This window comes from Anopheles marshallii, chromosome 2, assembly GCF_943734725.1.
Source record: "Anopheles marshallii chromosome 2, idAnoMarsDA_429_01, whole genome shotgun sequence".
Taxonomy (NCBI): Eukaryota; Metazoa; Arthropoda; class Insecta; order Diptera; family Culicidae; genus Anopheles; species Anopheles marshallii.
In genome coordinates this window covers 5,972,971-6,111,730 of record NC_071326.1, presented here as the reverse complement: position 1 = coordinate 6,111,730, position 138,760 = coordinate 5,972,971, and the positions used below count along the sequence as shown (strand labels likewise).

Genomic DNA, 138,760 nt, shown 5'->3' with positions numbered 1-138,760 from the left:
TTCGCTTCGTGCTAACACAGGTGTCTTTACGGAAAGGACGTTTCCGTTTCGGGGCGAAAGCGTTCGAGCAGAAGCCATCGATGACCGGCCGATCAATTGGCTTACGGGTTCCAATTATAAGATCATTTGGATGGTAGGCAAAAATGTTGTTATTAGCTGCAGCGGAACGTTTTGAGGCCGAAACCATCACTTATGATCACACGATCACAAGGAGCATTGCGCTAAAATGTGTGACGTTAGATATTGACGGCACATGATGCGTGTAATAAAAATGTTTCAGAATTATTGGAGTTTAATGCTATCCTTGAGAGGTTCTGGCTTCACCTCCTCCTTGTTGAATATTCCCTTAAGCATATTTAAGCCTCCCATTATCATCACGTCAAACATAAGCTAGGAAGCCGACTAACTACCATCGAATCAATCAATTAGCCTCTTATCGCGATCCCATGATCAGCATTTAAGAGCTCGCAAGTATGCTAGAGGACAATAAAAAGGGGCTCATTAGGGGAAATAAATGAGGGGGTACCTTCCCGGTGTGCGTTCCCAATCGGAAGCGGAACAAGCAGATTGCTGCCTCAGCTCTGCTTTTGATAAGATGCGCACACATTTGGCTACAAATATGCGGTATGCAAATTGGAAGACGTTCCTGTATCATTAAGGGTGTGAGCTACCTCGGGTCACTTTTCTCTAGCGAAAGGCACCGAAAGATGCTAGAATCATGTGCGAAGAAATTCGGCGTGAAACGGCATAATAACAAGCTGCTCACTTCCCATCGCTAGCTAATGCGTTGTAATGGTGCCTATTATATTTAAAATATATCCCCAATATCGAAAACCACCCTCCGTGCGCAAGAGCTCGTCCACGCTAATGCGTTCATCATCCCAAGGCCCCCCCCCCCCCCCCCCCATGGTTGGTGGTTACGCATTGCACATTATATGCAGTTATTAAATTGTAATCGGAAACGCTGCGAAATGCATTCCAGCCTTCCGCAGTGGATCCGGTGTCAGAAAGGTAACACCGCCACCGGGCCACAAGTGCCACCCCGGTCGGTGCGTCTTCGCGCCCTTTCTCGCGGTAACGAGATGATGGTGGGTTTGTGTACATTAATTGCCCAATTGATGCAAAACGATATGCTGCCGCTTTGGGCGATGCATAAGTTTTATTAGAGTCGTCTCTAATTTCTATGCACGAGGTGAGAGCCAACTGATTGCGGCTAATTACACATCCTTGAGCAGCCGAATTTGCATCCCCAAGGGCTGCCTACTATGTTGCCTGCTGGTGCGTGCAACCGCAACCATGCTGCGCGTACGCAATTGGGAGACGCATAACATTTTCACTTAACTTAATTAAAATAACATTTAACGCCATTGTGAACCGCCATGTCTAGGACTGTTCTTGTGGTACAGCGATGTAATTAAAATTGATTATCGTAATTAGCCTGTTGCTATCTGGTAACGCTCCACCGGAGTGTAGAACCTATTGAGGCCATCGGGGGCTCCATTTTTAATCCATTGATTGCAGCTATCTGCGTAAAAAGGTAGCACTGCGTTTTGAATATAGAGTGCAAAAAAACATCTCTAATCCATTTTAGCTTGAATGCGGTATTTTTATGTTATTAAATGAAGATACACGTGTCTGCAATATTGAATCACTGGTTTGTTGAATTTAAAGTACTACATCTGTGGAAGGACCTTCCATAAAACTTTACAAAACACACACCAATTAGAGTATAAAATCGATTAAAGGCTAGCTGAATTATAAAATTGCTTTTTCTAGGCACAAACTTTACAGGTCACCGTCAAAATACACCAAACCAAAGCACGAAATGAATAAAATATATCTGCACGGAACGATCCGCATCGCATCGCAGAAGCCACCAGTAACAGCTTGTTGGATTTAATTTTCCATTAACCTTACATCGTAACTGGTACAAAAATAAACGATTAAAAAGCAAAATATTTGAGTAGTCTTCCCTCATAAGTGCCAAGTGCGGAACCACGTTGTCCAAACAGTGGTTGGCACGGTTTTGATCTGCCGGCGCATACTTCATGAAAAATGGATTAGAATGTGTGGATTATGTTTAATTCATAGCTCGCGTTCCATTTGTTGGGTATGTATTGTTTGACATTAAACCAAAAGTTTACAGTAAAACCCGTTGCTGGTAGCTTTTCTGGCGGTCGAAAAAGATTACAAGTTTCGGGCTTTCCTGCACACGTGTACGGCAATTGAATTGTTGCGTGTGGTTTATGGTTGATTGGTTGTTCGCGGAAAGAGCAGAAAACGGCAGTAAAAGTATGAGCGGAGTTGAACCGGAAAGCGAAGATCAATTAAGATCGATAACGTTTGTGAAAATTTTTATAAAGCTTGTGGATTATTTTTGTAAATATGCTAAGTGCCTCCTATCCGGTGCCCTTTCACTGATTAGAGAAGGAAATGTCTCACACCCATTGTGAATTGTATGTAATGTAAACTTTTGTTAAAGGCAATGCCGAAGAGACTAATTAAGTTAAGGCTCAAAGTCTTTGTAATACAAATACAAATGACGCAAGAAGACGGATAGAAAATGTAAAATGATACGTACAGTCTTCTAAAGATAGACAGATAGTATAGATCTCCTCTTCAACATGTGCCTTTGATCTAAGATTTAGAAGTAAAGCATAATTTTTGGCTTGAACACCTGAGGATAGAAAGATTCACAATTGTTTTGAACTCTTCAGAAATCTGTTGTTTCCACTGACAACAAAGGGCTACTCAAAAAGCAATAGGTTTTCAATAGGTCCTCAATAGGACCATAGGATACAAGAAGGATCTACTACTACTACTGATGCTATCGCTTAACTCCAAGGTTTGTGTAGTAACTTATCGAAGGAAGTAGCTTTAATATTCTGCTCCCAATTCCGAAATATTTCGTGTATCGGAATGAAAAAATATGAATTTTCTTCCTCCAAATATTAGCTTTGATATTGCACATTAGCTATTTATAGTTTGGATTTCAGTTCTAGACAATATGAAGAACCACCATCAGCATAAGTTTGATTAATAGATTTCCTTTTGCTTCACCATAGATTCTATCTTCAAGTATTTCCTTTCGACTTAACGAAGACTTTTATATTAATAATTTTTTTTTGTTTTAGTTCAAAGATTACTTTAGAAGAACCTAAGCCTAAAACCTCACCTAAACTGTCATCTGAACGAAAAACCCATCCTTTTTTATCCCATCGCTGCATTGACTGCTTCCGATTGCCCTTCATTGAAAACTTTGGAATTTCCCCAACATTGGTTACAGCTTTTCACCGAAAACGTTCTCATCAATGTGTGGATCGTTACACACACACACAAAAACGGGCCATTAAATTAAACGCAAACCAAGACCTCCACCGGTGCTCATCATCATCGTCATTTGCCAGCGGCTCAATAGGATGCCAATTGGGTCTCATTTTATGGGTCGTTACATTGCCGGGCCAAACATCAGCTTGGGTGACTTGCCCATTTCCGTCTCCTCCAATCCTCCACCCCGTCGGTGGTCCACCCGGTGCTGCCGAAGATGCACCACGGCCACCCAGTGCGGGGTTTGTGGGTTTCTGTCCGGGAGTTCCTTTTCCCTCGCGTCGGCATTCCGTTGCCCATTCAAACATCAACGATGCGCGGAAGCTTCTGGCCCGGTTCTGCATCTGCTCTCTCACTCAAAAATTGGACACACGCAAGCACAAATGCAGATCCAGCGTGCGGTGCCTAGTGTGCATTTTCCATTCGTCACCGATAATGAACCGTGCCCTTGGCACAGGGGTAAATATTTAACCAACGGTGTAAACATCGGCTCCCGCCTGCAGGACATCAAGGAGTGTGTAGTTTGTGCCTTTGGTGTGCGTGTGTGGCTTTTCTTGTAAGCGCACCGAAATGAGCTGTACGGGAGCGGAATGGAATGGAAACATCCTGAACAGCCGGCTGGCGCAATGACTTCTTCGCAAGTGAGGACCGACAGTAACAATGCATCAACGGCAACGAGGAAAGAAAAAGGCCGAACCGAAGCATACCTTCAAGACCTCGTTCGTTTCCCATTTTGTCGACTCACCGCTTACGGTGACTTCCGGTAATGGTTGATAAATTTAAAATCATGTCCCAATTCGATTCGCTTGCTGCTGCTGCTGCCACTGTCGTTGCCGACTGAATGGGAATGGTTCATTTACCGTTTGCTACCCAAAACCAACTAAACGTACGTGTCGTGCTGTGGTGGCGCATTTTCCCATCCACGACCGGTCGATCCAGGATGCGTGAAAATGAGTGCAGTAGTCATGAGTGGTGGTTTCGGTTGCACGATGTCCACGAAGGAAGGCAGAGGGAATATTACCAAAAAAAAGAAAAGACACATAACGCAAGCAAAATGTCGTCCCAATTGTGGTGGTCGCCGTGCGCACGATAAATTGAAACTCTGTTACACGGTTTTTTAGTTGTCAAAATACGATTCGCCACGACACGACCGTGCACAGTTGACACAGAAGATTAATGAGTGGCACCAGGGGCGCGTATGAATTGACCCTTCGGTTTGCCGTTCGCTGCTGTCGCAATGAAAGACTTGCGCAAGGCTGACAAACAAAGCACGCCAACTGTAAGCTGTAAAGTGCGCATTTTTCCCAATAGTAATGGTCACATAAAACGGCTCACCAAGATCGCGACGCAATGCGTCATGAATTGATGAGCCACATCCGTTCTACAGGCGATACCCCAGCACCCCCCTTTTTACGCAAATCGAGGGACCTGCGCGTCCTGCGTGTTTGATTTAATGACAACCGGGCAAACACACCTTCGTACCTTTGACGCTTCCGGGCGCACAAAAACCATCGTGTGGATAGACGCATAATGATGGCTAATTAGTCTTCTTTACTCTTTCAATTAGTGAACTGCGGGATATTCGCGAGGGACTTCTGGCGCGGGCAAGACTTTGTCCGTCAGCGACGCAACGCTTGCGGACAGTGGAGGTTCTTGTTTTCCCTGCACCGCCCAACACCCAAAATCACGTTCCGCGAGGTGACCGTGAAAGCAACATTAACGGGTCTGCGAAAACCCAAATGCGCCCACAGCGAACGATCGTAGCACTTTGCACGCTTGCTAAATACCCACAACGCTTCGATTTTAGGACCGCACCATTCCCGGGGGCAGTGTGTTGGCTTGACACAAAACGAAGCTGTTAAAGTTCGCGCGGTCGCACAATTATTGTGACTAATTATGAAATTTGTGGCATTTCCGTTTCGTTTCGTAATACGGTGCGGTTTTGGCGCTTTTAGTCCCGCAAATATCGATGGTTCGTGAGTGCACGGTGGAGGATAATAATTATGTTAAGCTGTCAATAAATACTCTAAAAAGCTGTTAATAAATAATAACACACTGCAAAAAGGACGCGAAAATTAATTGTCTTTTTGTTTTCCATCTTATTTAAACAATTTCCTGAAAGCAAATATCTGTAAAATCATCCCAACTGCAGCCCGGAACTCTTCATCTGAAAGTCTAATTAAACATAATTTTCAAGCTATAATCTCTGTTAAGCAGCGAGAGATTAATGTTGAAAATAAGTTTGTTTCTTTGGATCTAGAAGCATTCGGAGGAGATTCATGTGTCCTCTGGATTTCTTTCTGTCCTTCCTTTTCTTCTTTCTCTTCTTCTTCTTGTCTGCTCACAGCACGATATGCTGACATGGCCGGGTCACTAATCCGTTTCCAGCAAACTCGGTTCAAGGTTACTCTCCTGCAGCCCTGGCTGCACCCAATCTTGGACAGGACTATGTAGCAGGACTTAATCCAGCTAACGAACTCGATACGCTGCTCTCGGTAGGGCATGAGTCCGGCATCTTCATCACCTTGCCATCGTATCCTTCCGGCCTTGTTGGCCATCGTCAGGATGTCTGCTCCGCCAAACAGCTCAGTTCAATCGTGGCTCCATCTCCACACGCCTTGCTCACAGATAGCGCAAAAGATAGTCCGTAGCATCCGCCGCCCGAACATGGCAATAGGATTCGCGTCCTCCGTCCGTATCGTCCAAGACTCATACCATAAAGGACTCTCAGGGTACGATATATTCTACGTTTCGTGTCTTTTTGGAGTCTTATGGATCTTAGGAGTTTGTGGGCACGATGCCCCATCACAATACACCTCCTCATTTCGTTGTTTAGCTTGTTATGCAAAATTACGATCGTACCAAGGTAACAGAACCCTTATGAAACCTCAAGATTGTCAGCGTCAACTGATACTCTGCTCTCCAGGCAGGTACTTAATCTTCAAGGAATTCTGAACTAGAGCAGGTTTTTAAGAGCAATTAGTCAACGGTCGGCTTCGCACAAGACTCCATTTCGACCTCACTTATTAGACCTCGAATTCCTCTCAATAATGGACTCTTGTGCTCTGTTTGTACAACTTATCTACACTTCCAACATATCCATTCATACCACTATGACTGACACAGATGTCTAGAAGCAAGCCGTGGAGTCATTTTCCGCTATTCAGGCGACAAGTATTGAAAAATACATCAGCAATTATCGACTGTCAACTGAATTTTTGATGAACTAAAATATACCAAACTGGCAGAGGATGAATTGAGATCTATGAAGTGTTATCCTACACCTGGAGCCCTTCTTATAGCCGTTTATATGCAATTTTAATACAATGAAATGTGCATGTGAAAAGATGCACATTTAAATTTGTGGAACGTATAAATGTGTTTTACAGATTACTAGTCGAACCTTTCGGTTGTTTGGTAGTCCCATTACAACGTTTCCAGCAAAAGACCATCGAGCTGTTAGAAACCACAGGTTACGTTTCCCACCTTAAAAACCACCTCCCCCAAAAACGATAAAAGATCCTTCTCGCTTGGGAAAGGAAAACACTTGCATACTGTGCAAACATTTATTCACGTTGTAGTAAAACATGAAGCGTCAGCATGAACCGACCAAGGGAAGGTTGTTTTGCATACCGCCAGCACTGGGACACTGCAGGAAAAAGAGCAATATAATGGGCAGCATTTGAGGAAACTAACGCCTTTCGCGAAAAGATGGAAGGTCGGTAAAGGTGTCCGGTTTAAGTTTTCCTCCCTAAGCTTATGTTCGGTTTGCGTGAGTTGGGAAAATTTATCATTTAATTTATTAGACCCTACGGAACAATACGGTTCGGTGTTGGGGAACGATAGGAAAGGGTAGGCTTCTGAGGGATATTTAAATCCGGACGATCCTACATATATTTTTTTGTTCTGTATAACATAATGTTTCATCTAACGAAACATGTTTCCAAACAAGGGAACATTATTTTCAATTGTTTCACTATTTAGTTCGCGCCGGTAATCCGTACCTGGACGATGATTTTTTTAAATTTAAATTATGGTTCTATTATGATGAAGATGGTTGTGCGCGTACGGCGAACGGCAGTAGCCTGCTAGGTAACGAATCTCTCATTAGACGATCAACAGCGGTGACCCAATCGGGTAAAATACCACCGCCGTACGCGGACGCGGTTGTATGACATGACAATTACCGCCAAGCACCAGGACCGTGAGAGAAAGATTCAGCCCGAGTGATATCGAACGGACAACCGAACTGTGATTTGCATCGGATCACGTCGACGATGCGTAGCAATTGAACGGCGGGAAATGATCATTTTCCTTTCGCCCGATCCATTCCATCCACTCGCCGGTGGTGTGAACGACAATCGGTACCCCGTTGTGCTACTTGCCGTCTCCCCTTTCGGGATGAGTTCCGCGTATCATCCTGAAACGTCATGTGGGGTGCCTCCCCCACCCCGCGCCCTCCCTCCTCCCCCTTCCGACTCATCGTGCAACAGTGATTGGTCGAGCAATTGTCCGAGGAAATGGAAAATCATCATTCAGCAGAGCAAATACTTCCACGCGAGGTGTCTCGACGGGGATGTCAATAATTTGTAGCTGATTCGATCATCGCACACAATGGCAAGAAGCGTTTTTGGGCGTTCGGATGGGATTTCATGGGTTTTTGCGCTAATTACGAAGGCCCCCCCCATCGGGAGGGCTGATCAATCAAGCAAGAAATCGGTTTTCAACGTGTTTATCTTGGTCAAGTAATAGCAGCGGCCAAAGATCCCGGCAAACGGGGGTAGCTGCACCAGGGCGTGTGAATAATCGTATTAGTTTCGAGGCTAAATATTTAACAATCGTATTCGGTGGTTTTGGGGTGTGGGGTTTGATACTTTATTTGTATGACAAACATTTTCCCCTTTGTAAATTTGGTGACGATTTCTTCAAATATGTAAAAGTAATCTTGGGTATTTGTTAACATAATGTTGACTCAGTTCAAATGCTCCAAATATTTTGGTGCAAAACGCATGAAAATCGTTTGAAAACGATGTATTACTGTTATTATTTGGTGTATATTTCAGCTAAGTTAAGTCGATCATCCAAACTTTGTACAATTTACTCTCCAAAATAATTAGATCGCATATTCAATTGAAAATTTCTAACAGTAGAACCTTTTTGTGGTATAAAATTCGTTGTATAACAGTATCGTAAATTTTATAAGATAACTTAATTACTTAAAAACCATTAGATCTTGAAGGGTTAATAGCTTTGATAAAGAGAATCATATGTTCACCGATGGGACAATCTTTAGAATCTCATGCCCACAGCTTTATCACCGTCTTATCCAGAGGCAAATCTTCCCCAGTCTGTTGGGGTACTTATAACACGTATCTATGACATGGCAAACTGTTAAGTGAACAAACAGGGTATGACCATGATATGTTGTAAATCGATTGTAATAAATAAGTGGAACCAATATTTTGAATTGCAATTTAAAAAAGGTCGTATAAAAATAACTTTCTTTGAAGTTACTTATAAGATATAAGTTAAAATTAAAACAAAAAAAGTTTTAGATATATTTATACTACTTTTTTATTTATTTCTAAATGTAGAAATTTTAACCAATTTTGCGATAGTTTTGAGATTCAAGTGCACTCCTTGACATAAGCAATGATAACAGAAAAATCGGATATTTAATTGTGAGAATATTAATTTGAGAACATTATCAATTTCACAATTTATTTTCGTAAATTTCACTCAAATTACAGCATAATGAAGCTCGATTATCAAAATCCACTTCAAACCATCCTTCCGATTCCATTGACCTGCTGTGCATCCTAGCCTCAAAATGATTGTCCGTGTTTTTTCTTTTCCTTTTTGCCGAAAAAAAAACACTAACACACACACACACAGGACGAGGAATGAGTGCACCGGGCTGTACGGAATTCGAGTGCCCGGACCACCGACGAAACGGAACGAATTGCAAAACTTGTTCGCTTTAATCCTTGAAATTAGGGAAACCTCAAGTTGTTCAGCACCGTTTCACACCTGAACGGGACAAGATTACGATTCTGCTCGTTCGCCGAAGGAAAGAGAAGGTGTGTGAATCGTCCTTAAACTACCACACACCATCGACGTCCTTTTTATTTTCCGCCCTGGCACGGTTCATATTTGAGAAAGACACTTTTACCTGGATGACAGTTTGAAGGTGTGTGAAACAGGTGTACGGTTATTTGCTTGCCAATTTAGTGTTTCCAAATCTTTTTATTTCGATACATGAAATATACTTCAAATATTCATGTATCCAATAATTACATGCACTTGACTATATCTTTCAAAATATTTAAAAATCTGCTCAACTTTCCACAACATATCAGGATTCATCACCTTCAACAATATGGGCGGTTGGGTGTGAAGAAAAAAAAAACACAACCCAACGCTGTTGTTCGGTCTCGTTATTGAAACAAACTCCGCCCTTGCGCAATAAATTAGCAACCCAGTCGACGAGAACGAGGCCCGCAAGGATACTGGCCGGAGCGTCGTTAGTGTTGAAAACGACTGCCATTGCGAAACGGGGATAATCGCACGTACGTACGGGCACAGTGCAACATGCAAAAGGTATCACTTCGCCAGACGACCGGCCGATTGTGGATGAGCAACGGCAACAAGCAAACCGGAGATCATGGCTTCCAAATGGTACGAAAATAAATAAAGTTGGGCACAAAAGAAACGGCAGCATTATTCAATATGCCTCCGTCCCGATGTGGGGAATGCAGAGCATCGCACGGATTAACGTGGGCTGAACGAAAGGGGATGCGTTTCGCGCTTGTTTCGCCACCGCATCAGCCTGGCGGTCGCAGATAAATGCAGGACAAATTACTAAGTGCATGGTGCAGCTTCGAGCGCGCTGGGCTACCGAAATACATTTCCAACGTTGCGCTCGTGTGTGCTGCCCTCGGTGTTTGAGCTTTGGAAGCTTCATCGGAAAGCTGCTTCGATGTTCTAAAAATCACAATCGCGATGAAGCTTTTAGTACATGGTCTAAACTAGGTTTGCCAGTATTTTCGACCAGTCTGCTTGAAAAAAATGGAATTTTCACTTTTTAGTGCTATTTAATTTTAACCGCCAACACTAAAGCTACTAAGCAGTGCTTAGTAAGCACCTCATTTTTTTTAGTTTTTCTTTGTAATTACACATACCTCAACACGGTGTAGAACAAAATTTCTAGTCGAATATGTCATCTCTTTTTTTGTCCAATATTCTTGCTAATTAACACTCCAGTGTTGTGCTTAATTAATCTTTTGAGAAAAGTCATTTTTAGAATCTTCAGCGATTCATTCCAAACAAGTAAGTACTCTCAAAAGATAAATAAATTCTAAAAGATTTTTGAACCCTCATGAATAATGAATCTCTGAGGAAACCTGATTTTATACTTTAATTTATTTTTGCTTCCGTAATAAGTATTTATGTATTTTTGTAAGAAAAGATAAAATAAAATAAGATGTAAAACTTTCATCAAACAGAACATTTTGAAGAAATGTTACTCTGGAATTGGTACAGTGAATATTAGTTCATGAATTATTGAATCAATTAATAATTAATCTTGAGAATTAATTAATCTTAGCGATTCATGAATCTTTCGAACAGATATTTTTTTTATTCAGTTAAAGATTCTTTCAGATTTACCCAATACTAGAACTACCAGCAGAACACTAAGTACAAAATAATTTCAAAGATTTTAATTATTTTATTTATTTATTATAATTACAACGGCTCTTAGGCGTACTAAGTTTTTTAAAGTTTTTAAGTATGTTAAGTATCCCATAGATCTATTCGAACAGATTTGTAAAAATCAAACATCAACTTCAGAAGAGTTGTTTAACCTCAAACATCTATGTGATTAGAGTCAAAATGATAGACCCTACAGTTCTGGAGTGAATAACCCCGTATCTTACTATGGAGTTGTTATCAGACAATCCATTCTAAGTCTTCATTTCGATTGCCTTTCATGTGAATTAATACCATATTAGCACACTCGAGCCGTTTAGATGGCAGTTAGCAGCATGTGACTTTGATGGTCCGCGTACCAGCGGCACATTGGCTGACGTTCGAAAAGACTCTGGCAGTGTGAATTCATGAAAGAAACATTAACCTTCGTCAGCCCGTTGCAGTTTTTGCACTGACCAAGATAACAACGATAATGGCGCAGTATTTCCATTGCTCCCTATCCCTAATTTCCTGACTATGCATCATAGCACTACGTAATTATAACGAAAATCACATCATCACAGGTAGTAGCAGTCGCAACACTAAAAAAAAAACACCCTCACATCACAAAATCAAACACAATGCGGCAATCAAATTGAAGCACGATAATTATTTAGATCGACATCAAATCCCACCCCTGCCTTCGGCGCCGGACCTTCTTATCTACCTCGCAAGACACGTTCGTTCGCTGGCAATCGGGCTCTACTTAACAATCGCTTTATCAGCAACAGGTGAGACTGTGCGAAGATAAAGTGTGAAAAATAATGTCATCCCGTGGGGGAATTGTTTGTTTTTTTTTTCGTTGTAAAAAAAAGGGTCGATGATGGGGTTCGCTCCGGTTCCGGTGAATCGATTTTAAGTCATCTGCCGCCATTTCGAAGGGCCTTCAAACCAAATCTAGTGCGTGAGTAAGGGCATTCCAAGCCACCGCAAGCAAAGCAGGCGTCCCATTCGCTTACTGTTGTTTACGTTCTTCGTCGTTACTTGTTGCTCTTTCCACGTGCGGTATATGTTTCATTCAGCACACCGTGAGCTATTGGCACGGGGGGTTGACTGCGTATCGTACAGACCACTTGTTTTATCGCTTGGCTTCGTAAGCGGGTAGGACCGTGGACAGAACGCACGCCCCCGGTAACTCCGGATAAACAAAATCATAAGCGCAAGGTCAGCGCCGAGCAGCGTCTAAGCACCAAAACAACGCACCATGAAGGGTCGGGTCGGTCGACGTCGTATAATCTGGCCGCGTTTGTGAGTCGCACGAGAGACGACGGTACTCGCGACGAACGGCACGTCAACACTTTGAGCTGCAATCTATGCGAGAAGGGTCTATGCGACGATCGCGCAGCAAGGGAAGGTTTTGTTTTGGTACCGTGTTTCGCCGCATCTTGTCTTGTTGCTTCGGCCCACACGGTGCATGATGATGCACCTCGGCCTGGTGAGCATGTGGGGGGGGGGGGGGGGGTCAGAGGTTCGCTTCAAGTGTGATTAAATAATTGAAATGACTAGTCCGACCGCAGCAGGCGGATGGATTTAGCGGAGCGACTTATAAATAGCTGCAACACGACGGCACATCTGGTGCGAGTTGCACGGTCTGGCCGGGCTAGTAATGTGTGACCGAGAGGGAACGGTTCACTGTTACGAAAACCTCAAAACATAAACAAAACCACGCAAACCCACACTGAACCCGGTGCTGACTCCAGTGTGCCGAGCAGTTAAAGCACAACACGCAATTCGGGGTTGTAAACACACACGGTAAACATACAAACAAACTGGCAGGTTCCGGTTTAACGGTCGATTAAACTATTTACTATCAACACCTACCGCCACCACAATACCACCTCCAATGTGGAGGGTTCGAGTGACTTCGATCGGTGCAATTGTAAACCAAAATGTCGACCTAGAATTACTGCAACCGACCTGCCATTTGCTTCGTGTCGTAAAAATTCCAACGCCGCTTGAGAAGGGGAGGGACGACACGGGGACATAAAAACTGGCCGCGCCTATAAACAAATGGCAACGAACGGCGGTAAAATCTAACAGAAAAGACAACCGTCCGAAGAAAGTATCACATATTTCTCGCTAACGTCAGCAAACAATCACGAGAACAAACCAACCTCATAAAACCGGCTTCCTGCAAGACGCTTGTCAACCCCAGAAGAATGTGCTGCTGACGTACATTAGCGGCCACACACGTCCCCGCAGGCTTGCTCAGGATCGAATTATTAAACTCAAACGCACTTATTTTTAGTTCACCTCTCTGGTAGTCGGCGCGCACGAACTGAAACCGGTTTTTGGGGTTAGTTTTCGATTAAATCCGTTATCAGGCCGGCTGTCGAAGGTTACCCAAGCAAGCGCCGGGGAGGATATATTTATCTCAGCAACCTGCAATAATAAATCAAGCACTGCTTAGGGATGCGCCTTGCATGCAGCGGAGTGATAAGTCGCAGTATGTTGTTGGGACGGATGATCCGGATGATCCGGAAGTGGACATAGCGCAACCTCTTGTTGACGAAGGTTTTAATGAAGGGTTCTAAATTTGTTGTTCATATCCACTCGGGAAGAATAGATACCGCTTGTTTACTGGTTGATGATGTTGTATCTTCGCAGCAAAAAGTTGTTGATCCGATTGTAGAGTTTGAGGTGTGAATGCGACACTTGTTAACTTACTGATATCGAATATCCCGAGGAACTTCTGTTATTCGTGAGCATCACAACTCATTAAAAATTTCTCTGAATCATCGCGTCTTTATGTTTACGCAATTCACCGAGCGACGAGTTTCGAATCAAGGCAAGAGACACATCTTTGTTACCTAATACGGCACACTACTTAGCCGAACCGGTTCTAACCGCAAGGGGATGTAGGATTCCAGCGAATTTGTGTAGTAAACAAAATTAACCTCATTCTTTGCCGATCTAATGCTAACGATGGTAGCTAACCCTGCATCACAACTACCTTCCTCTACCCAGCAATACTTAGTTGTACTGCATCCATCCGGTGCACACTGGCGTTAGTTGGTGCCCAAACAAACACACACCCACTTTCGCCCTGAACGTGCGAAGGGTGCAACGTTGATAAGCTGTAGAAAATTTACGACGTTGCGTTATTACTTCATTGGCAAACTACGAGCAACGTTGCATCTGAACAAACAAACGCTCCTCCATGCCGCTCCGCCATTGCGACTGCACGTCCCAGTAAACTCTCGTCGAGCTCGGTCCAACTCTGGCTACTCAACCCTGTCCAAACCTCCAAGATATCTCACTCTCGCCCTCCCGCAATGAGGGGGGGGGGGGAGTTTGTTCACATTGAAGAACATAACCAACAAATCGTAAAATAAAAGGCGTACATCGACAATGGAATTACATACGAACATACTGCACAAAATTGTAAAGTCCCTGAAGTTGTTGGGGCCGCCTGCGAAAGGGGAAACAGTGCCTAAGAGGTGCACGTGCAGGCAGGCAGGCAGGCAGGCAAGAAGATACGATAGCCACCGGACGCGATAGTGTTAGTAGTGGCGGCAGATCTCGCCATCGTTACTCGTGTCCCGGCAGTTAACTCGCCTCGCGGGCGAACACCGAAGATACACACCATCAAAGCAATAAGCAGCGTTGGCGTCAGCTCTCACGAGCGCGCGCGCCGCCTGACCTACTCGATGGTCGTTCGCTACTACGCGCAGATATTGAACAGCGCTCGAGCGAAGTAGACATACGCGGCTCTCGCAAAGAAAAAAAAAAACCGTTTCACAGTGCCTTCGTGAGCTGGACAACGCATCCAAGTGTGACGTAGTGCGTACGAAACACTCACTCGCAAATCAAGGAACGTTTTCACCAGTGAAAAGAACTCACCCAATCTACTTCCGAGCTAGTGTGTGCAGTGCATTGTTAGCGTGTGACGGCTCCATACAGTGTAGCGATGGGATTGCTTCGACGGAACAGCCTAAACATTGGCAAATGGTTTCCGGCCGGTACGCAGCAGACAACCGTTGTGGCGCCCTCGGCCGGAACCGTTCCGCCACGAGGCAGTTTCGGCAGCTCGGTCGCCATACAGAAGCTGCGCGAAAGCAAGTGGTTCGACGCTGGCGAGGAGCGCATCTTTTGCGCCGTGATCGAGAACGGGTTCATTGTGGAGGTGCGCCGCCAGACGGCACCCGGCGACAGCTGGTTCGGTGTCGTGTCCATCGAGCAGAAGAAGTGTAAGTGGGTGGTCCGAGGGTGGAGGATGCAAACACCCGGGATGGATTGTACAAGAAATAAATATAATTCCTTCCCTTTGTGGTCGGCGATCGCTGGGTTTCGCGGGCGATGAGAACATTCTCGTGACCGTGGAGGTTGACGGTGTGCTCGTGAAATCGCACCCCGGGTCTTACAACCGGTGTGCGGTAGCATCGTCCATCGGGACAAAGGGGATCCCCGGACAGAAAGGAGGGGACAGAGAGAGAGAGGCTTCTGCAGATATATGCAGGGCGGGGGAGGAGGGAAGGGGCAATTCGTTGGCTATTTTTAGCACGCATCGTAATAGCAGCAGGAATCGGTGCACCGGCACCAGGTGGAGGCGACGGATCGAATAACGAGACGCCGTGAAGGTGTGGACTTTGAAGGACGCGCTGTACTGCACCCGGCGTATGGCGGGGACCACAGAGTTGTTTACAGTGGCAAGGGAAAATAGTGTGACGCGTCCCGTGGAAAGGGGAATGTACCATTTTGGGGGAGGAGAGTTTGTTTTGCCATAACCACATCAAAGGCCATTTGCATTGCGTTGCATTGCAATAGTGGTCAATGTTGCTTTGCCCCACCCTACCACCCCCGGACGGGCATTATTTACGAGTTTGTCTACGGTTGAAAGTGCATCCAGTGCAAATGGCTTACTGCCTGCACCGCTTCTCCTATCCAACCCCGGGCATTTCTGCAACGCAAAACTAATTGTTTGGTGGCAGTTTTCTAGTAGAACAATTCACAGCAGCACGCTAGGTGGATGGGGTGTGATTCTACGTCTGGGTTTTATGGCGACTGTGGGGATATGCTAATTAACGCTGCAGCGCGCTGTATGTCGGGGATCGTTTCGATTCTCACGATAGTGGAACAGTTTTTTTTGCCGCTGCCTGATTACGCTGGGAGGCACGGTTGGTTCTAAAACAGGTTATGTAAATTAACCGCTGTGACGACATACTGCACATACCTCCACGATATTACGATCGTATTACGAGCTCCACACTTGTGTATGATCTAATGATCTTCGCTCACTTCCAATGTCTTTCCAGCGCCCAAACCTACCGCCGAATGCGTTAAAATATATTCCGTGCGCATGAAGGAGAATGAGAAGAAGCCGATGAAAGTGTACTGCGTGACATTGTCTAATCTGTGGCAGCAAGGCCATCAGCTGCGGATCAACAACGTGGCCGATCGCACAAAGAAAGCGCACCCCGAGAAAGACATTCTCGCACAGGTAAGATTGTTGTGTCATTTTCCACAATATCCGGACGTTACTGGAGCACTCGAATATGTAGAACCAATGGCTAAGAGGATACTAATTGAAGTGTACTGTTCTGTCGCTGTTCTTGTCATTATCTCACCTCCGACAGATAAAATACGCCTCGAAATGCCAAATGTCGTTCCACAACAGTCAACATTTTGCCGAATTTTGTCGGTACGGTGACCGACCGCAGGACAGCCGGAAGCGACAAGTAAGTGCGTTACTGAAACGGTTCGAGGACGCATTGCAAGGAGCACACAACAGCTACTTCTGAGCTATACGACTCTGCCCTGCCCGGGAGCTCGCGAAAGGTTAAAACCAGTGCACATTCTTTACTTTTGTTGGGCTTTGTTGGGTGCGGGAGAGGAGATGCGTTTTACCTTTGCTCTGGTGGTGGAATATGGAATACTTATCGTATAGTTCAGTACACGATTACATGATAGCAGATAACACACTCGTACATACACCGCACAACACTTGACATGGAACTTAAGCTCTCCCATTCCATCGCTTATCACTGTAACGCTTCGATTGACACGTTCAATGTTTTATTACAATGTTTGTTTCTCAAATGTTTCTCCTCGCCAGATTTCGGACTGCGCCAAATGGGGTGGTATCAATATGGGGGCAACGCTCATCTTCATGGAGATGCAGAAGAAGCAAAAGTCCCTATCGCATTAGGGAATGCCTTGCGCGTGTGTATCGTCCTTGCGGTACCATAGCCAATATTTGCTCGTGGAGCACTAGAACTGGTCCTTAGTGGTTAAGCATTTGCAGCGAAAGCAGAAAACCGTGAAACATTATTGTGATTTATGTCACTTGATACGTTTAAGGTACAATTTATCGAAGTGTTTTTGTTTTGGATCTTTAGGTACGAATGTGGTATTACGCATCTTACACGTAGCGAGTAGCGTTTAATGTGTAGATTATTTGGTATAAGCGAAGCAGCACTGAAACTGATCACCATGTGGATTGTAAACGGTATTGTTGCGTTGAATCATTTTGTATCATTACCAAAGCCCAGCAGTAGTAGGTATATAGGTATAAGATGAACAGTTTATACTTTTGTGGAGAAATCTATGTAAATGAAAATAAAATAAATTCTATACATTTATTGAGATCAAACATCGAACTGGAAGCTGAAAATCCTTCTTGGTGGTTAATCTTGTGATCTTCAGAAGCATAATATATTTCCTATTCAATACCTTTACTGATGACTAGACCATATCAGCGCGAAACATAATATAAAAATGAACTTTAATTGACCTTAGATGGTGCTCCAATGCCTTTTTTTATCCACGGAAGAACGGCCGGGCCGTATATCTAGTGTTGCAACGGTTTAACAGAAAACAAATGTTTCAGCACCTTAATTAGAAAAATAATATAAAAAATACAGCAAAGCAGCATACAGAAGCACACTATCTGTATGTATCTTTGTATCACTTAATATCCAACGGTCCTTTTAAAAGCTGAAGCGATTTTAAGCGTTTGTATTCTCTCATGTGTCAAATTTGTGTCGAAGCGTTTTCAGAAGCAGTGGCCATAGTGTACAAAAGTATTTTATGTTACAAAACATACTTTTACATTATCTAATATCTGTTGCACTACTTTTGTACTCATTTTCCACACTATTGCAACATTTTCCATAATTGCTATCGATCGTGCACACGGCAAATAGACCATAAACGCCGAATTTTGACCCGCGAAGCGTATCTCGCACTCATAGTCCACCTGTCAAACGTGTTGTTGCTTTGGCGTTTGCAATACGTGTGGCCACAACCTGAACGCGTAGTGATTAATTCTATGTAATCCAACAAAAAACGGAACAGTAGTGCTGTTTGGTAGTGAAAAGTAGTGCTGTAATCTTAACTTAAGCGCAACAAATGTAAAAAATCTTAGTGCAATACAGGAAAACCCACGCAACCAGCTGAAACACAAAGCCTACGCGCTTTGGAGTGCACCTGAAATCGTTGCGTACATCAGCGCCCCCGGGGGTGTGTATGTGTGATGTCTGGTAGTGTAGAGAGCAGAGCCCGAAAAGGAAACAACGCACAAACGCATTATTCTGTGGCAGCGAACAAAGCGCATTCGTAGCAAGGATTTGTTGCTACAATTCGTTGCTGCTATTTAGAGCCATTACGCAGTAGGAGCACACATTAGTAGCGCGGGAGGAAAGCGCATTAGTCATACAGAAAAATGTCGCGAAATCAATAGATAAGGCGCTGGATGTGGTTTACGTACAGTGGTGTGTTTTTTTCTGTTGTTGCTTTTACGTTGCCCCGCAAGCGTACTATCAGCATTTCTTTTCCCGTCACCAGTACATAGCGTGCGGGAGCAAAAAAGAAATCCCAGTAGCATAGTGTTTTGAATGCAATCTCGGAACCCTGCGCGCTTTGCAGCAATTTTTCCTTTCCGCATACACCTAGTCTGACAGCAACTAGGAAGCAACCGGTAGAATTCTACACCACCAGAACTCGATTTCTCCCGAGTATCCTGTTTTTTTTTCCTCCCCCCGAGATCCGTGGCGCAGATGGGTGGTAGGCTGTGATACGACGACACGTAGACAACGCATGCTGCGCGCGTAGGAACGAAAGAGACCAGATAGTTGGCTCGAATCGATAGCAACGAAACGCAAGCGTGGAAGCAAAGAGTGTAGGGTGAATTTCCACGCCTGCTGTGAATAATAGTGGTCCAGACGGAGATAAAGCGAGAGAGCGAAGAAGAAAGGATTAAAGAGGATATTTCGGCATACCCAAGGATCTGTGTATTGCAACTTCGAGTGGATGCAATCAACACCTGCATCGACATTAGTATAGCGGAAACAAAACAATAAGAATGAATGGGTTAAGGTAAGTCAGTGTGGGAAGATGAGAAAAATGGGCTCACACGTACAAGTAGGGTGAGAAGCATACGCAATCATCGCTAAAACATATTTTCCAGACGTTGGAAAAACTAGGGGAGCGAAATTATATACTTTTCCCTGTATCGCTTTATCGATTATCCACTTCCGGCGATGCATCTTAGCGTTATTAGATGTGTCCTTTTTGCCATTCCCAGTCGCAGGAGGCACCCTAACCATGGGTATGAATCGATTAGTTTGAAACTCAAAGCAAGCCATGTACACTCGACGTATATTAATCCCAGTCACGCATATTGCTTTGATAATGTGTTGTGTGGCGGGTCCGTTCGTCAAGATTATGACGATCCGCTCGTGTGCACTGTGTTTCACAACGGTGCGCTAATTACCCCCTATCGGTCCATCATAAGACGATCTAATACGATCATAAACGTTCGCTGTTAACATGATAGTGCGCCATACTTTCCGGTTCAGGCTTCAGCCCACCACCCATGGGGAGGGTTTTCGCCATTCAAGCTAAAAGTAAACAGTTTGGGATTATTTGTGTAAATATTGTGGCAATATACACCCACCACTCCGCGTCGCTTGCATGTGAACGGATATTTGTTGGAACATATTGAAATTGCTCAAAGTTGAAACGTGTCAGAGCTGCGTAGGGAAATGCAATGTACACTAATGTAAATGTTTTTCCCCGACTTTTAGCTTTGGAGAACTGTGCTGCCTGTTTTGTTGCCCCCCGTTGCCGGGACGTATTGCTGCCAAACTTGCCTTTCTACCACCGGAACCGACGTACAACCTGACGCCGATCGATGAGTCGAAGGCGAAATATTTGCTCAGCTTCAACGAGCGGGCCGAGTGGCCATACTCGGAGCGCGAAAAGGAAAACGTCGAAGGGTTCTTCACGCGCACATCACGCGGCAACAAGCTGTCCTGCATCTACGTCAAGTGTACACCGACCGCAAAATACACGCTGCTGTTCTCCCACGGGAATGCGGTCGATCTTGGACAGATGAGTAGCTTCTACCTTGGGCTCGGTTTGCGTATCAACTGTAACATCTTCAGCTATGATTACTCTGGCTACGGTATGAGCGGTGGCAAACCGTCGGAAAAGAACTTGTACGCTGATATCGATGCGGCGTGGCATTCGCTACGTACCCGGTTTGGAGTTAGTCCGGAAAATATCATACTGTACGGGCAGAGCATCGGTACGGTGCCGACTGTTGATCTGGCGGCACGCTACGAAGTTGGAGCTGTGATTCTGCACTCTCCCCTGATGTCGGGGATGAGGGTAGCCTTTCCAAACACGAAGCGAACGTGGTTTTTCGATGTGTTTCCAAGGTAAGTGTGAGGAAATTGTCGCCCGAATGGATGTTAATTAACTTCGTGTCCTTTTTTCTTCTTCTCCATCAGTATCGATAAGGTGTCGAAGATATCATCACCGGTGCTGGTGATACATGGCACGGAGGATGAGGTTATAGATTTTTCACACGGGCTAAGCATCTACGAAAAGTGCCCAAAAGCCGTAGAACCGCTGTGGGTAGAGGTACGTACAGGGGACCAGTTAAATGCGAACGAAATAATATCAATAAAATTCGACCCATTTGTGATTTTTCCCTCAAAAAACCTTCACAGGGTGCTGGGCACAATGATGTGGAGCTGTACAATCAATATCTGGACCGGCTCAAGAAGTTTATCGCGGTAGAGCTGGGCAACTGACAATTAAAGAATGCCTCATCCGGTCAGCAGCTCTCTTCTTCATCGTCGGCCGGAGCGGCAACAGTACCAGCCCCCAAGAGCCCACAGCGCCCGATTAAAGCGGCCGGAAAACGAGCCACTACGGAAGAAGCACCGGCCACCACCAACACATCGAGCACGAGTGGCACCACAGCAGCAACCGGAGCAGCCGGTTCCTCGTCGCGCAGTGGTAGCGAAAAACTTTTATAGCACTCGTTACCTGGGTCAAGCGGCAGCAGCTCGTACAGTTGCAGCTGCGGCAAGACTGCTAACCGATCGGACAAATCGAAAAACGCTTCGCACACTCACGCGCATCATCATCACCAGCACAACCATCAGCCCCATTCGACGATCAGCAGCAGCATTCGGAAGGAGTTGGCTTCGTACGAGAATCCCTACCAGGCATCGGGTGGTGTGCGCAAGAAACCAACCAAACGCAACGCCAGCACGGAAAGTCTTGATCTGTTCGATAAATGTCCACCGGACGAATGTAGCTGTGGGCTTTATTCGCCCAGTTCGATAAATGGTGGGAAAAGTTGCCGAAAGTGTAGCGCTTGTGATAGTGGACGTCCTGGGAAGTCTGGCACCTCGTCGGGGGGGACGCAACAGAAGAAGAACAACTCTTCCAAATTTAAAGATGCCTCAACGAGCCCGAAATCGTGCAGTCCCATGAAAACGATGGCGCCGGAATGTCGCAGCCCGAAAATTGAGGCCTCCACGGATACGAAGTTTGATTTCAATCTTTCCCCAAAAACCGAAAGTCACTACCGGCGACTCTCTTCACTGAGCATTAATTCATCCGGGAAGCATGCGGCTACCGCAAGTCCTATGAAGCACTCGGGATCAGCAGCAGGAACATCGACAACAACAAGCCCAAAGGTGAGTCCCCAGAAGCTAACACCGATGAGGACATCCGAACAGCGCACGTTGGAAAAGTCCAACTCACTCGGCGATAGCAAACCACCCCGTCTGCTTCGGAATACGCGCAGCTTATCACCACGACCACCCGTACGCCATCAACATTCGATAATGGTTTCCGATGAGAACGATATCATCTCGGTGAAGTTGTCGCCGAACGAGGAGTACGATGATGAGGCGGTAAAACGGGCGGTGGGTGCTACGGTTAAGCTAGAAGTTGAGAATTTGACCGCGCCGGCAAATGGTTGCGGGACGGAACGGGCCAAAAAGTTGGGTGATTGCATGAAAAGTGCGAACGGCAATAGAAGCACCAGCTGCTTGGTGTACGTTCCTTCCGATCCTTGGACGCGAATGTCGGCAAGTAACTCACCACTACCATCAGCCAAGCAGCAGAAATCAAAGACGCTTGATAATAGCAGCAAATTGCACGGCAAACCTAGTCTGGATTTCATGAAAAATTCCGACCCATGGGTGTGGCGATCGAATGTGAACCTCCCGGAACGGTTGGCAAAGGGTGGCAAAAAGCGTGCGGCCGGTTTACCGCATCAAACCAAATCGCTCACCAACACCGTCAGCCGGGATGATTCGGACGTTGCCAGACATCAGTCAAAACTCTGTCAGCAGCAATCCCTCGGACGGTTCGAAAAGACGCTTACCATACCGGGCGTGGATGGTGGGAGTTTCGATGCGCGCAAAAAAATTACTCGACCGAAGCTGCAGCGTTCCAAATCGCCATCGTTCTACGAGGATCTCTTTCAACCGCCACCGGCTGGCGGTGGTGCGGAACCAAACAAATCACCTCAAACGGGGTCACTATCGCTTGGGAAAAATAAGTCCGTTTCCTCGCTGAAGATGGAAAAGAATGCTTCCAACTTGAATCTAAACGGACACAACAGTGGCACCAGCACCAGTGGTCTTGTCAGCAACTCGAACAACACTAACCACAGCAGCAATACAAGCGTCAGCGGTAGCTTTAGCAGCTACAATGGTAATGGGTCACCGACCACCCGGAAGCAACCGTCGCCGAAGCTGAGCATACTGCCTGCAACAACAGCAGTCGCCACCCTACAGCAGCATTCTTCATCCCCGGCAAAGCATCATCAGGAGGCAACGAAGACATCCCAGAACTTGCTGAATCCGAACATGTTTCAACCGCGCCACAGTTTCTCGACACCTTCACAAAAGGATGACGAGCTGCAGCTCAACATACGGCGCTTGAGCGAACAGATGAACAAGTACAGCCATTCGTCAGCCTTCCCGTCCCCACCGGCATTCCTAAACGACACGATCCTTCAGCAGCAGGTCACAGCGAGCAAAAAGGTGGGCGGAAGTGGCAGCAGTTTGACGGTGGGAGGTACGAGCGCCGGCAGTATCGGTGGGCTGAACGAAGCGTCCCAGCGCAAAACGGCTTCCCACTCGAAGATTAATGAACCAATCCTTGAAACGCGTTGCTAAACTGGCGGGACATTTGTAGCTAGCATAAATTAATTCAAAAGCACTTAGGCAACATTCTTAGGCGCGACTGGAATTTGGGCAGCAAAGTGTTGTTGTACGATCACGGGACGGTCTGTTTCGGACGGATTGATTTGAGCGAGAGAAAAACTGCAAGGAATTTTGAACGAATTGACGCACGGGCGATTGATTTACATGCGATGTGACTCTAACGGTGTGTGCGCGAGGATGTATTCTTTTATCCAACCGCGCGCAAACACACACACAAACAAACATGATTTAAAAACTTTTGAATGTTGATAAGCGCACAAGACCGGTACCGGTAGTCTGGATTGAGAACAAAAACTAGCAAGTAAACAATCATTATATCATTCATTCATTCATAAGTCGGTAATTCGGGGAGCGAAATCACGGGATAGCAAGATATGGGACGGAATATGGAGCGTTTGTTTTCCGTAACAGAGGCAGACATGTTTATTATTCATAGACGATGAACAAGGGAATATCATTAGTAAGAATTTTAGATTTTAAGAAGTGAATAGAAGAACAGAGGACGAGAAAAGGAAACTTGAACCAAACAGAAGAAGTTAGCAAAATTTAATAACGATCACAGTTCGATCGGTAGGCTAAAATGTTGAACGTGTGAATTGGATCGGAAACAAAACCTGATTGACTTTAATCATAGGAAAATATGGCACGCATTCGTCTAACGCGCTGCGGTTAGTGTGAATGAGTGCTGTACAACTAGAGTGCCAACAGTACCCGGCGCAATGCGATAAACAAGCTGGTCGGATAGGTGTCGTAAACGATTGATACTACGATACAATTGCGTGTGGCGGCACACCAAACGAAATATCCGCAACAAGCAGTTCGGATGTGCAATAACGAGAAGTATCGTACTAGTGTAGAGAAACATCGGATAATGGATGCGTTGGTTTTGAACGATTTAGCTTAAATTCTAAAATCCTTTCTGTCCCTCGTCGACAGGGACACAAACAAGCTAGCGAAAGTTAGATACACGAGTTGCGAAGCAGATACAGTATTAGATTGTCTGGTAAAAAACACGCGGGCAGACGTTGATATTTCGCAGTTTACTTATATACGCACGCATGCAAGCGATTTTACTTAGAAACTCCACCGTATCTGGACCCCGAACTGTTTAGTTCCGTGATTGTTTGAAGTGCGTTCGATGTTTTTTTTTCTGTTTCCACATGTAGGAGCGTTTATTAGTTTTGGTTCCACTTTCTTGATTAGATTCACGGTTTACGCCACTTGATGAACAAATGCTACACGAAAAGAAGCAGTTAGTTCTAGTGTTTCGTTACGTTGATCTTTACATGCGTTTTACGTTCATGTTAGTAATAGTTGGCCCTTGCAACCTCCAATTGCAATACACAATATTCCTACGTCGATAGGAAGCGAATCCTGAGACCGGTGCAGAGAAAAGAGAACAATGGCGTCAGCAAAGGGACGTGCATGATTTAACAATAAATGACACTCCCACTGCCAAACACATAAAAATCACAGAACCACGCTCACGTTCCGTTAACGCATATAAATATCAGATTATCTCTAGTTCTCGTGTCATGTATACACCTGATTTCTCTCTAAAGAAGCACTCTTTTTATCGATTCGAAAATGTGAATGGTCATTGTAAATAAGTCTCTACTTACATCCCCACAGTGTGTACACTACACTTCCTACCCATCAACGTGGTGGTCTGCTGTATCAGCGGATGTCCTTTCGATAAATCCTATCACACACCCACATACTGTGGTTCTGTCGAACGAAGGGAGTCGGTGAATGGACTATTGCTGCAAAGCTTATGGCAATGAATAACAATTAGGGTGACGGAATCAACAACAGAGCAGTGAGCGTTAAGAAAGGAGCGGGCTGTTGCGATTGTTTACCCTCGAACCGCCTCTCCTAACTTATTGTACCAAATCTTTCAACCTCGACACGGGAGCACACACCCGGGAAACGTATTCTATTTCATGATTAACCAATAAATCTCGAAACGAAACATAAATGCTTCCATTCCAATCCCGAAAGAACCCCATTTGCGCCAGTTCACGAGGAAAAGAAACGGCACGGAGGAAGGAAAATTTCCCTTACATAAATCACAAACAAACTACTTTTGAATATGGCTCACATGTATATTTCAATCCTTTCAGTAAAAAAGGAAATGATGCTTAACTTAAGTATTATTTTTGGGTAAGTCATCAAATGGTCCCACGATGATAAAGCGTCGGTTTTCAGGCGCCATTGTCTTCGGAACAAGCCGCCGGCTCGACATCTGTAACCGCAAAAGCAGCTATTAATGATCGTATTCAAACAAACCGATGGTTTTCACGTTAAATTACCTTATGTTTCTTCATAATTGCAATTGAAACAGACTTGCTTATTCTGAGTAAATTACCCGGTGAGTTTTAACCAGCAAAACACGAGTTCAGCAAACGCGCGATGCGTGCTTTTCCGCTTCTTTCTCGAGAATGATGTCGGAATGTCAGTTCAGCGTTCGCTGTCAAATGTTCCAAGAGAGCGCGTGCGTTTATTTCGCTCGGTTGAAAACTACGAGTGAACGAACGTTCTTCTGGTGAAATTTGACGAAGGTTGTGATGATTTGAATTTATGGTTAATTGTTGGTTTGGTCTGAATTTGTTTGGGCAATCAAAATTTAACCCAAGGCCGTCCTTCTTGAATAAAACAAAATTTCTCTATTTAAATGAATTGTTGAATCCGAGGAGCGGCTCAGTGGTGTATTGGTAGCGGCGGCGATCTTCACACGACAGACAGATTTGCCATCAGACTTCTTTCTTGGAGAGCCAACGACGCACGCCCAGATTATGCCTCACGATGCCTGCTTTTGGGGACTCCAGTCACTCCAGCGGTACGACAAATGACGTCTCAGTATATGTTTGTTGCTGGTAACAAAATTGACGCACCAACGCGCCTTAGTTTCATTAATATTTTTGCGCCGTCTAGAAGAAGGGCAGCGGGAAATAATCCGGATTACTCGATACAGGACTATTTTCGTCCTAACTGATCGCGTAAATGTAATGTGCACCATTCTTAACAAAAAATGCAACATGTACGAATTCGGTATGTCTTAATCTGCGTTTCGTGAGCGTCTACGTATGCGTCCATCAGTGTTCAAATCGTTTCCTTAGGTCCGATGCAACTCTGTTAGATAATAAGACACTATTAGATATTCCTTAAGTCACGTGTATGTCCGATGAAATAAACAAAATAATAATAAAATGGTAGCGCCGCCTGTCTCACACAACAGCACTGGTCCAAAATCTCATCCGCACCCATCCAGACCAGAACAGACTATCCAGCTACGGGTAAATAAAGCCAAAGAAAGCCGCAAATGGTAGACCATTTTGTTGGTCATATGAAACAGAATGACCTGTATCTATTGATACATTGTTTAGTAACAGTAAAGACTTTTCTGATGGCGAAATCAATCATTCCATCACAAAATTGTGCAGTGTTAGCTACAGAGGTTTTCTAAAGAATTCATTAAACAAATGCACTTCTGCAGAGAAAGTTCTTGCCGAAAATAAACCCCTAAGAACATCCATCGGTTCGCTGTTTATACCAGCGTTGAAGTTAGCACAATGAGGCATTTCCAGAGCATTCCCAGTCGCTCAAGTGCTGCGTAACCTTCTCCTCACTTTCCATTGGTAGAACGCAACATGCATCCATGTTCTTTGTATTGCTTCCAGCGATAAAACTGAGCAGATAAACACCGTATCCCGTCCCCCCCCGGAACGAGTCGCGCATGATTGAACTGATGATTGCAAAACGAAATAACATCGTTCTAAAAATGTCATAACGCAAAGAACTCGCCGCAGCGAAAAAAAAAACAAGCTAATCTGAGCAGGTTTGCAAAAGGTCCCCAAAATCGATCGGGGACGTGTGTAGCACGTCCCGGCGGCTTCCCGACGGACCGGTTGCTTTCGGATCTTGGGCGTTTGCCCAAGTTCGCCGTCAATTCCTGGCCTGGTCCTGCTTTGCAGCGAGCCGAAATGGTCTTCCCGTGTGCACAAACGGGGTAAAAACAGACCGGCTGCCCGGGCATCTGCGACAGGGAACGAAAGAGAGCGAAAAGGGAACATGAACCAATCCAGATTTCGCACAATCCCGAAGCAGCCGGGCATCAAATCCCGACAGCAAAACAGAAGCCCATGCCCACCCCGTCCAAAGACGCTGGGGCCTCCAGGGTGCTGCCAGTATAAATACGACGGTCCGTTTGCCCTGGACAGTTTATTAGTGAATTTTGCGTCGTCCGTGCTGGATGGGTAAGTAGTGTGTGCCGATTCCCGAAGCCCGTGCCGTGTGCGTTCGATGAATTTGTCCACCACCACACGGCTGTGCGGTGCTCAAGATCAAGTTCAATGGCAGAAGAGTGGACTGTGGATTAACGGTATTTGCTCAGCGGATGAGTCCGGTGTGCTGTGGACGTGAATGTGCGGTGTGTGGCGCGAATTGAAAATATATGCGTGTGCGCATCATCATTTGCATAAAACAAACATAAACGATCGGTTAGACAATCGCAAAAGAAGCAAAACATCAGCGAGGGTAGGAAAGAACCTTTGGTGATTTGTTTTTTGGTGCGGGTGGTATGTTTGTGTCCCCGTCTGAAGCTCCGATACGGACAATATCCAAAAGGGGAACAGAACGATAGAAGAAACAAACAAAGAAGATCAACCGATGTGCGGTGTGTGGGTGATTAATGGCCGATCGTTAGGTACTTATGCAACGTTTATCGTCCACTGTGAGTGATGTGTCGTGCCAAAAGCCATGGGGATGAGCCGGAAGACAGAACGTTCGTGAGAAGCATTATGCTATTAAGTGGTTATTATTCTGACACTTCCATGCAAATGGACGAAAGCTATACGCCCCGTTGGGTAGAGGAGATACAACACGACGAATATCAGGTGCATCGTGTACAAACCACGAAACATACGAAGAGATTACCTAAATAAACGAGGTATAATGAGGCCACTTTAAAGAGTGCTGGAAGACAACACGTACATGGAAGTTTGGTGTTCTACAACGTCGTTTCCCATGTACAAAAGTCTTCTAGTGGTGTCTTAGTAGCAGAATATTCTTATATAATAATTTAACTCCAAGATTCCACAATGCCTCAGGAATGAAGGATGACTTAAACTAAGTTGGATCTTCAAGAGGTCGTTAATGATTAAAAACATACTAAACATACTTCCAACTTCGTGAAGAACTCCAAATAAGCATGAAGATTAAACACAAACTGTCGTTATAACAAAAATGTTACATTATTATGTAATAAGTTCACTAAAAGTTTCCAAAATGTCTGAGGAACGAAGGATGACTTAAACTAAGTTGGATCTTCAAGGGGTCGTCAATGATTAAAAACATACTAAACATACTTCAAACTTCTGATTGAACTCCAAATAAGTATGAAGATGTGTCGTTACAACACATACATTACACAAAGGGACGTTCGCGTATCACAAGACATTCCTAAAGAGCTCTATTGTTTGCATGCGTGCATGCATTTAGAAAGTGCTGCATTGTTTACGATTGATTAATATAAAGAAACAAAACCTTCCATATGCCTCTCTCATTGGTTATGCTGATCAGGTGCAATGTTGGGCCAGTCACGGATAGTGGTTCTTTGTCTGCTCGCGGTTCTTCCGCTTTTAGCAGCGCAAGGTAAGCATTCGGCGGTTCGGCGTGTGTCCTCGGACCGACCAATCCGCTCACAGCGCACACCTTGCCATACGCCAACTCGTACTGACGAATCGTTTCTTGTTGCCCATGGGTACATGCGCCACACTCAGGTCAGCAGGCACGTATCGTCTGCTACTTCAGCAATTGGGCAATCTATCGGCCCGATGTCGGACGCTACACGATCGATGACATCCCGGCGGAGATGTGCACCCACATCATCTACTCGTTCATCGGTGTCGATGACAGCGACTATCAGGTGCTGGTGATCGATCCGGAAATCGATCTGGAGCAGAATGGGTTCCGCAACTTTACTGAGATGCGGCAAAGGTACCCGAACGCCAAATACCAGATAGCGGTCGGCGGTTGGGCGGAAGGGGGCAAGAAGTACTCGGAAATGGTAGCGGTCAAGGAGCGACGCCAGTCGTTCATCGCGAGTGTGGTGCAGTTTATGAAGGTGTACAACTTCGACGGTTTCGATCTGGACTGGGAGTACCCGGGAGCGGCGGACCGTGGCGGTAGCTTCGGCGATAAGGATAAGTTTTTCTACTTCGTCGAGGAGCTCCGGCGTGCGTTCGATCGCGAGGGACGTGGCTGGGAGATCACGATGGCGGTACCGGTGGCCAACTTCCGTTTGCAGGAAGGATACCATGTGCCTGAGCTGTGCGAGAACCTCGACGCCATCCACTGTATGACGTACGATCTGCGAGGCAACTGGGCAGGGTTTGCCGACGTTCACAGTCCACTGTACAAACGGCCGCACGATCAGTGGGCATACGAGAAGCTGAATGTGGTAGGTAGAGTCGTGGAGAGTGACGGTGGAATTAGACGATCTGTTAGCTAACGTTTCCTATTATCATCCTTAGAATGACGGTGTTCAACTGTGGGTCAATTATGGCTGTCCACCCAACAAACTGGTTGTTGGTGTTCCATTTTACGGACGAACCTTTACGATGAGTGCCAGCACTACAAATCCTATGCTTGGATCGTACATCAACAAGGAAGCAGGAGGTGGAGATCCGGGACCGTACACCAATGCGACTGGGTTTTTGGCGTACTATGAGGTGAGGTTGTGGATAGAAGTATCGAGACTTTTATGTGACTCTCGTGCTCTTGCAGATATGTACCGAGGTTCAGGATGAGGAGAAAGGATGGACGAAGAAATGGGACGACGTTGGACTATGTCCGTACACCTACAAGGGAACGCAGTTTGTGGGATACGAGGATGAGCGGTCGCTCCAGTACAAGATGGACTGGATCAAGCAGAAGGGATATGCTGGCGCTATGACGTGGGCAATCGATATGGACGACTTCCATGGGTTGTGTGGTCCGGAGAATGCCCTGATGAAGGTACTGTACGACAACATGAAGGATTACGTTGTGCCCGAACCGACAGTGACCACCACACCAAGGGTAGGTGTTTCTCCGAATCTCCCCGCGTGCAGTTGCCAGTACGTTATGACAACAATTTCTCCTTTCAGCCGGAATGGAATCGACCACCGTCGACGATGTCTTCGGAAGGAGATCAACCATCGCAGCGTCCAACAACCACCACCAGCAAACCAAGACCAACGACAACGGCTGCACCGACCACCAGAACCACACGGCGAACGACAACAACCACGCGGAAACCTACCACAATTCTGCCCCCCGCACCAACCGACTCGGAAGAAGAGCGAGAGCCAATGCCAGTAGAACCGCCCCAGCCTGAGCACGAGGATGAGTCCGAGATCGATTGCTCGGGTTATAAAGATTTTGTTCCGTCGGCTGACTGCACCAAGTACTATCGCTGTGTGCACGGACAGCCGGTAGAGTTCGTCTGCAAGCCGGGCACCGTATTCCATACCGCCCTGAACGTATGCGACTGGCCTGAAAACGCTGACCGACCGGAATGTCGCACCAAGGCGAAGCTGATCGAACCACTGGCCGATGAGTATGGTTTGTAATCAGCGATTCACTATCATCAGGGCATCGCTGTATTATGAAACAGTTTGCGAAATAAATATCTCCATCCGATCTACAAACCCCACAGAGCAGTGGTGGGGAGATCCGTGTAAACAGTAACCGACCAGCAGGGTGCTCTTTCCTTTGTAAGCATTCGTCCGAAACATTCACAACCACGTCGCGACATCGTATCGTTACACGGTGAATGTCGCCTACGGATTTTCCGGAACCTGTTTTGTATGCACCCGAGAGATGCGACAAAACCTTACCGGTTGAGAGCGTCATTTTATTGGTCTAGTTTACCGTGCACGGCACGACGGCTCCACTAGCCGCGCTAAGGTCAGTCGCTGACCAGTGCTTCAGGTGATCACTCGTGCTCGTGTGCTAACAGATTACTCATACGGATGGCTTCCCGAGGTACGTAACGCACTACCGGTGTCGAATGTAAAACCCGTTTTCGTTGGGATCTCACACCCGCCGGTGACGGTACTGTAGCAACATACGAATAACGTGTGGCGTTAACTCTCAAACCCTAAAAGGCACTTTGCTGATATCGCTGGTGGTGGCGTTCCTGCTGGTGGAGCAGCGACACTGCCGACTGATTTGTCACTACACGACCTGGTCCCAGGGTCGGGCCAATCCGTATTCCTACCGCATCGAAGACATCCCGGGCGATCTGTGCACGCACGTGGTGTACAACTTTGTCGGCGTCGACATCGAAGAGTACGAGCTGGCGCTGCTGCAGCGCGAGATTGATGTGGTGCAGAATGGGTTCGGGCGCTTTGTCGCCCTGAAGCAACGGTTTCCCGATCTGAAGATGTACGTTGCGGTCGGTGGATGGGACCATGGCGGCGAACCCTTCAGCAAGATGGCCGCGTTCCGGAATCGCCGCAAAAAGTTCGTGGACAGCGTGGTGAAGTTTATGGCACGGTACGGGTTCGACGGGATAGAGCTGGTGTGGCTGTACCCGGGCAGTGCGGAGCGTGGCGGCACGAACAACGATAAGGACAATTTCGTGTATCTGGTGGATGATTTGAAGACGGCATTCCTGAAGGCGAGACAATCGTGGGAAGTCGCCATACAGGTGCCAGCTGATCACACGCGATATGAAGTGGGCTACGATCAGGGTCTGCTTTGCGAGTGAGTAGAACACGCGTTATTCTGAGTGTTTACAGTGTCTAACGACTTTTGGTCCATTTCTCTCAGGAGTGCTGACTACGTGCATATAGCAGGATATGATCTGCGTGGGTCCTGGACCGGCTTCGCCGACGTGCACAGCCCGATGAAGGATCGCTCGCACGACCAAGGCATTTACAAAGGGCTGAACGTGCAGGACGGGGTGGAGTCGTGGCTGAAGAGTGGTTGCGCCCCGAACAGGGTCGTTCTTGGCGTACCCTTTCTCGGTCGGACGTACGTGCTGCAGAATAGCAAGCAGAACGGGTTGGGATCGCCCACCAGCGGCCCGGGACCGAAGGGTCAGCACACGTACACCGCCGGATACCTGGGATACTTTGAGATCTGTCCCAAGCTAAAGCAAAGCGGTTGGCGCACGTTCTGGGATTCGGTTGGCCAGTGTCCGTACGCTTACAGGGGTAACCAGTGGATTGGGTACGAGAACGAAAGCTCGTTGAAGGAGAAGGTAGAGTTCGCCAACAAGAAGGGGTTGGCCGGTGTTTATGCCTTTTCGCTGGATCTGGACGATTACCGGGGTACGTGTGGTGAACCGTACCCTCTCATGAGCACCTTGGCAAACTTGCTAAAGAAAAAGCACGACACTGACATAGTGTTCGCCTTTGAGCGTGGCGATAAGAAGTGATTGGTGTAGGGGGGTGTTGCAGTTTTTTAAAAGACGGGTACTTGTGTCTTAAACTTAAGAGAAAAGGACTATTTTTACAACAAAAAAACTCTAATAGTGTGTTCCTATTACGAGCATTAGTTTAGTACAACACAACGCATTATTTATTATAATAAAACCAGATTAAAGGAAAACGCAAATAAGTGATTCATTGCCACAATGACAGAAAGATTGATCGAAGAAAATTGTTTGCCTCGGTTAGGAACAGCAATGATCACCGCATCACGATCGCAAAGTCATTCCCCACTGGTGTTGGTGCCTCATTCCTAGAGCACGAGCGCACCTCAACAGCTCGAACTACCCCAAACAATAACAATCATTGGAGCGAAACGCAGAAATAAGCGGGGATTTCCCGCGCGTCTCGGAGTTTTCTTCCCAAGCGTGTATGCATCATCTTATTGGGGAGCGTGTTTGCCCAGGCTACGTTGATCGGACGGCATCAAAGCGAGCTGCAATAAACACTGTCGATGTTGTGATGTGCCGCATACATGGTAAGAATTTCATATGGTGTTTGTAAGATCCTACAAACTCTGGTGTGATGGGGCAGACCATACCTCAGGTCGACCCTACCGACTTGAAGCTGCAGACTTTGGAACACATTCAATCAGTCTTCAACGACTTCTCAACCGCTGTGCTGATTCTGTTCGTAGCGTTTGCTTATCTGGACATTCATCCAACATGCGAGCGAATAGTACGTTTCTATTATTTAGCTGACACTCATTACTCTTATTAATGCGTGGTTTCTTTTAATTAAAAAATAAACTCTCGACAGGTCTTATCGTAACGGTGGCTATACTACTGGCAGTACCGTCTGACTGTGTTACAACGCCTCAACGATTGATCTGCTACTTCTCAAACTGGAGCCATGCACGGCCGAACGAATATTCCTACCAAGTAGAGGACATCCCGGGCAAACTGTGTACGCATGTGGCGTACACGTTCGTCGGCTTGGATGAACCTACATCGGCAGTGGTGTCGCTCAAACCGGAGTACGATGAAGCGCAAAATGGGTTCGAACGCTTCCGTGACCTGAAGACGTCTTTCCCCCACCTCAAGCTGATCGTGTCCGTGGGCGGTTGGACACACGGTGGTGCCGCCTTCAGTAACATGTCTGCTGCAAGGCAGTCCCGACTACGGTTTGTCGCTAGCGCTGTGGCGTTTATGGAGCGGTACGAGCTGGATGGGTTTGAAATAGTGTGGCTCTGGCCTGGTGCACCCGAACGCGGAGGAAAGCCGGAGGATAAGGACAATTTTTACCATCTCGCTAACGAGTTGAGGGACGGATTTAGGCGCGTCGGTAAAGGTTGGGAACTGGCCATCCAGGTACCGGTGGATTGGGCACGTATAGCCGTCGGATATCAGCAAGAATGGTTGTGCGGGTAAGTTTTCCCGAGGCGATCGACTCTTTAACGTTCCGCCGGTGAACGCTTTCATCCCGCGATTGCTGCGATCTTTGCAGAGCTGCTGACTTTATACACCTGGCCGGGTATGATTTGCGTGGCTACTGGACGGGACGTGTGGACATTCATAGCGCTCTGATGCGTAGATCGCACGATCATGACTATTTCTTCACCTTCAACATACAGAACGGTGTCGCATCCTGGCAGGGTAAAGGTTGCCGGCCCGAGCAGATGGTGCTGGGTCTCCCGACGTTTGCCCGCACTTACACGCTTCAAAACTCCACCGGCACCAAACCGGGCGCGCAAGCGAGCGGTCCCGGTGAAGCAGGCCTGATAACGAAGGAACCGGGACTGTTGGGCTACTTTGAGTTGTGCGAGCTGCTGAAGGAGCACAACTGGACGGCCGGGTGGGACAAAGCGGGGGAAGCGCCGTATGTCTATCGCGGGGATCAATGGGTTGGTTACGAGAACGAGGAATCGCTGTCGGTGAAATCCGGTTGGATACAAGCGATGGGATTGGGTGGCGTCTATGCGTACACGCTGGATCTGGATGACTATCGCGGTAACTGTGGTGAAGCTTATCCTCTTCTGCGCAGTATTCATCGCACTTTGCGGATCGATACGGATGCAAAAGATGAGATTGATTTTGCCATATTTAGACAGTAGATAAAGTTTCACGCTTAAATAGATTTAAAAATTACGCTTAGACTCTAGAAATCATGCCGCCCGAATAAAGCCCGCAAGCATCTTTCGATCTTCTTCGCTCTCGTAGAACACTTTGGAGAGCGAACTGTGCTCCACAAGAATAAACCAAAAAAGTGAACGTGTTTGGAAACACCCGAAATTAAATTCTTGGAAATTCCTACTACCCAACACCATCAACAACAACGAGAGCGTTGATAACCTCTTGAGCGATTTTTCGAAGCTCGAAGCACACCACGCGTTTGAATTCGTGTGCAAACTGGTATCAGTGTTTGGGGTGATGCCGTTATTATCACTCTTCTTCGCATCCCATCCCACCTTTTCCGTTACCCCTACTGGCAGGTCATCCGAACCTTCCGATTCAAACTACGCCTCGGATGTCCAGCAAAATGCGCTCCCAGTACCGATCCAGACGTCAGGCGGGCGTGAATGGTTTTTCTGCTGGAAGACGACCTTCTTCGACGACGTGATGAAGGCGCTAAAAAAATGTAAGTATCATCCCGCACCACAACGCTTCGGCAGAGGAAAACCAGTTTGGTCAGTTCGAGCGTTGGCGATGGCGTTCAAAAAAGCACACACGACCGGGCGAATGATAACTTCCACTTGATTTGTGTCTTTTATTTTAATGTGCTCAAGATATGGGCCCTCTTGCGGTGAAGGTGGTGCTAATGCAGCTGTTACTGCTGGCCCCACGCGCTACGCGCTGTGCCGATGAAGAAAGTCGACTGGTTTGCTACTTCACCAACTGGTCCCCGGACAGGGCCGGTGAATACGCGTTCAATGTCAATGACATACCGGTCAACCTCTGCACCCATGTCACGTACACGTTCGCCGGTGTGGACGAGTATACGTTCGAGCTGCGGCCCACCAACCGGAAGTTTGACATTCTTCAGCAGGGGTACGAGAAGTTTGCCAACCTGAAGAAAGAGCACCCGGAGCTGAAGCTTTCGCTGGCGGTCGGCGGATGGGCGCACGGTGCGCTACCGTTCCAGAAGATGGCGGCTACACTGAACGGTCGGGAAATATTTATAACGAGTGTGGTCGAGTTTTTGAAGCGGTACGACTTCGATGGCATCGAAATTGTGTGGCTCTGGCCGGGCAGTCCGGACCGTGGTGGAACGAACAGCGATAAGGATAATTTGTATCTGCTGATAGCGGAGCTGAAGAGCGCCTTCCGGGATGCGGGCAACGAACACTGGGATGTGGCCGTGCAAGTGCCCCTCGACCGGTACCGGATAGACCTCGGATACCACCAGAACCAGCTGTGCAGGTGAGTGTTTGTACGGTGATGCGTCACGATGGTGCCAAATGATCACATCCAACATCCGGTTCTGTCTGTTCGTAGAGTGGCCGACTATCTGTACTTGACCGGGTACGATCTTCGGGGTTCGTGGAATGGATTCACCGATGTGCACAGCCCCATGAACAACCGTGAGTTCGATACGGGCGGTCTGAGGGATTTGAACGTGAAGGGAGGCGTGCAGAACTGGATGAAGAATGGTTGCCCGGCCAACAAGATCGTGATCGGTATGCCACTGTTTGGACGAACGTTCACACTAGAAAACAGTGCGACCAGCGGACTGAACGCACCAATCACGGGACCCGGCGCACCGGGACCGTACACGGCGGAAGCGGGCTATCGAGGTTACTTCGAGATTTGTACCGAAATGAAACAATCCGCATGGACGGTCGATTGGGACGAGCGGGGCCTTTGCCCGTACGCGCACCAGGGCAACCAGTGGGTTGGTTATGAGAATGAAATTTCACTCACAGAGAAAGCCAACTACGCCAGGTTCCAGAAATTGGCAGGAGTGTACGCGTTTTCGCTCGATTTGGATGATTATAGAGGCAAGTGCGGTGCTCGGTATCCGCTGCTAACGGCCCTCCGACAGGCGTACAAGCCGAAGAAGCTATGTCCAGCGGATGATGGAAACGATTTTACCCTCTTACGGGAGCCATGTGACTTGGTTTAGTGCAGTGTTCGTTTGGTGTAGGTTAGGATTTTGGGGCATAATGTGACGAAACGTTTGGAAAGTGCAAAGCCCGGCACTTGATCTTGAATCGATCTATCTTGGGATCGATTTATAGGATTTGTCGATCCAAATTAAAGTGCTTCATGAAATGAATTATGAATTACGTCCTCGACGTTTAATGGAAACATGTTCAAGATAGCTTAAATAAACGGCCACATACACTGCCAACAAACCGAATGCAACAACACACCGCAACTGTACCGTCTTTTAATGGTAATCCGAATCAGTATTAATATTGCCTAATCAAGATTTGAACTTTGATAACAGCGTTTTCAGAGGTGTCAAACATCGGCAGCCGTGCTAGATAACATTTGTTGTTTCGGATTTTTGCTATTGGAAGCTATGTTTATACAAGAAGGTATATATGAACAACATATCTCTAGAAAACCCCATTCTTTGTATTACTTCACGAGCTTCACATGTTGCCGCGATCCAGAAGCTCACACGACATGCATGGGATTTTTTTGTGGTCCAAATCAAAGTTCTTGCATTCTGTGAGAATCGACATCTTACAGAACCAATCAAATAGTCGATAGGATTCAAATTTGGGGTGCTTGAAGCCCACAAATTTGTGTCAAAATCGATTACTAGGATTGGATCAGCTAAATCGTTCAGAAACTAGGGTCAAATTCCCATATGTTCTGGTGCACCGTCCTGCTGGAACACGCAGTGTTCATCTTCATAGAGGTTTCTAAGGCTGGAGGCAGCAACATACACCAAAAGCTAAATATAAAAGTACGCCGCATTGATTTCGGCCTTGTTTTTTTAAGAATACCAAAGGGGGTAGACCGCGTTTGTAGACTGTTCACCCCAAACCGGCATAGACGATGCATTTGGGATGCTTGGCATATTCGTACTAAATTCAGAACTGCTGTCCCTCGTTGGGGGCTACCCCTGGTTAGGGTGAACATCATGTAGTTGCTGCAGCACGAACACTTTTTGTACGAAAAAATTCTTGATCGTCGTGCCAAACAAGGAAACCTCTATGCTCGACTCAGTCTCTTTGTGCAGATCGGATGACGGATACCTGACGATGCAAATGTGTATTCGAATTTATCACTTATCACGTTGTAATTATGGCTCAATCAATTTCTCAGAAGGTATCAGAAGGGCTGTCTTTAATACTATTCTTTGTCTTCATTTAGCCGCAGTGGTATGATGAGTGTTGTGTACGGAGGGATGGTCCGGATGAGAATTATTACCGATCCTGTCGAAAGAAAATCGCCGACGCTAGTACTGAAACAAGGAATAGCAAAAGCTGTTTTTGTTCACTTTTCGTGCGTTTGGGGTTTGGTATCACTGTATTTTTATTATTGGGCTTTTACTAACTAGCGTAATCTCACTACAAAGAGCTGCAGATAAAATAGAAGCCACATTCGATTGGATTAGCGTTTGTTTAACAAACGTGTTGTATAATTCATAAATGCACCAAATCAAATCCAAACACTTGCTCGTCCCCCACATGCATTATTCATAGTGCATTCCGGTCGCTAAAACCGTAAAACCGTTCTCCACAAAGCGCAGTAAATGATACGATGTAGTTTTGTTTGTGTTTCGGTGGCTTACGCGTACTGCTACAATCTGATCGGGTTTATAGCCCAGAATTTCCCCTCGGTTTACCAAACAAACAGGTTTTTTTTCAACCCACCCGGCTTCGCGTAGACGGTAAATGGTTCCGAGACCGCGCTTCATACTATAGCGAGCGGTCTGCGAGGTAACACGCTTCGGACACTGCTCTCTGATCTCATCGAATTGTGCAGCAAGGAGAGGATGGTGCAAGAGTTGTAATACCTCACCAAAGTGCCACAAACAACTAACGGACAGAAATGGCACATTTGATAACAGCTTTTGTTGTGTGCTGCATAGCGCTGGGTAAGATGAACTGTTGCTGAACATTTGGTGCTCCAAAGTCCGATTCTAACATGAGCGTCTCTTGTGCATGTGGTTGGTTTCCAGTCGCCGAAACTCGTTTCGTGTGCCACTATACGACGTGGTCCCGTGATCGACCGGACGAAGGTTCGTTCCAGATCAATGACATCCCGGGCAACCTCTGTTCGCACGTCGTGTACAACTTTCTCGGTGTTAATGAAACGTCGTACCAGCTGGAACTGCTGCAGCCGGAGTACGATATCGGCGAGCGGGGCCTGGAACGTTTTGCCGCGTTAAAAGATCAGTTCCCGCACCTGAAGCTACTGATCGCGGTCGGTGGATGGGCGCACGGTGGTGCAAAGTTTAGCGAGATGGCCAAGTTTCGCACCCGCCGCAATCAGTTCATCGGCAGCGTGATGAAGTTCCTGCACCAGTATCGGCTCGACGGCATTGAGCTGGTTTGGCTGTATCCGGGCAACTTCGATCGTGGCGGTGCGGTAGAGGACAAGGACACCTTCCTTTACTTGGTGTCGGAGCTCGCCAAGGTGATACGGGACGAGGCGAAGCAGTGGGAGGTGGTGATACAGGTGCCCATTGACATATCCCGCATGGCTGTCGGATATCACCAGGAGGAGCTGTGTGCCGTGGCGGATTTTGTGCACATGGTCGGGTATGATCTGCGCGGCTGGTGGAACAACTTTGCGGATGTGCACAGTCCGCTCGCACCGAGACCCAACGATCTAGTGATGGAAAGCTTCGAACATGTAAACGTAGGCGACGGGGTGGACGATTGGCTGTCCAAGGGTTGTCCCCCGCAGAAGGTTACGCTTGGCGTTGCTCTGTTCGGTCGAACGTATCTGCTGGACGATCCGCTGGATAACACCGTCGGTGCGGTTACGATTGGAGCTGGTGAGCCCGGTCCGTACAGCAACGAGCCGGGTTATTTGGGTTATTGTGAGTTTTGCCAAAACCTCACCAGCGACGACTGGACGAAGCGGTGGGACGACGTCGGACTGTGCCCGTACGCCTACAGCGACACGACATGGATCGGTTACGAGAATGAGCGTTCGCTGCAGGAGAAGATCAACTACGCCAAGCGGAAGGGACTCGGTGGGCTGTACGCATTCTCGCTCGACTTGGACGACTACCGAGGTGCGTGCGGTGAACCGTTTCCCCTCACCCGCTATCTCTCCAAATACCACGACGAAACGAAGATCAAAGATTGGCACATTTTCGTGTCGACCACGGAGAAAAAGGAAATCAACACTCCCGGCACGCAATGAGCAGAGGATCGGGAGATGGCGGTATGTGAAGTATTCGTATTGTTTTGCAAATAAAATAATATATCTGACTCTTTACATGTTTGTTGTCGCTGTTAGTTGCGCCTAGCCGGTATCACCCTGCAGGCTATTATTTGTTCAAAACCGGTTATAATTATTCTGGGCTACTGCCAAGCAGCGGTGTAAATTAATTAACAAGACTTAGGCAGGGTAACCCCTGCTCGTTAGGTTGGAATTCCATCTTTCAACAGAGAGCTCACACAATATGAGGGGGGCCAAGACGGGGTGCAGTTCGGACAGCCCGTCAACCCAAGTTAGCCTGCAATGCGTTCTTCAAGAACAGGGCCCAAATGATCAATATTGGAGTACTGCTTGGAGTACATCACAGGAAGCTCCCTTTTTGGATAAGAATCAATGAGGTTTTCCTCTAGGTAAACCGAATTCTTACATTCCACGCCACGTCATCAGTGGCAGTTACCTTAGTGGCACGATATGTCATGCAATTGTTAGACGAAATCTCATATCTCTGCCGGACACCGATGGCGTCCGTCCCCGTATTTCGCTAGTTGTGCTATTTTTTGTGTGTCTATCTCTAAAATTAACCATGGAGGTAGGATGCTCTCGCACTTTTGCGCATATATGTTAGCTCTCCGCCTGATTGCTGCTGGCTCCTCTCCGAATTGCTCCGTGCGTCGTACGTCAGCTGCCCGTCCCCAGGCCGACCCTCACGCACACACACACACACCACACCGTGTTCTTCGCGCCTGGTGCGGCCTCTACCAACGGGGGAAAACTCGTCCGTCACGGGACGTGTGAGATTGGTTTTTTGGGAAATTCGGCAACCACCTTAGCCGCGGCAGCAAACAGACCGGGTTGGCCAGTGAGTGAATCTTCGAGCATCGTCCGAGACGCACGTTGTACGTGGATCTACTTTGCGGTAAATTTTGTGTTTCTTCCCCCACCGTACCGTCAACCGTTACGGGGTTGCAGTACGGTGAATAGGAATTTCGATCCCCCAATCGATCAAGTTCGATTTGTCAGTAAACAGTGGTGCGCATAAATTCCGACCAACCAACCAAAAAAAAATGTGATCTTTATGCTGGCTTTTGAATATCACTTAACAAGATCTTCGACCTTCAAAATCATCAAAATCAATAGCGGTGCTAACCGATGTGTTTTTCCCCGTGTTGTTGTGTAATGTGTTTTACTGTGTGAAGTTTGGGGTGTCCGGGAATCCATACTACGAAGCATAATCGCGACGCGTTGATTTGCGAAATTAAAAAAATAAAAGTGCAAACGTTGTGCAAATGTTGTGCCTGATAATGTGTTTAAATTTGATGATTTATTGAAAAAGGGGGTGAAAAAACCCCACCAATTGAAAGCAAACATGTGTGACGAGCGCTATGCAACGTTGGCTCCCAGTGCATTAATATGAATTGCAATATTTTCTTGATGTTGTTTTACAGTCATATGTAAGTGGAATAAGGCGCGGTACCTAGCGAAGTGAGCAACGATGCGACGAATTTCAGTGTGGGTCCTGTTGGGCCTAGCGCTGTTTACCCTTAGCACTGCGGGTAAGTATGTCTAGACAAACTACTGCAAATGATCAGCTGGCAAGAATGCGAGTCAAGTGCACAGAACGAAAAACAAAAACCAAAAAAACACTCGCGAGTATGTAGTGAAAATTGCAAGTTATATAATTTTATTATGCAACTTCTGCCGCTGGTCGGACGAGCGTGGTGTGGGTCTGGTGGGAATATGCGCGATCGCGTATCCGCGAAACCGAGCAGTTTTGCTCTGTTCCCAAAACCTTCCCCCCCCCCCCCCCAATTCGACAAACAGGGGGAAGGTGACGCGGTGAGGCGAGGCTACTGATGACGGTGTTGGGCGGGTTGGCCACCACATTGCCATCGCCGTGGGGCGCTACGGGGTCGTCCAACAGGCAAAGAGGTTAGGGATTTATTTTTAACCTATTCCGAACTCCTTCCTACGGGGGTTTTGCGAGCTTCTAGACATGGATATATATACTTACACCAGAGCATGTGGCGAGGGTTTTCCCCGCACTGTCCGCCACTGGCTTTTGCCAAAAAAGATAGCTGCAGATTCGATTTTAATTTTCACAAAATAAAAACCCCCGTGCTTTTATCTCATTCCGATGCCGATGGCGCTTGATCCGTGGCCATGATTTTGCCTTGACGTGCCAGGAAAATTTTGTCAGCCCTTTTTTTTTTTGTATCTCCCCCTCTGACACGCTTACACGGTTCTCCTTTTTGGCGGTGACTGCACGTTTGACATGAAATGAACCATAATTTGACAGCGGCAATAGAAGGGATCGAGTCAAGTGCGACCGTCGGAACAAATCGTAATGTTTCTCAAACAATGCTGCGTTGCTAAATCGGTAATAAATTCTACTGTCGGCCTTGGCGGCCACGACCACCGGGGACGTTTTTTTTTCCCCCGCGTGCGGAGGGTAACTTCAATTATCGGCTTACTCACAAACCGGTCGGTTAATACATCACACAACCGCTTCACCACCGTTTGGAGATGAGCTGCTTAAAAAGGATATTTTTAGGAGCCTGTTGTCATAGTCCAACGGACGGTTTGCTGGTGCTCTTTTGCGCGGAAACGTTTGCCTGCTGGTTTGATGTACACAATCATAATGCTGATGTTGTATTTGCACAGCGCTTTCTGCACGAAATGCATTAATCTTCTCAATTTAATTGGAATTGCAGATAGATATTGGTGCAATTGTCAAATCTTAAAGGAAATTGAAAGTAACTGGCATTCGGCAGGGAAAATCGGTGTCCATCGCGAAGAATGGTTCTGTTCGGTTGTATGCCTTAAAGCGAGAAGCGCACCAGGCGCACAAAATCATTCTTTAATTGCTGCTTTCTATTATTAACCGCCGAGAAGCGTAAAAAATGGTTAGGCTCAGATCTCTGTTTGATAATAACTAGTATGACACGGATGTGTACGATGGAATGATGCTACAAGACACGTCGCCATCGTTAGAATGTCTTGCAGACTGTTACTAGCTACACACGGCATTAAATGTATTTTTTAATTTAAAAAAAACGACTGCCATCGTTCCTTCTAGTTGCCATTTCTGAAGAAAGTACCATGCGTCCCCATTGTACGCTACGAGTGCGTCTGCAACAAAACTGCATTTGCTGATTGTACCGTTGGCGTCATTAGTGTCCCTTGTACGATCTTGACACACATTTTCATGGTCCAGTGCTGTACCGCGTTCCACACGCGCAAGACTTCCATCAGGGTCACTATTTTTAAATAGAGATTAATATAGCATCGATGGAAATAGGACCGAAGATGCGCCATCTGCGTGAAATCAAAACTCTCTCACACGACATCTGTAAGCAGACTCGCTTCGGGCTCGCTGTAGATAACATCGGTGTTTTTTTTGTTTTGCGTATCATACCAAATCGTGATGCAATGCGACACGCGAACGAACATATGTCATCGATGTATTTTTGCCCCTTCTACAAACGATGCATCGTTCCACACGATTAGGGCGCAGTAAAACATGCTTTGTTGATGTAACCACTTTGTCCCTCTTTTGCACAGGATTACAGGTACAAGCTGAAGCACCAACCGAGTACGAATGCAGACCTTACATTGAGAGAGCCATTAAAGATCTAAAGTCCGAATCAGGTAGTAGCTGGCGACGACTAGCGCAATACGACCACCGTCTAACGATCATCTCTTTCAGCGGAAGTTGCCGACGAAAATGCCAGCATAGAGAACACGATCGATGTAACAAGCCAGGAAGAGGAGGACAACACGGCAGCGGAGGAAGTGAGTACCGAGGAAACGGACGCAGCTGCGGACGATGGTTCGGAAGAGATAACTCCCTCGGAAGAGGTACAGGAGCAGTTGTTTGCCGATGAAGCGGAGGACGAAGCGACCGAAGCGGACCCGGCAGCTGATGGAGAGTCGGAAAATGTAGAAGACACGGAAGAAACCGAACAGGACGAGGACGATGAGGACGATGAGGACAACCAGGATGAGCAGGACGAGGAGGACGCAACCGAAGAAAATGTGCAATCCGAGGAAACCGAACCGACCGTGTCCGAAGAAGCTGAACAGTCTGAGGACGTCCAAACGGAATCGGAAGAGCTGACGTCCGAAGAATCCGCCAACCAGGTGCTGGACGACAATGAGGAGGATGACGATGATGGCGAGGATGATGACGACGAGGAGGAGAATGATGATGTAGCTACGGTAGAAGTCACTCAATCCGCGGAGGAAGCTACCGAGAGACAGGAAAAAGAAACTGATGATGAAGATGACGACGAAAACGATGATGATGGTGATGATGATGAGGTAAACTGAAGTCTTACTTAATGAAATTGTCTCTTACCCCATGGCATGGCGCCCTTATAAGAGCGTACCATGTGATGTTCATTTACCATCGGACTCGTGAAAGCTTACTGTGCCCAGAAAATTCGACGCGAACCCACACCAATCTCGCTTGTTGTACCGTTTATTGCTACTATGATCATTCCGTGCTTGTGCCTTCCTTGTCGGCTTTCTTACCATTAGTCATTGCTTTGTACCCTTACGTATGCAACATATTTATAGTACTTTCAACTTAATAACGCTAGGATGATGAAGACGAGACGCCAGTAAAAGTAGACGATGAGACCAAATCAGAGGAACAGAATGATGACGATGACGAAGAAGAGAATGATGATGATGATGATGATGATGATGATGAAGAGGAAGAACATGAAGAACAAAATAATACTGAAGATGATGAGGATGATGATGTAGAAGAGGAAAATGCTGCTAAAGGCTCGTACGACGATCGTGAGCAGGAAGATGATGAAAATGCTTCTGCAGAAGATGATGAGGATGACGATCTAGAAGAGGAAAATGCTGCTAAAGCATCGTACGACGATCGTGAGGAGGAAGAGGATGAAGATGTTTCTGCGGAAGACGCAGATACCGTCTCAGAGGAGGGTAGTGAAAATGACGAAGTAGTCGATAGTTCCGAGGACACTAACCAGAATGACGATTTGGTAAGACGTTGAGCATAGTATTGTGGTTTCGTTGCTTAACTGGTGCTCTTTCGTCAGGAAGGAACAAATTCAGAGGAACAGGAAACTGACACAGATAACGACGATGAAGATGAAGATGATTTGACTGAGGAATCGGTGGCTAGTGGTGAGGAAGCTGACACGGAAGAGGCACCGACCAGTGGAGAAGTGGAAGATGATGACGATGATGACAATGTGAGTGAAGAAACGGAACGTGATACAGTGGAAACCAGTACTGCAACAAGCGAGGAGGTATGAGTTATAACAGAGGTTCATTCGGTGCAGGAAATGTCCAACGTCAGTGATAACTAGTGCTCAGTGTAAATGTTAATTAGGCGGTGGTAGTGCATCGATTGATCCTTTCGTTCATTTGCAGGAGAACGACGATTCTGAACCTGAGGCTAGTGAGCAATCTGAGGAGCAAGTGGTCGAAAGTCAGGAAGATGATTCTGCTCCTCAGGATGATGCTTCCAAGGAAGAGCCTGCCGACGAGAGCAGCGAGGACGCAACCACTGTAGAGGATGTAGAATCAACCTCTCAGGAGCAGGAAGAACAAAGCGCTGAAGAGGCATCCGATGTCCAGGAAGCTGCTGAAGAGAGTGCTGAGGAAGCTGACGCAGAATCGGCAGAACAGGAAACCCCTGACGCGGAAGATGAAAGCGAAGAGGAGGTCGTTGTGAAGCAGGACTCGGAGGAATCTTTGGCCCAGGCAGGGGAAGAAAGTGTTGAGAAAGCATCCGAAGAAACCGAAACCGAATCACAGGAAGAGTCATTCCCCGAGGAAGATCTGCTATTGGTAATGAAAATATTGCTTTATCTATTTTATAAGCACGAGCTGTTCAACGATGGCGCGTAGCGATCCATTTCCAGATCTCTACGCTAGCCAGCTTGCATGCGCTATTATTTCATACATCTTATCTGTCTGTCTACGTATCTCACCAGGAGTACGAAATTCCATCGAACCTTAGAGATACTACGCACATCTACGAACTGCTGAATATCAACGACGACGCACCCGCCCGGGAGAAGGCCCTGCAAGATACGGCCGACGTGATCTTGCGCGATCTTAAGCGTATCTACGACAACTCGATCAAACCCCTCGAAACCTTGTACAAGTATCGCGATCTCAGCAACCGTCACTTTGGCGATCCGGAGATATTCTCGAAACCGCTCGTGCTGTTCATGGGTCCGTGGAGCGGTGGCAAATCAACCATTCTGAACTATCTGACACACAATGAGTACACGCCTAACTCTGTGCGGACAGGTATGTATGGGCGGAATCGTGCGGAAACGGTCACAAATTAGCGCAAGCAATGGCTCCGCAGTGGATGCTATTTGACGATCATGTCTCCACCCGTAGGTGCTGAACCGTCGCCCGCATACTTTAACATTTTAATGCACGGTGACGAGCCGGAGGTTTTGGATGGTACCCAACTGGCCGCCGATTGGACTTTCTCGGGATTGCAAAAGTTTGGACAGGGTCTGCTTGACCGTCTGCGTGGTCAAAAGCTGCCCAACCAGCTGCTCGAAAGGGTAAGTGAGCAATGTCTGTAAGATTGTGATACTATTTCGCTACGACCACTACGGTGCCGCAGAGCAACGTAGACACCGTACAGCCCTTGCGGCATTTATTGCCACTTTGCGGGCAGCTAGCAGCTGTTGCGGTGTCGATCTAGGTTGACATTTCGTGCATCACGCACTCTGGCCGGATTGCGACAGAACTGCTCAAAATAGAATGTCTGTCTTTGCGTTCTATTTTTACGTTACGCTTCTCGCGAGTAAAAAGCTTAACTTTCACTGCCAACTGCTTGTTTGCAAGCCACCCTGTTCGTTGCCGATTAGAGCTCTTGACCCTAGCTAACGTGCACTCATTCCGCCAAACCCATCCATCGCGCGTCGTTGCAGGTTAACATTGTGGAAATTCCAGGCATTTTGGAGGTCCGGAAGCAGGTGTCCAAGTACTTCCCGTTCAACGATGCCTGCCAGTGGTTTATTGATCGCGCTGACATCATCTTCCTGGTGTACGACCCATCCAAGCTGGACGTTGGACCAGAAACTGAAGCCATCCTGGACCAGCTCAAGGGACGAGAATATCAGGTAGCTTGTGGTAGTATTACGATGGAAACCCACCAGCGCTATATCGATTTCTTCTTCTAACCCACCAACGCAGACCCGAATCCTACTAAACAAAGCTGATCAAGTGAAACCTGAGGAGCTGTTGCGAGTGCAGAGTGCCTTGATCTGGAACATTTCTCCGCTGATGTCGTCGGCGCAACCACCGGTCATGTACACGGTGTCTCTATGGTCCAATCCGTTCGAAGTAGGAGCACCCGTCCGTCTGCTCCAAGCACAGGAACGAACTTTGCTGCTCGATCTTGGCCAGGCTATCGATAAACGAATTGAGAACAAAATTGCCAGTGCACGTCGATTTGCGGTAAGTCAGTGCTAGCTTTCCAACTGGCGATCATCGTTAAGCAATTTGGGTTCTTACGACATTTTTGTAGGTTCGCGTCCGCAATCACGCGAAGATGGTGGATTGCTACCTCACTACGTACTACAACCACAAGACGCTGTTCGGTAATAAGAAGCAGATTTCCGAGAAAATCATTGCCAACCCGCAGGACTATCACATCTACGAGGGCCTTTCGACGTTGACCAACATTTCTCGATACGATCTGCCCGATCCGGAAGTTTATCGGGATTTCTTCCACCTGAACCCTCTGTACGAGTTCAAGAAGCTTTCCGAAACGTGCACATACTTCCGCGGCTGTCCGATCAACAAGCTCGACGTTGCGATTGCGTACGAGCTGCCCGAACTGGTCGGCAAGTACAAGAAAATGTCGGAGGCTGCTCTTGCTAAGCTGGATGTACTCACGCCCACATCCGATTTCGGCAAGGGGAAATCGAATAGTTGAGCGAAAGGCACGCTTTTTGTACGATCGATAAACTTGCATTCAGTGCGTAATGTTAAAGTAGTGTAGTACGGTATATTCTTATTTATTTATTTATTTTTTTCATTTTCCCTAACGAATCTTCTACTACTTCCTATCGTCGTAGCTTCAATGTCTCTGAAATATCTCAGTTTGGGGACATTGAAACACAAATCTGTGCTTTTATGATTTTCTCTTGTTTCCTTCTAATTCTTAGAGGTTTTAAGGTTGTATCGGAACGAACCTAACAAACCATAATTAATTGAAAATGCTTCTGCTGCTCACAAAGTGAATAGCTCGTGTTAGGAGATATTGAACTATAAGAAAAGTATCGATGAAAGGATGGGGTGTTTACCGTTTTGTTAAAAAAATGTTACAAAATAACATACAGGTTGTCTGAATTTCTCAGACAACACAACTTCAAGGCGCGCACTTAGCTAAACAATACCTTACAACAAAGGTTACCCGCTGACCCGATTTCAAACAGAAGAAAGAAGTGTGCATCGAAAACGAACATGAAGTTTGCCTATGTGATAAATGATGGCTCAGAGCATAAGAAGACATTGCAATGTATAGTTTACATCGCGGTACGCTAATGCAGCAGCAGCAGCAGCAGCAAGGAGGATAAACTATACACAACCAGAGTTACGTTTGGAGCAATTTGTGACTCTAGACCAGACTGATTGATACAGGTAAACGCAATGCTACAACTCGGAAAACAGGGCAATACTACCGCCGACATTCGAAAAGCAAACAAGAGAAAGTTGAATAAAAATTGTAAAACCAAAGAAGTTACAAAATGGTAATAATGTTGTTTCAATTTCATCAATTAGTAAAATATCGTGATATCTAGAGCATTGAAATTTGAAGAATGTGTTGCAAGAATAGTTGCATTTAGCTATTATGTTACGACAATATTTATTAGTTTTCCCTCATTTTGTGATACGCTTCTTCGCTCAACAATCTTTCCTTTAACGCATCACAATGTTCTGGCTTCGGCATTACTATTGCAACGTATCCTTCTCCACTGAGACCCATCATATCCGGCTTATCAACGATACGATCATTTACTTCTACCAGTTTACCCTGCACACAAGATCTTACCTTATACACACTGTCGTCCACACACGTCACCAACGCCAGCGTAGAATCGGCCTGCAGGATCATTCCTCCACTCTTTTTACGACCCGACACCTTGTTCTCGCTTCGGTCGAATTTGCCTACTTCGAAGCTTACGCTCCGGATGCCCTTCTTAAATGCGACATGTTCTTTGGCGAGACCCACCAAACATATTCGGTTGGAGTGGAATAATATCTGCTGGGGCTCATCTGACTTATTGGCCGGTACGTTATACAGTTTCGTATAGAAACGCTCTACAATCGATGGCTGATTCTCTATGAAATCGTTCACTATTGAGGGAACTTTTACGCCGCGAATTTCCTGCGATTCCTCTTCGTACCAGTAATCTTCCAAGGACGTCAACATCCTTGCTGTTCTCTCATCAGCTGCTGAACACGTTTCTGTTTTTCCAGTGCTTTCTCTCGGTTTAGTTTCTGGCGAGTTTTCCTTTCATTCCGCAAGCACACTATCATTTGGCGATCCAGATCATTGCAGATGCCAAGGAATTTGGCAAATTTATTCTACAAAACAAAATGTAAGCAATTTATATGTGAGGAACAAACGTATTGTACGAGCTGGTTACACCTTACCTCGGAATGACACTTTTTCAACTCTTCGATTATTAAATTGCATTCAGTTGAATGTAAATGCGGAGATAGGTCTGTATGCATTCCTGTCACTTAAATAAACTCTATAAAAGCACGATTGTTAGCGGATTTATGTGATTTTTCGCACCGAACAATTACACAACGTTTGGCAGAGCAGCATTTTTTCAACAGTTTGTTATGACAGATCAAACCGGCACTTCTGAACCGACGCAGCGCAGGTTTTACCAAACATTACTTCGACGGCCATATTGGAATACTGTGTGACAGTTTCTGACCATGATCTGCTGCAGTGGGTTTTTGAATGAATATTATGCAGTTTCTTTCGCTGTAACGTATAGAATTTACTGTCCATCGCTTAAATTGAGTCAATCGATACACATGAAGCACCCACAAAGTACTGTTCATCCAAAATAAGTTCCACTGCAATATTGAAATGATCCAGCCTTGTCGCACAGCTCGTGTTTGACATTGCTTAAATTTCTGTACGTGTGTCATTCTGTGTTTACGTGCCGAAATTAATTAATAAATAAGATTCGCAGCTTCCAGAGCAACTGACTGAAATAATAGTTTAAGTTATTTCATGTTAATTTGTTTTTTAGACATTTTACCGCAACATCGACCATACCAAAATGGGAACCGAGTGGGATGGTGAGTTCTTGTGTCGCAAATATCGGGCACTGTAAACAAACTTTCTCCTCATTGCACTCTTCACTTTCAGCGCTTCGGAAGCAGGCTCGCCATTTGGAGAACGACATCGATATGAAATTGATCGCCTTCAACAAGGTTGGCGTTGGTGCAGCTAGCTCCTCTGCGACGGCTAGCAACACGGACACGTCACCTCTGCTAGGGGACCATGTCTTTGAATCGCTATCATTGGAGATAGAGCAAATGCTGGACAAACTGTCCAACATCAATGAAAAGATGTCTGAGATTCCAAACAGTGGTGCAGCCGTCATGCATGTACTACAAAGACACCGCGAAATACTGCACGTAAGACCGTAAACCGAACCCTATTTGGCTGGCGCTGAAGAGAGTTACCGGCTAAAGATTATACTTGTTTATCGGTTGTTGTAGGGTTACCGGCAGGAATATTTGAAGATACAGGCAAACCACACGACGCGCATGGAACGCGAAGAGTTGTTGCGTGGGTCTGGGCTGGGAACTTCGTCTCCATCAACGTCCGGGTTGAGCCGTCGGGATATGTACCTTAAGGAAAATACCCATTTGCACAGTTCCAGCTCGCTAGTGAATGACCAAATCAGCATCGCGATGGAAACAAAAGAACATCTAACATCACAGCGGCAACACTTGAAGCGGTTCCAAACGCGTATGCACGATATATCGAACCGCTTTCCGCTCATATCCAGGTAGGTTGGTTCTAAAAATGTCCTCGGCATGGAAAATATCCTTCCCTTCTTAATGTTTCGCTCCTTTCGATTCCATTTCGTGCAGCCTAATCCAACGAATCAATATACGCAAGCGAAGGGAGTCACTTATCATTGGCGGCGTGATAGCGGTCTGTACAATCTTACTACTGTTGTACGCATTTCACTGACTCTCCCGTTGTTCGTCGCTATTGAACTAAAGATATCGCTACCAGCGCATTTTATATGTTTCTTTTACTCTATCTTTCGGAGCGGAAGATTCCAGTCAAAAAGTTAATTAATACCACGGTGTCTGTTGATGATGTGTAACTATTTGTATAAAAAACCCGCAAATAAATAATGTGATATTCTTAACTAACTGAATGGTGCACGGAATCTTGAATGATTAAATTTAGGAATTTTTACCGATAAAATAATTTATTTGTCATACATTATCCTACTTACATCTAGTGTTGCCAATAGTTTGATCGTATCCAAACAGCAACCGTTACTAAAACACATTTGGATGAAAGAATTTGGCCAGTTTAACACCTACTGCTAATTCGTTACTCAAATTACCAAAGCTTGGCAGTAGCCCAGGGATCGGGAGCAACTGCCGCAACAACTGGCTTTTCTACGATATAAGGAGTATGCACCGGGACAGGAACGGGCTTTGGAATGGCTACCGGAACGGGTGCCGGTACGGGATAGCCCACGTGCTTAATTACAGGCACCGGCACGGGATGTGGCACGGCTACCGGATAGGGACGATCAATCGGTACTGGATACGGCTTTTCAACCGGGACGGCATATGGTCGTGGAACAGCCACCGGGTATGGACGATCTATCGGAACTGGTACATGGACCTGTGGTAAGAATGACATGTGAAATAGTTAGAACATGGTGCTGAAAGGTGCTCCTACTTTGATTCTTACTTTGACTGGTACGGGGTATGGTCTCTCGACTGGTACTGCGTACGGTGCCGGAATAGGAATTCCAACCTTCTTCGTAACCACCGTGTGCGTATGAGCGTGAGATCCTAGATACGGGCCTCCGGCAAAGGCGGGCAATGCGGGTCCAGGTAGGGCGACTGGTGTCAATGGATCGGCCGCTGGTAACAGATGCTGATGGACCGAATGTGCGAAAGCGTGTCCGTAAACGGGTGCCGCTGGAGCATACGCACCGAGTCCGAAGATTCCCCGTTTCTCTTTCTTCGAGGCCAACTGCTTGAAGGGCTGTTCGGCTGGTTGGTTTTGATTACCTTTTACCAACCCGCTAATATCCTTTTCCGCTCCAGCGTAAACTAACGCTAAAGGTAGCACGGCTAATATCTAGAGAGAGGAGTTGAGTTTAGACCAAAAGACAATTTTGATCATTAATCTATAACTTTGTAACTTAATACGAATACGAATTAAGTATAGAATTTCATACGAAATTCCGTTCGTTCCGTTCCGTTTTTGTTGCAATTACCATCTAAGGAGATGGTCTTTGTTCATCATGTTAAACTATATACCCTCAAGTTGGATCCTTAAGTCTCAAGTTCGAGTCTTGGACACAAGTCCTGTGTAAAGGGGAAGTCTTGCGGGTTTTATGAAAGGACCAGCGTCACTACCACCTTACCACGCCATGAAAGCATAATTGTTTTCCGAAATGCTAATTTCCATAATAATCTTTTATGAAACGGATCTGTTACTATGGAACACCCAAAAACTGCCTGGTAATAAATCGTCAGCAACCAACCGTGACGATGCTCAGCATTTTGGACCTTGCAAGAAGTTTTATCACAAAACAAAACCAGTACTCTAATTTGCATCAAAACATGTTGCATGCTGGATGGCGCTCTCCTTCGTAATCCATCCTCGAAAAGAAACTAATGATTAATAGAACTCAGTTTTTAGTATATTCTCCATTAAGGATTCCCTTTCGACTGAAGGATGCTTAGTTGACAACTTGTAAATGAATATTTATTAGCTGGTCCAGTTCAGACAAGGACCTGTTTTGTGCTCACGCACGTAAATCTTTTTTGATGGGAGATTTATGTCCTCTTTTTACACGTAAAACGAGAAAGAGAAAAATACATATTCGTTGGATACAAGGAAAGTCCAATATTTTGGAGCAACTCGATGCCTTTGTCTAATCCTGTCTACGATGGAAGATGGCCGTCTAGCGGTATCGACACCACTCTACATGTGATAGTTGGCTGATAATTAGATTTTTTTTCAATTCCCATGACCCATGCACTCCATTAAAATCCAGAATAAGAAGGACCTTGCGCATTTTTGTGCTATAAAAAAGGTAATAATGGAAGATGGAGACTTGCAGGTCATTTGTCACGTACCAAAAGCTTCATTTTTTGTGTGTTCTCTGGTCGTAGTTGCTGCACTCGAGCCCGAGATAATAACCGAGGAACTATACGAGGTTCGTAAAACAGCACTTCCACTGCTTGCACTGGACTGTCCTTCACCGATTTCCGTTGGCTAATACGGTTGCACGGGAACGTTCCGGGAACGGGAACGATGTAGATCGCGCACGTGTTCCTTCTCACACGAGTACTTGACGGTTGGTTCTTTTTTGGCCCCACAGATTCACACTTCGTTACACCGTCGTACACACATCTAATGGATCGAAAATCACCAGGAATCACCAGGAAGATGACTGCAGCAAAAAAAAATCTTGCCCGTCTCACAGTTACCAGTGAGCTGGCACACCTTTTACACGGAACGTTCAATCGCGAATTGATCGCCTACGATCCGGTCGTCCGAAATCTTATACAGACCACAAAGGTAACTCCCTCCAGAAGCAACCCCCGGGGGAATGGCCAAATTAATTGTCCCGAGCCGAACCGGGCGTCGGTGCGCATCGTGCGCCTTTGTTAGCGAAACATTTCCAATTGGGCAGACGCTTGGTGGAAGGGACACATTTCATTTGGCTGGCAAGGCTGGAATGTGCGCGTTGTGGGAGGATACCGCCACAGCCGCTAGTCGCCGGTGTAGTGTTAGCGACGCACTTGCAACACCTGTCCATCCAAAGCGTTATCGACAGGCGTGACACAGGCACGGTTGTCGGGCCGTATTCAAATTCGGCCAATAATCGTTCTGGGCGCTTTGGTTTTGCAATGCAGCACTAGTGTTGGTACACGACCGGATACGCGTTGCGAGAGTGGTGTTGCAGTTTCTTCTACATTTGCGGAAAGCCATGCGGGCAAGTGATGGCGTAATGGTTAATTGGCGGATAATCAATTACATTTGTAGCACTATTGTTTTTTTTGCTCGTTTCTTACTCTGGTGGCCCTTGGTTGCACTTGACCCGCATTGTTGCTTTTGTGGCAACAGCTGCAGCGCAACATAATTGTGTTGCGTTATTCAATGTCAATAAATGGAATGTGAGTGTAGTTGGAGCTTTTAAACTAGTTCGGGGAATAGAAATCTGCGTGCTGTTGTTGCGTGATATTCTATAGGCATTTCTTGAAGAAGTGTCTAGGATTTCTTCGGATCTTGGGGAGATCCCGACATCCATTGCCTTTCCTGAGCTGTTTTGAATATCTAACTATGCGAAGTTAAGTTTCACCAACTTAAAGTCCTCGTTTGAAATGTCCCACATGTAAGCGCCTTTTCCGGAGTCGCTGTCAGACTTTCAACCTTTCACGGCATTTCATTCTTGCTTGATGCTTCATTTTTCTTACAAGCAAAAAGCGCTTCCATCGAACATAAAAAAAAGACAAACCTCGGCTTCGTTACATGTCTTCATGGTACAGTTAAAGCTATCCATGTGGAAACGGACATTTGCAACTGACACCTGCCTGGGAGAGCTCGTCTGGCGTATGCACTGGGAACGCTACGAGCTTCCCTTCATCTCGGGCGTGCAATATGCATCAGTCGGTAGCGCTGTATATTTTTTTTCCTTATTGTAAAGGAATATAACCTTGAAATGTGTGACATTCAACCGACGGTACACATATTTTATTGATCAAAGAACGGTTTATTGGAACCAATGTGTTTCATTTTCCAACAATTTGTCACGCTCTGTACGTTTGTCACGGATATGATGTGGTTTTTGTTCAATTAAAAGGCTCGTGTACCTTCATGCAGGTAGGCGTTTGTGGTTAATGATATAAATTCAGATGATTCACGGAACTCTGTATTGGTGGGGCAAGCAATATATGAGAATGCAGAAGGAATTCTTTCGACGGTATGGTGTGTATCGAGCTGATTAATTATATTAACACAGAATAATCTCATTGCTTTTATTTGATTGCCCCTGGTAAAGCAAATATAATTAATCCTTAAATCCAAAAATAATTATTGTAGTTAATTATTCTCACCCCCTTCATTCCTCCTCTCTTTGCTAACAAACTAATAGGAATAAAAACTTCCTCTGCAGCCATATAATTAAACCATTAAAACATTCTTACTGTACGCGAATCTTGCAAAACAGACCACTACCTTCAGTCAGCGATTAGTTCACGCGGGAAACACAGATGAAATGGAAACAGGAAACAGCCGCGCGTATCGGGCTGACAACGTCGGCTGATGTTGTAATCGATGATCGGTGACAGTGTCCCTTTTTTGTGTGGCACGGTACGGGCACGATTATGATACGCACACGGACGGCCAGGTGCGATATCATTCGATAGGTGAGCGGAATGCATAAAAAAAAACGCACGCTGTGGATAGGTGTTGTCCAGGTTCAGCTGTTAAGCCGCGTATTATGCGGTTCCCACTTTCACTGGGTGCCACACGTGGGGACACGTTCCACGCGTGGGACGTGGGGGGGCGGTGAAGGAGGCACGGGTGCGTACGAACGCGATTTAATTTGTGAGGTGATTAATTGCGAAACAATTATTGACGTGGCGGCGTGTGGATATCAATGTATGTTTCGATTAGTTTGGATTGTTGGGAAGAGAAACTTTCGTGCATATGCTGACGAACAAACAGACATCAGGTAGGTTGAGCACAATTTCGATTTCTACATTGATGTATCAATGCTGATGAATTAATTTGTAACTGTTATTTGAGTTTGATGTTATTAATTTATTATTTAAAAAATTGTATGACCCTAAAAGCAAAAATATTAAGCTTTTATACTTTTTGAGAAACTTTCATTCAACTACAACAATTCCTTGTTTGATATTCGTCAACTTCTCGTACAATGAAGAAATGCAGCAAAAGTAACCCCCCCCCCCCCCCCCCCCCCTTCTTCCTCCAATTGCATGGGCGCTAAAGTCGGGCACTAAGGCAACAGGTTTATGTCATTGCAATTCTGTCCGTTGCATACTTTGTCCGACGGTGAGGGGTGAAATTTCCGCCCCTAGCTGCCCATTCACAACTCGCACGATCAGATGCATCTGGAACAGTGCGCCGGCAGTATGACGAGAAATTGTTCACATCTCTAACTCATTCATCCCTATACGGGATCTAGACTCCGGGGTGATCGGCCAGTGCTCATATGACACAACAGTGCCAACCGGCCAAACCCAGTCAAACAGTCGCCTTAACAGGCACCCGTGATGCATCTCGGATATGGTGTGGTGCCAGCGGTGGCGCGAGCGAGACACCGGCCCAACCGGCCGACGGATGGATGGGCCATCCCATCCCAGCCCGGGGCCCACCGGTTGGACGCGCGGTCCGCGGACCGAAGGCAATAGTTTCGGTGGCCCGATAACGTACTCGGGTGGCTCGGCAAAAAAGGGCTAGCGCACACGGATGGTGAAATTCACCTAATTGGAGCGGTTATGACACGGTGCTCGCTCCCATTTGGATTCAGGAGAGCTGCCGGCCAGTTCCAGCCGGGTCCAGCGGGGTCCAGGTACGGTGTGCGCCCTGACGTTTGGCGCTGGCGACGGAACGCAGCTTCCGCGTTGACGCTATTCGCGTTCGGTTCGCAATTTGATATAAAAATACTTAGCGGCTACAGTTTCGACAGTAGATCGGTGGCACAGTTCGCGGTGTTTGGAAGGTGACTTCTTTGCAGTGGTGTAGTGCAGAATACGACGGCAGACGACATGAAAGCGGCAAAAGTAAATATCGCATCGCAAAATTGGCGCAGAAAGATTGAAGTTCTGATCGGAATGGTTCCTTCTGTTGTTTGCAGCTGTTTTGCGTTCTTTTCGTTCTTGCGATTGCAAGGGTGCAAGGTGCCGCTCAGCAGGAGGGAGTTGATCATCAGAAGCGAGCTATTGGACATGGGTACGGGCTGGGATTAGGGCTGGGAGCAACGGCCTTCGGAGCTACGGCTCTGGCAGCACCAGCACTAGCTGCGCCGTTGACGGCACCCATCGGAGGACCAATCATCGGTGCACCGATCGGGCCGATTGGGCTGCCAGCTGGGCCAATCGGTATTCCAGCCGGACCAATCGGATTGCCGGCCGGACCGATCGGACTCCCGGCAGGACCGTTCATCGGTGGCGCATTTGCACCAGCCGCCATTCCCGCGCTTCCAGCTCCCGGTCCGGTGTTTGCTCCCGCACCGCCAACAGTGGCCGTTGCACCCACGGTGACGCGTAACATTTTGACCACCGTACAACAACCCGTCCCCGTACCCTACCCGCAACCCGTCCCCGTCGACCGTCCCGTACCCGTGCCGGTGCACGTGACCGTACCCGTCGATCGTCCCGTGCCGGTACCGCATCCGGTCGCCGTTCCCGTCCATGTCCCCCGTCCTTATCCGGTTCCGGTGCCTCAGCCATATCCTGTCACCGTTACGCGGTAAGTTATCGAAACCCGGTGTGAAAACGCTTCCAAAGTTTGGCAACTTTATCATACCTTCTATTCTCAGAACCGTGGGTGTTCCAGTGCCTCAGCCATACCCGGTACATCATGCCGTACCGGTACCGCAACCCGTCCCAGTGCCACAACCGGTCCCGGTTCCACAGCCTGTGCCCGTACCGCATCCGGTGGCTGTACCGCATCCGGTGGTGGTACCGGCGCCTGTTCCCACGCTTCCCATCGCCCCGTTCCCGGCCTACGGATACGGTGGTTTTCTGCCTTCCTATGGCAAGGTGTACGGTGGTGGTATCACGCTGCAGAAGGTGTACACCGGCCACAGTCACGGGCTCGGTTTGTTGGGATTGAAGAAGTATCTCGGTTAAACCGTTGCCAACGAGCGGGATTATGGTAGTCATTTCGCGGTGTCATAACGAGTGCGAGTATGATTTTAGACTGTTTGTAACCTGAGCGTTACTGATTGTAGGGAGGATTATGATGGAGTTTCGCCAAGGGTGATACATTGTTGCCAGAGCAGTGCCACAAAGTAAACGTTCATATTTCGTACATTTACCGTATAAATAAAAGTAGTGAAAAAACTTAGTTGAAAATGATTTTTGTTATTGATACTATAGTCCAATCATTCTTAAAGTCATGCTTTCAACCAGAGGTATGAGAAAACAGTAGGGTACATCGCTTCATGGATAACAAAAATTACACACGACTGGACCGGTCCAAAATCCCTCCCGGACGAAAACTTCGTACGCAACACGCTTAGACCTCTTGAGGTTGGTGTGCCACTACAGAAGAAATGTATCGTATAAAGTGGAGTGGAATTCTGGTCTATTGAATCGAACGGAACAATTAGTAAATGTACTTGGTCAAATTGGAGCGGTGACAAGGTCCTGAGCTCCGGCATTAGGTCTAATAGATTGAAGGTTGTGATTCGAATCTCCACAGGTCTCCAAGGGGCATTATCTGCCACTGCTCTCAGGGTTCATACCTGAGGATTCATGAGAGTCGACAACTGATTTGAATGACTTGTAACTAAGGATTCCTATGAAAGACACTTCTCAAAAGATCAACACGTCTTCTTTATCGGCAACAACAACCTCCAGAAGTCTAGGGTCTAGGCCTGCCATTTCTGGATTTCTGTACCTTTATTTACCCGTAGCTTGATAGTCAGTCCTGCGTACGGAGGATTGGTCCAGATGGTATTTTGGTCCGGTCCGTTCAACATTATGACATAGTAATAGAACCTCCTTGATCTTTGCTTATACCTTTGAACTATTTATTGCTATCTAATGGCGCAATGATTAATCCTTATCTGTAAAATAAACAAAAGTTTACATGTCCACGGTATAACTGACTAGGAACAAATCCCATATCAGACCGAGTCCCCCTACGCAGGAATGTCTCTCAGCATTGTTTTAGATATGTTTTATACTGTTCGGACATCGGAGCCAAGGGAACCATCGAACGAGATTATGATTCATAAGCCTTGAAGACCTCTCTATGATCTTGACACTCAGTGTAAACCCACAATTGGTGATCGCATCTCTCCCAGAACAATAACCGATTGTCTGGCTTCATGATAAAAATTACAAGACAAAGTCGTTCAGGAGTAGTTGATAGTTCAGCCAAGTTATCAAATTTGATCTAAACTATTTTGTTGGATTGATCGAGTTGGGGAATCAACAAACAGCAAACATTGCAAATTTAAACAGCAATATTATGTTCTTTCAGTCTTTCCTTAGTCTAAAAAGGAGTGTGATTAACTGTGATTAATATTAAAATTTTGTTTTGATTTATTCAACTAAACGAAGCACACACGTATAATGCTAGAGTTGGTCGCTAGTGGCAACGGGTTCTGTCTCCCGCTTAACGACGGTGCAGGGTGGAGTAGACGGCACCGTGGTAGAGCGGAGCATGATAGGCAGCGAGTGGAGCATGATGCACGATCGGAGCATGGTGCACGATCGGAGCGTGGGCAACGTAGGTCTTGGCGATCGGGGCGTGATACGCAACGGGAGCAGCTACGAGCGGTGCAGAATGGGCAATAACTGGGGCCGGAGCAACGTACGAGTGCGACACCACTGCCGGAGCATGATGGTATCCCAGGCCGAAGTGAATGCCACGCTTAGCCTTCATCGACTCCATTGGTTGGTCTTCGGCGTAGACCGAAGCGACGAGAACCAGAACAGCGATAGCCTGCAAACGAATATTATCCAAAAGTTAGCACATCACACAAAACGCTCACAATCCTGCAGGAATCACACGGTCCACCATCACAGCACCGCACGGTTACCGAAATATCATCGACACCGTGCAGCGATTGAACGCAATCTGAAGTTGAACTCACCAAGAACTTCATGTTGAATGGATTGTGGGCTTGACACCGGGTGTACGGAGCTTGAGCGTGCGAAGCTGGTGAAGTTTCCAGGTGAACTTTGCGAGATTTATGATGCAGACTACGGCTGCCGATCGCGCCTTATATACGCACGCACGAGACCCCCAAACACGCCCCAAAACCGTTGCACCATCGGAAGGTGCCCGGATCAGTACGGTGACCGGCGTGTCACCGTCCGCCCTGGCATTCCGCGCGTACGCACCGCGCAATGAAAAGGGACAGGTCATGAGAAGGCAGGCAGGTCGCACGATTGCTCCGATCATTCGCTTGCCACCACCAGCGAACTGCGAGCGCACAAACCACCGTCAGTTGGATGCTGAGGTCTGCCTGTCTGCGTGCGCTGCGATAAAGCGGTGACTCAAAAACGCAATGAACATTACCGAGGGGAACTGTTTAGTGTGTAGCGGATGCAGGCGTTGCCACTGGTAAATGCAGTCCCTGATTTTGCACCGCAGCTTAATTAGGTTTACGTGCCCACGTGCCCGCACCGTCGTCAAGCCGGTCAAGAGGTAACCAGGTCTACCCGACGGACCGTGTGGTTCGAATGTATCCTTTATCGATTTGTCGCTTTGGCAGTCGCTACCCAAAGTCTCCAGCGTGATGACGGTTATGAGAGAAAGTTTGCCGTATTATAGAATTAAGTTCTTATCGCCCAGACCATAGTTCTGGACCATGGTTGGACATGGGGAGACGATTGCAGTGTTGCAAAAAGGGGAGGAAAGTTGAATCGTTTATGGTATTTTGATGAGAGTTCCAAAGTGACTGATCGGATGCCGGGTGAAAATGGAACTTTGGAATGGAAGTTTGGAAGTTTATATTAAAGCGCTGATTGCAATGCTCGTACCTTGCATTGTTTGGATGTTTGTTAAAACCTTGGATGATATTGATTGATATTCTTGCAGAGTTTCTGTTGGGAGATTTTAAAGCTAATTGTCCATCCAAATTTTCGAACATTCTACAAAGTTTTGGGTACAATTCTGGACATTTTTATCGTTTGCTCAAATCTCAATCAAGTGAGGATATGGACATGGGTCAAATCAATGGCACAGAGGGCTTGGCTTTTTCGTACGACAAAGGCTGAAATTGATGTCCATTTTTAACAGTGCGTTATGTACATTTTAGGACGATTTCTTATGTGGTACCATTCCTATAAACAGGTGAGTTGTAAGTTAAAGGTAGTGACCGATCTATGCACTATCGTATGACAAAGTTCTGGGCAAATTACTCCAAAGCAGACGACTGTGGCATAACAACACGCACGCAAGCTCGGCGTTGACAGGCTCCGTTTATAGGAAGCATACCTAACGAAAACTCTCCTCAATGCCGCGCTAAGAACTTCGATGCCTTTGAAGATGGCAAGGGTATAGTTTTTTTTCTCTTTGTGTGCTATTGGCTCAGTTTCCCGCACGCATCCCCCGTGAATGGTAAGGGTGAGTTTTTTCTCTCGCGATCTCTTCCTCTTTTGTGATGCTTTCCGCTTAATGCACCTTTATGGAAGGTTGTGGTCGCGCGTGAGCTGCATTGCTTGCACGATCGTGCGAAAATTTCGTTCCCCTACTGTTGCTGATAAAGCTGCCTTTGCTACACACATGTACGCTTTATGCGCGCCGATGCCGCATAATAAATAAACGCTACAACAACAACAAAAAATCAGTCTCCAAACAAAAGTCTGCCTCCAAACAAAAGTGAGACAGATTTTGCGTTATGATAAAAGGGCAGGCTGCCGGTTGTGCAGGGTTGTGTACCACCTGGCACCACCAGGATAGGCAGGCTGGCTGACATTGACCTTAAACCGGCTGTTGTTTGGCTGTTTGAGCCACATCAATCAGCCTACCCCGAAGCAATTCGGTGCGTGTCGATCGCTGTACAAAGCGGCGAAAAAAACCCTCGTCTTGTTGTAGCAAGGCACAAGGAGGAACTCCTTTTCCAGTGCCACCTGGGTCCACCACCACAAACAGTGACATTTACATGCTCCACAAAACGCAACCGAACCGTCTTGGCTGCCAGCGTCCGCTTGCTGACGCACCATGGTTGCCGACCCTACCACGTCACGCGTCGTCCAAGATGCGCGATGTGCTTCTGCATCGATGCAACCGGCGTGTCTGGTTGCTACTTGAAAAGGGAGTTTTGTACGTGGTTGGTGTGTTGGTGTGTCTTTCTTCATTTCCTTCGTTGATTGACATTCGATAAGTGGCCCTGTGATCGGTTCGCTGATGCTCGCCAGCTAATCAACGATTGAACTTATTCGATAGGAAAGTGATCGTTTCGCAACATTAGCCAACGGCTGCGTAACACCTTCACCGAATGGGTGTTCTGGAAGTTGTCCCTGCTTGATCACTGAGCGATCATTGTTAAGCATCTTACAGTCACATCCCAAAAGCAAGATCAATGCACATCACCCCAAAGCAAAACGAATCATTGTAAATAATGTTTGTCAATATGAATGAACAAGGTTGTCTTTTATTACGCATCGAAATCTCTCCCATTTGCCCATTTGCAGGGGTTAAGCACTTCCACAGCCACACAGCTAGTGTGGGCGGCAGGTGTGAGGGTATGGGTATGATTTAAACGCCAGACAACTGTTGTGCACTAGACCGTCTAACTGTACTTGGCGTATCGAACGTAAATCGAGCGCAAAACAGGTTCTGATACGCGCGTGTCAGCACGCACATTAGCCCCTGCCAGACATCTGGGCCATTCAGACGAGGCAAGTGTTTTGATCTTGCGCAACCTAGCAGCACCGGCAGCTAGCTAAATCAATCGCCAAACAGCGTTGCCAGCCGGCCCTGCCCGGTCCATGCCACGTGAAACCGCGAGTGTTTTGCCTGGGAAAATCCATCCGAACAGTGTCACCTCCTGCTCCAGCCACACCGACCATTCCATCCGGTCGGACGTACTGCGTCAGTGTGCAAATAACTATGAAGATCGTTGACGATTGAAGTTCATCTGTGACCAGAACTTCATACATTGCTTGTCGTACGGGAACCGTGCGCAACAGGAGAGGAAGTTAATGAAGTGCTAGAACAATTATAAAACGATTTGTCAAGTGTAATTCAATCAGCCGAATATGGTACTGTTGCCGCACGAAATGGCGCCCGCCTAAAGCGGCATGAAGCCTTTTCGTAAGGACACCGGTTGACCAATGGCACCGATGAGGCCATCGATTTCTTACCGATGCAACGTGGTGCAACGTGCACAGGAGTCTGTGCGGCCACCTATTCAACCTCGAAGGGAGTCGAAAACAACGATGCACGTGCGTGTGCGTGTGCCTCGAGCGAGTCTGCGACCTTTTCAGCGACAATTTTGACTCTTGCGCGGTTAAGAATGGTGCGAAGGTCCACGTACACATGCGCACGGTGGAAAGCTCGCACAGAACCGACCTCGGGCAATGGAGCAAGCGCAACAGTGTCACCTTGCGTACGAGAGGCCACCCACTGGTTGCTGTTGGGCACGCTGCGACACGTGTTGAAACGATGCATGAGTGGCTGCTGTGTGTAGAAACCTCCATTAACTTACCTTAGGGTGGTAGCCTCGAGGAGAATGTAGTCATCACTTGTACACTGTTCATAATTGATCTTTGATGATTGAGCACTCGCTAGCAGGTTTAAATAAAATCTTAAAACCTTTCAAGAAAACACTTAGGTTTTTAATGGTTGGTAAAACAATTTCCATAATTTAAACCATTGTTGTGTTGCAGCAACTGTCATACCGGGGGATTTTTTTTTTGAACGCGCCTAGAAGTATGCAATACATTTAGCACTCGATGGTTAATAGCATTAAATCGTATTACTTGTGCCGATTGTGAACCCAAATTTATTTTCTTCCAAGTAGTCCGCTTACGATAGCGTAACATTTTACGACGAGTAATTGGAGTTATCGAATGAATTCTTCCTACATTTGGACCGCGGAACGCAGCTTCCTCCAGGAACCCGTCGAACATAACCCGGCCTGCAAACGCATCCCTCCGTACAGGCAACCAGGCAGTTCACGTCCTCCACCAGGGTTTTGCAACTCTTCTGCACGCAAGGACCACAGCATGTGTACACCTCATTACGGTTGCATCGTGGAGCTCTTAAAGTAACGGCTTGCGATATCAAAACAGAATGGCGTTGTTTAAGGCAATACAACCATTTCCCGAAGGTGAAACTTACTTTTCATGGAACTCGTTGGGATGCACCAAGGTGTCGGAGTCGGTCTGATTGTTGGCAAAGGAAATGGTTTGAAGGCGGATGCAATGCAAACGATTAGGCTGCAAGCAAAAACAATGCGCCACACTGAGACCATATTGCAAGCTCTATTCTAAGAGAGTCTTACTAAAAGTCTTGTAAACTAATTATACCTTATGCAACTTATGCGTGATGTTTTATTCGGGTTTTCAGATATACCTTAAAAGTTCGTCCTGCTGTTCCAATTTGAGCAAGTGTTTCTCGTCTCGATGAGGAAACAGCTTCGCTTTTGTTTTTCTCGCGAAAATGGTTGTTTGTATCTGATGGGGTTTCCTTTGACTTCTGTACAAACACGTCTCTGCCGTATGTCCGGGTTGGGTTGAGTTTGGAAATGTCCTTCGAATGTATTCGGACGGGTAACTTAATGTATATTGCTTTAAACTGCTGCGTTGCTTTAAAAAGTTCTTTTTTTCAATTTGTGTGACTTGACAACTCATTTCGGCTGACAAATCATTTCGTCAAGCATCTTGACCGCGGAATGCAGCTTCCTCCGGGAACCTGTCGCACATAACCCGCCCTGCAAACACATCCCTCCGTGCAGGCAACCAGGCAGTTCACGTCCTCCGCCAGGGTTTTGCAACTCTTCTGCACGCAAGGACCACAGCACGAGTATTCCTCATTACGGCTGCAACGTGGAACTGGCGGATGAAAAACATGTGGTAACAAATACATATAGCAACAGAAACATTTTCCCAGGACAAGTCTTACGATTCTTCATTGATTCCGATGATTGGCACTTTGGTGAAGGTTTGGGTGTTGGAAATTTTCGAATAGGTTTGAAAGCGGATGCCATGCAAATGATTAAACAACAAGCAAAAATAATACGCAAAGCTGATGCCATGTTACACAATCTCCGGGCTCTATTCTAAGAATTGCATATCGCAATTCGTGCGTGATGTTTTATTCGGTTTTCAGACATCTTCCAAGCGTTCGTTCGGCTGTTTCAATTTGAACAAGTGTCGCTTCTAGTGAAGAAGAAACAGCTGGGTCAGTTGGGGTTTATCAAACAAACACGTACAGGTTGCTTGGCTGGATCGGAGCTCTCGGCAATGATGGCGTTAACAAACGAATAGCACGCGTTAGATGTTTTGCAAGACACTTTCCACCAAAGCCATCGACATCTTTCTCTGTTTTGCCTCTTAAAATTTGGTCAAAATGAGTGTCTGAGAAGACGAAGCGGAGGACCTACATTTCAGATCTACATATTTTCTAAACTCCCAACAGGTTACTCTTAAATATTAGCTCGTAAAATGACGTTAAAATTTAGATAAATGATAACTAAACGTCAATCTATTTTTCTTTCAAATCTTTGTAGATGAAAATTTATAGCACCCCGTATAGTATAGAGCCCCAACAATTTAAAATTGGAGGATGTAGGGCGCACCATCATCTTCATTTAACAATTCGAGAACGGAATGCAGATTCCTCCGGGAACCTTTCGTACATAACCAGATCTACAAAAACATCCCTCTGCGCAACGTTTACAGTAAACATTTTGCACCGGATGCGTGCAACTTCTCTGTACGCAAGAGCCACAGCAGGAATAAATTTCATTCGCCCTGCATCGAGGCATTTTAGCCGCAATTCCTAGCGAATAAAACAAAAGTGATGTTAAGTTTAGTACTCCATTTTTCGTTATAGTTTGATTTACCTTTTGTTAATTCTGCTTGAAGACACCAGGGCGGAGGATTGACAGGGATTAGAGCTGATGCGGTGTAGAAACATAAAACACCGCAGGCAAGAATAATATTCCAAATAGATGCCATGTTAAGGCAGTCGGTGGCACAATTCCAATTGAAAGTGTTCTCGACTGAATGTATTGCCATTTGTGGGCAAAGTTTTGTTCGATTGTTGCAACACAAGATTCGTTTGAACGAATTTTTGTTTGATTAGGTGATTTTCTACACTGAAGTTGTTTTGTGTTGGTATGCGAACATCTACTGTTGATTGTGTCAGATGAGTACCCTACATGTTTCTCAAGAATGATGATTCTGAGTCCTTGATGCTGCAAAATTGGGGATTGTATCTACTTCATACACACACCATTCGCCATTCGTTACTATTTGCAAAATATGTGCAAATGCTTCGATACCACTCCTCTATACTTCACGATTCGGTTGTTTGCCAAATGTGTATAATATTTGAACTGTCTGGAGTTTTCATTTCCGATTATTTTTATCATTCCACTTAACCTGCGTGACCTTGTCTGTCGATGAGGATCAACAACATTAGCTAAATTTTGGATATACTGTTTGTACAGATAGGTTTATAAGCTACGCTTTGGTTATATAAAGCATGAGATTGGCGAGAATAGAGCATTGCTGCACTGGTTTCGTAACTCCAGTATGAAGATTCACATCGCTTTCCTTCTGTTGGTCGTTGCTGTTGTACTTCGTGAAGTACATGGACAGACCGAGGAGAAAATCATAATTCCTTTGGAGCCATGTCTTGCCTGGATGAAACCCCGTTAGTTCAAATCGTGCTAATGTCTCCATTATGGATTTTTTTGATCATCATTGACTTTTTTCTCCTTTCAGAACCAAAGTGTCCTGTCAACGAACGCTATACATGCTGCAAAACATGTTTCGAACGAACGTGTCGCAATAGAAAGATAGCCGTGAAATGTGCCCTACCGTGCTATGGTGGCTGTATTTGCAAAGATGGCTACATACGCGCCGTTAACAAAGGAAAATGTATCCGAATCAATGCCTGTGGACGACTGGTAGACATTTTCCCAACATTGGCTTAATTTTATTGTACATTTTTTGTGCTTGTAAATAAAATTATGATGCTAGAACTTTCATGCTATAAATATGTGTTGTTTTCATTTTACTTGCAAATGGTATGTTATTGATTCAGCCCTCATTTTTGTGGAGGACTAGAGCCAAGGACACAACAAGGACTTGGTCTGTTACAACTGCATTCAAATATTTCCTTTAAATGAATTTACTAACATAACATTTATCTAGTGTCCCATCTCCAAGCATGATGGCGTGATCGTCGGCCATAGACATTTTAATGACCAAATTCGATATGTTAAATAAGTATATTACAGCTAAATAGATCGTCCGAGGATGGCCAATATATTTGCTGGAAACCTAAATCCTAGGAGGCGGTTGGTGTATTTGGTAGCGACGCCGGTATCACATGATAGGCCATTCTAGCGAAACCATAAAAAAAACATTTAAGTTACAGTGTTTGAAGAACTCAGTGTACGTTGAAACATTATTTCAAAATGGCGGTGATCGTAATTTCCGGTGGTCTGATCGGTCGTTGCCTGCCATTTCTGGCTTACTAGACTATATAGTTTTACAAATAAAATAATTTAAAAATTATTTTAATACCAATTTAAATACAAATAATAATAAGACAAATAATTTTACCACGTAGCTGGATAGCCAACCAAGTCCTTGGCTACGGGGGATTGTTCTGGTTGGGATTTTGGATCGGTCCTGCCGTGTGAAGACTGATGCTGCTACCAATACACCACCAGCCGCCCATGAGTTTCAACGTATTCGTATACCAATTCAACAAGTCAAAGGAACCAAACATTGCTCCCTTGTTTTGTAAAGATCGAAACGCAAATATTGCTGGAAATGCTGTATCTACTTGACACAGACACAATTCCCAAAACTCATCACTATTTGCAAAATGTGTGCAAATTCTTCGAAACACACCAAATCTGATTGTTGCGTGTTGCAGTTGTTTGTCAAACAAGTCTTTCTATTTTCGTACCCAGCCTATCTGAAGTTTCTATATCCGTATTCACGTCCTGTATGACCTTGTTACGCGGTGGGGTTCAACAATATTAGCAAAGTTTTGGTCAGATCGTGTATACAGTTGGGTGTATAAGGTGCGCTTTTGCTATATAAGGCATGCCAGTGGTATTGCAGTCAGAGAACTTGGTTTTCCTGGACTGATTTCGTTACTTCAGTATGAAGATTCATATCGCTTTCCTTCTGTTGGTCGTTGCTGTTGTACTTCGTGAAGTACATGGGCAGACCGATGAGAAAATCGTAATTCCTTTTGAGCCGTGTTATGCCTGGATGAAACCAAGTAAGTTAAAAATCGTGCTAAATTCTACATTTTAAGATGTTTTGATTTTCATGTGTTATTTTTTTTTTTCGTTGTAGTACCCAGGTGTAATGCTAACGAACGTTATACATGCTGCAAACCTTGCATCGAACCAGCGTGCCGCACTAAAGTCGTATGTGTCAAATGCAAGCCGTGCACGGGTGGTTGTGTCTGTATAAACGGCTACATACGCGAAACTCCTAACGGAAAATGTATACCAATTGGTGCCTGCAGAACGATTGAAATCTTTTTCTAATTGATCATTCTATTGCGAAACGGTCTCGTTCGATAAAAACAGTGTGAGAAATGTAATAAATAAACCGATGTTGGGGTTTCCATTTGCAAATGAAATGTAAAAGTGCTTAAAAGTGTCAAAATTATTTCTAAAAACGCTATTAAAAATTTAATTTAAATTAGCATGTGCATATTACCGGACGTTTCCCACAGGGCACATACAGTGACATGTTTCCTCTATTATATTAGCACCAATTTTAGCCTTGTTTGTAAATCAAGCCTCTCTACTATCGTGCGTAGTACGTCTGAATATTAGACTCCTATTTTTTGCACTTATCTTATCTTATCTTATGTTTTCGATGTGACCTTGTTTGACGAAAAGGATCAACAACAAGCTATATAGCTCTTTTTGAATTCGATTGTTTGCACAGATGGTCTCGAAAGGGTGCGATTTTTTTCATATAAAACGTGTCTCAGTGCCACTGTGAGAGAATTTGGTTTTCCCGAACTGATTTTAATACTTCAGTATGAAGATTCAAATCGCATTCCTTCTACTGGTCGTTGCTTTCGTACTTCATGAAGTACAAGGGCAGGTTTCTCCTGCTGAACCCTGTTTGGCCTCAATGAAACCAAGTAAGTTATAATTACTTTTTATGTGTTTGCATTATTCGTTTGATTGCGGCTGAGTTTTACCTCTTTTAAGAACCAAAGTGTCCTGCCCATGAACGTTATACATGCTGCAAAACATGCTTGGAGTCGACGTGTCGCAATAGGGACATAGCTGTGAAGTGTGCTGGACCCTGCTATGGTGGCTGCATTTGTAAGAAGGGTTACATACGCGCCACTACTAAAGGAAAATGTGTTCGAATCGAAGCATGTCCAAAGGTCGTGAAAAAAAATGTCGTTGTCCCAGACCTGGGCACAGGATAGGAGGATGCGCTCAGGAAGCGATTATTCGTTTAATTCCAGTGTTTCTGCAACCTTTCCATTGCAATGCCAGCCTAAGTAACACTCTTACTTCTCGTTTATCGCACCATCGTACGATCGCGCCGCCAGCTGAATCTGCAGTTTTTCTTATCAACTGTTGTTTGTCAAAGTGAGTTGATTGGCCTGGATTTGACTGGCACAGCAACAAGTTATCCTCAAGAAAAACGTAGCGATGTTATTCTTTTCTTTTCTAACTCCCTAATATATTCTCTATATTGTCAACCTGTTATCCCATTTATCATTCATATCTGGCACATTAAAACATTTTTCCGCCTTTAGCACATCAAAATGCGAAATGAATTATATTTTCAATCAATAAAAAAAATCTATATTTTACTTAAAAAAAATCTACATCTGAAATCGCTCTTTTTTTTCATTAATACGTAAAAATTTTTCGAAAGACACTACACTTCATTGATCTAAGGCTGTGTACCAAACAAAACTAACTGCTAAAATATCTCCTATTTCATTTATTGCCTATTGCTTCCTTTATTCTGCATGATACAGAACAACAACATAAGCCTAGCTTTGGTTAAGATTGTTTGTACAGATGAATTTCTAAGGTGCGCATTTGTTATATAAAGCTTCTGATTGGTAGTACAGAGGAAGAACTTGATTTTACTGAACGGATTACAATTCTTCAGAATGAAGATACACATCGCATTACTCTTGTTGGTCGTTGGTGTCGTAATGAACGAAGTACAAGGACAGAGCCTGCTTGTTGAGCCTTGTCTGGCTTGGATGAAACCACGTAAGTTATAGTTCTTGCTTTATGTTGCTCTGTTGGGTGGATAGTCAGTCATATTGATATCTTTTTAGAGCCAATTTGTCCTGTCAACGAACGCTTTACATGCTGCAAAACATGCTTCGAACGAACGTGTCGCACAAGAAACATAGCTGTGAAATGTGCCCCACCGTGCTATGGTGGCTGTATTTGCAAAGATGGCTACATACGCGCCGTTACCAACGGAAAATGTATACCGATCAAAGCTTGTACAGTAATCCTTTTTCCAAACTTTCCCTGATTTCTCTCATAACACCATTGAATGACTGAGAAAAACTTGATTCCTTACCAATAAAAGCGTTTTTTTTTCAGTTCCAAATCAATTTTTCGCTAGTTCTTCATTTCGACCCGACAAAAGTTCACTGAAAAGGAACGTCTGGTCTTATGTACTGACTGGTCTGGTCCAAAATACTGAATCATACGAAATTCTAATCATGAGGAATGGCATGTTCGGTTCATGAAGATGTAATTTTAAATTGTCCACATAGAGATTTGATAGTGCCTTCCAGTATCCTAAACATTTGTTTTCGTAGAAAACTTCGATTGCCTTCTGTTAAATACTTATACAGATACAGAGTCAAGCTTCCAGTAGGAAGCTGGCGATCTGCAAAGCGCAAAGCAGTGAATGATATCAGTACACAGTTATTGGCATAATAATTTATTTTAGTAAGTAATTATTACAACAAAGAACTGAACAGTTAAACTTGAAACGTCATCCTAACAATCAGATCATCTGCCATCAGATCATCAGCGTCATCAGGCATCTGGTGATTGGGTTTCTTAGTATTGTTCAATGCTGACCGCCCTATCTTTTATTCATTATGGCAACAAATTACGCAACACTGTACTGCAGATGGAACGCCAGCTTGGCATTTTTAAAGTATTTGATCTGGCTTACTCCGATGTTATTTTTCTTCGAAGCCCCATTGATGGTAATTGTTATGGACCACCCTATGTCGCATCTGTGGATCCGACACGGTAACTCACCGCTGACAGGTAACGGCCAGCGGTCGATGGTGTAAGTGCGATCCACCGGTGCCAGCGAGAGGTCAGCGTACGGGCGCGCGCGGCCAGACACTTCGGTTCGGACAAGCGACCGCGATGAACGTTTGAGAGGCGGGAGTGTGCATGTTGTAAGGTGTCGAATTTCGGTATAGAATATATTACTTTATAATACGTGTGTTGTAAACGGTTCACGTGTAATTCATTTTCGTGCATGTATAGTGTCCTCCTATTTGGCGCGAAAGAAAACATAAAAGTAATGAATAAACAACACGCAAAGAACGTTAAAAAACCTATGTTTGTATACTTCTGTCTGTTGCGCACAAGACACGTGCAACGTTTTCAACATAATTTTCACATTGTTGTTTTCCGGTACGAAATATTTCACTTCCGCGTATTTTGTTTTCTTATTGTTGTGCAATATTACCTTGTCTGTCGATGAAAATCAAAAACATTAGCACAACTTTGGACAGATTGTTTGTCCAATTGGAACCAGACCTTGAATGGTACTTCGTATAAAACATCCCATTATGGCTGTAAAGGGAAGATTTTGTACATACCTCGGTTATCCAGGATGAAGATTCATTTCGCATTGCTTTTGTTAATCATTGCTATCGTACTTAGCGATGTACACGGTCAGGATGCTCCTAATTCCGCGTGTACGAACGGTTTGACACCAAGTAAGTAATATTTGTTCTGCAGTATTGGGTATCTTTCAGTAGAATTGTAAATGTAATTGCGTTTTATGTCACTTTATTTTTCAGCACCTACATGCCCTCCAAAAGAACGTTACACATGCTGCAAATGCGGAGAGCCTACGTGTACTTTTAGACGCGCTAGCACATGCACCGGTTTGCCGTGTGTTGGAGGGTGCATCTGCAATAAGGGTTTGATCCGGATTAGAGGCAATGGGAAATGTGTGTCGATTATTTCTTGCCCTAAAAGTATAGGCCCATTCTTCCGGCCCATTTATTAATTAACCTATAATTCATTCCCCCACATGATTCCATTACACAGATTTAAGTGGAAGAAGGATTTCAAGGGAATATTGAAGAAATGATTTTCTTAACCAGTTTAACGTACAAATTTTAAATTTCAAGTAGAAAGTTCTCTAACACAATAAACACAGATACAATATACCGTAAACACCAACAGCCAAGTATTTTGTTTCCACGATTGATCAGAAACTCCCCCTGGCATCGACAAGTTCGCATTACCAATGGTACAATTATTTTTCACCTTAACATCTAAATCCAATCGTTCGCCCTGGAGTCATCCATTGTCATGGTAAAGTGCTCATCATGCATTGATGACCTACAGCAATATGAAGCCGGCAACGGGGAGGAAACAAAACAACTGGCCTGTAATTTTGTTTTCACTGTTCAATACGTATCGGATCGCAGCATGGCACGATAAAGTTTCCGTCCGGCGAGTTGATGGAAAATGTAGAAAAAACTTGACAATGTCTAAATCCTCCGTGATTGATGAAAAGCACATTGGTGTAGCGGTTCTTCTTAATTTTTTGTATACATTTTCGGACATGATAATTTATTGTTTTGCGAGTTTCTAACTCTGTCCTTCACTGCGAAATGCTGATTAGCGTAAATGAAGTATCGATCCATTTATTAGCAAAAACAATATTTTCTTTAATGTTTATTTTTTATATGATTTTTAACTAACTTGCATAACAAATTTTTACAAATAAAATATACTTCAAGTTCCAAAACAATTGTTGCTACATAAGCTATACCATGAAGTTATCAAACAGCCTGCTTAAACTATTTTACCGCCTACTCTAACTTATTGTGCGTTCGCATCGCAAAGCAGCACCCCTAGCACCAGTAGCATTTTTTCTTCTAATTACCTACAATTAACATTATTTATTACATCATTTACACTAAGGCTGGCCGCAACCCGCCGGCGGGGCAATTGAAAACAGAGACAAGTCCTTCCCACGTCGATCAATAGCACATTTGCATTTTCTCAAAATAGGATAGCAAGTGTTTAACGCGTTTAAGGACACCTCGCAGGACTAGGCGGCCGATGTGGGACAATAATAAGTGCGACGTGGCATTGGATTCCCGCCAATAACATTACTACCACAGTTTCAAAATGACGTCTTGTGTTTTTTAAGTTCCATATTTTCCTTTTTTCCACAATCCAAGGTTGGGATATCATACGTGCACGCACACACACGCGCGCGCGTACATCGCAATTATGCCTCTTTCCCCCATTTTACAGCAATGATACGGTCGATGATGATAATGGAAAAAAAACATCGGATTTTGCACATCAAGCGAACTTGAATCTTTGAAGTGACCTCCACCATTTGCTAGAAGCTATCGATGGGTTTACTATTTGGCACGCCACTCAGTCAACGATTGGTGTTTGGTGGATTGAAACGTAAACTGTTGAAACGGGAAGTTTAAATAGGAAACTAAGACACATGTGATCATATATTGAACGATATTGCACGAATAAATTGATACGATTTTCTCAGTTTGATCAAAAGTGTAATAAAATCTCTTTAGGGAATGTTGTATCAATAGAATTCCTCTTTACTTTGCACGTCGCTTGTAAATAATTGTGAAGAATCATGAAAATTATCGACAAAATGGATCTGAAAGAGAAGAACTTTAAGAAAATTGGACTGATTTATCTACTGGTTCTATTTTGTGGAATGGTGTTCAGCTACGGAATATTTCCAACCATTTTGCGCTTCATGATCAAACAGGTATGCTTGGTTAGCTGCCGAACGCTATCTTGTTAAGGTTTTCGGCATGTAAAAAAAAATAACCTAATGGCTATGAGGTGGAAATTAATGAAGAAAATTTCGTTATTCGAACCATTTGCAGAACGTCTTGCTGAAACCGGGCACACAGATACGCGACATGTTTGAAAAGATTCCATTCCCGCTCGATTTTAAGCTACACATCTTCAACGTGACGAATCCGGACGATATAATGCGCGGCGGGAAACCGCGTGTCAAGGATATTGGGCCGCTTTACTTTGAGTATGTATAGGCGGATAATTTTACATCCTCAAGTGAAAATTTGATGCAGCAAGTGTAGTATATTAGTCACTTATTATTAGTCATATCATAGTTTATTATATTATCGGTTATGGGATTTAGGGCAAGTTACTTAACTATATTGGCGTTTTTATTTACTGTTCAAGTGCAATAGTCAATTCCACTTTTTATTTCGTCTAAATTGTTTTAACAAATATCAAGATGTTCGGCATCTCTAACCAATAGTGGAGCAATCAGACAACGGGACACAGATTCCTCCGGCCGTCTTACGAACATACCCTTGTCTACAGAAACATCCTTCTGCACAGAGAAAGCAGTTAACATCTCTTCTTTGAGAACAGGTCTTCTCTAAACAGGTGCCACAGCACGAATAAATTTCGTTCGCCCTGCAGCGAGGAATTTGCACCACAACTCCAGCTGAATTTAATAGAAATGGCGTTAGGTTAGAATATACAAATGCTGACTTACAGTATAAGTTTTTACCTTTAACTGGTTTCCCTTGCAAGGCTGCGCAATAAGGTGAAGCATTTGGGAGGCTTAAAGCTGTTACAGTGTAAATTATAAGACTGAAGACAAAAATAATGTTGCTGATCGGAACCATGTTTCTTGTCTGTGGATCTATTCTAGTTGCAAGTGTATACTGACTGCATCGCTACTCGTGTGCGATACTTTATTCGATTGTTTCAGGAAGGTTCAAAACAATACGTACATCCCGCTGTTTCAATTTGAACAAGTGTTTTCCATACTATTGTGGGAGAAGTCGATCTTCGTCTGTGTAATTTTTTAACAACATCGAAGTGTATATCTGCGTGTAATTGTACAGCAAGTACAGGAGTATTACGGTGTTGAATACTGCCTACAACATATTCCCCCTTCGTAGGGACACCGGTTTTCACACGACAGGACCGGTTCAAAATCGCTTCCGGACCAATCCTCCGTTCGTTAGACTGACTTTCCGGATACGGATAATTAAAATCAAAGAAAGCGAGAAGAGGATGGTCTAGACCTCTTGAGATTGTTGTGCTGATCAAGATACTACAAGATCGCCTTGTTCCATCTGTTGAAAAGATAGTTAGAAACTATTAGAGGGAATTCCGAAACGGAATTTCAACCACAGATCAAATCTTCACCATGCGGAAGATCTTGGAAATGGCGAATTTGGAGAAGAAGATGGCGGACACTCCGTAAAACGTTACGACACAATGAACTCTTTTGGAATCCCGGCCAAACTTACCAGACTAGTACGAATGACAATGACAAGTGATGGTGAATGAAAAACTCTCGGGACCCTTTGCTACCACCAAAAATCTGCGTCAAGGAGATAGGTTAGCTTGCCTATTCTTCAACTTAGCGGTAGAGAGGGCCATCCGCGACTCGGAGGTTAAAATTTCGGGGACAATCTTCTATGAGTCAATCCGGATCCTGACATACGCTGATGACATAGACATCATTTGTTTAAGGCTCTCCTACGTAGCGGAGACCAAAGGGTTGAGCAGGCGGCCTTGGGAAAAACTCAGGTTGGAGATTAACGAGGCAAAAATCAAGTTGATGTTGGCATCCCCTGGGGCCCTGCAAAAAAATCTGAGGTTAACAGTCAGCACCGACAATAACATTGATGGTGAAATATGCGCTAGGGAGCTGTCTGCCAACCGGTCTTTCTGAGGAAATTTCTCTACATCCGCAAGTTTACTGTTCAAATGCAATAGTCAATTGCATTTTTTATTTCGTCTAAATTGTTTTAACAAATATCAGGATTGTACACATTAGTGACCATGTGACCATTAGTTTAGCAATTAGAAACCGGGACACAGAGTCCTCCGGACGACTTACGCACGTATCCTGGTTTACAAAAACATCCCTCTACACAGAGAAAGCAGTAAACATTTACTTTTATAGTTGAACAAGTCTTCTGTAAGCAGGTGCCACAGCACGAATAAACTTCGTTCGCCCTGCAGCGAGGAATTGGCACCGCAATTATACCTGTAATTAATAGAAATGGCGTTAGGTTAGAATATATAAATGCTAATTTACATGATTTTTACCATTAGTTGGTTTCTTTTGCAAGGCTGCGCAATAAGGTGAAGCATTTGGGAGGCTTAATGCTGACGCAGCGCAAATTATAAGACTGAAGACAAAAATAATGTTGCTGATCGACACCATGTTTCTTGTCTGTGGATCTATTCTAGTTGCAAGTGTATACTGACTGTATCGCTACTCGTGTGCGATACTTTATTCGATTGTTTCAGAAAGGTTCAAAACAATACGTACATCCCGCTGTTTCAATTTGAACAAGTGTTTTCCATACTGTTGTGGGAGGATTCGATCTTCGTCTGTCTAATTTTTTAACAACAACGAGGTGTATTTCCAGGATGTGACATGGGGCAACGAAAGAAGACGAAAACAAATTTGTAGTGATTCTGTTGTGGTCATCGTTTTTTTATGACTGAAATGAATTGTCAAATTTGCAACTAATAAAAATCTAAAACGCGTGCCAGTAGGTGTACCAGTTTACAAGATGTCTAGCATTTAATTTCTTACTGAAATCTTCTGAATCGCATGACATTCGAGAAGTCCAATTTTGCTATCTAGAGTGTTCTATCGCCTAGAATTCATGACCCACTACCGATACTTTGCCTCCAAACTCGTGATTGAACCAATTATCTGTGATTTTATAACACGTTAGTTGTGCAACGAGTAGTGGAATGACGACATAATGGAAACAAAAAATGGATTCTTGGATACACCTTTAATTAAATTTTAACAATAAGTTATACAAATTACAATAGTAAAATCGAACCAGATGATTAACTTTGATGCATAGACGCTAATCGGCATAGAGTTGTTAAATCGGTAGAACGTCAACATTCATAGTTGGTCTTAAACAGTTCATGCAACAGTGAACGGACCAATATTACTAATGCAGTAAATAATTATTCTGACACTCCCAATGATTCCCGCTTTTATTTGCATAAGATTCATTAACAGTTGGAATTTGGATATCGAGTATTCAACTCTTTAATATCCACTGTTATCAGATTACCAACTGTTACGCTATCCTACGACGGAACGACACTCCTTATCCGGCACGCAGAATCCACCCTCCCGTTTGCGAGTGTAACCATTATCACAGTAGCATCCTTTGTAACATCGTGCATCACAGAGCTTGTCTCTCGATCTATCCGTGCACGTCTCCTCGAAACACATGCCACAGCATCGATAGATTTCATTTTTACCGCATTCCACTGTAAAATAAGAGAGCAGTTTAGAAAAATTGGATCTTTGGATGCATCACATGGCTCGTGCGTACTATGGCGGAAACACGTCAACACATCTTTGTTCTTCACAAACTGCTGAGCGCAACACGCAGCCACACAAGCAAGCAGTAATATCACCAAGCACTTCATTGTTAAAAATGTTGCAGACACAGGAATTAGGAGCCCGACGTAACACGTATTGCAAATGGGAACACCTTTCGCACCGCCATTATATGGCATCAGACAGGTAATGTTCTAGATGTAGAACTTGGCCAACTGTTTAAACAATGTGTCCTACAAGTTTTGCGGATTCAGTTTCAGATACTGCAGATATTGTTTTGCTCAATTGGGCGCTACTGTTGTGGCAAATAGTCGAACATGTTTTTCACCTTGCAGAACAGTGCCAGAACCAGAGCTAACTGGTTGATAATCATGTGTTATGCAGTTGCAGTGGTGCGTTTACACTTGCATGTGGCTATGATTTTCACAACTACTTCGGGCGGTAGGTCCAAGACAGTAATAACTTGATAACGTATACTGTTTCACAACAGGAAAATTCTGAAACCGAATGTTTTCATCATTCTAATCGTAAGGACAGCTGGTCAAACGAACTTGTCAGTTTAACCAATAAATGCAAGTGTTACGCGTCTGGGTTAAACATTGAATCTCACGATTGAATTGCAAAAATTGTTTGAAATAAAGGTTCGTATAAGTGCCAAGGGTGTCGAACACAATATACCGGTCGTTGAATAATGTTTCGTTCCTTTGACAAGTGAAACCAACTATTGAATATATTAAGTGAACATGTGGCTACTGGCCATTCGTTTACCGATGTATGACTTACATATTTTCATTTTAATATCTGTATGCATGTTTACAAACATTTTAAACGGATTTTTATTTTATTCGTCTTCTGTTCTATTCGAGTAGGAGCTGTATTCACTTATGGCTGGTTGCACTACGTTCGGAATCTTCGACGGAAATTTTTTCACTCACTTATTAATCTGAATGAGAAACTCGAGTAAAGTACAATGTTAGACTTTATTTAACCATGTGTTTATTAGTAACTACATAGTGCTGTGAATTCATTCCTATCGATACTCTTAGTTTTTCATGCAATACAACGGATAACTATACAACTAGAATTACTAAGCACTTACACTGGAACGCTCTGATGTCGGACCATTACGTTCGGATGACGAATGGGAATGATATTGTAGGACAGTTCCGGAATGGAATGCAAGGTCCCTTCGGATGGGCACGGACATAGCCCACCATACAGAAGCATCCCTGCACACAGCGAGTATCGAGACATCCAACCCATCCTCGACACGTATTATAACTGCACAATCCGCAGCATAGGAACACCTCGTTTTTAACACACATTTCTGAAAGACAAACAGAATAAAATTAAATACTGCATAATGAAACGAAAAGAAAACAAATAATTACTCGGAATGCATTTAGGTTCAGTCGTCGTGGTACGTAATGTTGGGGCTAATGTTGTGGTTCTGGTTACCGTAGGAGGTGAGGAATATGTGGTAAGGGGGCTTGTTGCTGGCGCAAAGGTAGTGACTGTAGATGAAGAAGCGGTAACGGCTGTAGTAGGAGTCGTGTTTCCACCTGCTATTGGCGTAAGATCAGTAGTGGAAGAAGCGTCAGTGGTAGCATTTCCACTCTTGGTAGTTCCTACTGGGACTGTTGTTACAGGGACAGTAGTGTTAGCGGCAGTAGTTGAAGAAGTAGTCCCGGATGTAGATGAATTCGTTTGGCCACCAGATATAGGCGTAGAAGATATAGTTGCTGCCGTCGTAGCGGCAGTAGTTGATGAAGTAGAACCGGATGCAGGTGAAGTTGTTTTTCCACTAGATGCAGCCGTCGTAGCGGCAGCAGTGGAAGCAGCAGCAACTGAAGAAGCGGTAACGGCTGTAGTAGCAGCCGTAGAAGCACCAGCTATTGGTGTAGGAGACGTAGATGCAGCCGTCGTAGCGGCAGTAGTGGAACCGGATGCGGCCATCGTAGCGGCAGTAGAAGAAGAAGTAGAACCGGATGCAGATGGAACCGTTTGTCCACTAGATGCAGCAGTCGTAGCGGCAGTAGAAGAAAAAGTTGAACCGGATGCAGATGGAACCGTTTGTCCACTAGATGCAGCCGTCGTAGCGGCAGTAGTGGAACCGGATGCGGCTATCGTAGCGGCAGTAGAAGAAGAAGTAGAACCGGATGCAGATGGAACCGTTTGTCCACTAGATGCAGCAGTCGTAGCGGCAGTAGAAGAAGAAGTTGAACCGGATGCAGATGGAACCGTTTGTCCACTAGATGCAGCAGTCGTAGCGGCAGTAGAAGAAGAAGTTGAACCGGATGCAGATGGAACCGTTTGTCCACTAGATGCAGCAGTCGTAGCGGCAGTAGTGGAAGCGGAAGCGGCTATCGTAGCGGCAGTAGAAGAAGAAGTAGAACCGGATGCAGATGGAACCGTTTGTCCACTAGATGCAGCAGTCGTAGCGGCAGTAGAAGAAGAAGTTGAACCGGATGCAGATGGAACCGTTTGTCCACTAGATGCAGCAGTCGTAGCGGCAGTAGAAGAAGAAGTTGAACCGGATGCAGATGGAACCGTTTGTCCACTAGATGCAGCAGTCGTAGCGGCAGTAGAAGAAGAAGTAGAACCGGATGCAGATGGAACCGTTTGTCCACTAGATGCAGCAGTCGTAGCGGCAGTAGTGGAAGCGGAAGCGGCTATCGTAGCGGCAGTAGAAGAAGAAGTAGAACCGGATGCAGATGGAACCGTTTGTCCACTAGATGCAGCAGTCGTAGCGGCAATAGTGGAAGCGGAAGCGGCTATCGTAGCGGCAGTAGAAGAAGAAGTAGAACCGGATGCAGATGGAACCGTTTGTCCACTAGATGCAGCAGTCGTAGCGGCAGTAGAAGAAGAAGTTGAACCGGATGCAGATGGAACCGTTTGTCCACTAGATGCAGCAGTCGTAGCGGCAATAGTGGAAGCGGAAGCGGCTATCGTAGCGGCAGTAGAAGAAGAAGTAGAACCGGATGCAGATGGAACCGTTTGTCCACTAGATGCAGCAGTCGTAGCGGCAATAGTGGAAGCGGAAGCGGCCATCGTAGCGGAAGTAGAAGAAGAAGTAGAACCGGATGCAGATGGAACCGTTTGTCCACTAGATGCAGCAGTCGTAGCGGCAGTAGAAGAAGAAGTAGAACCGGATGCAGATGGAACCGTTTGTCCACTAGATGCAGCCGTCGTAGCGGCAGTAGTAGAAGCGGAAGCGGCCATCGTAGCGGCAGTAGAAGAAGAAGTAGAACCGGATGCAGATGGAACCGTTTGTCCACTAGATGCAGCAGTCGTAGCGGCAGTAGAAGAAGAAGTAGAACCGGATGCAGATGGAACCGTTTGTCCACTAGATGCAGCAGTCGTAGCGGCAGTAGAAGAAGAAGTTGAACCGGATGCAGATGGAACCGTTTGTCCACTAGATGCTGCAGTCGTAGCGGCAATAGTGGAAGCGGAAGCGGCTATCGTAGCGGCAGTAGAAGAAGAAGTAGAACCGGATGCAGATGGAACCGTTTGTCCACTAGATGCAGCAGTCGTAGCGGCAATAGTGGAAGCGGAAGCGGCCATCGTAGCGGCAGTAGAAGAAGAAGTAGAACCGGATGCAGATGGAACCGTTTGTCCACTAGATGCAGCAGTCGTAGCGGCAGTAGAAGAAGAAGTAGAACCGGATGCAGATGGAACCGTTTGTCCACTAGATGCAGCCGTCGTAGCGGCAGTAGTAGAAGCGGAAGCGGCTATCGTAGCGGCAGTAGAAGAAGAAGTAGAACCGGATGCAGATGGAACCGTTTGTCCACTAGATGCAGCAGTCGTAGCGGAAGTAGAAGAAGAAGTAGAACCGGATGCAGATGGAACCGTTTGTCCACTAGATGCAGCCGTCGTAGCGGCAGTAGTAGAAGCGGAAGCGGCCATCGTAGCGGCAGTAGAAGAAGAAGTAGAACCGGATGCAGATGGAACCGTTTGTCCACTAGATGCAGCAGTCGTAGCGGCAGTAGAAGAAGAAGTAGAACCGGATGCAGATGGAACCGTTTGTCCACTAGATGCAGCCGTCGTAGCGGCAGTAGAAGAAGAAGGTGAACCGGATGCAGATGGAACCGTTTGTCCACTAGATGCAGCAGTCGTAGCGGCAGTAGAAGAAGAAGTAGAACCGGATGCAGATGGAACCGTTTGTCCACTAGATGCAGCCGTCGTAGCGGCAGTAGTAGAAGCGGAAGCGGCCATCGTAGCGGCAGTAGAAGAAGAAGTAGAACCGGATGCAGATGGAACCGTTTGTCCACTAGATGCAGCAGTCGTAGCGGCAGTAGAAGAAGAAGTAGAACCGGATGCAGATGGAACCGTTTGTCCACTAGATGCAGCAGTCGTAGCGGCAGTAGAAGAAGAAGTAGAACCGGATGCAGATGGAACCGTTTGTCCACTAGATGCAGCAGTCGTAGCGGCAGTAGTGGAACCGGATGCGGCTATCGTAGCGGCAGTAGAAGAAGAAGTAGAACCGGATGCAGATGGAACCGTTTGTCCACTAGATGCAACAGTCGTAGCGGAAGTAGAAGAAGAAGTAGAACCGGATGCAGATGGAACCGTTTGTCCACTAGATGCAGCAGTCGTAGCGGCAGTAGAAGAAGAAGTAGAACCGGATGCAGATGGAACCGTTTGTCCACTAGATGCAGCCGTCGTAGCGGCAGTAGTAGAAGCGGAAGCGGCTATCGTAGCGGCAGTAGAAGAAGAAGTAGAACCGGATGCAGATGGAACCGTTTGTCCACTAGATGCAGCCGTCGTAGCGGCAGTAGTGGAACCGGATGCGGCTATCGTAGCGGCAGTAGAAGAAGAAGTAGAACCGGATGCAGATGGAACCGTTTGTCCACTAGATGCAGCCGTCGTAGCGGCAGTAGTGGAAACTGAAGCGGCAACTGAAGAAGCGGTAACGGCTGTAGTAGCAGCCGTAGAAGCACCAGCTATTGGTGTACCAGACGTAGATGCAGCCGTAGAGGTACCTTCCGTGTCGGGACTTGTGTAGTTAACTGGGGTAGTGTTCGTTCCAGGGCTTGTCGTATCTACTACAGTTGTATCAGGTTTTTCAGATGTAGATTCTGTTTCAGGACTAGTAGTATCCACTGGGGTAGATTCTGTTTCGGGACTTGTAGTTTCTACTGGGGTAGATTCCGTATCAGGGCTTGTGGAGTCAACTGGAGTAGATTCCGTGTCAGGACTTGTAGTATCCACTGGGGTGGTTTCTAGTTCAGGACTTGTAGTATCCACGGGGGTAGTTTGCGATTCAGGACTTGTGGAGTTAACTGGAATAGGTTCCGTTTGCGGACTTGCGGATTCAACTGGGGTGGGTTCCGTGTCTGGACTTGTGCTGTCAACTGGGCTAGTCTCCGTATCAGGACTCGTGGAGTCCACTGCTGTAGACTCCGTTCCAGGACTGGTGGAGTCCACCGGAGTAGATTCCGTTTGAGGACTTGTAGTATCACTAGCCGTCGTGCCTGGAGGTGATGTCTCGGCTGCAGCAACAGCTGCGCCAATTTTAATCGTGGTATCCGTTTGGTTACCGGCAGCGGATATACCAACCGAGAAAATATTTAACAAAACAAAAATTATCACAGTCACTGCCATCGTTGGTGCGCTTGCAGGCGATGAAACAGCAAAACGATGGCAGTACATGACGCGGGATAATTTAAGTACTTTTCAAAATCAACTGTGCAAACAAATACTCTTCTTAATGAATTCTTACCAAGTGCATATTCCACATCAATGTCTTTCGAATATTACACAAGTACTGGTAACCTATCTTTGCTTACACGAATGCCTGCAGAAACCTAGATAAGAGTTTGAAAAAGTAGAATAACCTTGAAATTGCTCTGGTTTAATTTTGTGCAAAAATGTATACCAGGGCAAAACCGTTTCTTAACTGCAAAGACGTTTTTGGCACATCTGTGCATATATCTTCTTGGAGGGAGAAGCGTATACGTCATACAAATGTGGGGTTTTGTAGCTTTGAACCGAATTGAATGCTGTGACAATTTCAACATTAGACCCGCTGGCCCAGTTATTTTGAGTGGAATGTGTAGTTTAAATTGCATTATTTTTTAAGGTTAAACAATCAATCAATTTTTGGAGTATGATAATCTTTATTGTAACTAGCCAAACAAATGTTACCACTATTTTTTCCCACTGTTAGGGAGTGGAAGGAAAAGTACGACACCGTAGATAACGTTGAGGAGGACACACTTACATTCACGCTACGCAACACATGGATTTTCCGGCCCGATCTATCCGCACTAACCGGGGAGGAAATCGTCACCGTACCACATCCGTTGATTATGAGCGTCCTGCTATCGGTGCAGCGTGACCGTGAAGCAATGATGCCGCTGGTAAAGAAAGGCATCAATATCTTGTTCCATCCATTGGAGTCCGCTTTCCTGAAGGTGCGCATCATGGATCTGCTGTTCGACGGCATATTTATCGATTGCAGCAGCCAAGACTTTGCTGCCAAAGCGCTGTGCTCCGGAATGGACTCCGAGGGTGCCGTCAGCCCGTACAACGAAACGCACTACAAGTTCTCGTTCTTTGGAATGGTAAGTTTGATATCTTATAACGGCAAACAAGCTCATCTTACAACGGAAGCGTTTCCATCGTGCATTGTTAGCGTAATCATACCGAGGCTGGCCGCTGGGTTGTGTACCGGGGTGTGAAGAATATACGCGACCTTGGACGAGTGATTTCGTACAACGACGAAACGGAGATGGATATCTGGGATGGTGACGAGTGTAACCAGTACATTGGTACTGATTCGACAATATTCCCACCATTTCTAACCATGCAGGATCGGTTGTGGGCTTGGTCGCCGGAAATTTGTCGCTCCATTGGTGCACACTATGTGCATAAATCGAAGTACGCCGGGTTACCGATGAGTTACTTCGAGCTGGACTTTGGCGATCTGAAGGTGAGTTGTTCGGTTCGGTAAGCGATCTGGCGGTGGTACGATCTGGCGTTTCGTTGTTTTCCTCATGATGTTTCTAGAACGAGCCTCACAACCATTGCTTTTGTCGGGATCCGCCTGATGATTGTCCACCGAAGGGCACGATGGATCTGTCTCCGTGTCTGGGTGGGCCTATTATCGGCTCCAAGCCTCACTTTTACGATGCCGATCCGAAGCTCATCGAAGCGGTGGATGGACTGGAACCAAACAAGGAAGCCCACGATGTGTACATTCACTTCGAGCTGGTAAGTTCATGTACAACGGAAATCCACCGAACTAACAACTCATACCGATAACTGTCGTGTTTGATATGCAGTTTACCGGAAGTCCTGTCTCGGCCGCAAAACGTTTACAGTTTAGCATGGAGCTGGGCCCTATTAACGACCACGAGGTATTTGGCCAGCTGCCGAACGTGATTTTACCAATGTTTTGGGCGGAGGAAGGAGCATCCCTCAACAAAACATGGACCAATCAGCTTAAGTATCAACTGTTCCTGTAAGTTGGCTGCACTCAACACGAGATAGGTCCGGAAATTAATGTTCTCTCTTGTTTGTTTACCCTCGCGCCTGGAAAAGTGGTCTCAAATTTAATGCAACCGTTAAATGGTTGACCATCATCATCGGTACGATTGGTGCTGTCGGTTCGGCTTATATGCATTTTCGCAAGGATATCGAAACCACGGACGTGGCACCGGTTGATGTATCTACGCCCGATACGAATACGCCGTCTGGTAAGGAGGTCGTTGTGGATGTATCGCTTGGGAAAAACCTGCCACCCGTCATCGATGGTTTGGATAAACCACCGAAAATGTTAGCCACGGAGTTACGACAGGAACGATACTAAAAACGGCGCAGTGCTGAACTGCAGTTTTACTGTTCACTTGTTTGTGGTAGATAGATGTTAGTACTTGGCACGTGTTATTGACAAGAATGTTGAAAAAAAATGAGCTAAATCTGTTGTTTTCTCTCGTTTACGTACTGAAACTTTCTAATCCTACACGATACTGACCTTATTATTTCCAGGAAGATCAATATGTGGTATTAAAATATGACACATGAACGCATTGCAGGCGATCTTGATTTATTAGATTTTCTCTTCAATCACATATTGAGGGTAACAGTTATGTGAGGAATGCACAATCAAATCACGAAGGGTTCGAATTTAATTATATCGCCAATCAAATCAATATAATGTTCAAACCCAACTCAATATATTGCCCTTAACGTTCTGTAATGAAAAATTCCACAAAAAGGTAATTGCTTGCGAGGTAGCGAAAAGGGTTCGATCAACTACTGTTTGCTCGGTGCTGCGGTTGGAATGGTACGGGGACACTTTTTCAGCCGAATGCATGGACCGTTCGGTGCGAACTGCCGCACATAACCCTTCTTGCAGTAGCAACCTTTATAGCAAACGTCCGGACACGTAGTTTCATCCTCCAGGGCACACGTGCGCTGAACGCAAGAACCACAGCATTGATACTTCTCTTTCGCTGGACAGACTTCTGCAATGGGCGTGAAACAAAATAAATCAACACCGTTATGTTGCTGCCAACACACCTTCATTACCTTTAACGCATCCCGCTTTTTGGGCATGGATTGTGGCGAATCCTGCGATCGCTATAAAACAGAGAATTAAAGTCAACTGCATCGTTTCAACGTTACACTCGATCACGGTAGTACGGTATTGGTTTATAACCGAAAGGCCTCGAAGTGATGATATTTCCGCTTCAGCTTTTATGTTCTGTAGTTGTTGTTCGCACATCACACTGGTACAAGCTGAGCTAATTCATCTGAGCAAATATAAACAGTCGGGTTGTTTTGTTCCGTAGTCTGTTGTCTACTTGTTGTTGCCATTCTTACTGTTAGATGTTTACGCCTTCAGAAACCCGACAAGGAAGCATTTCAGGGTTTCCTGTGATTTTTTCAACAGCAACACGACAAGATGTTTTATAGCAAATATTTTACTGTAGACGCCTGGCGGGTATGCAATATTGTGTTCAAAATGGACAGCGACATTTAGGTGTCAAAGTTTTCGCTCCAGCAACGAAAGAAACGATCGCAATCAGACCTCTCGTCGAAAAACAACTCATTGTGTTTCATAAATGAGTATGTGGTAAATGTGTTAAAAGTAACATAAACAAAACTGCTTGCCCTTTTTGTCACAATAATTTATTAAAGCAATGTAGTCTCTGTTGTACGTGTTATGTATTTACAAGGTAGTGTTCATTCAATTTACAAGGTTCTGTTTCACCGGTTATAAAAGCTATATTTAAAAAGAAAAAACATCCCCAGTTAAACTATCTTTACAGGCTTACCCGTTTGATTGTTTCGTTAACATAATGCAATGTTGAATTCAACCAAACAACAAAACAATGATTTGCTTTACGCACGTTCGTTCCCTTATGAGCAAAAGTGTATACCCATACCAATAAATACAGATGCTAGTCCGGCCGCGTTAGAAACATTTTTTCCGGCCTTGCAATAAATTGCATTACAATACTATCATTATCATTACCATACGCGTCGTTGTAGTTGTTATTGTTGTTATTCTTCCGAACTTCTTTCCATCGTACGAATATCTATCACAACTAAGAATTATTCACAATTGTATTGTTTTGATTGATTTCTGAACTGCTTCCTCGTGCCGCGTTCTGGGTCCAAAGCGTAAAGGATGTATGTGTGCTGTGCCTATGGTTTAACCATTCCCACACACTGAGGAGGGGTTTGTATTGCTCTAGCAAAACATAAATAAACATATCACATTTATTAATTCGAGAGCAATGCTTATTAGCTTTTTTGTTTTCTCCTGCATGCAAGCACTTAATGAAACAACGATAAAGTCAAAAATATTGCACACACGTTCACGGTTGAGGGTTTCATTCAATTCGATGGATAGCAATACTTTGCATAAATGCACTATTGCAAATTACAAACGGGACACTCAGCTCACTGTGTGCTGGCTAGTCGTATTTTTGTTTTCCGTTTAGCAAACAGGGCTAGTAATAAGTTAGTCGTACATCTTCTCGTCCGTCCGGTGTGATCAGTGAAGTTTTTCCTTGCCCAAATGAACTATCCGCGAATTCAGATACAGTCGGGTCAGTGCGCGCAGTAGGTAAACGACTCCGATGAAAAATAGCATCTGGTCCAGGCAGTAGTACTGCAGGAAGCTGGAGGGAAAAAAAACATGGGAGCATTAATCTCTTTTCTACACAGCAAACATACTTAGACGGTCATTAGAGTACGACGTTTTTTTCTTCTTTTGTATGGTGCGCCAGCATCACTCACTTTAAATTGCGTGCCGGGGATTGCAAATGATAGGCACCATTGTGACGGATCACGTACTCCGTCCAGTAAATGGCCGTCTCGAGCGGTGTAGATCTTTGGTCTTTGAGTAGAATCTGTCGTCGCCTGAAGAGGAGTTAGAGGAAAAAAAGTTGAAATTTCCACTCCAACCTCCACGCTTCGTCCAAATACGGTTACTTACTTCGCTTCCCGGCGGTACCTGGGATCGTGGATAACCTTGTGGATGGCGCGTATCAACTTTTCGCTCGTTATCGTCTCCAGCTCCAGCCTGAGCGCATAGCCATCGGTGACGGCTTTCGCTGCATTCGCGTCATGGTCACAGAACACCGGCATCGTCACGATCGGCACACCGTGGTACACGGTTTCGAACATGCTGAGCAACCCACCGTGCGTTACGAATGCACGCAGCTTCCGATGGCCGAGAATGTCCTGCTGCGGTAACCACCGGGCAATTCGTACGTTTGTCGGCAGATCGGTGAGCAGTGCCGGACTCGCCTCGTACTTCCACAGCACCCGGTACGGTAGGCGAGCGAACGTCTGCACCAGCAGCTTGCGCAGGTGGTCCGGCATGTTGGCCGCCTTCACGGAGGAACCCATCGAGACGTAAATGAAGCCGGATTCACCCGCACCGGCAATGAAGTCTTCCAGGTCTTTCGGTAACGAAGACGCCGGTTTACAGTGAATGCACGCGATTTCTGCCACGTTCGGTAGCTGCGGCCGGGGATAGGTAACGGTGGCTTGTCCATTCTGCAGAATAAAGCTAACGTTGCGTCCCAGGCTCCAAATGTTCGGCACATCGGAACCGAGATGACGGCGAACCATGTGCTGTAGGTACATCATCGAGGGCTGCAAACGGAAACGGAAGGACCGGCGAACGATAATTGTTTAATATTGTGTTATTTCCGGCTATTGGAGGTTGGCGTTTGCGTGCCGGAGGTTCAATGTTTCGGGACAATCCATCGGAACGTGATGCGAAATTAATTATCTGTACTTTTCGGACGTTAGAAAGGACCAACAAAACTTGGTAAATCTACACAAGGATGCTGAGAAATACGCGATGCGAAGCGATTTTCTTACCCTTGACACCGGGGAAACCGGTCAAGAGGGCTTCTGAGCCGTCGGGACGATACCGGTGGCAACGTTTAGCTGCAAGGTGTCAGGGTTACCTGGTACGCATGCCGTACACGAACCTAGCTCCGGGGAGGACGAACATGGTAATTATACTATGTTTTACCAGCAGGCTCCAAAACTAGACCAAGACTAGCAAGATGCTTACGGTGTGTCACTGAAAACGGCGATGGCGGTGCGTACGCGTTAGGATGCCTGGACTAGAGGTCGTGTAGGTTCCACACATTTGCGCTGCACGGTTTCGCTACACTGCCTTTCCATCTTTCCAAACACGAACGACGTAACATCCAAGGGCGTCAGCCTTACCCGTCTTTCGCACTGCCGTTGTAATGTCGCCGTTGGATTGATAAACAGCAGCTTAAAATGAACGTCAAACGTGTGCCGTCGATGGCCGACCGACGAAGTTCTAATTTGCAGCATGTGTTATGCCGGGGATGTTGCCACTTGTGCGTAATATTTACCCATTTACACGCATGCCTCGTAAATCTCACCAGCAACGCGACTGTGAGATCAAACGTTACTAAACCAATAATTCTATCAATGCGGTAAAAAGTATCAATTTAATAAACTCGATCACATACCGCAACTCTCATTAGTGAGCGCTAATCCCTTCCCGCTAATGACCGGCGATGATTGATGTACCGAATGCGGAGTTACTACAGGAATTAGGAAACATTCTAGCGCATGATGATACAATTTTGCCACCCATCCGGTTTGAGGGTTGATTATTACAAGAACGTTATTATTCAACCGCCCCGCACGGAGTTGGTATAAAGTTTCATGCTAAACAGACAGCACAATGTCCACCCATTTCGGGTCAATATTTTCCTAACCCGGCACGTAATTGGTGAGCATTAACGCGGGATGGAAAGGTGAAGCCATTAAGCCGCACCGATCATGTCGATCTGGAATAATTAGTGATGTAATTATCTGTGACTGACCTGTGAAACCTGAGGCATATTTGACTGGCACAACATCGGCTAGGGCCGTGTTTGGACATTACGAGGGGGGAGGGCGTAGCAAAAAGGGGCAACATAAACGTGAAAGGAGTTCTCTAGAACGGTTACAGGCTGCAGCATATTACGGCGTTTAAATTAAACTCGCTTACCAAATTACGATACGCTATGACTAATTGCACAACGATATTCGAAGGATGGGCTCGCCTATTTTGTGTTCAATGGAGAATCAAAACCACTGCCAGTTTATGTTAGCAAAACCATTCACCAGACACTTCTGCCGTACACCGAACAAGTTTTCCGTCTCGGTGGCCATACTTACTGTGTAGACGGCATCAGCTATCAGCGTGTGGAATGTGTTTGATAGGCGCTCAAAGAAGTTCATGTCATCCGTAGCCGGCCGGTAGAAGACCGGTGTCGTAGAGTATGGTACCGGATTTCCGGCCCACGCCATCGTCCCAGTGTAGAACCCGACGGTGTTGATGTACATGAACGGCACGCCAAGTCGGTATACCAATCCCAGCGCACATTCCGGGAACGCTCCATCCAAGATCAATAGGTCAAACTTTCGGCCTAGCAGGTCCATCGTTTCCTTGTCCTCTAGCGTCGCATCGCACACCTGCAAAGAGATGGAAATGAAAACAATTGATAAGGAGATGTGGCATCTTCTACTCGTCTTGTTATAATAATCGACTGTTACCTAGGTAACGACAAACGAAACTAACAAAAAGTAAGAATCTGTACCTAAACTAACGAATAAGTACCAACGCTTTGTCACTTGTCTTCTGAAGAGAAAGGATCGTTCCAAAGCATCAAATCAATTTGCCTGAACGTGGCAAGAACTGGTACGTACATAGAGTGAGAAAGCAAAACATCACTCGAAACGGAACATCCACTCGTGACCATTCCTCGATGCCACGACTACGAGTGTTTGCCAGCTCCCTTGATTCAACTTTTTGCTAGTGGGGAATTGCAGGGGTTTTCAATTTGTTTGGTTATCCTTTGGTATCCACTTGACGATAGGATACTTGTGCGGTGATGGTTTGTGCATTGAAGCGATGACATTGTACGACCTGTGCCGGGGATTAGGAATGTGTGTACTTATGAAATTTTCTCAAAAGTTCACAGTTAGTGAACATCGTTAACTCCACAGATTGTTTTGGATGGGGTGTTGGGGCGAATATTGGAGAATGTGCTGGCTACAGATATATTAGACAATAATTTTACGTATACGACATGAACAGTCCCAAGTAGCCCATGTTGGTAATAAAACAGAAGCATAGATCCATCCATCCACAGCATGGCTTTGTTATGTACTCACACTTCAGTTGAGAAATCACTTCATGGAACTAAAACAGCTCGTCGACAGTTTGTATTGTGCAATATTTCCACGCGGCTGGCTGAGATGCAATCAATAAATAGACGACCCTGTACGATCGAGTCTCAGTGAAGCATAGTGCATTCGATAGCGAGAAGCTGCTGTTTCGCTTTGTCAGAAGATTCTGGCGGTAGTTTCATAACCGTTCGTTGAGTAGAGAAGCATACTCCAAAAATGAAACTGTTTGTGTCTTGCTGCGTTGCGTTGCTGGCTGCAATAATTGGGCGTTCAGATGCTCAGGACACGAAATATGCGCTTGGGCAAAACTATACTGGCGAACGCAATCGCGGAAGTCAACCCGAGGGGCGCTGTGTTCCAACAAGTAAGTGTTCGTCCAAAACAGGAGATTTTCCATTTTTCAATGGAAACTTTATCTTAGCTCAGGAATATTTGAGTGCGTCCTTCCTCAAAAGATTACTCCAGTACGTATATTAACATCATTATACGCTTGTGTTTTCTTATTTTAGAGGAGTGTGAGGTGGATGAGGAGTTCAACTGTTGTGGACCATGTTTTCAGCTGACCTGCTTCGGCACCCCAATCGAGTGCGGCGATCAGTGCTTCTCGGAGTGTTACTGTGCTGAGGGCTACGTACGAGAATTCCCCGGCGGGCGATGCATTCCGGAACTGTTTTGCCAAAGACCCGTATTGCCAATCCTGTCTGATTATGATGAAAGCTTATAATAAATAATGGGTTTCCTTTCTTGATGCTCACCAACTATTGTACGCGTTGTTAAAGAATTGTTTGTAGAATAGGTTGAAATCCTGATGTACAAACATTACAACGCCTTCGAGTCTTTACGCGTGTCGCCTCGAATGCGTGTCATTGTGTCTAGCCAACTGTGGGCAAACAGTGTATGCGATGACAAGAAACTGATTCCAGAAAATAATTGTCTGTTGAAACAGCTGAAGGACAAGACAAAGGCCTAACCTAACGGTTTAGTGAAGCGACTATAAAAATCTTGTACTGTCACCAAGAACCTCGTGAACAGTTTCTGGCCGTCAAACGCGTGTGCTTAAGGCGCTTTGGAAGAATAAATCCTTCGTTTTAGTTGTTCGCCATTTTCGACCATGAAGGTGTTTGTAGTTGCCCTGCTGGGGTTAGTGTTGTTGGCTGGTGTTGCGTACGCAGACAATGCGCCGGAGGAAATATCCTCCGAACAAACCGAAGTCGAAGAACCACCGTGCGAAGTCGGTAAGTTGTCTGCGAGTATGCGTATCGTTCGCCGCTAGAACAAACTAACACCTTCCCGTTCGGATTTCGTCAATTTCAGTGGAGAAATGTGACGGACAGTACGAAGAGTACAAATGTTGCGGAAAGTGCTTCCAACGATCGTGCTTTACCAAAAAAATCAATTGCGAACAGAAATGCACCAAAGGTTGCTACTGCATGGAGGGATTCGTCCGGGAGTATGAGGGAGGCAAATGTATGCCCAAGCGTCTCTGCCAAGTTTACCTACGCCGGGGCTTCAACAGCGGTTAAATTCTAAGCGAAGTTAGTGTATGATGCAGTACTGATGTAAAACCCCTTACGAAATATAGGCATATCTTTCATATTTCGAGGAAAATTATAATTACTTTTTATTCAATCGTGACACGCAGCATTTTTTAGATGAATAAAAGCACTGAAAAGTATTATCCCAGGAAACAAACATAACAGACTATAAATTGGTGAATAAATTGAACAAGAGATCTTTCAATCATGATCAGGATTACACTTTAACAAAAAAATTCAGCTTTTTCTTATAAATACCCATTCTGTTTCATGCACAACAACTGAACCTCTGATTGGGCTAGGAAGTTTTATCTTCAAGCAAAGCAAAGTTTATCTAAAGCACTATGTTCAGGAATTTGTTGTATCTGTTGGAGGTGATGGGCTCGTATCTGAGCCAAAGAACTCTTCTGAGCCCTCAAAAAAGTGTATCACATCACTGCACACTATGATAAACCATCCCAAGTCGTTTGATTAACTGAAACAACATTGACAAACTGTGAAAACATTCCACATAACGAATGGAGAACCGAAATGAGGTCATTTACTACAGTTTGATGTTACTAGCGAGAATGCGATAAACCAAGCGTAAACCTTTACCATTTTGCTGTGCTAAGACTGTTTTTTTTACAAACTGTTTTACCTTTACTTCCGCATCATTCGAATAAAATGCTTAAAATGAACATCATGAATTTCGGGTTACAAAAACACTTACCTGCCATGAATATCGGAAAGCATCCCACAGGGACAGGGGCATATCACCGCGCATCCGTGCACCGAGCAGATCCCAGTTCGTGTAGTTCCGAATGTACTCGACCAGCCCGGATGGTGTTACCTCTTGCAGACCGTGCAGCGTAAAGTCAGCCGGAAACCCGTTCAGAAACGTTATATTATGGCCACTGGTGAAGAAACGAACAATGTTGCTGGTTGAAAATTTGTGATGCAGAATGAGCTACTGGTTCGTAACATGGAACAATCGCAGTGTGCTAGTAGAACATTGGGCAAAACGGTTCCACTGTGCAGTTGTGTTTTGCACTGCTCGGTTTTAGATAGTTTGGAGGTTTACTATTTCACGTAAGTAGTCATCAGGGATAACATTATACCATCTACCGAGGAACCTAATGTTTAAATTGTTCAATGTGTTTTATAAAAGTATCGACTGAAACATTTGCTGGTTACCGCACAAATGAGCACATTGTTGCCAAGTAATGCCGATTAATTAAGAGGTTAAACGATTAGAATAATTGGAAGTGGTTAGCAACGATCTATGTTGCGATTTGATTAGTTAAATCCAGCATATATTTCAGGACCTATATAACGCATAATGTGTCGATCTTAATCATCGCTTTGGTATTTTATTACCATTCTAAATTTTATGTAACAATTATGTCAGCTTCTTCAATAGCTCAACAATTGATGCAGGCCTATTGCAGTGCCACTGTGTACACATATTTGGAATGTTGAAAAAGGTTTTAATATCTGTCTTGATCGTTCTTTGAATGCGGCTCAACAATACACCCGGTCTGGGTTCAAATCACAACTGGACCGAACGAGTTCTTAGGTATAACTCAAAAATAGGACAAGGTAAGTTAAATTAAGTATGTAAAATTAAGTAAATTATTAGGAAGTAAACATTCTATACAAAAAAAAAACTTCAACGCACATTAGAATTAGGATTGGAGTAGAACTATTGCAATTGCAGTTATTTATGGTGCGCTGTAACTCATTCGATATTGAGAAACAGATGTGATTTATAATCTGCCAAGAACTCCACCAAAAAACAAATACGGCGAGATGATGATTATTTCACACCATTATCGATTACAGAAGGATATTTGAAAATTTCCTAAACACCTAAAACAATATAATTGTTCTAGCGTATTACAACTGTGTTCCTAATTGAAAACAACTCGCTCTAACGCAGCTTCGCGTTTGATGGATTCGAAAGAACTCCCCACAACATACGACGTTTAGTTTGGCGTTTCGAGGGGTTATGCAATTACTCTTTTTTCATCCCGTTGGGGCATACCGAAGTCCGTGTGGTGAGGATTACACGCTGTATGATAACGAACCAAAGCTTTCGGTGAAGGGTTTGGTTTTTTTTGTCGTGTCGATCGTTAGAGTGAGCGTTGATGCTAACTGGCAGCTTTTCAATTAGCCATGAATCTTTCGTAGAGAGTCAGTTTGATGAAAAATGGGGAAAAAGCTCACCAAGAAAAACAGCTAACGACGATCAAAATTAATTCCACAGCGACTGCACGTGCCCTAGAACACTTGATCCAATAATCCAATTCCCGGGTTCACCGGTGCCGTAATAGCTTGTGTATCTACGCCCGAGACCAACCGCGTTCCGGTGCAGTACCTTTGCAGTGGACGCACAAACTGTCGGGCTGTAAGCTTACTTTAACACCGTTAACGATCTAACCTACGCCAGGTTGTTAGTACCTACCGTGGAATGAGCCCCTTTGCCAGCTCCAGGAACGGGATCTTGTGGGATTTGGTGCCACCCATCGTGATCATCAGTATGTCGGAACCGGAACAGCATGATGCGGCCAGCAGTCCCGCCAGCAGCAGGATCCGCAGTGTCATGGTTTTGTGCTAGTTGATGGTGGCTGTTTTTTAGAAATGGGGAAAAGAACATAAAACGGAAAAAAGTCAAAGGTACAGATTTTTACAGCGAAACGGATGCGAACGACGTTTCACAAAGTATCGTTTTATTCTACAGCAAATGGGTTCAGATTGATTTGTGGCATTTATAAATTGTCCATTAAACTGCTAACCGTTACGAACTGAAACCGGGCCGAGCTGTTGGCAAACTGTCGAAAGTCCTCTTCAGAATACATCGACCAACACAAAGTAATCGATGGTGCGTTTAAATGTAATCTTCCAAATTGTTAATTCCACATGTTGCATCAATTGATTTCATCTCTACATTGGATATGATGATATGCTGCAATTAAAACTTATCGTTGAGTACACACTTGGTTGCAAAACAAAACAATTTTGTGCTAACGTTAATCGCACTGTCACTGACATCGTGCTCCGCAAGTGTTGTGTTTAATCAACGAATTGTTTCAATATCGTTTACATTGTGAAATTGACCGTTGCTGCAACAAAATAGGTCGAATGTCAATAAAAAGAACAAACTTACAAAAGCATTTATGATGCTGATGGCATGGAATTTACTTGCAATTAAATTGTACAATAAAACGATTGCATTTTCATTTTCGTCCATTTTTTTTTCATAGTTACTACTACTAACACAAATAATAATCATACAGTATCACGTTAGTTGACATAATATCCGCTAACGTTACGTCGTGAGGGACTGTAATAATGCAGTATATAAACTAACATTATTTTTAAATAAAGTCGCATAACTATTATAAGCCTTGAAAGCTCGTTAGAAGATTTGCCATCTTCACGATGCTTGACGATAATTGTCGTCTAATCTATCATCTGGAAAACTTACGACTTTTGATAATAAAGGAAAGACAACTACTTTTTAAGTGGGGTTTTAAATTACTGCAATTAGCTTGATATTTTATATGCATCATTATATTAAACTGAGCATTTGCTATCCAATGCTTCAATTTGCTCAGTATAGGTACAGGGTTGTTGTTCAAATTATCACTGCAAACTAGAGGTATTTAAGTGTTTCAAAACTATGCTAAAAATTATACTACCGTATTTGAAGTAAACAAACACATTGTTGCGATTAAACCCTAGTGCTGACACTGTCATATATAAAACGATACCATACACCAAGAAACTCAAACTGTTCCTAGTCTGTAACACTTCCTGGTGTAAAACGACATATAGACAACATTTCGAGTCCGTCGTCCAATTTTATTTAAAAATATTTTTTAAAGTGTCTTCTAGAAGTTCATAGGTATCAATAAAATCGTTACCTTAACAGTGACAACTATCTCAAAATCATCGCTTTGAAAGCGATATTCGTGATCTTCTATATGCATTTCGAGAAAACTAGTGCGCAGGAGGCCATCGCAGAGACTCTGTATAGCGAAGTTCTACGTGACAATAGATGAAAATTGTAGAAAGGGAAATGCACTTTCTAGATGATGTTCGATTAATTAAGCTGTTCAGTGGGATTCAGGATGAGTCCATGCTTATAGCACCAAGAAATATCGTTCTGTTCCACAGTCTACGATTGGCGCGTTATTCAACCGCAGCTGATAAATTTGTGGTACTCCGTGTGCGTCACTGTGGAAAACGTGGCGGACGACCCAGATACTAGTCCTAAGCGTATGATTATCTGCGTTCGCATCAGTAATGGTCATTTTTTGTTCGGTGTTAGTTGGGATACATTACTCATGCTTTTGTAGGAAATTGCCTACACAACAGGTGATGAGAAGGGGCGCAATGACCCACAAAATCAATGTGTACTAAAAAATCTATCTTTATAAATCTGCCTACAGTTTTCAAATCAAATGCAAAGAAGCTTGCCATTTCCCACATTAGTAGTTGTTTTGATCAAATTTCAAGCATACGTGAACCAATTTCGTTGAAGGTTTTATTTGCACAACTGTGGGACGGTTCCACTGTTAGCTCTAGTGCAGTTGTAGAAAAGTGGGTTTGTCAGTCGCAGTGGGCTTCTGTCTACTATCGAGAGTGATACAGGATGAGATACGAAACTTTACTAAAAATCTCTTTACTGTTAGTTTTTATTACATTTGTTGATGCGAAACGGTGGGCAAGCCTCACATTTTCCGATCCTTGCTTGGAAAAACCCTGTGAGTGTCAGTTAGTATATGGTGTTTTGAACTTGCCACATTAAGGCATAACCTTTTCAATTTCGTATGCTTCAGTGGGAAAATAAAAAGAAAGTGTTCTAAAATGCATTTCTCACTTTTACTCTTTACAAAGTGTGCCCAAACAATGAAGAATTCATCTGCTGTGGAACGTGTGTCGAGCCAACCTGTTTCAAACCGAACCCCAGGAAAGTGTGTCCCACTGTGTGCATGGCGGGATGCTTCTGCAAACCAAACTACATACGTCGTGTGATTGGGGGACCGTGTGTTTTAGCGGACAGTTGCCCACAACCCAGGAAAGTAACTAAGCAACCTTGAGCCGTTGTCACTGAAGTGAGGTTGAATATGTTATAAAATTATTTGTTTTGATATAAATTTAAACAAAAAACGGTTATTTTAATACGTACTCTTTAACGAAACGATGATTGGCTGTGGTTGTTTTTAATTTTATTGAGAACGCTATCCGATTTGAAGTAATGCAAATCGGTAATCTATCGATAGCCAGCCATTTAGACATCGAGACAAGCAAAAGTATATAACAAATATCAACCCAAATGATAAGATACAGATGAACATGTGTTACACGGCATCATAGAGTTTAACGCTTAATTGGTGACCGTATACTTCATGAGTGATTTGGCAGCCAACTACGGCAACACCTCAAAATCGATACTTGAATTGAATTGAACACTTTTGAATTGTGAATTGTGTGTGAATGTTTTCCATCGTTTCGAATATTTTGAATATTCCAAACCCTTGCACTTTGTCAGAATTAACTCTGATGACAGATATAGTTGATCGTAACCTTTAGTAAACTTGACCATACAATTGATACAAAAGGCCCAAAAAGACAAATGAATTTAAATAATAACTTCGTAAGTATTAGTAGAAATATTCCATTTAGTAATGCATTTACAATACTTGCCTGTTTGCCCAGTTTCTAATTTTCACAACACAGTAAACCGTACGATTATGTACAATAAAGCGAAAAAAGTTAGTTCCAACGAATAATTCTTTGAAATTCATGACTACTGATTGAAATAAAACGTCACCACCGATATTGCTGCTTTTCCACAATGTTCTAATCGTTCTGCACGAGAAACCGCTAAAACAACAATGTAAATGCACTGGATCATGTAGAAGCAGCTGCAAATTGTTTGTAAAAGAAGTTTCTCTTTCACAAAATGATACGTTGGTTACAAGAATGGACAGATTTTCACTGTGAGAGAGGTGCATCCACATCATTCGATCATAGTCTTCATGCTGCTACTCTTTAAAAAACCAATTTTTTACACAAATATTGATTTAATCTGCAAAAAACAGTACTCCCAATAAGTACTGTAACAACACAGCTTCTGCAACAAAAACGTGAAAAACAGGAAGGAATTCGACACTCCACCACACAAACATGTATTTGCTACGTTTTGTTGTTTTCATTGTTCAGTTGTGCACAACACTGTCGGTTTGCTGGTTAAAACTGAGGATATAAAACGCAATTCCTGACAAGATACACTTATCGTTGACCAGTGAAAATGAAGCTTCTGTTAGTGTTTTCCGTGCTGCTGCTCGCTGGCAGCCTCGAGGCCGAGCGCTGTATTCCAAGTAAGAATATAAGCGTCCCTTACGATAAAGTTCTGCAGTTTCTAACGCACTCACATATCCTTCCAGAGAAATGCCCGGCCAATGAAGTTTGGAGCTGTTGTCCGCCCTGCCCTCAAAGGTACTGCACTCCAAAACAAATCAGATGCCCCGCTGTTTGCAGACCGGCATGCACCTGCCAAACGGGATTCGTTAGGGACGATGCGTCTGGCAAATGCATTCGCGAAAAGATGTGCTTCGTTACAAAACCTCCGCAGTAAATGGAAAACATTCACCATAGTTGTGTTTTCCCACTGATATGATAACCCGTTTAACCTGTTTGGAGCGCATTATTATCAAAAATATAATACATGAGTTGTAGGTGAGCGCTGCAGTTGCATTAACTATACCATCTTTTCTTGTGTGTATCTTTTTGAAAAAAGTGTTTTGATGGACATAATTTTTTAGAGTGACGGGACAGTAAATGTATAAAGAAACAGAATATTGATTATGTTTAACGTACAAGAGTCGGTGGATATCTCTGAATCGGTCGGATAGCATACGAAATCACAGCCAAATCAATTCGTTAGACACTGTTTGAAGAGTGTTAAAGCTTACGCTCGTCCTTGATGTACTAATGAAGATGCACTCATCACAAGGAGAAAGACAACCAAAACATCATACAATAAGGTAAATTAGAATGGCGTTAAACATAACGAGATAGCATGTACTGCTGTGCCACGTACGTGTCTGTCAGATATTGTTCCACGAAATGAAATATATTCGTTCTGCTCGCGAATTCACTTAACTAGACGATCGTTTTTCACAATCGTAATGTAAGTATGGGAGTGGTGCATCCACTTCAATCGATCATTATTTTCACGAAACCTTAACTTTCTTGTTGTTTTTTTTGCGTTACAGGCATTTAGGTAAATATTTATTCAATCTGCAGGCACGGTACGAATGCCGAATGAAGAAGTAGCTACTTAATACCAGGACCTCCACGTTAGCACTTATCTGTATCGTTTCCTTGTTTTCATTGCTCAGTTGTGCCGGGTCGGGACGTTGGGGATATAAAACTCAAACACAGATGAGCTACACGTATCATTTGCTGGTTAAAATGAAGCTTTTGCTAGTGCTTTCCGTGCTACTTCTTGCTGGTTGCCTCGAGGCCAGCCGTTGCATTCCGAGTAAGATATTTTTTTTTGGCCTGGTTGGGTAACAAGATCCAGTCCTTATGCACTAATTATGGTTTTATCGTTTTTTTTTGTACAGAACGGTGTCCCAGAAATGAAGTTTATAACTGTTGTGCGCCCTGCCCGGATAAGTATTGTACCCCAACGGATATAAAATGTCCCACTGTTTGTAAACCAGCGTGCGTCTGTCGTAAGGGTTTTGCCAGGCAATTCGTATATGGCGACTGTATTCTGGAGAAACAGTGTACAGGCACAATAAAATCGTAACATTTTGATATTATGAAGGCACGCAAAAAAAAATCCTTTTAAAGCCATGTAGGTGAATTATTAAGGAGAATAAAATGCATCAACTATAGACATTCGCACATTTCTTGGAAAAAATAACATTTATCCAAAAATTGCTAATGCTTTTCCTGCTTTCCATATTGGTGGTGCAAACACTGCTTCTTTATTCGTCAATTGAGCATAACATTTACTAAAAGTCTGCATGACAATGCTTCTGTTTTCGATGTTTCATTCAATTTGCATGTAAAAACGGTGTTGAAACTGCTACGTGAACTGCATTTGATTGTGATGCTTCCAGTATTCTGCCGTCGCTAGAATGATGTGTCTGCATGAAAATAATGCCCAGCAGCCCAAGCTTGAAACATTCAAATTCAAGGCGAAGACGAATGTACATTTACACAAGTGTATAAGGCGAGAAGGTACAGACACGCGTGAAGAATAACAGCTGAAGAAACGGAAAAAATAGTCAAAAACGTATTGTTTCCAGAAGAATAATGCATATCGGAGGAGGATCTTATCTTCAATATCTTCGATGAGATGGAATATCCATTCTTTGTCAGCATGGACATGAAGAATTTTGCCAAAACTATCTCCCGTTAGCTCTAAAATGCACACTCGCTTGAAGAACAGTGGTACATTAAAGCGCTCTTTTACCGACGACGATCGATCGACAAGCGACAAATGTTGGAAACTGTTACCAACGACAGCACTGCCTTTTTCGCAAAAGCTCCCGCCCGGAGTTTCGCCACGAGAACAAACAGACATCGATTACCGATTTGCACAGCTGAAGTGTGAAGCTTCGTCGCCGTGTTCTACATGCCTTCGGGATTATAATCGATATTGCTGAGTTTGAATTGAAACTGGCACTGTGTCGTGTGAAGCTGCTCGTCGAATCCATCCGACACTCAACGTTCAAACGGAATGAATTGGGCGATCATTGTGCTATTTGCTGCCGGGTGCGGAATTTGTGTCGCTCAGACCACCACCACGAGCAAACCTCCCGGTACGACTCAACCGAGCAAACCCGAACCGAAAGGACTAATTCCATTGACGGCAGGAGCGAAATGTCCCATACGTAAGTGAAAACCGGGATTTGGATACACCTTGGAATGACGGATCCGGTACGGAATTTCTAAACTCAATCTGTTGCACAACCCTTCTTTTTCCCTTCCTGACAGGCACCTGTCGACGCAATGAGGTACTGAGAACATGTGGATTGTGCTACGACAATACTTGTTCCGGTCAGGCAATAGCGAAATGTCAGAAAATTTGTTACTGCGGCTGTTATTGCAAGGTTGGTTACATAAGGACGACTACCGATGGACCGTGTGTTCTACCGAAGCAGTGTCCAATACTTCCGATAGGATAGGCGATAGAAAAAAGTAATAAAATATAAATAGGGTTGGTGCACAAAGTGCTCAGCAATTGAATTTTATTTACTAATGAGGTTTGGATGGGCAAAGTTCACAAAATTGGTGACGCGTGTAGGTAATAGCCATTTAAACGCTTCGCGCAAAAAGCAAATTGGTTTTTGATCGCTTTGACAATTACTACCATTTTAAATGATCGTTTCGTGTGTTTAACGGGAAATGGTACGATCGTTTATAATTACAGTGGAACACCGTTTATCGTAGTAATGCGCGGTTCGACCATGGCTGGATGATTGATATAACTATTTTCTGATAAATATTCATGTTTATTAAGGTAGCAAAACCAGCTAACCAACGACCCGTTCAGAAGACACCCGAATAAGCAGCGTTCTGTAGTATTTGAAAACGTTCAACATGTGTGCCAATGTTAAAGCTGTTCTGTCAGCGATTGCAACAGCCATTTGCTGGCGCCTGATTTTATGCAGCAAACTACAACCACTTCTTACTAGTCGATCGACGATGTTATACACCACATGTGGACCATGAAAAAAAGTCCAAACTAGTAGACGATGCCCTCTGATGTCAGACACAAATATGGTAAACACCGATGCTAGAAATCATTTCAAAATGTCTGCGCCAGCATCTGCGGGAATGGAAAACTGCTATTTATTTTACCTTCAAGAAGAAATCATCACGGTCAGATGATGAAAGCCGCATCAAGTTGCACTGGTCGGGCAGTGGAAATTTTATGAAAAACCTGTTCTAAGATAGTTTATTTACCAGCACCGTTCATATGACATGAACAGTGAAATTGAGTTGGCTTGCGATGAAGTGTCAACACAATATCGCTATTTGCAATACATTTTTCTTGTTTCCTTAAGATCCTTGTACGCGATGACTATGTTTATGAAGTATAAAAGTGGACATATTTAAATTGTATGGTCCACCTCGTCTTCACCTTTGCAAGGATATTTTTAAAATAGAACAACTACATCTCCTTCTATTCACAGGCATCAATATTTACGAACTGCTTTACAAATGTTGAACTACTTTCCCATTCTATTGCCTATTAGACAATAATACATTCGTTTTCACGTAAAAATTATAATAATAAGTAGTTACAAACTACGAGCTGTTCAGCTCGTAAACAAACTTTCACTGTCGCACATCGAAACACAAGAAAGGAAGAAGCAAACGCGGTGTTATTGTTGCGCCATGTAGCACCATTGGCAGCTTCATAGGTTCACCGAAGCATGTGGATACAGTGCTGACCGGTACATATGCCGCACGATTGCATAACGCCTTCGGTCATACACGCTGTAATTCATGATCCTCGGACGACGAGTGCAATCGAGGCGTTTCTACGTTGCTGCTTTCCTCTTGACCAAGAAACGTTTTCACGAACGGTTTACTGGGTTGACCTGCTTGACGCATGCAATTAGCAGGTTGAGATGATTTTATTTTTAATGATTTTTCAGGTCAGAGCTGTTGGCTCACCGGTCGATCGAGAATGCTTATCTTGATCTCTGTTCATGCATGCTGTGGAGCAAACAAGTATCACGAACGAACTGGGCTCACGAACTGGGCAATGAGTTTTGGTGTAACGAATCTAATTTTGTTTTTCTTTTACTAGCGAGTACTCCATTAAGAGGAGTTTTACCGACACATGATTGCGTTAATTTTACAACAAGCTAGCAACATTGCGTAAATAACACAAGAGAACCTGCGCCTGCAAATAAAGGGAATAAATAGTTTTTTTTCAGTTTAAAAGGTTAAATAACTTATGAAACATTTTGTGTTGCATTAATTTGTTGATCAAACAGGGCGATCAAAGTTACATTCATTCTTTCAATATAGCAACTGCAACGAAAACAAACCCAAACAATCTAAATAACAGCAGCAAAAAACCAGGAAACCATCAATTCGGCTAACATAAACAAGACCTTTATCGTAAACACATTGTCAGCTCTGTGTGATCGTATCGTCGCAACTGGCTACGGCGGTATTCCCAGCGAATTCACGGTTAGTTGATTTGTAGACGAGTTCAACCGGAGTTCAACTGCACCTTTCCAAATGACTGCTTGCCGCGGTAGAAACCACGATCAATGATCCAATAAATATCGCTTCAACATGCACAATGGATAGATTATACTTGCAGGGCTAACTTACTAGTTCCCTGTCGGCGAAACATCATCATAGGACATTTGCTGCCAGCTGATTCAGTCATGCCTTCATTTGTTTTCTTTCTTCCTTTTGATCGTCCGATGGACAGGTCGATTTGAATTGTGTCATTAAGTTTTCAAACTAACCGCCATTCAAGTCACTCACTCACGTCACTTGAGTTGGATATATGCCAACTGTTGGAACTCATTCGAATATAGCTGGTCGCACAGTAGGAGTAGATTCAAGCACACGAAGATATGCAACATAGTCTTCAATACGGACCATACTCACTATTGAAATCTAATTTATCCTTGCAAACATTATGAATAATACGAAATTAAACATAAGAAATATGGCCAGCTCGTGCTATCACTAAAACATAGTAAATAAATAATTAATAAATATCTGCTCAAATTCAAAAAGTAAGTGTTAAGAGAAGTATTTAAACTAAAGCAATGTTGAGACTCGAAAACGTGATTTCGGTTTAATAGTTGTTGACACTCGAGCACACTGTTGCATTCTTGTTCCGAAACATGAGATAATACATGAATTATTGAATAAATCTCCCATATGCAAGGACTGATGTATCTTGACAAGTAGTTAGGCAGCATCAATAATATATACACAGAGTACTCGAGAGGTTATGCGAAAATGCAACTCGTGAGGTGATTCTTGCACACGAACCCATATTTGTCGGGATTGCGATGGATCCTCTAGTAACATTCCCGACCCATCTCTGTGAAACCTGTGCTGGAATAAGCAATGGGCAATGTAGCTTCATCATCGTACGTAACACAGCACTGGCATCAACCAAGCAACAGTCACGAAATTAAACGTTTCACTCCGCCACGAAGCACAATTTTCTACTTGCGATGAATAAAATATTTCTTGGCGCAAGTATATCGAAATAAAATTGAATATTTCCGGCTCGTTTACACCAGGGAAAAGCCACGCCAGGTGCGCACTGTGTAACAGGGATAACCTTGATTCATGCAAATCGTGCCACAATTGCTGCAAATCACTCATATCGGTTGCTGGGGGAATTGCTGGGGCAAATTGAAAAACGTGTGGGAAAATTCTTTTGCGAGCAAGCCAGAAGATCCCAGCAACCTGTGTGTGAACTGAAAATCTGATATCTGCGCTGAAAGCATGTCCTTTTGGACAAGAAGGAATGGTGTATGTGCACCTTCGCATTCAGTCAACAGGCTGTAAAATGTTGCACAATACACACTGGAGTAGTGAAGTTACAATAAAACTGCTCACTTTAAACATTTTAGCTGGCATCGTTATTGCGTACGAACCGGAAAACGTATGCATGCTGGTTTACTAAGTGGAAACAGTGGCCACATCCAACCCGGAAATTTTGATCTCGTACACAGTGCTTCTAAGCATCGCAGCATTCCACTTAGTGGCCTAGTGGTCTGATGTGCCCAGTGAATAGCCGACACTTTTGCCTGTTTGTTCGAGCAAACTAACAACGAGGTGACATTTTAAGGCGCCTCGTGACAAACGGCCAAACGGATAGACAGAGGCGTAAACCGACCGTAAAGCTGATGCTCCAAGGGTTTTGAATGATAAAAGCACCAAGTATGCACTTTCTGACAGTAGGGCTGCAACGGATTCTGGATGGAGAAATACCAAAACCGTACCATATATCGTTTCATATTTTTTACATTACTCTGAAGTACAGCATAAAAAAAGGGAAAGTCTGCTGGGCAGGCCTGACAAAATGTTTATTCTGGGGCGCTAAAGCAAATATGAAATGAGGAAAAGAAAAATCTCCAAAAATCACATGTCATTTGTTTGAATGTTTTGTTCTGTGTTGGATTTTTGTATCCAAAAAGCTGAATGTTAACATGACATTTTTTTTGGAGTAATTTGTTATGCAAACACGCTGTCCCCAGCAAGCATCACATGGTTGTTTTAGTTTCGAAGGGACATATCTTTAATTGATTACTGTTCCATTTTTTTACAAATATGACAAAACGCTCACACTATATACAATCGGATGGAAACTGTTTTGGCACTCTTTGCACTCGGAAACTGGACGTTTAATGGGGTTTGCTGAGCATGCGGTTTTAAATGGCAAAGTATCATGCTCGGTTGACCTTGTCTCAAGGCTACCCGGAACAGGTGAATGCACTCGTAACGATTGATTACGCGTAGTGCATCTTTGCAGCCACGTATTCGGTTTTCGAAAACAGTACCAAAGAAGTTTAAGTGAAGGTGTACGTGAGGAATTGGGTGGTAGATCTTTAAGTAGCAATACGGGTTTGCACTTTGCCATGGATACTGCTAGTGGTGGATGGAGCACTGGAGGTTCTCCCCTAGAACGTTGCGCCTGTTCCATTCACTATCACTGTCGCGCGTGAAGGTTACGTAAGAATGGGTTTTCAATGAGGCTGCAGATAAAACGAGTTGACTTTTGTTGCATGTTTCGGACAGAGTTAAATGCTTTTATACAGTTCCGGGCATAATTATATGTCAACTAGTTTTTATATTAAACTTGCAACGAATTACGATAATATCATTTTTGGTTTTAATCATTTCGAGTCTTCTTTGACTTTGACGATCAAAGGTAAAAATTGACCAACAATCTGTCATAATTCGAGGTGTATGGGAAGAAGATCTAAAAATCTAACTTCTTTCTCAATATTTTCACAATGTGATATGGGAATGGGTTACCAATGGGTTGTCAGTTCCCCTTTAAACCTATGTTGTCCATGTGTTTAAATCTATGTTGAAAACCTGCAGTGTGTCATGGTTTTATCCAGACAAACACCTTGAAATTACTATCTCCATAAGTAACACCTCCAAAAACGGATGCTGTATGACGCGTCAGAACAGTCAATGAAGGTAGACCGTAACGCTTGCTACGCTGGCTACCATTGTCTCCAGGTCATGCGTGAAAAGATAAGTAAAACATACATAACCTTACCCTGACCCACACATAATAATCTAAAAATTGTTCATCTGCCAAAAAAAACTCCCCGAAACAATCATGTACATTGTGTCACCGCGACACCGTGACACTGTGCCCTACCAGGCTCATCCCATCCCGAAGCCTGATGGTCTGATGTCGTGCCGCTAAAGAAATGGTAGTTTTTGCGCAAAAATTCATACGCGCCCCAAAAGCGAGAAAAAAAAGAGCAAATCAAAACGCAGGTAACGTACTGCGAGTGAGGTACAAACATTACGCAACACGTATGACTGACTGACTGGCTGACGAGACGATGAAACAATTTCGTGCCGCCTGCGAGCCATTGGCTGGAAGTGCGTTTAATTTCATACGCCCGGATGAAAGAAAGGAGCATAAGATGCGGAGATAAGTGGTTAAACGGGAACGAAATCAAGTTGGCGTGCGGGGGCAGCGGTGGGCACGGAAGGAGGAGGAAGTAAAAGCTTCGAGAGCGCAAAAGAGTGGCACAGATCATGTGGGGCTTGGGTTTATCCTTGACCTGAATGTGAGCAGCGGCCGGCGTGCTTTTCCTCGTTCGGGTATTTCGGAGCGCATGGCTTGGTTTGTTTGTATTTTATTTTATTTGCGAGCTTCTTTGTTTTGTTTTTGATGCAGCCCACCGGGTGATGACCTTGAGGTGGCGAAGATCACCAACTTCTTGTTTGGTGTGTCGGCTTTGTTTTTGTTTTCTTCTTTTCGCGACACACCTTTTATGCGATGCGACACGGTGCGTACGATCGTGTTCCCACGCAATTATTTTGCATTTTCACCTTAAAAGCTACCAGTATTCTATCGCGGTTTTTGGGGAAGTCTGGTGGTGTGACTCACATTCAACTTTCAGCTTGCGTCGACACTGTCCAAAAATTAAAAATATACGAACGAATTATTCGGAAGATTCCGTAACTGATATTTTAAAAAATCAATCGGTTGTGGTGCATGGAACATGACACATAATAGCTTCAAAAGTTATCAAATTGCATTTAGAATGATCAATCACACGGCCATTGGGTTTAAAATTATATATTTTTAAACCCTTCAACAATACCCGATCGAGACGCAAGATCGTCTGTTTTGAATAGAGAAAGCTGCGCCATTATCTACCGCTTTTTTAATCGGACGTGAATCCAAACACCGAACGCCCACTGGTGGATGACATCCAATTTCTAATCGAGGCACGCATGCCAACGTTTCTTCCCATCCCATTCGTGACGATGGTCGTCGATATGAATCAAAATATATTAAACTAGTGGTAGGTCGTACAAACCGTTTCCAGTTTAAGTTACGACCCCGAGGGTGGCGCGATGTAAGGAAGGTTTTTATCTTGCATTTTTTTTTCTTACTTTTACCGCCATACCGCATTTCTCTCACTGCACCAGCGTTAGTATGCGAAACGGGTTTTTGTTTGAAAATGAAATGATTTGTTTATCCTTCTGGTCTTTGTAGCTAAAAACGGTTTGCGCCGATGGCCACATGAAATGGTTACGCATAAAGCACAAAATCGATTTACGCTGACATTTGTGAAGGAAGTAACCTTCATCCCCGGTAACGATCGTCTCTATTTGGTGTTGGGAGTTTATTAATTGCCCCGAAACACTCCCTAGACCATTGTTGTGACAATGGAAAAACAGATAACACTGTCGTCGGAACAGTGGACCATGTCATACGGCGCGTTTTTGAAGAGCAACAAACGTTGAAAAAAAAACGCGAAACACAATTCATAAAACCTTTCCAAAGTGCTTCCGAAACCTTCCCTGGGTGTGGGGAATGTGCAATTAAATCCAAATTAGATTTCTGCACGTTTCACCTCGACGCAACGCGGGTACAAAGATGGCGTCCAATTTGAAGTGTTGACGGATGGGTAACGTTTTGATACGCTGGTCGCATTTTAAACAATTGCAGCAGTGTGTGCCACAGCGAAGGATGCAAACTCATCCACCTACACATGGGTAATTGGATGGAACCGACTAGACAATTCCCGATACAATTAGTGTTTCCTAGCTTTGCGAAATGCTTGCTGTACACTATTATTTCATAATTTTTTTATACACATCCATGGTTTTAAAGATTACTACATCGTAGAAGTTAATGCTATTTGCTAGCAATGTTTTCTCGTTCAAGTGATAGCATTCGGGCTATTAATGGATTCTGTTCTGATAGAAGTACAATAGAAAAAAGTGAAATCTTTATACCTTTGTCGAAATATTGAAAAGTGAATTCAATTTTGGTCAAAGTCATCTCATCTCGCACATCTGCGAAACTTTCCAACATGACAGATCTGTCTAGAAGTTGGGATGAAATCCTGATCTATCTAAGCACATGCCAGGTAAGCTTGCGAAGAATCTAGAAATACCTTTGACTTGATCTTGAAACTTCCCATTTTTGCACATTTGTCGTAACGATCATATCTTGTACGGTATAAAATCTATAGTGTTCAAGTACTACCATAGGCTACTGAGACATCGAGACTCTCTGGCGTCAGAGAGAAACATACTTCAAAGGGTTTCATTCAGAAAGAAGATGCTCAGAAGCTCCAATATGTGTAGGAAATGGGAATGACCGAGCTCTTCGAGATGTGCGATAAACTAACTATCTTCTTCCAGGCGTTACGACTTACTAGATCATATACCTGTCATTTCTGGCATACTAGAATTATTTTACCACATTGCTGGATAGTTAAGTCCTTGCTACGGACGATTGGTCCGGATGGGATTTTAGATCGGTCCTGTCCGGCGCAGCTACCAATACACCACCGAGCCGCCCTTACCAGAACTCATCATCTTACAACGTATTGGACTCTCCAGACTTCCAGAGTTGATCATGTTATGAGAAATGCACAGGACGATCCAGCACATAAAGTCCTTTTAGGACATCAACATGAACAGAGGAGGTATGATGGTTGATGATGAGTACAGTAGAAACGGTTGACTGATGATGGAATTCGATTCTTCTTTTTGGTCTACTAGTACTCAGACATTAATCTAGATTACTAGACGTATTCTACCACGTAATCGGTCAGTCAAGTCCAACCGACGTCGCTACCAAATACACCATCGGGTCGTTCCTGTTATACCGCCTTAATAGTCCTTATTTATTTATTTGAATTCGAGGCATCACGCTGTTTGAAATATTTGGTGTTTGAACAGGCTTAAAACATGCAAACCCACAAACTTACTATCAATGTTTTGTTTGGAAAGAATCTCCCAGACGTTGTGCGTAGAACATGCACAAGATAAATAGTGACCCTAATTCAATAGAGGTTTCGACGCGTTTTCCGACGTCAGGAACGGAATTAATCAGTTCGTGTTTTTTTCGTCCAGCACAGAGGAAAAGAAGAGTTCGTTCATATCTCTTCTTTATTTGCTGAACACAAACCAACCAACCAATGCTTTCTCACGTCGTTTATCAAAAGCACCCCAAAAAAAAAAAAAACATTAACACATTACATTGCGCAACCCATCCCCTCTGACCCAATGGCATCACTTTAAAATGGTACGGTTCCATCAGGTAACTTTATTTACTTAATGTGTTTTCTTTCGGTACGTATGATCAATTTTCGGCTGCCTCGCAGCAAGCTGGGCACAAAGAGAAAACCAACAACAAAATGATCCGATTCGAACAACAACCACGATTCCGGGACAGTAATAGTAAAAGAAAAGAAGGAAAACATGCGCACCAGCGCCAGTGCCAAATGTGTCGAAATCAATCAAAACACACCGTAAAAACGGTCGAGCAAACGTCTTAAGTCCATTGACGCTGGTTGATTTTCTTTACTGTTGGGGGTTTTTCCCCCACACACACACACACTGCGGCCCACCGTCATGGTACACAAACTGTGCCATTCGTTGGCCACCGACGGTTCGACGGCTACCGTGCCACAGATTCGATACGAAGAGATGCAGAGATGTTTTTTTGCGGCTCGATGTGCGAAGCGAAGGGGCAGAAAGGTGGGCGGGCACTGGCACATGTACACCGTCAAAAGTGTGCATGCATGCAATTACACAACACTCGGCAGTGGGACAACCCGCATGCAATCCCGCTCAGAAAAGCTCATCCACCGCAAGACGCAGCTATTGTGGCATTGTGTGGTCCACCCTCAGCTCAGTGGCTCCCCCCGGCCCGAAAGCTCAATGGTCTCCGCCGCTATCGCGATGCGCTCCCAGGGAGGAGAATGATGAGTGGAACACACCAGAGACGTGACACGGTTTGAGGGTTTGGTTGGATGATGTCGGTGCGGATGGTGATGATGGTGATGATGATGATGATGATGAAAGATTAAATAACGCCGACCCGTAATGTGTGTAACTCTCACCTCGTGGCTACCGGCGAACTCATCCCAACATGCTTCCCCAAATAACCGCCCCTCCCCGTTTCCTTCCGCCCGGGGGCAACATAATGGAGCGGGCTGGCGCCAAACGATCGACCACCTCGACCGGTCACGGTGAAAAATACATTAAATGTACTTACATTTCAATTGATTGTGGTCAACAAGCGCTCGACGCGTGACGATGCCGACGCGCCGACTTGCGCTCGGTTCGGTTGCGCCAGAAGCGGTACCGGACGGCTGCAGCAGGCGTTAAAATTCGTGCTCGAGCTTCTCCGCAAGTCGTCGACAAACCGCAACTAGCGTTGGTGGTTGGTGTAGTTTCTTAGTGCCACCAACTGCCTAGACCACCGGTCACAAATCTCGCACACCTCGTGCGGTACCACTACAGCAGCAACCGGCAGCAAATCGCAAAACAAACAAACCACCGAACCGAACCAGTGTGCTGAAAAGCTAACGAAAGTGAGAGTTTTTTCGTGATCGGAGATCTTGGGCGAGCTCCTAATGCAAAATCGCAAGCCGCGGGCAAATATTGCTTTCCTTCGCAGCAAGCTTCTCGACACGACATAATCAATTCACACCACACATCTGAGCTATTTCGGGGGATGGAACAGGGTTGGTTTTAGGGTGATGAACGTACCAAACTGGCAGAAAGCTAACTCGCAAGAAACTCGAACCAAGAGGGTGGGAAAACTGTTACCGAATGTGTTTCTTTTCGTACACGCATACAAAACGGTGCAAAACTATCGCAAAAACTAAAACACACACACAAACAAATAGAAGAAAAGGCGAAAACAAAAATGTAAACCATGTTGTACAAAACACTTTCGGAACAGTTAATGGGACACCCTGTCGGACGTTCGGGGTTCCGGTTTCCTTGCGTGTGTTACATTAATACTATGGCTGCCATTTCCACTTCATCCCTTGTTTCACTTTCGGGCATGACACACCGGATTGTGATCGAGCATTCACTTACACACACACGCGTTCACAAACACACTTAACACGACGGCTCAAATGCACGTGCGCGATCAGCTCTTGGGTGCCGACTGTGACTCTTGGCTATCGGTCACTTTCCCCAAACGATCACACTTCCGGTGGGGAACCCTTTTGTCTTCTGCCCTATCCCAGCACATCAGCTACCGCAAGGGCTCTAACACTTCGTTGACTTGACACTAAGGCAAGCAGCATGGTACACGGTTCCAGTGAGCGAAATTGCAAACATTGGACGCATTGTTGATATGGCTTGAGGTTGCTTAAGAGCTTGCAAGCTTTTGCACAGATTAGAGCGCGAAGTTGTGCAGCAAACGACTTCGCGGGTGAGAGAACAGAATTGTTTAGTCGTTTGTTATATTTTTTACTCAATCAAACTCGCATATTTCCATTCTGATCACAACTTTGAAGCATGGTTGTATTTCTTTTTAAAAAAACATAAATAAATTACAAAAACCACAGACACATACACGAATTTAACGCACGCACACGATTCGCAAGAGATACTCAATGCCCAGTGGCAAATTCCGTCCCGTGTAGAATTTTAATATAATTTTTGAAACCAATATGTTGTATCCCTTACGTACGTCAGCGCAGGTTTGTATACATTCGATGGATAAAATCGAATATAATAGCACAGGATAAAGGTTGGTGAGCGGATTCGAAAGTGGTACTGAGCAAAGGCGAAACAGAAAGCAGCAACGTCCGCAATCGGCCGCGGTACGATCGAAACTGAAAGCGCACGACGGGTTGTTGCGTCTGAGGTTCACGGTAGCATGATGGTACGAAGAGGGGACAGCGGTGGGACAGGGCCAGCGCAGGTGACCGGATCGGAGAAGGGAAGGCCGTCCGAATGCAAATGATGATCGCGATGATGATGGTGATGATGATGATGATGATGATAGTGTCTGATCATGCTGCCGATCACTGACCGTTGGGGAAGGTGCGTATGAGCACGCACAGCCTATGCGTACGCCGTATGCGCTTTGCATACACCCAACCCCTCCAACCCCCTCCCACCCCAACTCGAACCTCCCTTTTCCCGCGCTCCAGGAAGCAGTACCGATCCGTTGGGGTTGATCGTGTCGCGGAAGACACGCGCGCGTACCCTACGGGGTCGAAAGTGGTCCGAAAAGCAAAACAAAAGCGCATAGAAACGCACCAAAAACCTGCCTACCGAAGGTGTAGCTTTTTTCCCCGATTAATCGCCGGCACGAGCTCGGCAGCAGAACGCGACCGGAGGAAAATGTGTGAAACGGGTTGCGTGGGGCTAAAAAGAGAAAGAGGCCGAGCGGAGAAGGGACAGCAAAAGCTCTTTCCAGCAGCATCTCAAGCGGAGTGTTAGTAGATTAGTCGGGAATGAAAACGCAACTTCTTCGCTGGCGCTGATGGCGAAGCCGGTCGTGCGGCAGAGTGCAGTTCAATCGACCGTGAATAAAGTTGCTAAATGCGGTAGCAGTGATGCTAGGGTAGGTAGAATTCGGGTGGGTAAATGACATCATTTCAAGCGTTCCATTGGGGTTCACTTAATTGCTTGTTGTTTTCCTGTTTCTGTGTGCGCTTTTGCGAGCTTGGTTAACATTTTGATGTTGAATATTTATTCTTTCTATTCTCTGGTATCCTTTTCATAATATTTTTACTGTTTTTCAACGGGTTTTGTTGACATCTTTTTGGATTCGTACGTGTTATTTCCTTTTTCTCTTTACTGATGGTTAATATGGTGATGGAGGTAAATCCCACCCTGTACTCAAACATTTGCTTGAGTAAGATGAAGTAATCTTTCAGATATATTTGCCTCCAAAATTCTGCTACTCAACAAGTGGTGACATCGTACCAAAATCAACAAATTTCAACACTTAAGATTGCACGTGTTCCGGATCAATCATCAGTTTCAATCAGTAACGCTTATGTGATGCAAGTGCTCCAAGTATCTTAAATAGATACAGGTCCACTTCTCAGGTCTGCTTTCCACTGACTAGGGTAACTGCTTACCATCTAAAAAATGCATCTTAACCCAATGTTTAAAAACAGGCTACTATGATCCAGAACAAGAGAACCAAGAATAAAGAAATTCTTGCATTACCGGAACGAATTGGTAGTATTCTGGGTTCTGTCATTTACTCTGTGAATCTTCACACTGGCGATAGGAAATCCTGAGTTAATTCACGAATTCACTCAGACTTCAACGCTATAAAAACTAAAAAATTATCGAAATCGAGTCTGCTGCTACTCCGAGCTATTCTAAGTGTCCTGGACTATGTTAGAGCTATGATGAACGTCTTCGAAGACTCCGTTTTTACTCCGGGATCTATCCATATTCCAGAGGATTATTCGTTCATTATTATTCGTGATTGATTATTAAAGAGAGATGTCGTGATCCTCAAGTTCGCGTCCGCAGTTAGACGGGATTATCATCCATTTGTAACCAATATTCAACGACATTCATCCCAATTTTACACAGGGTTTGTAGATGTAGAGAGATATATTTCGCGAATTTCTCTGATGTAGCATGTATGAACTAGCACGATGTTTGGCTAATAGGAGATAAATTCGACAATATTTCGTTGTAGTGCAAATGCAACTGCTCTTTTACTTCAATGTTTAAAATGCAACACGTCCAATGCTGCAACTCTCATGCTTTTCTCGAAACGAGTTTTAAAATCCAACGGTATGTAAATGTTTCAACAACCCGTTAACAAGATTCATATTCTTTTACCATCGTTTTAACTGTGCTGGTGCTGTACTGCGTTTTATATTTATGCGCAAAAACACAAAAACCCCAATTTGAAAGTGCACGACAACACACACTTCATTTGCTTGCAATCTAATGTGGTCGGTTACCACATAAGCTCGACCACACCGCATACGCTACCGTACACCGGGCGAACACGTGCACCTATTGGTGCTGGCGGGAAATGTTGCTGCTCGGTGCTTTTATTTGTCTTCATTACTTTTATGCGATCGTTACACCTACCTATGATGGCGTCGCTATCGCGCCGTCTTTATTAAAAGTATGCTCCCGTTGAGTCGTAAAATCCTATCCCGAGAACCTATGCCGAAACCGGGGCGAGTGCTTTGTCCAGGTTACACAATCTAGATGCTCACGGTGTGTCGTTGCACCAGCGGTACTCATTAGTGTGTGATGATAAAACTAACTAAGCGGGTCATATTAATGTCTAACATTTCCTGAGCATTTTTGTCTTTTGAGGTGTCTTTTGGCATGAAGGACGGGGTTTGTAATGTGACATTTGATAAACGATATTAAAGGATGCATGTTGGACATAATAGAATGCTTGATTCCGAGGATACTATTTCGTCCTAATTATAGTTCAAATATAAGTGTTTAATGCTTAAGTGAATGATTCATTCTCTTCCCTTCCTTGCTTCCAGTTTAACAATAAACAATTTGTTTTGATACACTTTCTTCTCAGAATGTCAGAAGATATCCTTGTTTATCTTTTTGAGAGAAGGAAGTATAATAATGTTTCCCAATTTATTTTTCCGGAAATTACTGTGCAATAGCATGGGCGAAATTTAACATTTAATCAATCAAAAAAATGCCAAAAAACAAACATCCTACACATGATTTGTTAAAAGAATAAACCGCCCAAAAAAGAGCATAGAACAAATTGTACATATGCAGATGCTACAAGTAAATCCGATGCAAGTTACTTTTTGTGTTTACATGCATGAACTGACACCATGTGCCATCTTACGGCTCATCCATCAGAAGCAAGCACACCCACAGCTGGCCACAAATTGTTTACTTCCACCGTGCTACCAGCACCAGAAAACCACGTGTTTACTGTGTGGTACATACAGAACGCAGTCGAAATGCGACACTCTGATCGATTGGTGGAAAAAAAATCTGTGTGTTTGATTTTTTCTCACATTTGTATCTGATACTTGAGAATTTTTCCTAAAGTATTAATACTAAAAGTAAGTAATAACATAATAATAGTAGTGTGGGCTGGTCATTGACGCAAAGCAAAACTTTCCTGCACGTTGTATTTGACAAGCGAGTAAATACATACACAGGAAAAAGTCACGCGCCAGTGTGGGGTGGAGGTTGTGTCGTAGCAGGCTAGATTTGTAGTTTTTTGCCCACCATGTCGCCATTAACCAACTGTTTAGATAAACTGTCCATTTAGTATACGGCACAAATAGACTATGAACATGATCCGCACGTCCTCCTTACGCTTGCAGGACCCACAATGTCGTTTTGAAACGAGCACCAACGGTTTTCCGAAATGTTTTTGACTAGCTTTCCAAAGTCGTGTTGTTTTGGAGTTTTTTTGATAGCGTGGAGGTTTAAGAAAATTTTTTCCACACCAGATTGCAATGTGGTACGGACAACGCACTGAGGTGCCCTACTGAGCATTTATGTTGCACGTTGCTCAAGACACAGTGTTTCATCTGTTGCGCTGTATTAGTTCAGTCCGAGCGGAGAGTCACATCTGAAGGGTGTTTGGTATTTGAGTACAGCATAAGAACAAACCGACAGCATCACGTGTGCAATGTCGATACTGCTAATGCACCGCTTGTCGAGGTTACGCATTACCTCATTCATAATTTTCAACCCACAAATTCACGTCTCGATTTCCATCCACCGTCACTGTCACTCCAACCATGATTACGGTGTGCATCGAATGCAACAGATGTTGGCCAGCAAACGCATAATCACGTACGAAACCGATGGCGAACCAACATCAACTCGATACCGGTTGACTCACTCCATTGCGCTAATTGTGCGGTACGGGTTTATGCTGCGATGGATCCGAACGGCGAAACGTCGGTGATCCTGACCTACCAGCGCAACAGATCCTTCGCAGTGGACGACAATCTTTGATCCGATCGGGTGAGCGTCTTGCGGAGCGGAGTCGCCGAGAACGTTTGGTCGTGGAGGTAGTTTACATTGAGCTCGCTACCATGTGCGATGCAAACACGACACGCAACTGGTTTTGCGCCGACTGGCCGAACCAGCAGCATGCAATGGATCGTTCGAGAGCTTAATCAAGTGGACGCAAGTTGCTAAAGAACTTGCACAAGACAAGTAAGGAACGGTGAATTTAGACACGCTCAAATATCAAACACTGGATACTTTTTATAGAACATTTTACTTGTCGAATTATAGCGCAGAGAACCTTGTAGCGAAACTTTTGTTAATGTTTAAACACATTTTTGTGCCCATGTGCGGCGCAGGTTCCGCAAGACAGGACCGGTACAACATCCTATCCGGACCAATGTTCCGGAATCGCAGAACTGACTGTCCAGCAACGTGTTATTTACACGTTGAAAAAAATCAAAGAAAGTCAGAAATGGCAGACCGAGACCATTTGAGGGACTTGTTGTGCCGCTAAGAAGATAATAGTCAGGGTCGTGTAGTTTAATAAATAATTCTTGTTCAAATAAATTGTAGTAAATTACAAACAATCTATGTAAAATATGTAGCCCCGCGGTTCCTACACGAATAGCAGAAATAATCATAAACGATAATTTTATTAAAACAAAACGCTACGAAAAAAATCGAGATGTTAATATTATAATTATAAAGTATTTCACTTCAACAAAGTGAAACTTACGACAAGAAATATCAATGAAATTAAATGTGTATTACAGTTCAGGTCTATAACTGTACGCCAATATCAATAAACGCCTAACGTTATGCAATGCTGTGTATCGCAGCAAGATGGCTTCCTCGCGGATTCTTCAGTCGCCTATTGTGGATGAAGACAAACATCCTTCAGTCTTTTAAATCATTTTGAAGTTCTCTGTTTACATCCCTCACAAAAGCTCGACTTTTGTTCTCCATCTGCCAAATTCGCACGTGAGTGAAATGCACGTGGCTTTTTCCGGTAGGGTGTTACATTTCGAGTAATGAAAGTACACAACCCCAGAATCTTATGCAATGGGTGGCGTGTCGGGAGCGCTTTCTACAATTCCACAATGTCAAAAGGTTAGCTCAATTGTGTTAGATGCTTGTACAAATGGCACCCACCATCATGAAACAATTCGCTTCCAATTCGGAAGCCACACTACCGGCATTAGCGTTCTTTTCTTTCGTCTTTCTCATCCTACGCCATTCCAGAGTGCCGCTGAAGTTACTCGACCATCTACTTACGTTTGTTTCGTTTGGGTATATTTGCCCATTCACTACATTCATGCTATTGTTCCTTTATAACTAAACACGGTTCAATACCATTGAAATGTTCCTCTTTTTTATTTATTTCTCTTCGTTCGCTTTTACTTTGCATAACATTGACAACCCAGAATTGGTGATTCCTCTACATTATTTATTTGTCCGATTCGAAAAATATTAGTTCCTAGCAATTGAATCGATACAATTCTTTTAAAATTTAATCAATTATATATCTTTCGTTCCTATCCGTACATTTCTCCATATTCAACGTGTATTTCCCGATTAACTTTCAAATGCAAAATAAATATTTATTCCCCTTTGGCAGCGTCGTCACATTCATAGGCCAATTTGAATGGGATCGCTAAATGGGGTTCGTTTGTTTTGCTTTTCTCTCGATTAAAATGTCAACATTTTCTTAAAATCTACCAGTATTTGTAAGTAATACTTTCCCTACACTCTGTTACACACTTTCACATTCCGTCAACTATAACATTCGATATTTCTGCGTTTACGTTCATGTTTGGTGGGTTGAATTATAATTCGTCACGTGATTTTTGTGTCTATTCCAAAAGCTCGTCCCTGTTACAATTGCATCGATTTTCATTTGTGTTTTTGTTACTCTTTTCTTACTGAACTAATCCGAGGGTTATGGTAAAATTACACCACAAAAATAACAAAACTTGTACTCACTGTAGCAAACTAGCATCGCTCACTAAAAGTGGGCTCATTCTTTCAGCGAGCGATGGTAAACTGATCAATAACTATTGATCACATTTCTTGCGATACATTCTTGACTTGGATTGGTCCTGTATGAAGACGGAAAATGGTGCAGCTACTTACCCTAAACTAATCAACAGAATAAAAACAAGGACCACTTACCACTTAATCAGGTGCTTCATTGGTACATAACGTTTTCCACTCTTATCACGAGCTCGCTTCTATAGTAAATTGGACCGAAAATTCTTCGACTTAATCAGTATCGATTTGCCACTATTAATCACAGATAATTCAAAGTCTGGCCGCACGAACCGGGAGCCCGCATGGCCATCGCTACGTTCCCGTGCACCATCATCGTGCATCTCGTTCAGCACCGTTTGGTCCAGAGGTGAGCGACTCGTCGCCTTGTCTGGATGCGACGTGCTCGACACATCCACCACCGACAACGGGGCGGTCGGCTTCACTAGGCTAATTTTGAAGCGGTTTTTCTTGCGACAGAAATCGAAACTGCACTCCACCATATCGCGGCTGCTCTTGGTCAGCTCGCGCTGCATGGTGGTGGTGTTTTGGTCCGCCATCTGCATACCGCCCTTGTTGCGCACCCGCGTAAAGGCGGCCCGGAACTGCGTGTTCATGCCGACGTAGATGATCGGGTTGTAGCAGATGCTCGATTTGGCGATGAGTGCTGGCAACACTGCCAGTCCGGGGCCGATCAGTTCCGGCGGTCCGAACTGTTCGATCAGTGCAAAAATGGCGTACGGTGTCCACGCGACCATGAACGCGACGATCATCACCGCCACCATGGAGGTGACACGTTGCTCGGCCCGATTTATTCGTCCCACGCGTGCGGAATTCTGTAAATTTGCAGTGAAATTAATAAAATTTGAAATATGGTTAGCGTGTAACTTTTACACGTCGGATACATTTTATAGGTAAACATGCCACTCGCCTTTCGCATATTGACGATGATGTTGGTGTAACTGTACACAATTACGATCAGCGGAACGACTAGTCCAAAAATGAACAGAAAAATTATGTACGTTGTGGCGTTTCTTGTTTGGGATTCCCAATTTACCGAACAGCTGATGTTGGTTGCATTCATGAAAAACAAAGCAAAACAGAAATATATTACATAGAGATTGCCTGGAAAGATGTTTGTTGTTCAAACGTGCCTACGAACGCTGGAATAGATCAATGTTTGCGTATAGTTGCCTTGCAATCAATTGTGCATCAATATTTTAATATTTTGTGTAAACAAAAGGTTGGTGTAGGTTTTTTTCTGTATTCATGAATGTATACTGAAAACATAAAAAAAACACTGTGCACATAATAAAATTATGCTTTTATTTCACATACTAGTTAAAACATCGCTTAGAACACTTGCAATAACATCATTGTACTTGCAAATTGAGTGGGAAATGTAGTTCGCAAACAAGCAGCAAACAAAATAGAGTATTTTAACTAGCATGCAACATTTTTCGTTCAGCCGTTAAAGTTATTGCAATTTTTCTCACAAATACCGCGCTGGAGGCGCCCGGTACTTCATTAAAACGAGCAGCATGAATGTGTTTTTTTCTCTGGTGATTGTACATCAGACGATAGGTACGCATAGTTCGCATAGCAGCAGTAATCTACTCCGATCATCACGACGGACAACAAAGCATCTCATTGGCGTTTGTAACTACGATGTATCTAATACGAAACGAAGGTAGGAAATCCAATTCCATTCAATATCCTTGGCTAAATATACTCGGCTTCTCAGCATGTGTACGTCGTTGGGGTTGGAATGGAACAATACTTCAGCGCCAACGTCCAACGTAATGCCATCAGATTCAATTTTTTAACATATGTAGAATGTGCATTCACCGAACTGAATGTGCTGTGATGAAATTTTCAACAGACAGCATCCGAAATGCATTCGAGGACTTGCTAACCTCCCTGGCTATTACATGTACGACTCAATCAATCAAGTTCCACCAGTCAAAAAGCATCATGTTCCGGGAGAAAATCCAATAGCATGAATCAGTCTGCACAGGTTCCTTTATGTTGATAAGATTCGATGATTAGCTAGATACTTTCCTATTGATTCTTATGTTTCGATTGGAGAAGACATTTTGCCTATGTGATTTCTATCGTCAGTCAATACTCCACTGAACTATTTTTAGCTTAAACCTCCTTCCTGCACTGAGCACAGTGTTCCTAGGTAGCATTTATCAGTAATTAGAAGAAGATGTATATAATTATCGCAAGAGAGTTATCTTTACAAACATGGCAATTACTACGACATCCTTAAAGATCTACTGGGAAATGTTACTATACGGCATTAGTATTCCCCAACCACTTACGTCTAGCGCCCTTAAAGTTCTACGTATAATTTAATTCAAAATACCCACGCCTTACCTGAGCAGACGGGCTTGTACATTACCCTAAATCGCTCCGGTCAACTTCACCGACTTCCCTAAATAACACCCTTGCTTCCTTTAGAAACTCGGCTTAAGCCTCATCTACGCATCACTGACCGAACCTACGGTTGACTTACCGGTTCTGCATACCGGTGCCATTTTCGTACCCACCTAATGTCAGCTGCCTCCTGGACGTACGCTCCCCAGCCGAACAGTGGCGGCGAGGTTAAGGCAAACGAGTAGCCCCAGATGAAGCATATTGCCAGGCCGGCTCCTTTGCGTGACAAATTCCGTGATGAGAATGGGCGGCTGATGAGACAGTACCGTTCGTACGAGAGCACCGTAAGCGTCGTGATGGAGGTTATTCCTGGAACGGCAGGTGAGAAAAATATCAAAGAAAATGATTCCCCAGGCGAAGGAGAAACCGTTACCGGACGGAAAAGCTAAACGGGCGAACATGATACGCTTACACCGTTCCGAGTTACCTGCAATTACAATATTCTTCCACGGCGGGTTCTAAACAATTGACTTTGAAGTGGGAATGGCGAGTAGGATGGGCACAGAAATAACGAAAAACGGAACGTACATCAAACCGTCCCTAGCAATAGGAGAACGGGAAAAAAGCATTAACACCCCCTAGATTCACTACCATCTTTCTGCTGGCAATATTCATGACTTTCACTTACAAACTCACGGTTCGCGTCGTGGATTATTGTTCTGATTTTACGAACTACATCAATGAACGAATGATTTGCATACGGCCCAATTGTTTGAACCGTTTGTTCTGGAAGTATTACGGAATCAGTCATGCATAAAATCTGAAGTTCGTCTTGTAAATAAAATTTATGACTTATTATTTGCCTTATGGACATTAATTGAAGCAACTTTTAAGCAGGAAATTAATTTAAGCTACAATTTAGCTTTTCTGCAAAAATCAACGAGATTTATTTAGTTTTATGGGTGACCAAAAAATGAAATTATTATTGGTTCCTGCAAAATACTTTCCTTACTCATGAACGAAATTATTATTCCAATCGAAGAACTTATCGCCGTTTTTATATAATATGGTAGTTCTAAGCTCTTCATATTTTATGTTGTTACAATTAACGTTTACTAAAAACAATATTTTAATGCAGAAATATTCATGGCATTGCTGAGCTTATAAGTAAAAAAAGATTTTAAATGTACATAATCTTATAATACCACAGATTAGAATACCACAGTCAAATGGGCAGTCTTATTCAAGCTACAAAATCACACAGAAAGCCTTCAGATCTCGTTACGAATTTCCCATCCAATATCGAACGAAAGAGATTAAATAGATTCGTAAATTGCGTATTGATAGATTTATGCCTCTAGTTTACTATCGCATCACTGCCAATGTGAAGTTGACTTCGGTCAGCGAAACTAAGCATAGGACAACGTCTCTTCATTAAATAAAGGGACTCGGTCCCAGTGTCACAACATAACACAATTTCTCCATTACGAAATCGAGTAATGCTGCCGCTGGCTGTGCTAAGCAAATATCGTTTTCATCCTTCGTTAGCACACCCGCACATTTGGGTGAGAATGGGAAACTTTTGAAGAACTTTCTGCCCATCACATGGGCATGTAAAGACAGCTAGGTAGTAACATTAGGCGAGTGCGTGGTACCACAAAGAGATAACGAGTTCGACAAAAACCTCATTGGTAACCTCACGTTCTCGGCTAAATACTTGCAGTGGAACGTATTTCGTATCTTCCCTCTTAAAGTAAGGACGCCGATTGGGTCCGCAGACACGTCTTAAAGCCATGGAATTAGAAGGTTTCGTAACGCTTTCGAAACACTTGCTATATTGAACTGCAGATCAATCCCAAAGTTGGTTCAAGTTGGTTGGTTTCAATTATGGAAAAGTTCTTTCGTGCTTAATCGTTGAACGAAAAATAAAGTACTAGATGTTAGATGCTATCTATATTAATTATGAAAGATAAACAAAACAAAGGTTGAAATGGTTATCGGCGTATGATTCAAGCAAGGCCTTCTCACGTTGCTTACTTCGGGCATTTCCTTGCGGTACTTGGAGTAAATTAATAAGAAAAAAGTGATCTTTTTACGGTATCGAATCTCGCGCTCTTCTTTTTAACGATTTCTGATTTGATTATTGATTATTGGTGTGCAGCGCAAAGGTTAAAGGATGCCGTTAAAACAAGGGACAGCAAACCCCAAACATGAAACGAACGAAAAAATGTTTCCCTTTCGTGAAAAAAAGCGAGGAAACCAACGAAGATGAAACGGAACTGTTCAGTCTTTGCAAAGTAATCATACTCTATTGATTGGTAAAAGCGGTTCTGCTTTGTATTTTTTTTCCAAACCAGGAAACAACCCAATGAAACTGTACAAGAAAGGGAACAAACAGGAACCCATGGAAAACATGGAAAACAATGAAAAATGGTTTTAAAAGAATGGTTTAGATAACCTGAAATGCTATCAGCAACAAAGATGAAAGAAATAAACCACCACTCGACGTAAATAGTCGATTATCTTTAACGTTAAAGTTAGGGAAACCTTTGAGCATACCGTGATTCAAATAAATTTGTTGGTCGTTCATGAAACCTAGTGAAACCGGTCCGTTGTCTTGCATCGAGAACATAATTTCACTTTACGCTTTAAAGGACAGCGAACAATACATATTAAGCAATCATTTACCCAGCAAAGACATGAAAAACCCGTACGCCACGCACAGCGTCCGGCCAAAGATCCAGCGATGCGAGATGGCCGATGTAAGCGTCAGTGGGTTGCCGATGATCGACACGGAAAAGTCGGAGCAAACCAAATTGAATAATATGATGTTCATCGGTGTCCATAGCTGAAATGGAAGGAAAACATGACCGGGGTGCGTACGCACGTTAGCACTAATGGGGCAATTATTTCACTAAACAGCAAATCGAATCACACAAATTCATTCAGCCTGTCCGTATCTCGCGTCAAGTGCGTTCGCTAGCTTATTGATCGATGAAAGATTTCCATGCCGATGGGGAAAGTTTGCTATGCTGCGGGTAACCGAGGCGAATGGGATCGCATACGTATCGTGGCACATGTCACATCAACAGTGAATGGGGTTGACCCGTCAAACCTGGTGACAGAATTCATTTCATCCAGGAAATGGATTTATCCTGATGGGTCTTTTCTCCCTTTTGGACGTGTACTGCAAGCCACCATGGCATTTGTGTGCATGTTGCGGTGCCGTTAAACAACTTCGCAATTTTTATTTAGACATTCTTCGTACCGGAGAACAAACATTTAATGGCGAAATCCATCTACACTCACCTGCATATCCTTGGACATAAGTGCAATAACGAATAGGTTGAGAAAGAATCCAAAGAACCCGATACAGAACAGAGTGACGGCGGCCACATTGTAGGCCCATGGTGCCATCAGTTCCTCGTAGTCTACCGCACTGGATGCCACATCGTTAGGAGCCTCGTTCATCTTCGCTGCGGCACCATGTTTCGGACGGTTCGTTCGGGCAGGTTTGGTTCGGTTTTGGACGAAGGCTGCGAGCCAGACCAAACCACAGGACTAACCCGATCCTGTGACTGGACCCAATCAATGGATTCCTAGCAAGGATGTTTACGGCATCCGAAGCATTCGTGCGGTTTATTATTTTAGCAACAACATTCTATGCGTCCCAGTTCCAAGAATGCAATCAAATTGATGGTGTCTGATCGACTGTGCCAGGTGAAAGAGAAAGTACGGCGTGGACACGATAAACACTGCTAGCACCACGTTCCGGTCTTGTCAGCACATTCTGCACACTTCACCATTTGTCTGTATTGTCGTTAATTTCACTACGGTCTGTTGCACTCAGGCCCGTGTCTGCAATGGCATTCAACAGCTGATATGTGTCATCAATCGAGAAGAACGCATACTATCTTACGGATGTATCGTAGTATTTAGATGTTGAAGGCGAATCCTTATTTTTAATCGTCTAAGCCTTTAGTGTGTCTTAATATAAAAGTTCTAACTAGTGATTCTAACACTTGTTCTCGAAGCTACCATAAAATGTAGCATTAATTTTAAAACATACCAATAAATCATTGAAGAGAATTGTTTTTATCCGCAGTGTACAAATTTTGATTACGAATATAGAAAAAACGAATTCCTTTCTCTTTGGGTACTGCACTACTCTACCGGTAAACCGATCACTTTAATGGGTAGAGACAGTGATTTTAGGTAGGAATATTATTATAATTCTTATTTCGAAGTAATTCTCAAGCCGGTATGAATAAAACATGAGTTAAAATGATTTTTAAACTGAAAACCTTTCTTCAAATCAGGTAACTTGTCGAATACAATAATCGACTATAATCCTTCGACCACAATCTTTCGTAACGAATTCGGATTGAAATAAAGAACAGGATCAGTCGTTGATACTCTTCTGTACAAAGTATAATTTTGAAAAATATACTAACAAACATAATGAAACAATGATTGACGCATTGAGTATAGCAGAACGACTGTAAATAATGAAATGTTGTTCTATTTATTGCAAATAATGTAATTATAAAACTCACCAAAGTATAAAAGCAACTTTAGTGTTATGCACGAGTCCGAAGGATATGTTTAAAATTATGTTCACTTCTGTTTTACCTTCGATTATAAGATGGCATGAAAAGAGTAATAATTATCATCACCCTTTTTATTGTAAGCAATGAAACGTACTATCACTTCAATTAAGAAAATCTTGTATTATCTACACAAGCATTCAGTAATCAATCATTGTACCACACAATAGCACCATTTCCACTTGTATCACAAACTATTTTCAGATAAATTCAACTTTTAGCTAAACACATTCGTTGATTCATTTATTACACTTTTGTATCCAGTATTTTCCAATTTCCACAATAAAGCATTTGCACTTTTATCTAACTTCATCCACCGAACGCTAGAACATTGTTTCAATACCGAAGACGACACTCGTTATGTTAGTTATTGGCACATCGTCTTTAAGCTACGACTCAATATACGACTCGCCCGTTTGCTCGAAAGGCCACATCCGAAGGGTGCTGAATATCGGTATGTCCGTTCGGCACAGACTCCGGCCGACAACTGGTTGGATCAGATGGCCGACCGCTGATAAAATACCTTCCCGCGACACCTACACCATCCAGGATGCAAACCGGATGCTGGCCCAAGTAGAACGACACGACGGCGTAACGGTGACACTCACTGTTTACCGGCGCTGTTCCCATCGGATGAACATTTTCCCGAGAGTTTCCCGAAGATGCGCTCTCCTACTAAAACCGGCACACTGCAGACATTGTCTTGCAGCATGCCGGTGCTGGCGTCACGGTCACAGCGTCCACCCTCCCGCATTCGGAAAATGGACAAAACAAACATTTGAGATCCTTTACTCATCATTAAGCGGGCACTCAGCGGCAATCGGCATTACGGTTTACTTAGCTCCTTCATAAGCGGCTGTTGACAAAACCGAAAGTGGTTGTGAACTGGCATCGGTGAGGCGATTACCATGGCAACCGGTAACTCACTCCAGTGCTTTCTTGCGTGCTCCGTGTGGCTCGCTTTCTGGAGGATGTTATAAACTTCTCGTACAAATAAACATTACCAAATACCACGATGCTTAAACGTGTAAACGAAACATGTGGGACGTCGACCGAAATACATGGGGGTACAACTTTCATGATAACAATACGTACAAAAGCCGATGCTTTTCCAAGGTATTAGAATCATAAAATGTTCAACTATGTACGACATCTCCCAAAAATATATCACAGCAACAATTAGAGTTTATATAGCTGGGACGTGACTACGAGCACGTCAATTCATTACTTTCCACGCACATCGTCATCATCCTTCAACGATAAAGGCTTCATTTAACATCCTATAAATTCATCCCCACTCGGTGGCGGGAAACGCAACCGCCAGATATGCCGCAGTGCCATCGTTCTTGAGCCAAAAACCATTAACCCGTGGTTGACAATAACAGCAAATCAAAGGTATGTACGTCTCGCAAACGACACACGTACCAACCGAGCGCCAAATATCTGGCTGTCATAACATTGGTTGCGGATGATACCGCGGATGAATGCGTATTTTTAACACCTTCGATAGGGCATCTCGAATCGAGTGTGCGAAAAATCCTCCGGCATGCAGAAATCGTTACATTGGTTACAGATTGAACAACGGGTGTCACGGAATGTCGTAAATTGTGACGGCACGTCTTACGATGATTTGGCCACTGAAGGTGTGTTGAACATACACGATAACACCATTACATGTGTGACGGAAAAGGTGATGATAACTTCTCGATGGAAAAAAGGATACATCTTCCAAATGATGTTCGAGTGATGTGTGCAACAATTATTTGCCATCTTCAACTCGTTCCAATTAGATAATCAATTACTGCATGTAGTCGTTTTAATGGGACCTAGAGCGGACTTGGCTAGCCGATAGCAACGAGCATGTCGAAAAAAAAGCTGACCTTTCATAGCCCTGTATACATCTCCTGTAATTTTTGCTAAGTTTCTCAATCAAACTTTTCCCATTCGCTCCAACTCATTCACACTTTATCCTACGAAAGTTCAAGTTACATCTGAACATATCTACAGCTTGAAAGTATATTACTTATATTGGCTTTTATTTCCGCGATAAATATTTTTTTTTAATTTAAAAAAATAATTTAGTATAATTTAAAATAATTTAATAATTTTAATTTTAAGCAATATTTTTTTCTAAATAATTAATACAATTAAGACACTGCTAAGGCGTTACAATAGTTTGGCTGAGTTACAATAGCTAAGGAGTTACTTCTGACGGCTTATGGCACGCACGTTGGACTTAGAGAGCAAAAGGTCTTTTCCACTCTGTTCGTTAATGAAAGCTTTGAAACTAAGGAATAAGCGAATTGTATTTGAAAGAATTTATTAACTTATTTGCTCGTGACTGTTCCAGTAATAATGCTTCTTGTTACTTTCGCACAACACAGTACAGTAGGATAGATGCTCTTTATGATGCCCTATCTGCCACCAATGCAGATTGTATATACAACTTTGTCTACAGGTTTTGAATCTATACTTGTTCTAATCAATCTTCTCGCACAGCAACGTCCTGCACAGGTACAGACAAGACAACAGTCTGCAGTGATGAAGGAAGTTCATCTTAGTTCGGGCTTTTTTACGCGATGTACGATCAGCACAGCATCGCGAGTGTCACCGATGAACAGCACCCGATTTCCAATCGGGCTCAGCACAACAACATTAGGAGAATTTCAGTATCTCAGTGATACGTCTGTTTTTCCACCGTGCGTAACATGGACAATCCGATGAGAAACTTACTGCGAGAAGGAAGCATCAGACACACGTTACTTCTAATTCGACTGTGATGCCTACTGGAGTGACTTTTAAACTCGAAGATCGTTCTGCTTGTTTCATAGTAAAAGAGCGTGCTGTTGAGCTGAATAATGACTAATAATGATGATGTTTTATGTTTTATCATTACAAAGTCATTACAGCGACTATGCTTCTCGGTACAGAACAACAAACTATCAGCTTTATTTTTAAAGTTTCGATTTGCTCGAAGAAACAAACCCCTTCCTAACCAAGTCCTACGCTACACTGGAAACATGTTAGCAAAGGTCAAGTTCAGAGCTTGTAATAATTTTGTCGGGAGCACCACGCTGCTAGACTGTTGTGGAGCAAAATTCGTACACCGATGCTCCTTATTTTTGCTGCGCTACTCGTGCTTGCGAACGAACGAACGAACTTTTACCACCCGTGCCGTGCCGTAGTATGCGGTGGCCGCTCACAGAGGGATCTGATGAATTTCGGCAGACGAAACGCGTGGGTACGAAATACGTATTTTATTAGAGCTCACGACGCCGCGGACGGTTTCAGTCTAGTGCCGGATGCTGTAACAGATCGTGATGGTGCCGCTGCCGGTTGCTTCCGGATTCTCAGTCCGTACCAAAACGGTGCCATTGTGAATACTGGTACATCTTTAAGTGTGCTAGAGCGAATGCGCTGTACTTGTTACGTTAAACGTGAAAAGCCATCTCAACGCTGAGAGGATATTGGGTGCTGTGTTTAAAAATGTTTACCGATCGTTTTAAATAGTGCCTTAAGGAAAATTTCTCACACCAAGTTTTATTTAACGATGGAGAAAAGTGGACCATCTTTGCGTCTCTACGGTATATTTAAAAATAAAAGTGGAAAATTTCAACCAGAAACCGTTCATAAAAATTGAAACATATTATAAACAAGCTTTCGGTCTGCTCCAGACAGCTGTAAAAATATAACGTTATGGTACCATTATCGGTCGGGAAAGAATTTAATTTACATTCTCTGCGAACAGCTTGTGGTGTACCCCAAAAAACCAGGACCAGTTCAACCTAAATACAAAACGGAAGAGAAAAAAAAATGTACCGAAAATGTTTTTGCAAACGCACCGAAGGATAAAGGTAGCGTGCTGGTTAGCGTTTGCGTTCATCGTTCATCGTACATTCTTCACCATATTGTGCGTTGGGCAAGGTAAGTCGAACCATTCCATTCGTTGTATGTGCTTTTCGGTTTACGGTTTGAAAAAAAAAGAGGTGATAAAGACTATAATTGAATCGAAGATAGTATAGTGAAGTCACGTGACGCTAAGCCTACCCAAAAATGTGGCTTCCTCGTAATAAAAACCAGTACCCTACGATCCATCATTGATGTGGTAAGGATGATGTAGCGAACAGGTACATAGTAAATACCAACGCGGGTAAAAGGTGGATGAGTGATGCATTAAAAATTTACTTTAGCGAAAGGATAGACAGCGATGGTGTAGGATTTCGATCAGTGGTTCGTATGAAATATTCAAAATACTCACCAACACTTGGACTAATTTGCAATGCAACACAAATTATACTGCATGGATGGAGACATGGAAGGCTACAGCCGGTAAGAGCTCTATCGTTGCATACTTTTTGTCTCGAGCAGGACATCTTAAGCGTCCTAATTTAAGAGATAATTGTGCAATGAATTATCTTACGAACGACTAATTTCGTATCAGATGATGAATATGTCTGGCTTCGATGGAAAAGGGTAGTTCATACCTTTTCCATCTCATTGTTAATGTAAAAAAACCTTTAGCCAGCGTCTTGCGACGAAAGGTGGCACGTTCTGCTGGTATTCCGATGTGGGACGATGAAACGTATTTCTACAACCATGAAGAGGGTGCACAATACCACGCACATTGGGCAGCAAATAAAATGACATTGCTGACACAGGTTGCTGCATGCTAAGCATCAAGAAAATTGAATCATGAATCTGTTTAATAACCCAGCAGCAAAAGGAGCAACACATTCGCAGGGAAAGCAAATGAAAATACACTTATTTTAATAAGGAACATTTTACCAAAAAAAAATCACTCTAGGCTGTATTTTTCATTTTTCGGTCGGATGCCACAAAGCCAACATATGATGCGTTATAAAATCGTACCGTCTAAACTTCTGCACGGTTTGGCTTTCTGCAAAAACTTGTGGCGGGTTCTGGTTCGTTTCGAAATACACAGCCAAGGTCGGTTCCCAAGAGAAAGGAAACGAAATGCAAAATAACGATTAAAATGTTCTAATGGTTGTGGTTTATTACAACAACAAAAATCAACAAGCCAAGCAAAAAACGAATTTGATCCGATTATTTTCCACGCTACGTTGGGGTAATTGTAGGAGCATTATTCAAACAAAAAAAAGGCCATGTACACCCTGAACAAGGTGCCCTTTTACGGTTCAGAATAGGGAATGTTTAAAACCCAATGCGAATTGTAACCCTGTTCAAGTTCCCAATACGACCTAGTGACTCTGCATGAATAAAAGAAAATCGAGCAAAAAAGATTAAAAAGCTATTTTGAAAAGACAACATTTGTTCCTTGCCTTAAAACTATAACAAAAAGTAGCCGAGATTTGGCAACAAAAGCATTGAAAGATTTATTTATAATTTATTTTCTATTTTTACAACACCTTTCAGTCGTATTTTTCCAATCAATCATAATATATCTTAACAAAACGGTGTTATTCTTCTCTTGTTCAGATTGTTTACATCGCATGTAAACCAACGGTTTCGCGTAGAAAACTTGGCACATATTGACATCGTCTGACCTTCTCGAACAGGCATGCAATTGTCAAGAATACCATCCACGTACACCGCTCCACGCTAGCCCGTGTAAGTGCTAACAGTTCCACTTCAACCTGTCAACCGTATGCCGGGGGTGTCCAGGCATGGATCATCGCTAGCAGGATGTAGCATCGAAGATGTACGACGTCACCGATGCTGCCTCCATCAATTCCGACCACCAGGAGCTGATGGCACCGTGGGCCTACAATGGTGCCGCCGTGACACTTTTCTTCATAGGGTTCTTCGGATTTTTTCTCAACATCTTCGTTATTGCCCTCATGTACAAGGATGTACAGGTAAGAGACGGTACCACACCGCGGCGCACGGCACCATATTTGCGTTGGAAGGGAAGAACAAACAGGGCGAACCGGGCCTGTTCGCCATCATTCGACAATTGTTGACGCTCTCTTAACGCCACGAGAACATCTAGAAATACCAGCCTGCGCCGTTGGGAAATTCCTAACGATTCATTGGAAGACTGCCCATTCGGTGACAGCCATGTGCATTCGTTACGCTTCACGCAAACTTTGTCCGAACACATGTCCAATTACTTCGTGTCGTACTAACGAGACGAAACGCTTAAGTGCCGTACATCTTTACTATTACTGTGGTCTTCATGCTGTTGCCAAATTTTGGACCCCCCCACACTTTGGTGAACTTTGGCCGGGCAAGATTCAAAAAGAAATCTCGACTCACAGAAGCAACTTTCAAGAGTTGACTCAAGTATGGTCGCTTGCTTATGAGGTACTCAAAAATTCACAACAAATCGTAGATTTGCTGACCATGTCACGCATGCATGGTCAGGAATATTCATTCACATAAAAAAAAACTTGTCAGAAGCGTAATTGCTTTTGACGATACTGATGAAAATAACCACCAAAACTCTCAACTTTCACAATTCTTCCACGTTACTACGGGCTTTAATTTGTAAACTTTTTGAAAATTTAGAAACAAAGCATTTGTTTAGGCATCTGATTTAGCTGAACTACTAACTTTAATGTTGGCAACAATATGAAGTGCGGATTGCATACTTTCCGGCAACAGAATTGCTTGTGCTTTAGCAATACTAGATTTATGTGCTAGTCTACCGACTATGCAACTCATTTAAAAGTAACTTTTCATTTGTCACGATCAGCAATTGTGAACGCTTCTAATAGACAGTAGTGGAAAAACTTTATCCTCAATGCTGCACAACTCCTGGCCCGGTTGTTTCTGTTTGTTTTATTCTCTTTGAACAATAACACAGGACTAACATTTCAGCACTTTTCCGTTTCGATCTATCTTCCCTTTCAGCTATGGACGCCAATGAATATCATTCTATTCAATCTAGTTTGTTCCGACTTTTCCGTATCGATCATTGGAAATCCGCTCACCCTAACGTCCGCCATTTCCCACCGTTGGCTGTTCGGGAAAAGTGTTTGCGTGGCGTATGGTTTTTTCATGTCACTGCTAGGTAAAGTAAGAAAACGTTCACGCGATAGTGAGTCCGGTGGAGGTATCTTTATTGCAAAAACAATTTCTATTTTCATTTATTTTCATCATTTAACATTCTTAAGTGCAGCTGCCGTTGTGTTCCATCCTCGTTGGACGGGTGATTTATGTAGAACATTATTTTATTGTTTGGCTTAACGACTGTTCCACTGTGACTGTGTTAAATGAAGAAACATGCAAATTGGTACGCTTTTGTACGCCACTAACACCCTTCAGCAGATTATATAAAAAGGGTACTAAACGCAGCTAACCAGAGCTGCGCGAGAACTCTTTCTAAATTTATTCAGCAATCATCATCAAAGACCGTGCTACAAAGCTCTTTGTCCAGGCGATTGCTGCCGTGTAATGTTCGGCACGATCGGAAACAACGTAACATCCCGGCCCGGCCCAGCGAATAATACGAAAAATATGCAAACTCGTCCTTTAATGTGACGCATAATTGCGTTTCCATTTATTCTGCCCGCAAGGTAGGACATTTAAATAGGAATGGAAAAATAATCTAAAAATTGACGAACGACCGAACGTCACCGGTGATTATTACTCGGGTTCAAACCTCAACACCCACTTTGGTTGAAAGTGCGGACGAAATAATAACACGCTTTAAGGACGCTGTTGAATAATTCAGCTTGCCCGTGCAAGCCTGCAACGTAAAAGAAACTCAATAGTAGTAAGTAAGTAAATTACTTTCGAATCGGTGCTGTCGCATGGGCTGTCAATCATTGCCCATAGGAAAAACAAAACATCATTATTATTTTCACCTATTAAACTCGGACCGACAGGAAAAAACTACGCTGCCCACCAGTGGGGAAAATGAAGAGCATTTCACTTACTTCAAGCTATTAAGCACTCAGAATGTGGAGTAAATTTTCATCCATCTTCATAATTTTCATTCATCTACACGCTTAATCATCTGGCCACAATGAAGTGTTTTCGAGCCTGGGACACAATTCCTCTACGAAATGTTGGATCGCATCGCATGGATTTTTACGTTCGCCTCCGGCTTCATCCAGATAAGCAGAACCGGCAGTTAATTGATACCGCTGAGTTTTGCTTCCCAAACAGTGCACAATCAGCGTACGGCAAACAGAACGCCGCACCCTCATACGGAGCGTTATCGAAATTGATATTGATGTACGTGATTAGAAAGGAAAAGACTTCTGGTACGGTCGGCATCCTCGCAGCCTCCCATAGGGGAGCGCGCGTTCTTTGCCGGCTCAGGCAAATTAATCTGCACCGTAATCCGACGCGTGGTGATTTCCATTTCCTAATACGATTAAGCTGCTTCAGCTCAAAACCAACACACGATCGTGGATTGTTTGTAGTCTTCTGCATCACTTTTACCAACTTTTAGGCGCTTGAAATGTTGCTGACTGACATCTGTCAGCAATTTCGCGGTCGAACCATTGCAGCCATGTCAATTTCGGCGTGCAAATAATGTCAATCAATTCTTATTTTTTTATTTACCACGTACATATCACGAAGCATTGCAAATATTCGCCCTTTTTCCATTTTCCACCCTCAAGGAGGCTGAGAAACCAAACAGGACGGTAAGGATTTGCGTCATAACAATTTTAACATTTCATCAATTTTAGCATTTTGAGCTTAAAAAAAAGTCCAAATTCTATCAACGACCGTGAGCAATTTGTTCAGTTTAGCAGGTTTTGATTCTCGTACCGGCTGTGTAACGCTGCCTACGATATTAGAACCTTCCTCCACTACTAACGGGGCCGTGCTCATTAGAAGTTCAATCCGATTAGGGATTATATCGGAGCTTTTTACCGTCTGCTTTTATTGGTACTTTCAAGCAAACAAACGGTAATGGCGGAAACGAACCATTGCGACTTCATTCCGTGACAGGCTGCCGTGAGACTGGTGCGAGATGTTACGCATATGATAACGGAACGCGGCCTCGGGCCAATGGTGGTTCGATGGAGGAGGTTCTAACTTTTGCACGATTAATCCCACTTCTTTTTGACGTTAGCTTTCCGTTGTCAACTCTTCCCCCATCATCCCTCCCCTCATCCTACCACACAGTAGTTCCCTTTCCGGCGTCACACCGATGAAGTTACGAGGACGAGCTTTCCATTGTGCATCTGAAATGGTTTACAAATTTTACTGCTTGCAAACCACGCCTGATGGTACCGTGTTGCCAACAGTTTTCATTTTTCCTCTTCTCCTACCTTCCATTCCTTACCATTCCAACCATGGTACCGTGAGGAAAACCCCTGTGCGTGGAAAATTATTCCATCGGTTGGAATACGGTTCGTGAACGGTTGTGAGTTACCGAACGTTTGGCACGGATGCGATCCATTCAACATCAAGCTCATTTCGTAATTTTTCTTCCACGGGACAAAAAAATAGCTTCGATGCGTTCATACATCTTACCAATCGATTAAAATTCCCTTTTGGTTTGCCTTTCGCTACTTGCCATCGATCGAAAATCATACCCGCGAGACAACCGGACCGCAGAGATTTCTGTACGAAACGATCAATCGTTCACACATCAGTAGTCGTGCATTTCGACATTTGTAGTAAACTGTTGGCAACAGGATGAAAAATTACATGAAAAATCCATTTGTTTGCTTTGCAAAAGATGTACCAATTCTTTAAGGAACATATTGTTTTTGTTGTAGTTTTGAAAGTAACATCACATAAGCATCATTGTTAAACTAATCAACAAAGATTAACTAACTTTTAATGTATTTTATGTATTTTTTTTTCGTTATGGTAATTTGCAATCAAATTTGCTAATTCTTACTTTAACTGATCGTAGAGGAGTTCGGATTGCTTTTTAGTCTATCACTGTACTAAATTGAGTACTAAATAGTACTTTTGTACTAAAAATACCAAGTAAGTTGATTATTCTTTGACAATATTTTCTGTACATGTTAATTGTGCAGAATCAAATAGCATAGTCATACTCTTGAATGATTAATAACTATTTGTTCACATCTCTCTTATTATTTTACCCCATCCAACCGCATGCCGTTCACACAATGGCAGAACTGAACACCCCAATAGAAATATTGTATTATTTGTGAAGTGAGCCGTGTAACAAACAAATGTAGCAGTGTGTGTTTCCTGTTCTCTTGCATGAAATCCGTTCGCAGGAATCACTTCAATCACAACCCTTACAGTGCTTTCGTACGAGAGATTCTGTTTGATCAGCCGCCCGTTCACCGCCCAGAACCGCTCGAAACAAGGAGCCTGCCTGGCCGTGCTGTTCATATGGAGCTATTCATTTGCCCTTACCTCACCGCCACTGTTTGGCTGGGGCGCCTACGTCAACGAGGCAGCAAACATAAGGTACAGTTATTGACTATTGACAAATTGACATAGTGAAAGGGGGAAAAAAAAGCAAGCACCACCAAGCTCCGTCCTGCCGAAAATTCGTACAGAAGCAGCTTTAATTCGCTTGTTTGGAGCATTCCCCTTTTGCACTCCTTGCGACTCCTAGCGGTCCATTCTGCTTATTATCATAGAACCCCTTCATAAAGTTCAGGAACACCGGTTAGCTCCATTGAATGTAGTAAATTCCACGGAACTGACGTCGCACCCGTTTGCCCTGACACGAGTGACACGAGAAGGCGATGCGTCTATTGCCTGCGTCGGTCGGCCGACCGGTACTGATTTCAACGCCATTCATCCCCATTGCACAGCATAATCATTTAGCGAGAGATAATCATTTCATCCACTTCCTAAAATTTGTCCACCCGCACCGGATGCTTGATGTCACGTTGGTATACGCACCCTTGATACGCAGTCCGCCATCCGCTTCTCGTATACAGGTATAGTGCTATTCGCCGGAAGCGAACCGACACCGCACGGGAAGGTGAATAGCTTTTCAGACCATAACGTGAATAACGTCAAACACACAGCATTATTAGGCTGTTTGGAGCGCTTTTTTCCGTTTTCAATCGAATTGCCCAGAAAACCCAACATAACTATAGCCGCTTTTGTCAACACTAATCTCACCGACGCTTTGTAAGGACTCTCCGGTAGCAGTAATAATATTCTTTAGTAAAGTTCCATTTGGGTTGATATCATTTTCCATCACGCCTGAGCTGGTGGAATGGTTATAGCTGGTTGGAAGTACTGCACGGAACACGCACGGAACTAATCTCCGGCCCCGGTCCCGCTAGAGTATAGTGATGTGATGTGATTTTGTACCAACATTTCCGTGCGGCTCGTCGTTGGCCGTGTACGCATCTCCACTCGATGCTGATGTCAGCATCATACCGTGACGTGGAACCGTAAGAATGCAATGTGAATGTATTTATAGAAATAAATCATCAAAGTACAGCTTTTTTCCTCTTTTTTTGCAACTTTAATTGAGTTCCATGCGTGAATGGTTTTGGAAATCAATCTTCCCTTTCGAAGCTGCTTTCATTTTGTATACTGTCAATCACTTTTTTTATAACTTTGACATTCGAACGACCGGGATGAGGAATGGTTCACAGTAGAAAAATATTGTAACACAGAAGAAACTTCCAACTAAAGAGTTTGAATTAATATCTAAAATTAACAATGATATAATTAAATGCAATCAATACATACCTAATTATTTTTAAGAAAGAGATCCTTCTTTTTTAGTACGATTGCGTATAATCCGGTGCGCTCTTTTGGTGGTGGAGTTAGACTTTGGCGCGCGCCAGAAACCACACGACTCTGAACTCTCGGATCGATAGGATAAGACTTTTCGCGAAACTCTGTTTTGAATTTTTAACAAAGAGCAATGGAGGCGCCCAGCCACACCGCGTTATTCGTAACCGACTACCGACCCTGTACTCACCCCCTGGTGTGGTTACACTGCCTCTAAACGTCCCGGACTTGTCACTTCCTGACTTCGTTTTGTTT

At 44.2% G+C, this 138,760-nt stretch overlaps 22 protein-coding genes across 22 annotated transcripts in view; 15 read left to right on the top strand and 7 right to left on the bottom strand.

Annotated features, from left to right (window-relative positions):
• Positions 1-14,986: 14,986 nt before the first annotated feature.
• On the top strand, positions 14,987-17,224 carry LOC128707784 (uncharacterized). Its single transcript, XM_053802741.1, has 4 exons — positions 14,987-15,266; positions 16,332-16,516; positions 16,653-16,754; positions 17,132-17,224. The coding sequence occupies exons 1-4, from the start codon at positions 14,987-14,989 to the stop codon at positions 17,222-17,224; spliced, it is 660 nt and encodes a 219-aa protein (XP_053658716.1).
• Positions 17,225-19,378: 2,154 nt separating this feature from the next.
• On the top strand, positions 19,379-21,116 carry LOC128706801 (alpha/beta hydrolase domain-containing protein 17B). Its single transcript, XM_053801743.1, has 4 exons — positions 19,379-19,392; positions 20,103-20,738; positions 20,811-20,943; positions 21,033-21,116. Exons 1-4 carry the CDS (start codon positions 19,379-19,381, stop codon positions 21,114-21,116), a joined length of 867 nt encoding a protein of 288 aa, XP_053657718.1.
• A 10-nt stretch (positions 21,117-21,126) lies between these two features.
• LOC128709714 (nucleolar protein dao-5-like) lies at positions 21,127-23,507 on the top strand. Its single transcript, XM_053804724.1, has 2 exons — positions 21,127-21,306; positions 21,462-23,507. Exons 1-2 carry the CDS (start codon positions 21,127-21,129, stop codon positions 23,505-23,507), a joined length of 2,226 nt encoding a protein of 741 aa, XP_053660699.1.
• A 5,633-nt stretch (positions 23,508-29,140) lies between these two features.
• Positions 29,141-32,982, top strand: LOC128709712 (endochitinase). The gene is made up of 7 exons (XM_053804721.1): positions 29,141-29,207; positions 29,336-30,015; positions 30,089-30,286; positions 30,342-30,641; positions 30,704-31,160; positions 31,706-32,306; positions 32,373-32,982. The coding sequence occupies exons 1-7, from the start codon at positions 29,141-29,143 to the stop codon at positions 32,980-32,982; spliced, it is 2,913 nt and encodes a 970-aa protein (XP_053660696.1).
• A 717-nt stretch (positions 32,983-33,699) lies between these two features.
• Positions 33,700-35,087, top strand: LOC128709708 (endochitinase-like). The gene is made up of 3 exons (XM_053804718.1): positions 33,700-33,712; positions 33,794-34,400; positions 34,481-35,087. Exons 1-3 carry the CDS (start codon positions 33,700-33,702, stop codon positions 35,085-35,087), a joined length of 1,227 nt encoding a protein of 408 aa, XP_053660693.1.
• A 674-nt stretch (positions 35,088-35,761) lies between these two features.
• Positions 35,762-37,096, top strand: LOC128709704 (endochitinase-like). Its single transcript, XM_053804714.1, has 2 exons — positions 35,762-36,393; positions 36,469-37,096. Exons 1-2 carry the CDS (start codon positions 35,762-35,764, stop codon positions 37,094-37,096), a joined length of 1,260 nt encoding a protein of 419 aa, XP_053660689.1.
• A 1,886-nt stretch (positions 37,097-38,982) lies between these two features.
• Positions 38,983-40,308, top strand: LOC128709697 (endochitinase-like). The gene is made up of 2 exons (XM_053804707.1): positions 38,983-39,028; positions 39,113-40,308. Exons 1-2 carry the CDS (start codon positions 38,983-38,985, stop codon positions 40,306-40,308), a joined length of 1,242 nt encoding a protein of 413 aa, XP_053660682.1.
• Positions 40,309-41,818: 1,510 nt separating this feature from the next.
• Positions 41,819-48,277, top strand: LOC128710377 (dentin sialophosphoprotein). Its single transcript, XM_053805429.1, has 11 exons — positions 41,819-41,879; positions 43,888-43,974; positions 44,033-44,646; positions 44,928-45,344; positions 45,402-45,614; positions 45,739-46,158; positions 46,305-46,626; positions 46,723-46,895; positions 47,268-47,459; positions 47,533-47,796; positions 47,867-48,277. The coding sequence occupies exons 1-11, from the start codon at positions 41,819-41,821 to the stop codon at positions 48,275-48,277; spliced, it is 3,174 nt and encodes a 1,057-aa protein (XP_053661404.1).
• A 936-nt stretch (positions 48,278-49,213) lies between these two features.
• On the bottom strand, positions 49,214-49,777 carry LOC128709693 (protein Abitram). The gene has a single exon (XM_053804703.1). It carries the CDS (start codon positions 49,775-49,777, stop codon positions 49,214-49,216), a length of 564 nt encoding a protein of 187 aa, XP_053660678.1.
• Positions 49,778-49,779: 2 nt separating this feature from the next.
• On the bottom strand, positions 49,780-50,082 carry LOC128709688 (COX assembly mitochondrial protein 2 homolog; the record flags this gene model as incomplete). The annotated part of the gene is made up of 2 exons (XM_053804697.1): positions 50,002-50,082; positions 49,780-49,932 (listed from the first exon to the last, which is right to left on the bottom strand). Coding segments are annotated over exons 1-2 (234 nt in total), but the record flags the coding sequence as incomplete, so codon positions are not given.
• Positions 50,083-50,648: 566 nt separating this feature from the next.
• On the top strand, positions 50,649-51,574 carry LOC128707019 (Golgi SNAP receptor complex member 1). Its single transcript, XM_053801963.1, has 4 exons — positions 50,649-50,667; positions 50,738-51,009; positions 51,094-51,386; positions 51,472-51,574. Exons 1-4 carry the CDS (start codon positions 50,649-50,651, stop codon positions 51,572-51,574), a joined length of 687 nt encoding a protein of 228 aa, XP_053657938.1.
• A 384-nt stretch (positions 51,575-51,958) lies between these two features.
• LOC128719598 (tetra-peptide repeat homeobox protein 1-like) lies at positions 51,959-53,733 on the bottom strand. The gene is made up of 3 exons (XM_053813224.1): positions 53,722-53,733; positions 52,319-52,714; positions 51,959-52,249 (listed from the first exon to the last, which is right to left on the bottom strand). Exons 1-3 carry the CDS (start codon positions 53,731-53,733, stop codon positions 51,959-51,961), a joined length of 699 nt encoding a protein of 232 aa, XP_053669199.1.
• A 3,651-nt stretch (positions 53,734-57,384) lies between these two features.
• LOC128719597 (tetra-peptide repeat homeobox protein 1-like) lies at positions 57,385-58,470 on the top strand. The gene is made up of 3 exons (XM_053813223.1): positions 57,385-57,399; positions 57,474-58,087; positions 58,158-58,470. Exons 1-3 carry the CDS (start codon positions 57,385-57,387, stop codon positions 58,468-58,470), a joined length of 942 nt encoding a protein of 313 aa, XP_053669198.1.
• Positions 58,471-59,965: 1,495 nt separating this feature from the next.
• LOC128708542 (larval/pupal cuticle protein H1C) lies at positions 59,966-60,458 on the bottom strand. The gene is made up of 2 exons (XM_053803520.1): positions 60,447-60,458; positions 59,966-60,295 (listed from the first exon to the last, which is right to left on the bottom strand). Exons 1-2 carry the CDS (start codon positions 60,456-60,458, stop codon positions 59,966-59,968), a joined length of 342 nt encoding a protein of 113 aa, XP_053659495.1.
• A 13,939-nt stretch (positions 60,459-74,397) lies between these two features.
• Positions 74,398-85,960, top strand: LOC128719806 (sensory neuron membrane protein 1). The gene is made up of 7 exons (XM_053813443.1): positions 74,398-74,535; positions 74,657-74,814; positions 84,317-84,713; positions 84,785-85,081; positions 85,159-85,362; positions 85,434-85,612; positions 85,693-85,960. The coding sequence occupies exons 1-7, from the start codon at positions 74,398-74,400 to the stop codon at positions 85,958-85,960; spliced, it is 1,641 nt and encodes a 546-aa protein (XP_053669418.1).
• Positions 85,961-86,406: 446 nt separating this feature from the next.
• On the bottom strand, positions 86,407-86,764 carry LOC128709268 (chymotrypsin-elastase inhibitor ixodidin-like). Its single transcript, XM_053804256.1, has 2 exons — positions 86,683-86,764; positions 86,407-86,618 (listed from the first exon to the last, which is right to left on the bottom strand). The coding sequence occupies exons 1-2, from the start codon at positions 86,762-86,764 to the stop codon at positions 86,407-86,409; spliced, it is 294 nt and encodes a 97-aa protein (XP_053660231.1).
• A 1,392-nt stretch (positions 86,765-88,156) lies between these two features.
• LOC128707920 (UDP-glucosyltransferase 2) lies at positions 88,157-95,960 on the bottom strand. Its single transcript, XM_053802877.1, has 6 exons — positions 95,821-95,960; positions 94,087-94,270; positions 90,826-91,122; positions 88,601-89,265; positions 88,402-88,524; positions 88,157-88,283 (listed from the first exon to the last, which is right to left on the bottom strand). Exons 1-6 carry the CDS (start codon positions 95,958-95,960, stop codon positions 88,157-88,159), a joined length of 1,536 nt encoding a protein of 511 aa, XP_053658852.1.
• On the top strand, positions 92,056-92,563 carry LOC128707921 (uncharacterized). Its single transcript, XM_053802878.1, has 2 exons — positions 92,056-92,203; positions 92,349-92,563. Exons 1-2 carry the CDS (start codon positions 92,056-92,058, stop codon positions 92,561-92,563), a joined length of 363 nt encoding a protein of 120 aa, XP_053658853.1.
• On the top strand, positions 92,951-93,362 carry LOC128707922 (chymotrypsin-elastase inhibitor ixodidin-like). The gene is made up of 2 exons (XM_053802880.1): positions 92,951-93,074; positions 93,154-93,362. The coding sequence occupies exons 1-2, from the start codon at positions 92,951-92,953 to the stop codon at positions 93,360-93,362; spliced, it is 333 nt and encodes a 110-aa protein (XP_053658855.1).
• A 3,715-nt stretch (positions 95,961-99,675) lies between the features above and the next one.
• LOC128709685 (zonadhesin-like) lies at positions 99,676-102,571 on the top strand. Its single transcript, XM_053804695.1, has 4 exons — positions 99,676-99,745; positions 99,812-99,998; positions 102,084-102,277; positions 102,381-102,571. The coding sequence occupies exons 1-4, from the start codon at positions 99,676-99,678 to the stop codon at positions 102,569-102,571; spliced, it is 642 nt and encodes a 213-aa protein (XP_053660670.1).
• A 17,514-nt stretch (positions 102,572-120,085) lies between these two features.
• On the bottom strand, positions 120,086-125,735 carry LOC128707905 (vertebrate ancient opsin-like). Its single transcript, XM_053802862.1, has 5 exons — positions 125,574-125,735; positions 124,953-125,112; positions 122,438-122,633; positions 120,814-120,946; positions 120,086-120,718 (listed from the first exon to the last, which is right to left on the bottom strand). The coding sequence occupies exons 1-5, from the start codon at positions 125,733-125,735 to the stop codon at positions 120,086-120,088; spliced, it is 1,284 nt and encodes a 427-aa protein (XP_053658837.1).
• Positions 125,736-132,549: 6,814 nt separating this feature from the next.
• The window catches only part of LOC128707904 (vertebrate ancient opsin-like), a 7,734-nt gene continuing 1,523 nt past the window's right edge, over positions 132,550-138,760 (top strand). Inside the window, exons 1-3 of the mRNA XM_053802861.1 lie at positions 132,550-132,708; positions 133,706-133,865; positions 137,014-137,209. Coding sequence (XP_053658836.1) covers positions 132,550-132,708; positions 133,706-133,865; positions 137,014-137,209 — 515 coding nt within the window. The remainder of the gene's footprint in view (positions 132,709-133,705; positions 133,866-137,013; positions 137,210-138,760) is intronic.

What these genes read in the sequence shown, in the direction of transcription:
- LOC128707784 (XM_053802741.1), top strand. Translation starts at nt 14,987, where the DNA reads ATGGGATTGCTTCGACGGAACAGCCTAAACATTGGCAAATGGTTTCCG. An exon ending in GTCCATCGAGCAGAAGAAGT is followed by an intron (nt 15,267 to 16,331) that starts GTAAGTGGGTGG and finishes ATGTCTTTCCAG; the next exon opens with CGCCCAAACCTACCGCCGAA. An exon ending in AGAAAGACATTCTCGCACAG is followed by an intron (nt 16,517 to 16,652) that starts GTAAGATTGTTG and finishes CACCTCCGACAG; the next exon opens with ATAAAATACGCCTCGAAATG.
- LOC128706801 (XM_053801743.1), top strand. An exon ending in TTTTTCGATGTGTTTCCAAG is followed by an intron (nt 20,739 to 20,810) that starts GTAAGTGTGAGG and finishes CTTCTCCATCAG; the next exon opens with TATCGATAAGGTGTCGAAGA. An exon ending in TAGAACCGCTGTGGGTAGAG is followed by an intron (nt 20,944 to 21,032) that starts GTACGTACAGGG and finishes AAACCTTCACAG; the next exon opens with GGTGCTGGGCACAATGATGT.
- LOC128709714 (XM_053804724.1), top strand. Translation starts at nt 21,127, where the DNA reads ATGCCTCATCCGGTCAGCAGCTCTCTTCTTCATCGTCGGCCGGAGCGG. An exon ending in AGCAGCAACCGGAGCAGCCG is followed by an intron (nt 21,307 to 21,461) that starts GTTCCTCGTCGC and finishes CATCATCACCAG; the next exon opens with CACAACCATCAGCCCCATTC.
- LOC128709712 (XM_053804721.1), top strand. Translation starts at nt 29,141, where the DNA reads ATGTTGGGCCAGTCACGGATAGTGGTTCTTTGTCTGCTCGCGGTTCTT. An exon ending in CATACGAGAAGCTGAATGTG is followed by an intron (nt 30,016 to 30,088) that starts GTAGGTAGAGTC and finishes TATCATCCTTAG; the next exon opens with AATGACGGTGTTCAACTGTG. An exon ending in ACCACTGGCCGATGAGTATG is followed by an intron (nt 31,161 to 31,705) that starts GTTTGTAATCAG and finishes AAACCCTAAAAG; the next exon opens with GCACTTTGCTGATATCGCTG.
- LOC128709708 (XM_053804718.1), top strand. An exon ending in CAGCAAGAATGGTTGTGCGG is followed by an intron (nt 34,401 to 34,480) that starts GTAAGTTTTCCC and finishes CGATCTTTGCAG; the next exon opens with AGCTGCTGACTTTATACACC.
- LOC128709704 (XM_053804714.1), top strand. Translation starts at nt 35,762, where the DNA reads ATGGGCCCTCTTGCGGTGAAGGTGGTGCTAATGCAGCTGTTACTGCTG. An exon ending in CACCAGAACCAGCTGTGCAG is followed by an intron (nt 36,394 to 36,468) that starts GTGAGTGTTTGT and finishes GTCTGTTCGTAG; the next exon opens with AGTGGCCGACTATCTGTACT.
- LOC128709697 (XM_053804707.1), top strand. Translation starts at nt 38,983, where the DNA reads ATGGCACATTTGATAACAGCTTTTGTTGTGTGCTGCATAGCGCTGG. An exon ending in TGTGTGCTGCATAGCGCTGG is followed by an intron (nt 39,029 to 39,112) that starts GTAAGATGAACT and finishes GTTGGTTTCCAG; the next exon opens with TCGCCGAAACTCGTTTCGTG.
- LOC128710377 (XM_053805429.1), top strand. Translation starts at nt 41,819, where the DNA reads ATGCGACGAATTTCAGTGTGGGTCCTGTTGGGCCTAGCGCTGTTTACC. An exon ending in TCAAGGGACGAGAATATCAG is followed by an intron (nt 47,460 to 47,532) that starts GTAGCTTGTGGT and finishes CCACCAACGCAG; the next exon opens with ACCCGAATCCTACTAAACAA. An exon ending in CCAGTGCACGTCGATTTGCG is followed by an intron (nt 47,797 to 47,866) that starts GTAAGTCAGTGC and finishes ACATTTTTGTAG; the next exon opens with GTTCGCGTCCGCAATCACGC.
- LOC128709693 (XM_053804703.1), bottom strand. Translation starts at nt 49,777, where the DNA reads ATGTTGACGTCCTTGGAAGATTACTGGTACGAAGAGGAATCGCAGGAA.
- LOC128707019 (XM_053801963.1), top strand. An exon ending in GACACCGCGAAATACTGCAC is followed by an intron (nt 51,010 to 51,093) that starts GTAAGACCGTAA and finishes CGGTTGTTGTAG; the next exon opens with GGTTACCGGCAGGAATATTT. An exon ending in CGCTTTCCGCTCATATCCAG is followed by an intron (nt 51,387 to 51,471) that starts GTAGGTTGGTTC and finishes CATTTCGTGCAG; the next exon opens with CCTAATCCAACGAATCAATA.
- LOC128719598 (XM_053813224.1), bottom strand. An exon ending in CATACCCCGTACCAGTCAAA is followed by an intron (nt 52,250 to 52,318) that starts GTAAGAATCAAA and finishes TTCTTACCACAG; the next exon opens with GTCCATGTACCAGTTCCGAT.
- LOC128719597 (XM_053813223.1), top strand. An exon ending in TATCCTGTCACCGTTACGCG is followed by an intron (nt 58,088 to 58,157) that starts GTAAGTTATCGA and finishes TTCTATTCTCAG; the next exon opens with AACCGTGGGTGTTCCAGTGC.
- LOC128719806 (XM_053813443.1), top strand. Translation starts at nt 74,398, where the DNA reads ATGAAAATTATCGACAAAATGGATCTGAAAGAGAAGAACTTTAAGAAA. An exon ending in TGCGCTTCATGATCAAACAG is followed by an intron (nt 74,536 to 74,656) that starts GTATGCTTGGTT and finishes AACCATTTGCAG; the next exon opens with AACGTCTTGCTGAAACCGGG. An exon ending in CTTAAGTATCAACTGTTCCT is followed by an intron (nt 85,613 to 85,692) that starts GTAAGTTGGCTG and finishes CGCCTGGAAAAG; the next exon opens with TGGTCTCAAATTTAATGCAA.
- LOC128709268 (XM_053804256.1), bottom strand. Translation starts at nt 86,764, where the DNA reads ATGCAGTTGACTTTAATTCTCTGTTTTATAGCGATCGCAGGATTCGCC. An exon ending in AAAAGCGGGATGCGTTAAAG is followed by an intron (nt 86,619 to 86,682) that starts GTAATGAAGGTG and finishes CGCCCATTGCAG; the next exon opens with AAGTCTGTCCAGCGAAAGAG.
- LOC128707921 (XM_053802878.1), top strand. Translation starts at nt 92,056, where the DNA reads ATGAAACTGTTTGTGTCTTGCTGCGTTGCGTTGCTGGCTGCAATAATT. An exon ending in GGGGCGCTGTGTTCCAACAA is followed by an intron (nt 92,204 to 92,348) that starts GTAAGTGTTCGT and finishes TTCTTATTTTAG; the next exon opens with AGGAGTGTGAGGTGGATGAG.
- LOC128707922 (XM_053802880.1), top strand. Translation starts at nt 92,951, where the DNA reads ATGAAGGTGTTTGTAGTTGCCCTGCTGGGGTTAGTGTTGTTGGCTGGT. An exon ending in AGAACCACCGTGCGAAGTCG is followed by an intron (nt 93,075 to 93,153) that starts GTAAGTTGTCTG and finishes CGTCAATTTCAG; the next exon opens with TGGAGAAATGTGACGGACAG.
- LOC128707920 (XM_053802877.1), bottom strand. Translation starts at nt 95,960, where the DNA reads ATGACACTGCGGATCCTGCTGCTGGCGGGACTGCTGGCCGCATCATGC. An exon ending in GCAAAGGGGCTCATTCCACG is followed by an intron (nt 94,271 to 95,820) that starts GTAGGTACTAAC and finishes TTTCTTCACCAG; the next exon opens with TGGCCATAATATAACGTTTC. An exon ending in CTTTCCGATATTCATGGCAG is followed by an intron (nt 91,123 to 94,086) that starts GTAAGTGTTTTT and finishes ATCTCTTTGCAG; the next exon opens with GTGTGCGATGCGACGCTAGA.
- LOC128709685 (XM_053804695.1), top strand. Translation starts at nt 99,676, where the DNA reads ATGAAGCTTCTGTTAGTGTTTTCCGTGCTGCTGCTCGCTGGCAGCCTC. An exon ending in GGCCGAGCGCTGTATTCCAA is followed by an intron (nt 99,746 to 99,811) that starts GTAAGAATATAA and finishes ATATCCTTCCAG; the next exon opens with AGAAATGCCCGGCCAATGAA. An exon ending in TTCGTTACAAAACCTCCGCA is followed by an intron (nt 99,999 to 102,083) that starts GTAAATGGAAAA and finishes TGTCGTGTGAAG; the next exon opens with CTGCTCGTCGAATCCATCCG.
- LOC128707905 (XM_053802862.1), bottom strand. Translation starts at nt 125,735, where the DNA reads ATGAACGAGGCTCCTAACGATGTGGCATCCAGTGCGGTAGACTACGAG. An exon ending in CAGGAGGCAGCTGACATTAG is followed by an intron (nt 120,947 to 122,437) that starts GTGGGTACGAAA and finishes AACCAACATCAG; the next exon opens with CTGTTCGGTAAATTGGGAAT. An exon ending in TCATCGTCAATATGCGAAAG is followed by an intron (nt 120,719 to 120,813) that starts GCGAGTGGCATG and finishes GCAAATTTACAG; the next exon opens with AATTCCGCACGCGTGGGACG.